Genomic DNA, 136,175 nt, shown 5'->3' on the forward strand with positions numbered 1-136,175 from the left:
TAGTGAGACAGGTGCCAACAATGTCTTTGATAAGTGTTGACATTCAGTCTTATTAAATCAAGAATGGGTGCCATTTCCTTAAATGCAGAAAATTAACATCTGAGAATCAAATCAGCATGATGCTGACAGGTAGCAAATTAGAAGCAGGAGTCAAGTCAGGAATAAAACAAACGCTTCATTCTCCTCGTTAGTTAATGTCATTCTGGCTGCATTAGCCAGTGAATGGAGATCAAAGAAAGAAATAGGAAGAATAAAATTTAAAAAGAAGAGGCAAAATTATATGCTTTTTATAGACCACCATTTTACCTTTGGAAAGCTCAAGAGAATCAACTGAAAAATTACTCAGTATCGAAAAATTCAAAAAATTGTGACCAGCTCTTAAGTTAACATTAAAAAATCAAAAGCATCCCTCATAAATAATCATGTGGAAAACAGAATGGGAAAAATATCTATTGGGGCACCTGGGTGGCTCAGTCAGTTAAGCGTCCAACTTCGGCTCAGGTCATGATCTCAAGGTCGGTGAATGTGAGCCCTGCATCAGGCTCTGTGCTGACAGCTCAGAGCCTGGAGCCTGCTTCAGATTCTGTGTCTCCCTCTCTCTCTTCCCTCCCCTGCTTGTTCTTTCTCTCTCTCTCTCTCTCCCCCCCCCCCGCTCCTCTGTCTCTCTCAAAGAATAAATAAACATTTAAAAAATTTTAAATATCTATTTAGAAAGAGCAGGAATCTACTGACCTACATGATTGGTATAAAGGATACTTCCAAACTCTACCAAAAGTCCTAAAAACATCTTAATAAACAAAAATGCATCCTATTCTTAGAAAACAAAATCTCAGTATGGAAAAAAATACATATATAAATTTTCAGGAGATTCAGTCATTCATTTATTCAACAAATTATTATTGATTACCTACTATGTTCTAAGTAGTAGAATTCTGCTCTCTAGGTAGGCTCTTGGTATGCCAGAGAACAAAAATGACGTAGTGCCCAGTCTCTCTGCAGACTGAAGTTAGAAATTTCTGAGACTAGTGTGCACGTGTGCATCAGGAGTTTTCACATAACAAGAAAGATTTAGGATTTGTCATGCACAGTGAACAAAGCATTTATTAAAAGAAATGCATCCACGTATTTATCAAATGCAAGGGTGGAGGTAGAAATTGATAGCAGTTGGACGGAAAAAGGAGGCATTAAGTCCATCCAGGTTTTGACGTTTTAAAACTTGCTCCAAACCGATTTAACAGGTGTGGCCAGTAAGCACAAGAACAACGAAAACGCATTTATGGCTGGAGGGAGTGCAAAGTGGTGCAAACATTTTGGAGCTCTTTTTGGCAGTTTCCTATAAAGTTAAATACACAGTCACCATATGACCTGGTGCTTCCACTCTAGGCATTTACCCAAAGGAAATGAAAAAGTTCGTTAAGAGACAACTTGGACCCAGAGGTACTATGCTAAGTGAAGTAAGTCAGTCAGCAAAAGACAAATACCATATGATTTCACTCATAGGTGGATTTGAGAAACAAAGGAACAAACAAAGGAAAAGAGACCGAGAAACACTCTTAATTACAGAGAACAAACTGGTGGTTACACTGGGAAGGGGGAGAGGGGGAGGGAGGAGAGCGGTGAAATAGACAAAGGTGATTACAGTACACTAGCCTTAATGAGCACTGAGAAAGGTATACAGTGTCTGAACCATTATGTTGGACCCCTGAAACTACTGTTACACTGTATGTTAATTATACTTCAATAAGTAAATAGAATGTCCTATAAATTGTGAAAAAACAAAAACAGCTTGTACACAAATATGATTAGCAGCTTTATTCGTAATAGTCCCAAACCTGGAAACAATCCCAACATCCATCCATAGATGAACGAATAACCAAATTATGCTATATTCATCCTATGGAATAATACTTACCCATAGAAAGAAACTACTGATATATATATACTTTTTTAAATGAAAGGTGATTCTCAAAAACAGTTATGTTCAGTGAAATGAGCGGGACTCAAAAGGTATACAATGCATGATCCCCTTTGTAGGACACTCTAGAAAAGATAGAGCCACTCCCTACTGACAGCAGAGACCACCGGTTTCTTGCAAACAGATAGAGGGAACTTTCTGGAAGTGATGGAAATGTTCCATATCTTGATTTCATGGCTAATAGTTTCATGGGTATACACTTGTCAAAACTCATCAAACTGTAAGCTAAAAATGGGTACATTTTCTTGTATGTAAATGATACCTTGGTAGGCTTGATTTAAAAAGAAAAATATTAAGGGGTACCTGGGTGGCTCAGTTGGTTAAGCGTCCGACTCTTGGTTTCAGCTCAGGTCATGATGTCACAGTTTCAACGGGTTCAAGCCCCATGTTGGCTCTGCACTGGCAGCACAGAGCCTGGTTGGGATTCTCTCTCTCTCTCTCTCTCTCTCTCCCTCTCTCCCTCTCCTCTCTCTCTCTCTGGCACTCCCCGCTGGTGCTGTCTATGTCTCCTCTCAAAATAAATAAATAACCTTAAAAAAAGAAAGAAAGAAGAAAGAAAGAAAGAAAGAAAGAAAGAAAGAAAGAAGAAAGAAAAACATTAAGTAGGATAAAAGACACCATATAAGATTCTCTGTTTGGGAGGAGAGAATTAAAACTATCACAGTCCTGGCCTCCTCTCAGAAAAGGAAGTACAAAGTTCGAGTGGTAAAATTGGAAATAACCAGGAAATAAATACATTACATTCAAATGGCCCAACTCTCCACCAGTAACCGAGGAGCTGGCACCGCATGAAGGACGAATTCCTCCATGGCCACGACTGGCTCTGCTTCTGGTCCCAAGTGGAGGATGTTGGTTTTTCTGAGGTCCCATGCACTTGTGGAAGCTCACTACCTACTTACACACAGAACCTCACACATACTGACAGGACACAAAGGGACCCGAGACACAAGACCGTCCGATGTGACTGTATGCAGAGGAAGAGACTGGGGGCCTGATTTATGTCTCCATCTGCTCTGGGCTGGCAAGAGCCTTAGTGAGAGATGTGCTCAGCGGCCCAACTGTGCTTATGATTTGTAAATAAAACGAAGTCAGGCAACTGCAGTCAAACAGTGTGTGGCGTGTTTTCTGCCCAGATTCAACGGTAGAATCCGTGAAGGCCGGGTGTGTTGGGAAAGCGATTGTCTCCGAGGTCAGCATAGGCTTGTAGTTTAGGAATCAAGGACCCTGGTATTCCCTTTGAAAATGAAACTGCTCAGCGTGCAGAATAGGACTTAATATAAATAATGTGGCAGCCTTCTCCAATGCTGGTGGTCTCTAAACAGTCACTGTCTGGCATTTCACGTTGTGTTTCAAACCCAGAATCATTAGAAGCCACATAAATCTGTCACTTCGGTTGAATTTGTACATCGTCAACTCCCCGACTAATTTTTCAAAGATGATCGCCTGCCCAAACGACGTCTAGGCTCTCAGATCCAGTGGACTTTCCTGGGTTGTCATATCACCGATGTCCTAGCTTGTGTTTTTATTATGTGAATGAAACTTCTCAGAAATGTTGGACAGAGGTCAGCATTACAGATACTCCATAGAATATTTAGACAATCAAATTATATTGGAGATTGCTGTAGAACTTCTTCCTTGCAACAACATGGGCAGAAAATCATGTTTCTTCCATATTGGTTGCCACTGTTATCCTAGTTAAATTGAGGCACAATCTTACTTTGTACTTCCATTTTGGGGGGCATCTCTCCATTCTTTTCCTTGGAGACTCAGATTCTCCTTACTTCCCTCGGGTGATGTAAAAATCTCCTTGGATGCATCCTTCTGATTTCCCCACTTCCCTCCAGTTAAGAATCCCAGTTTCTGGATTCTATTACCAGCTACTTGATTTTTTTAATTAATTATTATTTAAGTGATCTTTTAAAAGCATTGCACACTAAGGAGAATTTAATGTTTACTTTTTACTTTTTTTGGTTTTTCTTAATTTTACTTATTTTGAGAGAGAGAGAGAGACCGTGTGAGCTGGGGAGGGGCTGAGAGAGAGAGAGAGAGAGAGAGAGAGAATCCCCAGCAGTCTCCACACTATCAGTACAGGGCCCAATGTGGGGCTCAAACCCATGAAACGTGAGATCATGACCTGAGCAGAAATCAAAAGTTGGACACTTAACTGACTGAACCGCCCTGGCGCCCCCAGAAGAATTAATTTTTAAAGGAAAGGAGGAAATTTTCCAGTGCTCCATGATTAGTCTCTTGGCTTTTACATTCTTCTCCTCCAGTCACCTCACTACAAGTAAAGAACGTTCTTTAACTCACTTTCACCCTTTCTTCCTGCCATCTTCTTACCCACATAGACTTCAGGCCCCAGAAAATCTACAAGTATGCTGCCTCCAGTGGTGTCTCTCGTGTTTTCATAAATAAGTCAACTGTCTTGTTAAATCCCACACGGAGCTTGCTTCTCCTCCCTATTCTTTCTGGCCCCATCTCCATGCCTGCCCTTGGGACAAGACACATCTAAGAAGATGGGCACTGTCTTCTGCCCATCTGCTGAATGTCATTAGTTCTGTCAGGCACAGCTTCAGTACCTGCTGGGCTACCATGCGGAAGCATCTCCAGCCGAGCTCTACTTTCTGCCTCTTCAAGGTGCTGCACTGCCCACGGTATGTATGGAAGGGGACGGAAGGTCTGTCTCTCCTATGTATTGTACTCTGTTGGAAGGCACTTGGTCTAATACCATCCGTGCCTCATTCTCTTAAAAGTTTTATTGGACTGGCTCATTTGGGTTTCATGTATTATCCCCTCTTCAACAAAGGACTCACACACAGGCCTGATGGCTTACTTGGCTTGACTGAGTGACAGAGGTTCTACTAAACTCACAATGGCCCTACCTGCTGTAATGACTCAGACATTTACAGAAACTTGCACACAGAAGCCTATTTCCCTGGTTTCTTTTTATCTTTAGAAAACACAATCACTCAGAGCACCTGGGTGGCTCAGTGGGTTAAAGCATCTGACTTTGGCTCAGGTCATGATCTCACGGTTCATGAGTTCGAGCCCCACGTCAGGCTCTGTGCTGACAGCTCAGAGCCTGGAGCCTGCTTCAGATTCTGTGTCTCCCTCTCTCTGTGCCCCACCCCTGCTCACATTCTGTCTGTCTGTCTGTCTCTCAAAATAAACGTTAGGAAAGGAAGAAAGAAAGAAAACACCCTCACTCAAAGGGTTTCCTCAGCCAAACTGACATCTAGTTAACCTGCAATAGAATTCTGACCCCATGAGCTCTGGGAGTCAGTACAGCTTAGGCTTAAAAAAATGAGGTAGCCATGATCCCTCTGACCAATGAAATTTTAAAAATGTGTGAGTTTTTACTCAAACACATTATGAAATTATCTTGACCCAAAGGTGGGTGATATTCTGTTTTCCAACTGCATTGAGCCATTTTTAAGCGTGTTGAGTATTAAGACTCATTCTAGGGGTGCTGGGTGGCTCAGTCAGTTAAGTGTCTGACTCAGCTCAGGTCATGATCTCACAGTTCATGAGTTCAAGCACCGCATTAGGCTCTGTGCTGACCGCTTGGAGCCTGGAGCCTGCTTTGGACTCTGTCTCCGTCTCTCTCCGCACCCCCACCCTGCTTGAGCTCTGTCTCTCTCTCAAAAATCAACACTAAAAAATTTTACAAAAAGACTCATTCCAGAACTTAGTCCAAATTTGATAATTTTAGTGGGAGAAATCTCAGGATCTCTTTTTGTTCTAAGAGTGATGGGAAGTCTGAAATTCTGAAGGCATGGGGTTGATGATATCAGATAGATGGTCTCTCATGGTCTCTCTGGCTGCCTGTGTGGCGATCTGATCGGAGAGGAGATAGGCAAAGGAGGGAGACCAGTCAGGCGGTGTTTGCAGTTGTCCAGGAGCGATGATGGTAGATTTGGCAACAGTGATAGCAGTGGAAGTGGAGAAAAGATCCAAGAAATTTAAGAGATATTTTAGAGATGTGAAATAGACTTCCTGTGTGTTAAGTATCTTAGCTCAGCTGCCGCAAGAGAGTCCCATAGAGTAGGGGGCTGAAAACAGACATTTCTCTTCTCACGGTCCTGGAAACTGGAAATCCAAGATCAGAGTGCCAGCCAGCATGGTCAGGTTCTGGTGAGAGCCATCTCCTTGCTTGCAGATGATCACTTCCTCACAGTGTTCCTTATATGTCAGAGAGAGAGAGAGAAAACTCTCTTGTTTCTACTTATAATCTAATAATTCTACTAATCTCATCATGACTCTATACCCATATGGCTTCATCTAGACCTGATTATGTCTTAAAGACTTCATCTCCAGATACCATCACACTGAGAATAGGGCTTCCACATACAAACTTGGGGGTAGACACAATTCAGTGCATAGCAGCACACATCCACACAATGTGTGTGTGCACACGTGTGCATATATAGAGTCCAGACCTGAGTCATGGTAACCTGAGGAACCACAGACTCTTTACTCATGTAGACTCAGGAGAACTTGTCGTTCAGGTCTGAAAATCAACGTGATGGACTGTGGTGGTGGTGGTGGCTGTAGATTCACACATAATTAGCAAGTAAAGGTACCTCTCTTTCAGGTTTCCCATCAGCGGAGTGAGATTCATAAAATGACCTTAAAGAACTTTAGAAGTTGGAAATAGAGGTCTACTGAGGGCCTGGTTGAGAGCCTGATATATTGTAAGATATAAATGGATGTCATATTATAGGGCTGACATTCTGCATGTCGTCTAGAAAATGGGAGAGTCAGAGTGTAAGAATTTATTAGTGTTTACCCAGCATTCTCTGCAATTCACTAGACATGAGTCATTAGAAATGTACTCTGCATTTATACCTGCATAGTGTCAATAGCTTCAGTTTTAAAAACAGCCAAAGCTATGAATTTAGTCATGAGCCATATATATTAATAGCCAGCTCTGTGCCAGACAGTGCACTGAGGACTGGGACCACTAGTATTGAACAAAAACACGTGGTCTCAGCCTCCATGGAGCTTCCAGTACACTTGTGAATCTAGAGTTTGACTTTAGCTGTTGCATGTAGAGAAGTGGTATGAAAAAGAGGTGGGTGGGAGCTCATAATTCAGAGTCAGGTAAGTCATCTTTGAACAGCAGCCACTGGGCTGAGACTTGAAGAGTGAACAGGGGAGATTCCAGGGGAGAAAAAAGAACATTTCTTAAATATTTGGAGACATGACAGTATGGTCCTTAGAGGAGGTCGTAGAAAAACAGTGTGACTAGAGAGTGGGAAAGAGAGAGTGGTCCAGGATGAGGCTGGGGAATTGGATACAGAAGAGAACACCGAGGGTCTTGTCAACGAAGTTGGACATTTCTGAGGTCAATGAAGAGCCTGCCAGCCTGGGATGTCACACGCAGGTGGCTGATTCACAGTCAAAGAAGGGTAGTGACAAGAAGTAGGATAGGGTAAAAACACCTAAGGGTATCACGGAGAGTGGTGACTGCCTTGGGCCCTGGGTTCCTTAGGGTTGGGACAGGGTCTCCTTTTTTTAAACATATTGCTAGGCAGTGACCTGAAGAGGAGGCAGCTACCAAGAGAGATCAATAGGAAGAAGAGGGAAGAAATTCTGTCCCAGATGTAAAGTTTTTAGGACTACAAATAAATTAAGAGTGACACAAAATCCTATGATACTTTGCATAAGCTACACGGAACAGGAATATTTCTATCGGTTAGAGATCTCTATGTTGACGATAACGGAAAACCCAGTACTCTAACTGGCTTAAGAATAATTAAATTAATGGGCTCAAGTAATTGCAAGTTGCAGAAATAAGGCAGTGTCCGAGGTTAGCTGAATCTGTGGATTCTGTGTCTGTTTCTCTGCATGTGTCTTCATTGTACCTTTCTCTGTGCTGGCTACATTCCTCCTGGCTTTCCTTCTGGTGACAAAATGGCTTACAGCACCCCACATCCTCCAGGAGAAGAGAGAGTGTCTCTTCCAGTGGGTATCGATTAAAAGTAGAGAAATTTATTTCCAAAAAAACAGAGCGGTCTCTTCCTCGTGTGATTCCAATTGGATTTCCATACGTGTTTCTTGAAACATTCCCTGTGGTTGGGGGATTCACGTACTGCTGGTCTGAGACCTGGGCTCTTGCTCTAATTATCCTGGCAAGCTTGATGGGACTGTGTTTGGACAGTCAGAGATAGAGGAGGGTGAGCATCCCTGGGAACACCTGGACTGTATGGGGGAGGGCGGGAACACAGGCAAATGAAGATCCTGCTGGGAGAAGAGAAGAGAGAGGAGTGGTTTCTGGGTAGAAACCAGTGATCACCAACACCAGGTGTTGGCCAACCCACTCTGTAAAGGGACAGGTAAGAAATACTTCAGGCTTTGTGGGCCACACGATCTCAGTCACAACTCCAATCTGCCACTGGAGTAAGAAAGCAGCCATAGGTGATTTGTAATGAATGGGAGTAGCTATGTTTCAATAAAACTTTATTTACAAAAATAGGCCAGGTTTGACCCTGGACCATAGTGTGTTGCCCCTGACCCACAATATTCATATTAATCACTACATTTTGGTCCTCTGTAGATGACTTTCCATCTGAAAATTTTCCTTGATGTTAATTTTTTTAAGCTTATTTATTTTTGAGAGAGAAAGTGCAAGCGGGGGGAGGGACAGAGAAGGGGACAGAGAAGGGGAGAGAGAGAATCCCAGACTCCACACTGTCAACTCAGAGCCCAGTGTGGGGCTTGAACTCATGAACTGAGATCATGACCATGAACCCAAATCAAGAGTCAGACACTCAACCAGCTGAGCCACCCAGGTGCTCCCTAACCTTATTTCATTTATATATAAAAATGCTGGATGTACGCATGTGTGCCGTGGGTAGAAGAGATTAGAATATAGTAAGATAAACAGTGTGTTTTTCCCTTAGGTCCTGTACCCCACGGGTAGGTTCCCTCCCATAGGGATGGCTGCCTTGTCATGCTATGACATTTTCAGATGGTGTTATTTGAAAGCTTTTAAACCTAATCCAAATAAAGAATGTAGACCTCATTTCATATTCATTGCCTTACACACTAACAAAGCTTTAGAAAATTTGCTAACTGTGGAATTGGACATGAGTCAATAATTTTTACTAGTGGAGTCATAGCTAAATTAGAAAGACAAGACACAAAGGCATTAAAGGGACATTAAAGGTGATAAATATGATACGTTGCTGAGGCTGAGTGTCCAACATTTCTATATTCTTCCTGATCTTTTTCTATTTTGGAATAGAGATTGGGGAATTAAATTCCAAGAGAAGGAGAGGGATTACTTTCAAGTTGCAAGAAGGGACGAAAGGGTAAATGCCTTCCCCCTGAGTACAAAACAGCTCGTTTTCTGGCACTGTGTTTGACAAGAAGTGATTTCTGACTCACTTGCTTATTTCCTTCAGATTTCAACTGAAAATCTTGGAGAAAGTCAAGATTTGCAAAATGGGTGTTCAGGGTCAAAACAGCAACTAAACCAGGGGGTCAAAATGGGATGGGTTAAAAAAGAAAACTTAAGGCAGAAAACCGACTTAGGGTATTAGGTGTTATAAGGTATTAGGAAAACAGTGTTACACATAAAAATGTTACATAGAAAATAAGTTTCCTATACTGATCAGTCGTTAGACATCATCATGGGCTGGAACAAATTAGGGTGACTATTTGAGTCTGAAATGTAGCAGTAAAGACTGGAGGGGGGAAATCATATTTGCAGTCATATCTGTGTTTTCTCAACCAATTGACAAATTTAGGCTGGAAAAAAATTACTCTTCAGATATTGCCTTTTATCAGATAACATGGAGGTGCTCTCAATCCAAATTGCATTGATCGAGTCTTTGCTTATACCTGGAGGGCAAAGTGTTTCTGTGTGTGTGTGTGTGTGTGTGTGTGTGTGTGTGTCCTTTTAACAAATAATACAAAGAATTGGAAGTGAGTTATGAGTCCCCAAAAAGCTTTCTTTGTGCCCCTGTCACATTCAGATTTTTACTAAACTGTGTCACAAATAGAAATGATGAAAGGCTAGCAATCTCCTGTGAATACCTGGATTAGGGTAATAATTCACAATAACACTGCAAATTAAAATCCACAGGATGAAAACTTGCCACAATCTGGTGTCCACTGACCTAATTATTAAGCAAATGGAGCCAGACTGAGTAAAAACCCTACCTTGCTTTCAGCTTTTATGGCAAAACCCAAGCTTATGAAATGCAGTGTTTATCTTTACCAAAAAAGTAAAACGATGCTTTTATATACTTCTCCCCTCCCACTATCTGTCTTTTGTCTCAGGGATCTATGGCCTAACCAAACGTGAAACAGAATAAGCATCTTTCTGACACCTTTAAGTGTGTTTAAGGGGGCAAGAAAATTATTCTTCCTAATTTCACCACACCATTCCATGTCCTTGTAAATATATATTTTTTAATCTAGGAAAGTGCTGGGCTGCACAGAGAGGTCTGGGAGTGGCCTTCTATTACCAGGGACACCATCTTTAAGAGTATAGTGACCAAAGGGGCACCTGGGAGGTATCTGTCGGTTAAGCATCCAACTTCGGCTCAGGTCATGATCTCGTGGTTCATGAGTTTGAGCCCCGCATTGGGCTCTGTGCTGACAGCTCGGAGCCTGGAGCCTGCTTCAGATTCTGTGTCTCCCTCTCTCTCTGCCCCTCCCTCACTTGCACTCTGTCTCTCTCAAAAATAAATGTTAAAAAAAGAGTATAGTGACCAAAGAGGAGATGAAACCAAGAAGACTGTGCATTTGGGGGATTTTTGGTTTGCAAGTTTTGCATCAGTTCAAAAACCAGCAGGAATGGAAAAAAATTCCCCCACTGAAAAACTGAAAAAAATGTGTGAAACTCACACCCCCCCCTCCAAGAACCAGGAATGAGATTGGAACATTAAAATACTCTCCAAGCTCCAGAGCTTGGAAGTGGATTTATCACCACCCATTGTAGAGATAACAGGACCCAGATCCACACAGTCATCTAATCTTCAGATGAGAATGGAGTCTGGACAGGTTTCCTCTTATTCAAAGATGTGGAGAGAACTCTCCAAGAGTTTGAAATGAGGTGTATTGAAAAGATACTCTAAGACGATACACAGGGATAACATTTAGATGGCTAAGGGGAAGCAGTCTGAAGATTATCTAATGTAGAATCCACGTGAAAAATTCGGACAATTGTTTAGTTTTCTCAACTTGGTTAATGATGCCGTAATCTCTGCATTGCATCATAAAGAGACTATAGGCTGAGATAAAAGGGGACTTGAGTTTGGGCAATGAAATTCAAGAAAGAGAAGAAGACGGGATGCTTTCAAGATGTGGAAGCTGGAATATAGAAGGTCTGCAAGAAATAAAGACGTGGCAGTAGAATTAAAATTAGCCTCAAAGGCAGTAAAGGGCAAAGTAAAACAATGTCATGGCAGCCAGATTTGCAAATTTCCCAGAAAGGGCATGATCTGACTTGTCCCTCCTTCATTAGCCCTACTTTTTAGCACTCACCCCTAGCAGCCTAGTTTTCGGTCATGGGTTTTGTTTTCTTTCTTCAAATTCACCAACCTCTTTTCCTTCTTTCTGACCAGAAAGCATTCCTCCCTACTCCTCACTTACCAGGGTTCAAATCCCAGTTCGGGCAATTTACTTGGTTGACCTTTGGATAGTCAGTCTCCTCTCCTGTAAAACCAAACAATAACAGAATCTTCTTCACTCTGTGGTCATGAGAATTAAGTGAGACAGTAAATATAGGGAGCTAACCTGAACCTGGTGTGTGGTAAGTGTTCGACACATGATAGGTGTTAGTAACACCAGCAGTGGTGTGGTAGAAATTTACACTTCTAATGACTGCCTTGTTCAGTAGACTAAAACTTGGCTTCAAGAACACAAAGACTTTGACTTTTTTGTTTGTCTTTATGTATTCTGTAGCTAAAAGACTGTGTCTTACAATGCCATAAATGTTATAATGATATGCTAGCTATAATAGAAGGACATTTCTTGAGCCCAAGAATAAAGCTCACCGTGTTCCACTCATAGTCACACTGAGACGAAGTCTAGGAAGCTCTTCAACTACATAGATGAAGAAAATTTATCAAGCTTCTGTATAAGGAAATAATAAGAGAAAAGTAACTCATGAATAAATAGGAATTCGGCTGGTGATAAACTTGTTTAGAGCAACCCTAAAAGCCAGAAGACAATGGGGGACCTCAAAGAAAATTTGAGAGGAAAAGGTGGTGATCCAAGAATTTTATACCTTGTATGCCGGTCTTTCGTATATGAAGGCAACAAAATGGATCCTCAAATGAAAGCACTCAGAAAATACTAGGCATGTAGGCTTCATGGAAAGAGTTTCTTGAAGAAGTATACAACCAACATAAAATCAAAATTAAATGCTTGAAGCTGGAAAAATCGTCATAAAATATTGGAATGTGCACTGAACAAAATTAAGAGAGATCCAAATAAGTGTAAACCTGTCATAAAATTGTCGTGAATGAAAAATTGATCTCACACACAAAAAAACAGATAAAATATTTTAATGCAAAATGGTATGAATAATCTAGATCTATAAAACCACATTACTTTAACAAAACCATCATGTGAATGGCAAAAGAAAAATGTAAAAAACGTGTTAATGATTTTGCTTACATGAGAGTGCCTGAAAAGACAGAAGTTCCTTAACTCTAATAATTGTCTAACTATAGACTAAATAATATATTTGAAAAACTCAGAGAAAAGTAAAAATAAAACAACAACAACAAAAAACCCAGGCTGGTCTGATTAGGAGGAAAAGACAATAACAGAAGAGCTCAAGAAGCAAGAACAGAGAAAAGGAAAGAAAACGTGGACCAAATATAATACTTCTAAGAGTAACTCTAAATGAGATAAACTTGCTTATTCAGAAAGAGGTCCTCAAATTGGTATGTAATAAAACCCAAATCCAGTATCTTCTGTTGACTAAAGACATACCTAAAGCAAATCCCTATAAAAACGTCTATCAGGCAAATGCAAGCAAAAGGAAAAAATGAGTTATTAATAGCAGACTATATAGAGGTTCAGATTGAGAGCATCGCATGAGACCATGAGTCGGAGGCCACCGTTTTATATTGTAGAAACTAAAAGAGGATTAAAGCACCATTAACCTTTATGTGCCAAAACCAGTTGATAAAATATATAGGGCAAGCTAATATTCTTAAAAAACACAAGGAGAAATTCATAGACGTGTACTTATCTCAAAGGATTTAAAGAGTAAGCAATGATGTAGAAAAATATTAATAAAAATGAATAAAACTATATTTAAAGAGTACATTTTCAACTATATATCTTACAGAAATTATACACTTTTCCAGGGAACATGGAACTTTTTTTTTAAGTGTTCTAAAGCCACAAATCAAATCTCAAGTTTCAACACAGAAATAAAATAAATATGGGGGGTGGGGGGACAATAGCTTTCCCTATTTTACTACCAAGAAGCATCTACAAAATATAGTGGAAAAAGATCCTTATCACTAAAACAATCCACAAATATAAACTGGCTGGGAATAAGCTCATAATAAAAGTACAGATGAAGAAAAACCAAAAAAGTTTACTGAAAAGCTGAGACAAGATAGAAATTCATGGAGAAGTACATTCTCTTTGGGGGGTAGTGGACCTAATAGTGATGAGATGTCGGTTTTCCCTTCAATAACCTACAAATTTAATGCAATTTCAAAAAAAAAAACATAGGAACACTATTCAGGGGAACCTGTTTTTCTTTGGGAAGAAAATTTGAAAATAGCCAAGAAATTTATGAAATGAAAGGGTAGTTAGAAAGGCACAATGAGAATGAGCAACATCTGAGGAAACGTGAACCAGGATTTCCTGAGTGGAAATCAAAGCAAAGATCACAAAGGTGTGGAGAGAAAGGGAGTGGGTCTTCAAGAAACATCGCCGGGGGCAGCGGTCGTCTCAGTGTGGTCCCAGGTCTCTCTCTGTATATAGAAATTGTTCATTGTGAAGTTCTTATGACACGTTGGAAATTAAGAGAGTGAAGATGTTCTAGATGACATACTGAAAAGGAGAGAAGAGTAAGGTGAAATCTCATAGAAGAGCAGACTAACAAGTCTAGGGCTGAAAAGATACTGAGCAGGAACCCCAGTTCTGGGTTCTATCCTGTTACAACAATGACCTTGGGCTAGTCTCGTCATGCCCCATCTCACAGAATCCCAGATTCCTTAGATTCCTATCTTTGTGATGCTGGAGTGGAATCTGGTGACATGTGATGTCCCTTCCATCCTGAAGTGCTTCTGAATCTAAGATAAAATCGTACATCCATGAACTCAACTGACACATATAAATAGACAACCTTATTTTTTTTCTCTACATTGAGATTAGTTTCTATCATAATATCCCGTCTCTCCTGCTGGCAAAACAAAACAAAAATATAGTTCTCAGAAAATACATTTCAGTATGAATCACTCAATTCTGGATTTCACACCCTACTATATGATCCAGGAATTCTACTTCTGGGTATATATCCAAAGGAAATGAGAATAGGATATCAAAAGATACACGCACTCCTCTGTTGTTGCAGCATTATTCATTATGTCAGGTGCCCATCACTTAACAACTTAAGTGCCCATCAACAGATGAATGGATAAAGAAGATGTAGAGTGTGTGTGTGTGTGTGTGTGGTGTGTGTGTGTATTACACTATATGTGTATATGTATATATATATACATATACACATATATGTATATGTGTATATACATATGTGTATATGTATATGTGTATACACACACACACACACACAATGGAATATTATTCAACCCTGAGAAAAAAGGCAGTTCTGTCATTTGTGACAGCATGAATGGACCTTGAAGACATATGCTAAGTGAGAAGTCAGGTAGAAAAAGACAGATACTGTATGATATCACTTCTATGTGGAGTCGAAAACAGCCAAACTCTTAAAAAACAGTAAAATGGTGGCTGGGGGGTAGGGAATAGGAGAGCTATCATTTAATGGTACAAACAGGCAACTGATAGATAAATAAGTTCTGGAGATCGAATGCCCAGCATAGTGATACAGACAACAATATCGTATTCAAAACATCAAAGTTGCTAAGGGACCAGATCTTAATTGTTTACACAACAAAAAAGAAATGATAACTGTGTGGGTGGTAGAGATGCTACAATGGCAATCATATTGCAGTATAAAAACGAATCAAGTCACCGTTGTGGCACACCTTAAACTTACACAATGTTATATATCACATATATTTCAATTTAAAAAGTTTAAATTAAACTACCATGCTACTGTGTGCTTTCTATTCTATTCTGTTGTTTTCTCCCTTCATGCCTTTTTATTGTTCCATTTTAATCTTCTCTTGGGGATAAGAGTTGGTGCTTATTGGGGTGCTTGTTGGTTGGTTCAGTTGTTTGAGCATCAGACTCTTGATTTCAGCTCAGGTCATGATATCAGGGTCATGTTGGACTCATGCTGAGTGTGGAGGCTGCTTGAGATTCTGTTTCTCCCTCTGCACTCTTCCCCCTCGTGTGTGCTCTCTCTCTCTCTCAAATTAAAGAAGTTAATGCTTATCTTAGAGACTACACCATGTATTTGTAATGTATCAGTGTCTAATATTAATTTGTATTTTCACTTTTTCCTAGACAAGGCAAAAACCTAGAACCCTTTAACTACTTTCATCATCTGACTTAAATCCGTTGTTGCTTTTCCTAATGTTGGTTCCATCCCATTTTCTTCCTATATTTTATTTTATATTTTTTTAAATGTTTGTTCATTTTGAGAGAGAGAGAGAGCGGGGGGAGGGGCAGAGAGATGGGGGGGGACAGAGAATCCGAAGCGGGCTGTGCACTGACAATAGCAAGCCCAGTGCGGAGCTCGAACTCCCAAACCATGAGACCCAAGCCGAAGTGGACGCTCAGCCAACTGAGCCACCCAGCGCCCTTTCTTTCTATGTTTTAAAACCCACCAAGATGTTATTACTGGCTATAGAGTCAATATTCATATAAATTTATCTACAGTATTTCTATACATTTATCCTTAAAATTTTTCCGTATTATATTAACATATCTATAGATATAGTGATTGTTTCTTATATAGGTAAATGGGTAAGTGTGACTTTGAAATCTTTAACAATGTTTCATAATCCCTTTGGCTTTGCAGCCTAGAATGACTTGACATTATAATGGCATTTCCTGAGCAAAAATTCAAAAGCCCAGCCTGACACATGGTGTGAAAATGGGCCACCAAAGTAGTAATTAGAATGACTCAGAAACCAAGGACAGAGGTTGGCCTCATGTGGAATTATTGATTTTGTTTTTTTTAAAAATTTTTTTTCAACGTTTTTATTTATTTTTGGGACAGACAGAGACAGAGCATGAACGGGGGAGGGGCAGAGAGAGAGGGAGACACAGAATCGGAAACAGGCTCCAGGCTCCGAGCCATCAGCCCAGAGCCCGACGCGGAGCTCGAACTCACAGGACCGCGAGATCGTGACCTGGCTGAAGTCGGACGCTTAACCGACTGCGCCACCCAGGCGCCCCTTGATTTTGTTTTTAACATGATCCTATCCTCCACCACTTCATACATCCTAATGAAATGTCTAAATTAAAATCATTTCATTTTAGGATTCCACAGCATTCTTTGAAATGCCTGGGGCATCTTGAATAGGACAAATTCAAAGGAAAGCATCACAGACGAGATAAGCCAGTCGGCTCAAATATCTGAGTGAAACGCAGTTTTCTGCAGGGGCTCTCAGGGCCATAACCCGCTCGAATTCAGCAGAGGGTTGGATTGATAACGAAGAAGGTATGAGGGTGGAAGGTGGCGCATCTGTGAGGACAAGGCAGTATTTCTTCTGCAAATTATGTGAGCTGATGCATTCCAGCAACCGGGACCGGGAGCCCAGGGCTAAAGTTCGCTCCGAGATAAATGTCTGAACGGAACACCTGGATCTGCCCTTTCCACCGGCACTTGGAAAAGCTGTGTGAGGGCTTTTGAGCTCAGTGCTGTTGTGTGTCCTTCCGTACAGAACAGGTTGCTTCTCTGCCTCCACTCTGACTTGCCAGAGACGTTCCCCCCACCTTCCGTGTTTCAACCTCAGAACAGGAAAAGGTGTTGGGGCGTGAAAAACCCAAGTCAAGTATGTAGGTCATGGTATCTTGTCCAACATGGTATTTCACTGCAGAGAGAATCCTTTGGCCATTCCAGAGCCGCTGGCCATCGTGGGAGAGGAGCATGGTACTTTCCAGGATTTGTGAATTTCTTCTCCTCTTGTTTTAGAAGAGGGTCTGTGGGAAGGGGCGCCGGGGGCTCGGTCAGTGAAGCATCGTCTCTTGATCTCAGCTCAGGTCTTGATCTTAGGGTTGTGAGTTGAAGCTCCACTTGGGCTCCACACTGGGCGTAGAGCCTACTGGAAGGAAAGGAAGGGAGGGAGGGAGGGAGGGAGGGAGGAAGGAAGGAAGGAAGGAAGGAAGGAAGGAAGGAAGGAAGGAAGGAAGGAAGGAAAGAAAGAACGGAGGGAGGGAGGGAGGAAGGAAGACAGACAAAGAAAGAAAAGGTTCTGTGGCAGTTTAAGAGTAACTGTGGGTTTCATCCACCAAGTCCTACAGTCTGGCTGCTGCCAGAAACTCATTCCTGTAGGAAGACTTGTCTGCACATGATAGCCTGTGGACTGACAGAAAAGTATCTATGCAAGGTAGACCTTTCCTGCTACCCGTGTTCGCTTTCATCTCTGAACTGCCCAGCGGTTGGGCAGAGCTCCGAGAGTATCCAGAAGAAGCAGTACAAGGCAAGATATGCGTTGTTTATTTACTAAAGAAAGTAGACCGTTCTGTGCACATCTGTCTTTGTAGAAGTGGGCTGGGTCCTTCCAAGAGAAGGGATTTCTCTCCTCTCAGATTTTTCTATAGTCCTTGCTTCTTAGGGTTGCCAGAGTTAGCAAATAAAAACACAGGGCACCTTCTTTTTGCACGGAACGTAATTATACTAAACAACTGTTTGTCGTTTACCTGAAATTCAAATTTAACTGGGCTCCCTGTGTTTTATGGGGTGACCGTGCCCCACCCCCTAGAGTCTATTTGGTGTCGTATTGCACTGTTTTCTGTTGCTCACTGTTGTGTGTTATGTTTTGCTTTACGAGCCTGCAAACTCTTGGGAATTACTCTAGTTCCTGATAGCACCTGACTCAGAGCTGAACTTGTGGTATGACTGAACTAATATGAGTTTAATTTGGTTTGACGTGGACTCCTTTATATCACTCTAGACAACAGTGGAAGTTGTCGAGAGTATTAGAGGACCCAGCTTGTAGGATCTAAAGATGACTATAGGCACCCAAGTCCAGAAATGCTGCTGTAAGCAATGACTGTCCTTTTGAGCAGTGTGGTTTAGATCAGTGCGGTCCAACAGAAATGTAATGTGAGCCTCACATATAATTTAAAATTTTCTATTTCCCAGATTTAAAAGTAAAAAATAAAAATAAAATAGCGGAATCAACTTTAATTATGTATTTTCTTTCACTCAACTTACCCCAAATATTGTCATTTCAGCATGGAGATAATATAAAGAATCTTTGACAGAATGTTTTATGTGTCTTTAATACTAAGCCTTCCAAATCTGGCGCACATTACACGGTTATCACCAACCTCAATTTGAGTGCGGAATTTCATCAGAAATACTCACTTACAAAGAGAAGATATAAAGTAGCTTCATTCTCTTCTTCATACCCAAGACATATCGGAGTCTTGATGGGGGGGGGAAGGCATGTATTCGAAAACATGTGTTTGTGTTTGCTGATATTTGCAGTTGAAAAAGTAGGTTCACACACCCAAGTTATTTCAAATATGCTTAAACGTTTCCCAATAAGTGGATTAAGCATTTTTTTTACGTTTCAATTAATTAACATATAAAATAAAGAATTAAATCCCGAATTCTCAACTAGCCACATGTCAAGTACCTCATAGCCATAGCACAGGCCCAGATAGTTTTGGGGGCATCTTCTAAAATCCTGTTAACCCAACTTAAGGCAAATAAACCAGCAACCAGTGGTATCTGTCCAGCGTCTGCATTCAACACTAAGTGCACTAAATGTGCTAAAATTCCGTACAATTCCTAATAATTCACCTTTGCTGTCCCTCTCCTCTGAGTCATTTCCCCTCCCCACGTTGGTGACAAAAATCAGATGATGTGATTTTCCTTGAAGGCCATCGAAGGAGCGCACATCATCCGTTGCTTTGGGGATGATGTTTTAATGAGAGAGCCCGCTTGCAAATCTTCCTGAAGATGTATTATGTTGTCAGCCATCTACAGCGATCTGAAGCAGTCTGAAAATACAAACGCCAAAGCATGCCCCCGCAGTCCAAACAGTTTGCGGACGATGTCTAAATAGTCTGGTGTGCTAACCACAACTGAGGAATTTATTAGAGCATTAAAGGACTGTAACAAAATGTTGTCATTCAAAGGCTCGGGGGAGGCGAGTGGCACGTTCCTAAGGCCAGACGCTGGGGCTCTGGCAAGACTGCAGGCAGAGAGAGTGTCAGGAACCCCAGGATCAAAAGGTGATTGAGGGGCATTTAATGAGGACGTGGAAGCTCTGATTATTTGCGGTTTCCTTTCCAGCCCTGGAATTTGGTTGCAACCCTTTGAACAACCAGCTCTGGGACCCTGCAGGAAGAGGCCCTCCCCCAGGGATTCCTGGAAATTACAAATAACGGGGGTTGGGCTCTTGTCCGAATGTCTCTGGGACCAGACTCATCATTCTTGATTGTCTTTGTTCAGTGCGGGACATCCTGACCAGTAGCCAGGATCTCCCAGTGCAATTAAATTTATATCTAAGACTCTGGAAGATGCTTGCATATTAAAAACAAAAATAAAAAGAAGTGCGCACATGGAAAGAGATCTGCAAGGTAAATGCGATCGATACAAATGTTAGAGTATCACCCAAATCGTTACATGTGCTACTTGTGTTTCCGGTCGTTCCATTTGATGCCTTATGCAAATGTTTCCCGTCAAGCACCTCCTGCACTGGATTCATTTCCCAGAGTATTTATAGGTGTTCCCTCTTTATTTGGTAGGTCTTCACATTATGCATGGAGGTGGCAAGGGAGTTGAGAGAAAGAGAAGATAGAAAGTCGCTTCATTCTCTCCTTCAAACCCAAGGCAATTTGGAGTCTTGATGAGGACAAAAACACGTATTTGATCATACACTTAGGATGTCGGGAGACTGGGGCTCACAAAAATACGGAGGGTGATTATCCCTACTACAGCTTCACCACCTTGTCTGAATTAGGACAATTATTTACATTTTTTGAAGGCTCAGTTTCATCAATTTAAAAATGGGGATAAGAAGGGACACTGGGTGCTCAGTCGGTTGAAAGTCCGACTTCGGCTCGGTTCATGATCTCACAGTTCATGGGTTCGAGCCCCGCCTCAGACTCTGGGCTGACAGCTCAGTTTCTGTCTACCTCTCTCTCTGTCCCTCCCCCATTCACACTCTGTCTCTCTCTCTCTCAAAAATAAATAAACATAAAAAAATAGGGATAAGAAGAAGAAATGGGTAAAGGAGAAGACACATAGAGTATCCAATAAATGGTGTCTTATAATAATTATTATTAGAAGTGGTTTAATAATAACTAAATTAAAACATCACCCCCTCAACATTCAGTTGAGTTGTCTTGTTGCGTTTTTGCCAATTTTGCTTGCCAAAACGATGTTTCCATGCCCACACCACAGGTCGTAGTCATTTAGATTGGAAAGGACTGTTCATGGAGTAACTCACATGCTTGCCCTTTTTAACGTTAAATTGTCTGAATTTCTTGGCTTAACTCCAAAGCCACTCTTACAGGAAGAAAGATACCTTATATATACAAGGGAAGAAGATCGTATAACCCAGGAAACCTTTCTTGTGGAGAAAATAACCATTCTTGTATAACTCTGTAGAAATCCAGCCACAGAAGCCTGACAATAGATGATTTGGAAGTAGATGACTTCCAATTAACCTGCTAGGCAATTGGGGATCACTTCCGGTTCTTGCCAATCTGATTTTTCAGGTCCCTGTGAAAGACAACTATGCTTAGTTTTCTTGGAAGTGTTCTCACTGCATTGAGGCATTGTATCTTCATGTGGTTTTCTTTAATAAAATTTTTTTCTGTTTTTATTTTTTATTTTTGAGAGAGAGAGAGACAGAGCGTGAGTGGGGGAGGAACAGCAAGAGAAGGAGACACAGAATCCGAAGCAGGCTCCAGGCTCTGAGCTGTCAGCACAGAGCCCATCATGGGCTTGAACCCACGAACTGTGAGATCATGACCTGAGCCGATCTGAGCTACCCAGGCCCCCCCGTTTGATTTTTTTTTTATTGTCATCTTTCCCTCAGAGTACAAATGCAATGTGTATTACTCAGAACACCAGACTCCACAGAGATGCACAATGAAAAGGCTGATTATCATCCTCCAGATGCTCGTCCCTCCCAACTACAGGTTCACATCAGTCCCTACCAAATTCTCTTATGACCTCCAAACTAGTCTTATATTTTCCCCATGTATAATTATGCCATCTGCAAATAACGATGACTCTGCCTTTTCATTTTCAATATGTACTCTGTCATCATGGCTTTCCTATCCTAGCCCATTAAATAGAAAACTCTAAAACCTCCTGTAACAACTGCTTATTTCTGATTTTCACTGGGATAGTTTTATGCATAATGATTTTATATTGTGTATAGTGCTGGCCTCAGGTCAGTAGTCATTATCAACTTGAACAGCTTTTGGTTACTACTTTCCTTTAGCGGTTTATTAGAAATGGGACTTGACAGGAATTATCAATGTTATTGGCTGTACAACACCAGCTTTGGGTTTCATTTTGAATGTCCAATGAGTTTTTCCACAGATCACTGATTTTGTCTTTATTAATTTTCCTCTCCAACTTTCTTTAGGTTATTTTTGTTTGTTTTTTAAGTTTTTTTTTAAAGTTGTTTATTTATTTATTTATTTATTTATTATTTATTTATTTATTTATTTATTTATTATGTGAGGACAGACCTCAAGCATGGGAGGGGCAAAGAGAAAGGGAGAGAGAGAGAATCCCAAGCAGGCTCTGCACTGTCAGTGCAGAGCCCGACACGGGGGCTCAATCCCACGAACACGAGATCACAACCTGAGGCAAAATCAAGAGTCAGATGCTTAACTGACTGAGCCACCTGGGCACCCCAGTGTTCTTTTTTTATGATAGTTTTATTGTGACATAATTCACAAACCATAGAATTCATCCATTTTCATGTGTATAATTGTGTTTTTTAGTATATTCACGGATATGCACACAGTGTGATAGTCCAATTTAGAACATTTTCATCCTGTTAAAAGATACCCCTCATGCTTTAGCTAAAACTTCCAAACCCTACGTCCCACTGAAAGAACCACTACCTGATTTCTCTATTGATTTACCTATTCTGTACATTTAATATAGTTGGAATCATAACATGTGGTCTTTTGTGACTGACTTCTTTCACTGTGCATGTTTTCAGGGTCGGTTGGTTTCTGCTATAGCACGTGTCAGCACTTGATTCCTATATGGCCAAATGATATCCTTGTTGTGTGGTGTTTACAAGTCACCCAGTTGAATTTTGTGGGGTTTTTTTAAAGATCTCACTGGATTTATTCAACAACCCATGAATTGGCCAGCATCCTATCTAGCAAATAAAGAGGAGCTCTGAAGAACTGAAAAATGGAAGACTTTTGTAGGCAGAAGGGGGCAGAACAAGGAAGTTACTAGCAAAGAGTGGATTGCTTCAGGTGAGAACGTCTTCTTTTGGAGACATCCAGGGTTTATCAGACAGATTACTTCACTAGTGCTGACCAGGAAATTCCGGACTGGCTAGGTAAGATTACGTTGCTGGACTGCAGTTGGGTTAGATGTTAAGTCTTGGTTTAGTAATGTGGGCTTAGCACAAGTGACTCCATTTGGGGCCTGTTGTCTCTTTTTTAACAACGGATATACAGTATTTGTTTATCCATTCATCAGTTAATGAACATTGGATTGTGGTCACCTTTTGGCTATGATGCTACTATAAATTTTCATGTATAAGTTTTCATGTGGACATACATTGTCAGTTCTCTGGGATAAATACAAGCAGTAGAATTGCTAAGTCATGTCTTTAACCATTTGAGGGACTGCCAGACTGTCTTCCAAAGTGGCTGCACCATTTCCCAGTCCCACCGGCAGTGACTAAGGTTCAGATTTCTCCATTGTCTCTCCAACACTTATTGTTGTATGACTTTCTGATTCTAGCTGTCTTCATGGATGTGGAATACATCTTGTTGTGGTTTCGATTTGTGTTTCCATGATAACTAATGATGTTGAGCATACTTTCAGTACTTGTTAACCATTTCTAAATCTTTTTCTTTTATTTTTTGGAAAAACTGTGTATTCATTAATTTGTAAGAATTCTTTGTATATTCTAGGTACAAATTCCTTATCAGATATATAATTGCAAATATTCTCTCTCATTTGGTAGCTTTGCCTTTTCATTGTCTTGATAGTGGTTTTTTGATGAACAGATTTATTCCGTGTTAATGAATGCAGTATATCCATGTTTTCTTTTGCTTTTTCATGCTTTTGATGTTATTTCTAAGAATCCATTACCAAATTCAGGGTCCTGAAGATTTACCTGTGTCTTCTCTAGGAGTTTTATAATTTTAACTCTGACATGTGGGTCTTTGAACCATTTGTTTTGTATACAGTATGATGAAGGGTACAAATTCATTCTTTCATATGTGACTCTTCAGTTGTCCTGGAAGCATTTGTTGAGGGGACCGTTCCTTCCCCATGGAATGGTCTTGCATCCTTGGGGAATATCTGTTGGCAATAGATGTGTGGGTTTATTGCCAGACACTCAATTCTGTTTTCCTGTTCTATAAGTCTTTCCTTATGCCAGCACCACACTGTTAGATGACTGTAGCTCTGTAGTAAGTTTGAAGTCCAAATGTAGGAGCTCTACAACATTGTTTGTTTGTTTTTTCAAGTTTGTTTTGCCTATTCAGGGTCCCTTGGATTTCATATGAATTTTAGAGTTCATTTTGGTTTTCTTTTACTTTTTTCCTTACTGTGTCATGCCAGTTCATTTAATTTCAGTTTATAAAAATGGAATCTTTATAAGATTTTGAATTTTTTCCAAAAAAATGTTAGCTGTAAGCCATAGGTAAAAATACAGCATGTTTTCTTTTTATTAAAAAATTTTTTTATAATTTTAGAAAGAGAGAGTGTGAGCAGGAAAGAGGGGGAGAGAGAGAGAGAGAGAGAGAGAGGAGAGGAGGAGAGAGAGAGAGAGAGAATCTTAGCAGGTCCACACTCAGCACAGAGCCCAGTGCAGGGCTCGATCCCAACAACCTGAGATCATGACCTGAGCTGAAATCAAGAGTCAGATTACTCAACTGACCGAGCCACCCAGATGCCCAAGGTGTTTTCTTTTATCAATTTATATATTGTTGACCTTATTTTTTCTCTAATACAGGAATTATTTGAATTGCATTCCTTAATATCCATGCTCTCTCTCTTTTTTCGATGGTGTCACCTTTTTATGTTAATTACTTCAGGTTTTCTTGTATTATGAATTTGACCTTATCAAACTCTACACTTTGGAATGTGTTAAGGGTTTGTTAGAACCCAAGAACATGATCAAAATGTATGTGTTTTATGGGCATATGAAAACCATGTATTATCTCCATTTGTACATAACAAAGTATTATACTATCAAGCTGGGTGATTGGTTTTTCAAATATTCTAGATATATATATATCTTACTTTTTGTCTACCATCCACATTTTAAAAAGTCATATGGACTTATATAATTATATGGAGTCTCATATCTTGCCAGCATAGTTTTTTACTTTTAGGATTTATTCATATTGTGTGCAACTCTAGTTTATACACCTTCATTGCCAATAATATTTCCTTAATGACAATAATCTATACTGGTTTTAACCATTTTCCTATAGGTAGACATTTGGGTTACACCCATTTTATTTGTACTGATAAGACCATTCTTCTTCACATCTCATGAAGCATAAGAACCTCTCCTGTGTACATAACTATGAGTGAAAATATTAAGTTAAGCATTGGTGGTCACAGAATGTAGACTTTTTTTTTTCTGAGTCTTTGACATTTTTTCTTTTTTTTTTTCTTTTTTTAACATGAAATTATTGTCAGATTGGTTTCCATACAAACATCCAGTGCTCATCCCACGGGTGCCCTCCTCAATGCCCATTTTTTTAAAAATTGACTCATGGCCTAGTAACATGGTCCATTTATGAAAATAAACCTAGGTGCTTACAGCGAATGTACATTTTCTGGTTGTTGGATGCTAAGTTGTGTGTGTGTGTGTGAGTTCAAGCGTGTTAATTTGTGTTGTTCAAATCTGAAATATAGTTATTGATCTTTTTAATCTATTTGATTTGTCAATAATTGAGGGAAATATGTGGCTATTTATGATTTTTCTTACTCTGAAACTTGATTTTTTTTTAATTAACCTCTCAGTTTCTGTGTTTTAGATGAGTTTAGTCAACTTTATGGTTTTTGTGATTGTTGATATATTTGAACTACTTTCTGTCATCTTTTTAATTTCTATCTGTCCCAAATTTTTTACTAACTTTATTTTAATTTTTATTGTGAAATTTTTTGCATATAAAGATTGCACAAAACAAAATAAAATCTATAGTCCAATGATTTAATCTCAAAGTAAACATTTGTAGAACTGTCACAAAAATCAAGGAAAAGAAAAAGAATATTCCAGAAACCTCAGTCATGCCTCCTATCAAATATTGGTTCCTTCCTTCTCTATGAATACACTATTCTTACTTCTAATGTATTGATTAGTTTTTAGTTTGAACTAATGGACATGAATTCCTTCTCAGATGACTGACTCCAAGTTCAAAGTCAGCAATGGTATATGGAGTTCTTCTCATGCCTCAGTTCCCTCTGACTTCTTCTCATGGCTTTATATTTTTTAATATTTTCATCAGTTTCACTGTGCTGTATCTGCAATTGAATTTCTTTTAATTTTGATCCTTGTCATGTGTAGATGGCTTTTTGAACATCTGACTTATCACTTTTGGAAAAATCTCACCCACTCTCTCTTTAAATATTGTTTTTGCCTTCTTCCCTATCTTTCCTCTCCTCAGATGCCAACACTGTAAATAACAGATTTTATTTTATTCTATTCCCTATAGTATATTCTGTATTTTCCTCTTTTTTTTTTTTTTTAATGTTACATTCTGGCTTTTTTTTTTTTTTCAAGAAACAGACTCTTTTTCAAAAAAATTTTTACTGTCTATTTATTTTTGAGAGAGAGACACAGAGCGTGATTGGGGGAGGGGGAGGGGCAGAGAAGAGAAGGAGACACAGAATCTGAAGCAGGCTCCAGGCTCTGACCTGTCAGCACAGAGCACGATGTGGGGCTCAAACTTGCAGACTGCAAGATCATGACCTGAGCTGAAGTCTGTGACTTAACTGACTGAGCCACCCAGGTGCCCCCTGGCTATTTTTTTAACTTCCTATTCACTAATTTCAGCTAAATCTAATTTATCATTAAACTCAGCTACAAACTCTTAATTTTGATTTCTGTATTTTTCATTTCAACAATTTCCATTTATTTTTCTGTTGTTTTTGTTCTCTGATTAAGTTCTTAATTTCATCCTTTATTTCTTTGGTCATATTAAGGATAAGTGTGTTAAAATCTGTATCTAATCATTCATTATCTGGATCCCTATATATCTGTCTTTATTGTTTGCTATTTGTGGTTGTTTTGGTTTTCCAAACTCCCCCCACCCATGGTCTCCATGGAACCACAGACTCCATTTTTGTCTTTCTATTTACAAGAAGATGCCACAAATAATGCCAAGGCCTTCAGTTCCTCATCCATCATTTCTAATGGTTAGAAAACTTCTCAGTGAAAAGTAGTCACTTCTCAGTTCCTTCTTATCCTAGGTTTTTGCTCTAGAATTATTTCCTGCTCCTTAACTCGGAAAACTTTGAGATTTTCTTTATTGTGTTCATATTTTCTGGTTATTCTCAGTGTAAAGACTGATGTGAACTGAGTGAACTGAGTCCACTATTACTTGTCTTACTTTGTGTGTGCTATTTTTTATGACTTTCTTACTTTTAAAAAATTGATGAAGGGTTCTTATTTTTTCCTGTAGATTCGTCATTCAGTTTGTACTCTACTGGCTTATAATGTTACATATTTTTGAATTTTCTTTTATTCATGACCCTTGAAATTGTGTTATATACATTTAGCTTAGCAAAGTCTAAAATTAAAATATATCATAATCCTCTCCTGAAAACACAAGGAATAAAACAATTTTAATTTGATCATCCCTTCCCAACATGCATGCTAGTTTTTATTTCATAGTTTAGTTCTCTTCTTTTAAGTCCTTAAACATATTGTTATAAATATTACTATTTCTCTAAACATAAGTACTTGGATTATATATTTTCTGTTTTATCTGCTTTTTCTTTCTTTGTGCATTTTAGAACGTGTTTCTGACATCATTTTCCTTCTCTTACAGTAGATCCTCTATAACTTCTTTAAGTGCCTATCTTTTGGTTGTAAATTCTACTTTTCCCTATATATATTTTTATAGCCACCTGCATTCTGAAGGTAATTTTTTCTTAGCAACCAATTCTACGTTCATAGTTATTGTTTTTCTCATCACTTAAAAAATGCTATCCTGTTGTCTTCTGGCTTCCATTGTGCTGTGAGAAGGTGGTTGTCAATCTTACTGCTACACCCTTTTTGTGCCAAGACCCTTCTTGCTGGCTTTTAACTGTCTTTTGTTGTTGCTGTTGCTGTTTTTGTTTCGCCCCGGATATGTATAGACATTCTTTCCTTTTAATTTACCCCTTAGTGGGAAATATTTTGCGTTTGCTAGATTTCTGGGTTTACTAGTTTTTTTTAATGTCTAAAAAAATTCACAGCGATAATCTCTTCAAACAATGCCTGGCCTTTATTTTCTAATCCCTTCCTTTGGGTACCCAATAAGATGCATGCTAGTTTTTTCTTATTCTGTATTCATATTCCTGAACATCTATTACATATTTTCCATCTCTCTATTTCTGTGTTGCAATCTATGTAGTTTCTGTGGAAATATTTTTCACTTCACACTTTCCTTTTTCAGTAATTTCTTATCTGCTATGTAATCCAGCTTTGATTTTTTTTTATTTCGACTTTTTTTTTCATTTCTAAAAATTCCTTTCTTGGGGGGGGGGGGGTGCCTGGCTGGCTCAGTCAGTGGAGCACGTGACTCTTGATCTCAGGGTTGTGAGTTTGAGCCCCACGCTGGGCATAGAGCTTACTTTAAAAAAGTAAAAAAAAAAATTTTAATTCCTTTTTTGGGGACACCTGGGTGGCTCAGTTAGTTGAGCATCTGTCTCTTGATTTTGGCTCAGGTCATGATCCTAGGGTCGTGGGATCGAGCCCTCTGTCGGGCTGCACAATGAGCATGGAGACTGCTTAAGATATCCTCTCTCTCTCTCTCTCTCTCTCTCTCTCTCTCTCTCTCTCTCTCCCCGTCTGCCCTTCTGCCCAACTCATGCTCTCTCTCTCTCTCTCTCTCTCTCTCTGAAATAAAAAATAAAAGTCCTCTTTTTCTCCAAATCTTCAAGTTCATTTTTATATGTGATTTATAATTGTGTACTGCTTAAAAATATATGGCACTGTTCCCAGTGGTCTCTTTTTGCATCCTTTTCCTTTCTGTAATGGTATCTTTCATTTTTTAATATTTAAGGTATTTTTTTATGTTTTGTATTTGACAGTTCCATTTTTTGTAGTACTTGGGAATCTTCATCTATCGTTTCTGTTGAATGTCCTTGGACTTGTAGTGTTGATGATCATGGTCTTGCTGGTGAGTTTTTAGCTTAATTTTGATTTCTGGGAGTTTTTTGGGCCTCAGTTAGGGTAGCTCTTATCCAGAGAGTTTACTTCCACTTCTTCTGGTAGCAAGATTTGAATAATCTTTGTCAGCTTTAGCTCCTCAGAGAGTCTTTGTCCAGAAGTGTGTCTGCCTTGCTGATGGTTAAGAATTTCGAGTACCAGAGGAAATGCTGCTATAGCAATTGTGTTCAAACAACCACATTCTTCCAGATATTTAATGCTTTGGTCCCAGCTTTCTAGCATTTGGAAACCAATTTAGTTAGTTGTTTTTTTTTTTAGCTCCCTTTTCTCTTGATGACATAACTAATACCTCAAAAAATTGTTTCCATTTATGTTAGTGTTTTTTGTGAAGTGTGTGTGTGTGTGTGTGTGTGTGTGTGTGTGTGTGTGTGTTTGTGTAGGAGGGGGGAATGTCCCTCAAAGCATCTAATGAAGTTAATCATAATGTCCAAAGTTGAAATTTGTTATATTTTTAATCATGACTCTTATTATATCTGATCTATTTCATCTCTTCCAGAATTTTTATTACTTGCATATTAGATATGTCGTATCTGTCCCCTAAGCTTATCTTCTCGGGTGTGTGGTTTTGTTGTGTGGGGTTTTTTGTTTTGTTTGTATTTTGGTGTTCTTTGCAAGATCTTTCTTTATTTGAACTTCCAGGCCATTAATGCAACTTCTCAGGAATAATGATTCATTTGTTGCTTTGCATTTTAAATTAACAACTATTTTTGGGGGCCCTGGGTGGCTCAGATGGTTGCACGTCCGACTTCGGCTCAGGTTATGATTTTGCAGTCCGTGCATTCGAGCTCTACGTTGGATTCTGTGCTGACAGCACAGAGCCTGGAGTCTGCTTCCAATTCTGTGTCTCCCTCTCCCTCTGCCCCTCCCCCACTCATATTCTCTCTCTCTCTCTCTCTCTCTCTCTCTCTCTCTCTCTCTCAAATACATAAACATTAAAATTTTTAAGAAAAAATGAACAATTGTTTTTAGATGCAGATGTATTTTGTACTCTCTTTTCATCTTGAAAATTCTCACTACGATGTTCTTTTACTGCTTAGCCTTGGACCATTGTGCCTTTAACAGTGGATAGGGTGATCAGTTTTCTCCTTGACTGAAAATGCCTGCTATTGGGTTATTATCTGCTGTTGCAGATTAGAAAATAAAGCCTCTGTGCTTCCTTGCTGGGGGAAGCTGCGGTAATATGAGCAAACTTTGAACCATATACTTCAACCTTTTGACTCCACCTCAAGATTTAGCTGATAGGACCAGCGTGTATATGGACCCAAGGGGCGACAATCTAAAGTGTAACCACCACCCTGTGATGTATACTGTCTTGTTACTTAAAAAAAAAAAGCTAGACAATAGACTGTCTCAGGAAATACAACAAAAATCATTAAAAGACTTTGCCTCTTATCAGAAGAGGCTGAAGTAAGGAGGTTATGAGATACAGCTGACACTGTAGGGAGAGTAATAAACTAAAGCAATGAGCAAAATAAAGCTTGAGTCAGCAGAAAAGCTACTACGTATGATTCCAGGTAGATCCCAGTAATACACCCCCCCCTTTTTTTAAAAGTTTATTTACCTTTGAGACAGGGCGAGACAGAGCCCGAGCAGGGAAGGGGCAGAGTGGGAGGGAGATACAGAATCTAAAGCAGGCTCCAGGCTCTGAGCTGTCAGCACAGAGCCCGACGTGGGGCTTGAACTCACAAACCATGAGATCTGAGCCACCCAGGTGCCCCAGTAATCCCCCTTTTAGTCAGTCCTGTGGAGTCTTTCTTGGGTTCAAACATACCTCACAAAGTTATTTTCTCCTCCTACTGAGTAGCTGGCACAAGGTTATTACCGTAACATTCGTTGTATTAGTCAGCCTGGCATAGGTCTCTGATAGCCACAGTTTCAAACGGGTAGGGTTACTAGATAAACACCAGTTATGATCTTGGATCATAAAAACGGGGAAAAGGGGAAGTTTTCCGATTGTTTCTGATCACCATATACCCTTCCCTTAAATTCAGGCCAAGTCCCTGCTGCTCTGAAAAAAATATATAAATGCTGCTTGTGACGGACAGACCATAAGGGAGCTGTCTGCACCTTGCACCTTGGTGTCCTTGCCCTTGTATAATCCTTTCCCCTTGAGTGCAGGCAAAACTTGGGACTTGCTTCTAACCAACGCAACAAGAATATTGGGGTGTCATTGTCGCAATTGGGTTGTATTATGTGGCAAAAGTGATACATCGTGTCCATGATTACACTACTCTATACAGGGCTCCTCCTTCACAGCCTGAAAATAAAGCCTCTCCTTGAGGACTTGATGAAGTAAGCGGCGAGTTGGAGATGGCTGACTGGCAAGAAATTGTGGCTGGGCTGTAGGGAACTGCATTCAGCTTCTAAAATCTAAGAGTGGCCTCCAGCCAGCAGCCACCAATAGTGCTGTGGCTCTGTCATGCAGCCACAGGACATGAAATCTGCCAACATCAGGAATGGGCTTGAAAGCAGATTCTTCCCTAGTGGAGCCTAGTTGAGAACACAGATCAACGCCTTCATCACAACCTTGTGACCCTGAACAAAGCACCCAGATAGGCTGTGCCCTGATTCCTGCCCCACAGAAACCAGAAAATAACTGTATGCTGTTTTAAGCCACTAAGCTCGTGGTTGTTGGTTATGCAGTGATAGAAAACGCGTGCACTGGTAAAGGAGCCCAGTAAGAAAGTGCAACACGGAGACATTAACTCCGCCCCCGCCATCTCCCTTGCAGTGCGACACAGCATCAGCAGCGCGATGCCCCGTACAGTTTTCCACTTAGGTTAGTACATTATTTTATGACCCATCCCTCCTTAAGCCTTTGTAAGACTCAAGTGTCTCCCTAGGAAATTTTATCGGGCTAAATTGAAAGTGTTTATTCACCAAGGTAAACTGGTGGTGGAATTTGTTGAATTATACTTGAGTAGAACTTCTACTAGTTTTCATGTGTGTTTACACACATTATCTCAGCTGATACTCATAATCCTGGGAGATGTGTAAGCAAGCGTTTCTTCCGTTGAAAATGAGAGATTAAATGGCTTGTCCAAGTATCTTCGTCCATTCAGGCTGCTGTAACAAAACACCACAGACTGAGTGGCTTATAAACAACAGAAGCTTCTCACAGTTCTGGGGGCTGGAAGGCTGAGATTGGGGTGCTTGGGTGAGGGCCTGCCTCCAGGTTGCAGGCTTCTTGCTTGACCCGTGCATGGAAGAAGGGGCTAGGGAGCTCTCCTGAGCCTCTTTTATGAGAACATTAATCCCATTCATGAGGGCCCCGCTCTCATGACACAATCACCTCCCAAAGGCCCTACCTTCTAATACCTGTGGCATTGGGATTTCAACATAGGAACCTGTTGGGGAGGTGGTATGTGTGTTGGGCGGGGGGGAGGAGGGGAGTAATGACACCAAGTTTACCAGCTAGTAAGTAGAAGAACCAGAAGTGAATGTAAGTCTTCTAAAACCAAAGCCAGTGTTTTCCCTCTACATGAGAACCACCTCCTGTAGAGGTGTCTCCTGTAGAGAAGACACTACCTGAGTCCCAACAATTATATTTAATCATGGCAATATATTTCCAGGGTGTTTTGTTTTCAAAAATGGAATAAAATTAGAAGCTGGAGATCAGCACTCACTCTAAAATCATGGAGGTCATCTGGTATACAGTTAGGCTTATGAAGGGCATCAGATGCACTGTATATGATGGAAATTTTGTCATCACTAAAGCACACTAACAGGAATGCTCATGCATGTATCCTTGTGTTAGATTCATTCCGATCAAGACATTTTAAGAACGCTTCAGATATGGAAGTCCCTTGTGTTCAGAGGTTGGAGGTCAAGCTGACTAGGTCAAAAATCCTCTGTAGGTTCAGCACAGAATGATGAAGTTTTGCTTCTCGCTGAAGGAAGAGAATGCTTCCTTTGACATTCCAAAAAAAAGTTCCGTGTCATGGAAAGCCTCAGAAGCTTGGTACGAAAATGAATATGGCCAAGAAAAATGTTTTGTTACTTGAAAAGTGTATTGTCAGATGAAAAAAAAAAAATGGTAAGAAAGAGAAGGAAGAAACTCACTCTCACTTCCAACCCAGTCCAAGGTTTTCAAGGTGGATGAAACTTTTCCTTTTAGAGTAAATTCTAGCTTATGTGGTGAGATAAACGTGTGATTTCGAACCCAGAGGACATCTCACACTAGATTTGTGTCATTGCATTTTGTGACTACCCATGTGCTCTGTGTTTGGTCGGAAATGCAATGATCTTGACCCATTTTCCAGTGTAATATATGTGGTGACAATAAAACATACACACAAAACACATGGATACCCAACGATTTCTTAATGTTGACACAATCCTTATTGTTAGAGCTTTCCAGCTAGTAGGTCTGCCTTCTGTCTCTTCCATCATTACTCGCCCTCATCACTTCCACTAATCACCTTCCTAAAATAATAAATTTACTCATGTTACCAACTCCTGCTTGAAATTTCTGACAGGTGTTCCCTCCATCTGGGAGAAAGTAGACACACAAGCCCAGGCACGACCAACTTCCCATTCTCCTTTCTGTACCTCATCCACCACTGTTTCACACCCTACATCATTCGTGCCAAGTTCAAAATTTCCCATCGGTAAATATACACTCAGGAAAATATGAGAGCTCATTATTTTTTTTTAATTTTTTTTCAACGTTTATTTATTTTTGGGACAGAGAGAGACAGAGCATGAACGGGGGAGGGGCAGAGAGAGAGGGAGACACAGAATCGGAAACAGGCTCCAGGCTCTGAGCCATCAGCCCAGAGCCTGACGCGGGGCTCGAACTCACGGACTGCGAGATCGTGACCTGGCTGAAGTCGGACGCTTAACCGACTGCGCCACCCTGGCGCCCCTGAGAGCTCATTATTAATGAACTTTTTCTATAAAGACTACTTCACCAAAAAGCACTCCCTCTTTCTGTGGCAAATGGAATGGCTCAAATACAAAATCAAATTAATAAACTTGTTAGGGCAAACTTTGGCATAACAAGAATAGAAGAGGAAGTCAAGGGTTATGAATATTGAATTGGGTTGTTGAAAGCAAAATAAATACTTTGAACTGTTTTAACGTTTTTATTTTTGAGAGAGAGGCAGAGTACTAGTGAGGGAGGGGCAGAGAGAGAGGGAGACACAGAATCTGAAGCAGGCTCCAGGCTCTGAGCTGTCAGCACAGAGTCCGACACGGAGATCAAACTCACGAACTGTGAGATTATGACCTGAGCTGAAGTTGGATGCTTAACCGATTGAGCCACCCAGGCTCCCCCAAAATAAATACTTTGGATTATATATCTCTCAGTCTGAACTTCCATATACAAAATTATTTTCTTGCTAACAAAAATGTGGGAGAAGTCAATGAGGGATGTGCACATTTCTTTGTGCGCAAACATGTCTAAATAATTAAAATCGTGATTGAGGGGTGGCTCGGTTGGTTGAGTGTGTGGACTCTTGATTTTGGCTCAGGTCATGGTCCCAGTGTCATGGGATCAAGTCCCACATCAGGCTCCATGCTCAGCATAGAGATTCTCTCTCCCCTGCTCCTCTGCTCCTCTCCCCCGCTTGCTCTCTCTAAAAATAAAAATTAAAAAAAAAAATTTTTTTAATTTAAAATTGTGATGGAGGGGGAGCAAGTCCTGCTGCACTTTCAAGTTGCCAGAGTAGGGCCACCTGGGTGGCTCAGTCAGTTAAGCGGCCGACTCTTGATTTCAGCTCAGGTCACCATCTCACTGTTGATGAATTTGAGACCCTGTCGGGCTCTGTGCTGACAGCGCTGAGCCTCTTGGGATTCTCTCTTTCTCCCTCTCTCTCTGCCTCTCTCTCTCTCAAAATAAATAAATAAACTTAAAAAATTAAAAATAAAGTTGCCAGAGTGTGATGGGACAGGTTGAAAAATATGCAGTGAAATAAAAATCCACAGCACGACACCGCTGTGCCTTGCTTTCTGCTTTACTCAGGCAATCCAAGCTTCAAACGCAGAGACGTTAACATATATAATCTCTTGCTGAATTTCTTTTTCATGCAATTTTTGTATTCATTTGAGAAAGTAAATGCATACCTATTTCCATCTACTTCTATAAATATATATGGTAAACATATATATACTTATATAAATATATGGTAAAGGATTCTCTAAAGCAAGGAACCATCAATGGAAAAAACCACGGGTAAGAAAAGAGAAGGATTAAAAATGAAACCAGAAAATTCAAAAATCAAAAGTAGCCGGACACAAAATGCCATATATTGTATGATTCTGTGTATGTGAAATTTCTAAAGTAGGCAGGTGCATGGAAATGGAAAGTGTGTTAGTGCTTGACAGTGGCTAAGGGAAGGGGGAGTAGAATACATCTACCATTGGTAGAGTTTTCTCTGGATGTGTTCTGGAACCACACAGTGGTGGTGATGGCACCACTCTATGGACATACTAGAAAACACTTACTGGACACTTTAAAATGGTGAATTTTATGGTATGTGAGGTATATCTCAATAACAATAATAAAGGTAGGGAAGTCTTCATAGTCATAAGATGCAGAAGGAAACTGCTGAGTAATCATGACGTACTGCCCCAGAAATGACAGAGGTTACCAAGAGAAGAGAGACTAGAGGCAATATCAAAAAATAAAAAATTTACAAAAATAAAGAAGGCACCAGTGGAGAGAGAGCAGAGAACAGAATGAGTTGTTGTTTTTTTTTAAATAGTTTCTTGAACTGGGGCACCTGGGTGGGTCAGTCGGCTAAGTGTCTGACTTTGGCCCAGGTCACGATCTCATGATTCATGAGTTCGAGCCCCGCGTCGGACTCTGTGCTGACATCTCGGAGCCCAGAGCCTGCTTTTGCGTTCTCTCTCTCTCTCTTTCTCTCTCCGCCCCTCCCACTCATGCTCTATCTTACTTCCTCTCTCTGTCTCTCTCTCTCCAAAGTAAAAATAAACATAAAAAAAATTAAAATAATTTCCTGAGGGACTCACATTTGATGAAAGACCATATAAAGTTATGGACTCATATGAGGGCAGCAATAAATAGCTAGCAGAAAAACGATTAAAATGTGGGACTCGTGGCAAAGCTTCCTCACAAGTCCCATTGGGTTAGGCCAATGAAGTGATTGAGGCTTATAGTAGTATACAGGGGGTGACCCCGGTCCACACCCCAGCTTTCCCACCTGTTTCCTGTGTCTATTCGAGATAGTTCATCTCTCTGGTTTTCAATTTCCTCTTGTGTAAAATGGGAGAATGATAGTACCTACCTCATAGAGTCATTTGTAGAGATTAAATGGGGGGCGATATCTCGAGCCATCTGGAAATCAATTTGAGCTCAGTGCCTGATATATTATGAACATTTAATCCATTGCAGTAGTGATTAGGAAGGATGATGAGGGTGGTGGTGGTCGTTGTGGTCGCTAATGCTTTTCTATATTATAAATCTCACTGTTACCAGGTTACGGGGTCTGTTCCAGCCAAATCGGTCAACTCACCAAATCAGTGTCTCTATTACATCTGGTTTGTTTTTTATTGCTTGATTCTTACTTCCTCGGTTCGAGTCATTTCTTCTTCTTGAAATGCTGCTTTGAAATGGTACTTCTCTTCCAAGATTCCTCTCCACTGTTGACATTGACCTCATCAGCCCGTTCTTACCCATCGCACCTCTCCCTGAACTCCCGCTTTCATACTTCCAGTCCTCAACCGTATGAATTTTGGCTCATGTGTACAGGGATGTTGGGTCACATCTGCTGCGGATAATGTAAGAGAAAAGAAAAGAAGAGGAGTCAGGGAAGAGGGAGGGGTGGTGAAGAAAATGGCAAAGCCGGATTGCACTTGTAGCTGAGGCAGGGGAAATAGATACAGAAAAATAAAATAGGATCTCCGAAACGACACAAACAGCCACACAACTGTAAGTGTCTGTCACATAGGGTAGCATCAGTAATTTTGGAATCAGGTGCACCTGGGTGGCTCAGTCAGTTAAGCGTCTGACTCTTGGTCTCAGCTCAGGTCATGATCTCACGGTTTGTGGGATCTAGTCCTTGTGTCAGTGCCTGCTTGGGATTCTCTCTCTGCCCCTCCTACGCTTGTAGTCTCGCTCTCTCTCAAAATAAATAAACTTTAAAAATAATAATGATCTTGGAATTAAATCATTTGAGCATTTACTCATTTGTTCACAAGGCTGCAAATGGTTTGACATGTCCTAAAACCATTAGGATAAAACTATCCTAACCACATCTAAGACCATATAGCCTGGATGCGGGGCTGGAGGTAGAACATGGCAAGGGAAGGAACTTTCTGAAACATACTTATTCATCTCTGACACCCTGACGTGCTTATATAAAGATTACCTAAAATTTTTGCTATCATACAAAAATGGGATTCAGAATGAGGAGGGGGTCATTAATGAATCATAAAGCCACAAAGACACTGGCTGGTTTAGCCAGTAGAACATGCAACTCTTTGTCTCAGGGTTGTGAGTTTGAGCCCCACGTTGGGGGTAGAGATTACTTAAAAATAAAATGTTTAATGGGTGCCTGGGTGGCCCAGTCAGTTAAGCATCCGACTTCTGCTCAGGTCATGATCTCATGGTTTGTGAGTTCAAGGCCTGCCTTGGGCTCTGTACTGACAGCCCAGAGCCTGGAGCCTGCTTCAGATTCTGTGTCTCCCTCTCTCTCTCTCTGCCCCTCCCCTGCTTGTGCTCTCTCTCTCTCTCAAAAATAAATAAATGTTAAAATAAATTTTTAAAAAAGAATAAATAAAATCTTTTTTAAAAATCCAGAAAGATACTGAACATTTAGATAGATGTTTAGAAATAAAGAATAACATTCCTCTTAGTATGTCTGTTACCAAAAACAGAGGAGAAAAATAATTTGTAAGTTCTTTTTTTTTTTTAATTTTTTAACATTTATTTATTTTTGAGAGACAGAGCATGAGCAGGGAAGGGGCAGAGAGAGAGGGTAACACAGAATCTGAAGCAGGCTCCAGGCTCTGAGTGGTCAGCACAGAGCCTGATGCGGGGCTTGAATACAGGAACCGCGAGATCATGGCCTGCCTGAGCCGAAGTCAGATGCTTAACCGACTGAGCCACCCAGGTGCCCCTAAAAATTCATAAGTTCTTATTAAAATTGTGTGGGTGGAAGGTTTTCTTTTTAAATCTGAAACAAAGGATGAGTTAAGTTCAATTTATAATTCTCATTATCCTTAACTTGAGAATGTATTTTGAAAATTATCAATTTCTTTTAAATTTTCAAAACATATGGGTACAAAATTGTAAATGGTATTCTATTATAAGTTTCCTGTGTCTTTTGCCTAAATAGAGTGGTGGGAATAGAAGCTAAAAGAAGTTAAAAACCTCAAAACAAGTTTGGCAATGTAACAGATGTCTCTGGGGGCCCCCGTGTCATTTTCCCTTGATCCTCACCTGATTGTAGCCAAGTTCGCAGTGGTTATTTCTGTGTCAGGTCACACTCGCCTCGTGTTTCATTGTGAACAAAGAACTTGAACAGAGAACTGTGAGTGGGCATAGGGTTTAGCCATGTGGCTATGGAGGTGGGAGGGGCTCTAGGCAGAGGGAAGAGCTAGTCCAAGGTTGTACAGACGTGTGCCAACATCTCTGAGAAACAGCACACATGCTGGTGTGGCTGGGAAGGGGTGAGGGATGGAGAGGGCAGGAGAAGGCGGAATCAGAGAGGCAAAGGGGCACCAGAATATGTGGGGTCTTGAAGGCCATTCTTCAGGCTTTGGCTTTCACTCTGAGTGAAATGGGAAGCCATTTCTGGGATTTGCAGAGGAGTGACTTGACGTGAGATTTATTTTTATTTATTTTTTAAATGTTTACTTATTGATTTTGAGGGGCGGGGGGGGGGGAAGAATCCCAAGCAGGCTCCACGCTCTGCATGGAGCCGGACACAGGGCTTGATCTCATGCCTGGGAAATCATGACCTGAGCCAGGATCAAGAGTCAGTTGCTCAACTGACTGAGCCTCCAGGGCACCCCCTGAGATTTATTTGTAAAGAATTCATACTGGATATTGTTTTTAGAATGGATTTGATTGCATGTGAGGGTACAAGACCAAGGCTGAAGATAAAAATCTGTTAGGAAGCTATTAGGGTATTCCAGGCAAGAGTTGATCATGTTTCAGATAAGGATGATAGCCAGGAATATGGTGGGTCGGATTCTGAACATATTTTGAAAGTAGGGATAGTCTTGGGTTGCCTATAGAGTTTGAGAGAAATGGGAAAGTCAAGGATGACTAGAAGGTTTTTTAGCTTGAGCAACTAGAACAATGGAGTGTATAGGAATTCAGTTTTGAACATATCAAATGTGAGATGTTTATCAGACATTCCCATGGGAGGAAAAAATGGGTGAATTGATAGTTGGATACACAAGGGTGGAGTTTTGGAAAGAGATGTGACTCTGGTTATGGTTGTGATGACCACATAAGATATCCAAGAAATTGAGTGAGATACAGAAGATAAGGGGACCGTGAAGGGAATCTTGGATGTGCTGAAATTAAAAAGTGAGGCAGAAGATGCAAACTGGAATAAAAGACTGAGAAGAAACAATTGGTTGGGTGGAGAGGACACTCAGACTGTAATGTCTTAGAAGCCAAGAGAAGAAAACGCATCACAGAAGAAGGGAATGATCCATCACTGAAAATATTGTTGGTATGGCAGAAAAGTGAGCTCTGATTATGAACGATTTGAGTTAGTAATGTGGAGCTCACTGGTGACTTTGGAGTTGACTAGTGACTGGTTTGCTAGGAGTTTTCTCTGCAGTGATTGGGGCAAAATCTGATTAGAAACAGTTGAGACAATGAGAGGAGACACATTGGAGACATGGGGAATGCACAACTTGTTAGAGCTTTTCTGCAAAGAAGAACAAGAAAATTGGGCAATAACCGGTGAGTGAAGTAACATCAAGGGAAGATTTTGGTTTTGTGTTTTTAAGAAATAGCGGTATTCAGTATACTGCTATACGATACAAGGCTAAGGATGAATGAGAGAAGCTTGGACTGCTGGAATGAGGCTCCCAGGTTGGGTAATAGGGAATGAGATCTAAGTATGAGTGCCTACGTGTAAGCATTGGCTTTAGACGGGAGCATGGATAGCTCTTGTGTAGAACCAGACAGGAAAGCAGAACATGTGAATGCAGACTCTGATAGGTGAGTAGAAACTGGGATGGGAATTGGAGGAGACCCTCTTCCAACTGCTTGGATAATCTCAGTGAAGTGAGGTGAGGTCTGAAGCTGCAAGAATAAGGAGAGGGTCAAGGGAGTCAAAGGTACAAGGGAATATGCACCACAGGGAATAACCGTAATAATCCACCATGGATTTTCAGCTGGGTAAGAAAGAAATAGAACATGAAAGGGGTGAGAGGCCCTCCTGAACTGGATGTCCTGGTGAGGTGGAAAAATGGTGGAGGCCAGGGTGTCAGGTGCCCTGAGTAAGGTCAAAGTAGGATGCAAGAAGTGACAGTAGGGAGGGCTTGTAGTTATTGGTGACCCCCAAGTCTAGGTTGTGGGCAGCTGTGGTATATGATCATACTGATCATTACCTTTCTAAATGCTTTATTATCTTTGCTTTACCTACCTGTTCTCATTGTCATTGTTTCAGTCCTTTCCTTTGAGTTAGTAATCAGGTATTCAAATATTTCTTTTTTTTTTTTTTTTAATTTTTTTTTTTCAAAGTTTATTTATTTTTGGGACAGAGAGAGACAGAGCATGAACGGGCGAGGGGCAGAGAGAGAGGGAGACACAGAATCGGAAACAGGCTCCAGGCTCTGAGCCATCAGCCCAGAGCCTGACGCGGGGCTCCTACTCACGGACCGCGAGATCGTGACCTGGCTGAAGTCGGAGGCTTAACCGACTGCGCACCCAGGCGCCCCGGTATTCAAATATTTCAACTTGAGTTATTTCTACTCAGTTTTCAAATTCTATATGTGTGCCATTTTGACAATTTATCCCCTGGAATTCTTTTTCTTCCTCTTTTATTCTTTTTTTTTTTTGACCATATTATCTTTGACATATCATTGAATTTATGTTGTTTTTACATTCTTGTAGTATACTTATAATTTGTGTCCTTTTTTTTGATGAGGTATAATTAATTTACAATAAAATGTATATAATTTAAATATGTTATGAGAAATGTATACACCTCAGTGATCCTGTTCCCTATCATGGTGTAGTGTATTTATTTTATGCAGAAAAGCCCTGTGTCCCTTCCTGGGCATTCATCCCCAGAAGCAACCACTGGTCTGGCTTTCCACTCAGTACAGTATCTTTCAGATTTATACAGATTGCCACATACCTCAGTAGTGGTATTCCATTGTATGATGTATTCATTCTTGGACTGATGATGATAAAATATTTTCTGTCTGGGGCTACTATGAATAAAGTTGCTCTGAATAGCTTTGCACAAGACTTTTTGTGGACATATGTTTGCATTTCTGTCAGTAAATACAGCTCTTTCTTCCTTAACTTATGATGGAAATCGACACCTTGGAAAGTTGAACCATCATTGTAAGTCAAGGACATCTGTACCTACAAATGGGATTTCTGGTTCACAGGCTAGAGATATGTTTTTTAAACTTCCAGACAACTTTCAAAGAGATTTTCAATTTTACTGTCCCACCAGGAATGTATGGGAATTCCAGTCAACCCAAATTCTCCCCAGTGCTGGGTGTAGTCAGTTTCCTTTCAGCCATTTGGGAGTGGGGGGGTATAGAACAATCTTGTTGTGGTTTCACTTGGCATTCTCCAAATCCCCAACAGTAACAAGAGAGACTTTTCTTGCACTTTTGTCCATTTTTTTCTGTCTTCTTTTGCTCAGTATCTGCTCAAATCTTTTGCTCATTTTTATTAGGTTATATCTAATCTTTTATTATTGAGTTGTAAAAGTTTTTATATATTGTGGATACAAGCCCTTAATGAACTATGTGTTGGGAATATATTCTTCCAATCTGTAGCTTCTCCATTAATTTTCTTAATGGTTTCTTTGATGAGTCGAAGTTTTAAATTTTTGGTGAAGTCCGATTTATCATTTTTTAATGGTTTAGTGTGTTCTGTGTTCTCTCTAAGAAATCTTTCTATCTCTAGGTCAAGAAGATTCTTCCTCTTATGTTTTCGTCTACAGGCTTTATGGTTACAGTTCTTACCTTTACGTCTGTGATCTGTCTCAAATTAATTTGTGATACATTGTGAGCTAGGCATTGAGATTCTTTTTAACCCAGTTCCAACATTATTTGCTGATGCAACTTTCCTTTTCCCGTTGAATTGCTTTGGCATTTTGGTAAAAAATTATTTAATTGTACATTAGGTGGGTCTGTCCTGTTCCAGTGATCTGTCTGTCTTTCCCTTTACAGTACCACAGTCCTGATCATACTCACTTGAGAGTAAATCTTCTTGGGGCGCCTGGGTGGCTCAGTCGGTTAAGCGTCCGACTTCAGCTCAGGTCATGATCTCACAGTCTGTGAGTTCAAGCCCCGCGTCAGGCTCTGTGCTGACAGCTCAGAGCCTGGAGCTTGCTTCGGATTCTGTGTCTCCCTCTGTCTCTCTGCCCCTCCCCCGCTCATGCTCTGTCTCTGTCTCAAAAATAAATAAAAACTTAAAAAAAAAAAGCTTCTGAAGTCAGGTAGAGTAGGTGCCCCAACTCTGTTATGTTTTGTTTTGTTTCTTTTTTCATAATTGTTTTGAGTTACTTGGCCCGTCCATATAAATTTTAGAAATATCTTCTCAATTTCTACCAAAAAACCCAAAGCCTGCTTGGATCTCCAGATCAGGTACGGAAGATCTGCCATGTTAACAGGATTGAGTCTTCTGGTCCATGAACATAGCATATCTTACTAGTTATCTGGACAATCTTCAACATCTCTTGGCAGTATGGTATCGTTTTCCAGGTAGAGATCTAATACATCTTTTGTTAAATTTATCTCTAGGTAAGTATTTCACATTTTGAAGTATTTTGTAAATGGTGTTTTAATACATGTTTTATTTTGGATAGTTTTAGATTTATAGAAAAGTTGCAAGACAGTACAGAGAGTTCCCAGATACCCTTCACCCAGTTTTCCTTGCTGTTAACATCTTCTGTTGCCATGGAACGTTTATCATAACCAAGAAACCAACCCTGTACATTAGTGTGAACTACACTCCAGATTTTATTCAGGTTTCACTAGATTTTCCACAAGCGTCCTTTTTCTGCTCCAGGATACCGCCCTACCTTTAGTCGTGAAGCCTCCTTAGTCTCCTCTCATCTCTGATCATTTCTTCATTTTTCCTTGTGTTTTATGACCTTGATAGTTTTAAGGAGTACTGATCAGATATTTTGCAGAATTTTCCTCGGCTTGAGTTTGTGGGTTTTTTCCCCTCACAGCTGGACTGGGGTTGCAGACTTTGAGGAAGGATGCCATAGAAGTCAAGCGCCCTTCATATCTTATCTTATCAGCAGTGTGTGCTATCAACGTGACTTAACACTGGCCGTGTTAACTTTGATCATCCAGCCAAGGTCATGTTTGCCTGGTTTCTCTGCTGATAAGTTACATTACTCACCCCTTTGCTTCTGCTTATGCCACTGTTTGGAAGCATACCTCCTGAAGAGGTATCTATAAATCATAGATAATTCTTCTGCAGGGAAGATATGTTTCCTCCTTCCCTCCCCTTCCCTCCTGTTCCTCCCCTTCCCTCCCGTTCCCTCCCCTTCCCTTCCCTCCTTATGTCGATCAGCATGAACTCATGAATATTTATTTCATTTGAGGATTATAATCAAATATTAAATTATTTATTTTCTTGCTTAAATTGTTCCAGCTTCACTCTTTGAGTACTTTTTCAGGTTGGCTCCTATATCCCTATGACACGTTCCCATCCTTTTTTTTGTTTTTGGTTTTTGTTTTGTTTTCCCTTATTTTCCAGCTCTATAAGATGCTCCAGAATTAATTCTACAAGATGCCCCAGGATCAACTGTTTCCCAACGAGCTCTGGTTCCTCAATTGGAGAATAATAACAGATCTGGGCACTTGGTGTGCTCAGAGCTGCTAGGGTATCACTGCTTCTAGGCTTTCTCAGTGCACAGACCTAAGAAATCCGTGTATGTGTAGTAACCTGTGCATAGACTTTGGGTTGCAGACTTTGAGGAAGGATGGCATAGATTACAGATGTGTTTATAACCATAGGGTGATAGATGTGTCTATAATCATTTCTGTATGTATCCGTCTGCATCGATATGGAGCTAAACTTGAGTCCATAGCGGCATCTCCAACTCTAATCCCGTACAACCTGCTTCATTTCTGCTTCCCCTTCCCCCTTTCTTATAACCTGCCTCCCCAACAGTGGGAAGACTGGCCCTATTCATCCTCCACCCCTTAATTTATGAGTCCAGCCCAGGATACATGGGACACAGTTTCAGAATTATTAACCACTTCTCCAGTGAGAGACAACATTATCAGCTGGAGTGCAGTGTTTATGTACAGTTGCTTTTATCTTTAGCCTTCAGGTTTTCAACCAAAATACTGTTTTCCAAGGTGACTTACGTCGACTCCTCCCTCGTCCCTCGCCCCATCCTGATCAGTGAAGTTATGCCATGCATTTGTAATACAGTTAGATTTTTTTTTGTCGTGGTCTGCATTCCATCCTGGGGTTCTCTGGTTCCTGGTTGCTGTGTTTTGTCTTACCTTGCCTACATTCAAATTCAGTTTCTGTACTGTAAAGTTTAATGGGTTTTGACCAATGCATAGTGTCATTTACTTCCCTCTCCAGTGCCATACATAATGGTTCCACCACCTTAAAAATTCCCCTTAGGGGCACCTGGTGGCTCAGTCGGTTAAGCATCCTCTTGGTTTCGGCTCAGGTCATGATCTCATGGTTCATGAGTTTGAGCCCCACATTGGGCTGTGCACTGACAGCCCAGAGTCTACTTGGGACTCTCTCTTTCTCTCTCCTTCTCTGCCCCGCATCCACTCATGCTCTCTCTGTTTCTCTGTCAAATAAACTTAAAAATTTCTTAATAAAAAATAGACAAATTTGAAAAATCCTCCTCTTTATCCTCTTTGTAATCAGCTACTCTCCCTTCTCCAAGGTGCTGGCAACCATTGGTATAGGGTTTTCCATCCCTTCAGTGTTACCTTTTCCAGAATGTCATATGAGTGGAATCATGCTATAGGTAATCTCTCAGTTTGGCTTATTTCTGTTCACACACACCAGAGAGGTAGGCATGTTTTTGGATAAGCCCCATGTTTATGGATTAGTGATAATATAAAGAATCTTTTGTGGCAGGTAGATAAAGAAAAGGTTTTAAAATATATCTTGTATTTGGAGGCACCTGGATGGCTCAGTTGGCTGAGCATCCAACTCTTGGTTTTGGCTCAGGTCATGATCTCACAGTTTGTGGGATTGAGCCTTGCTACACACTGACAGCACAGGGCCTGTTTAGGATTCTCTGTCTCCCTCTCTCTCTGCCCCTCCCTGCTCTCTCAAAATAAATAAACATTAAAAAATCTTTCTTATATTTGTAAAATGTTCATAATTTTCAAAGTGCTTATAGTATACCATTTCTTATTTGATTTCCACACCGTCCTGTGGACTGGGGAGCCATTCCTTCAGCAAAGAATCTAAGGTTCAAAGAGTGTAGGTGGCTTCTGCAAAGACACAGAGCTGGTGAGAGCCTTCTGGTACTTGAACTTGGCTTTTTAATGCATTGTTTGTATCTGTGCTTCTCTAGGGTGCCTTCAATCATGTGTTGCTGTGAATCCTTTTCAATGAGCCACCAAGTCTTGACCAATGAGTAGAATTCATTGTGAGGACAGTAAAGAGGTACTTGATCTACATGCGTCCCACCAGGGGAGCCCCAGCAGAGGGGGCCGGTGGAGTGGTGTCACGAGGGAAGAGGAGAAAGACCAGATGAGTGTAGCAAGTGAGTTGATGGCCACAGCACTCAGAGAATGCTTGCCAGACAGCAGCATAGGCATGTTGCAGTCTTGAGAATGATTCCAGAGTTTAAAAATGCCAGTGTTTGGCCCAACATGTCCCGTGATTGTAGGTCAACCATGTCATCAGGGGCCCAACAAAAGTGATTGGGATTGTTGGGCAACTGGCATCGCCAGTCCTTTCTTTAAAAGTTTACTTATTTATTTTGAGATAGAGAGACAGAGCACACACACAAACAGAGGAGGGGCAGAGAGAGAGGGAGAGATAGAATCCCAAGCAGACTCTGCCTGTGTGAGGCTCAAACTCATGAACCATGAGATCATGATCTGAGCTGATATCGAGAGGTAGACACTTAACCAACTGAGCCACCCAGGCACCCCTGGCATTGCCAGTCTTAAGACTAGAGGATATATGACTGTTTAACAGGAGGTTGAAGAAACTTTTCAAGGCAGTTTCGCCTATCTGGGATTTTTTCTTACTTGCTGACTTTATGCCCTATACTCGACTGAAAACACAACTCCAGCATTTGCTGGACAGAGAGGACGGGAACACTCCACGTAGAGAACACAGCACTTGCAAAGCAAAGGAGAATCAGGATGTGTATGGACGCTGCCCAGGGACTTCATAAGGCGGTCCCTTTGATTAAAGCCACTTATGGATATGGCACATGCAGTCCTTGGGCTGACTGGTGCGAGGCAGCTAATGACAGCAGAGAAAACATCAGGATGCTTGAGGGGGGGCGGGGGTGCTATGCAAATTGTAGGCAAAGTGCTACCACTTGCTCTGTTATCTTTGCTCTCTCTCTCCCATTTCGTGTACTCCTGTTAAAGAATCAGTCTCTTTGGGCAGTGAAGTGGTCTGTTTTTCTGGAACATTCTGTCTGGCTTCTTGCTCACTCGTTTCTCATTGCTGGGGGAACCTGGCCACAGAGCCAGGAATTCTTCTCCTTTTCCTCCCTTTCTGGCCATTTCTCATGGGTTTTGCAAACCATGGCAAAACGTTCTACCTCATGGGGGTCTCCACCCAGGACCCGGCTGGGCCCCTGTTGTCTCCACTGACAGCAGGTCCTCCTGTACCCTGCTCTCCTCCCCAGCTGACATCTGTCTGTCTGGTTGAGTCCTGCCAACAGGTGGTGCTGGAGAGAGAATGACTCTGGAGGACAAGAAGGGAGCTTCATGCTGACCTTGTCAGGGTTGCTCTGGCAGAGTCTTTCCAGAACCTTCGTTTGCCTCTTTAGGGACCAGCAGCAGCCACTGGGCCCCTTTCTCAGAGGTCTGAGCACCTTTTCCTCAGCGGCTGACATCTCCTTTCTTCTGTCACATTGGCTCCAAAGCAGTAGCTGTCTCCCCAGGGGTCTTTTGTTCTTTCAATATTCCACACCCAAGTAATCAGTTTGTGTACTAAACCCTGTCTGTTTGAAGTTGCTAGTGTGGTTTCTGTTTTCCTGACTGGATCCTGACCCAGGAAACCAATTAGAAGTACGCTCTTTCTCCCAGATCTTACTTCTTTAGCAGATGTCTCCTTCAGCGCTTCCCAAGACTCTGTATGTTAGGGAAAACCTTCTGTGGATTTCATCACATTTTATCAGTACCAAACACTGAATGCCTACAATGCAGACCCCACACTTTTCCGGAGGGTAGGCATGGCAGGGTAGGATACAAATGGAAGGTGGCTCCGTTATATTTTTATATATGTGTTATGTATGTGTTTCTACTACTTTCGCCCTAAAACAGGGCAGAGTAGAGGAAAATAAATAGACACGGATTAACACACACATACATGTGTACCTACATCATTAATAAGTTCTAGGCTCTATCATTTCTTTTATCCCATCAATTATATATATATTATATATGTATAAATTATATATATGTACAAATTATATATATACACAAAAAAACAGTAAACAAAAGCAAATTTAAGACTACATTAGCAAAAACACAGAAGTTTTTGTATTTCTAGCTACTGTATCTCTGTTGTGCTTGGGGAATAGGGCTCAAAGTTACCACCTTTTTATTTTTTTAATGTTTATTTATTTATTTTTGAGAGAGAGAGAGAGAGAGAGCGAGCGCGCACAAGCAGGGGAGGGGCAGAGAGAGAGAGGGAGACACAGAATCTGAAGCAGGTTCCAGGCTCCGAGCCGTCAGCACAGAGCCCAACATGGGGCTCGAACTCATGAACCATGAGATCATGACCTGAGCTGCAGTCAGACCTTTAACCGACTGAGCCACCCAGGTGCCCCACTTATCACCCTTTTAAACATGAGGTTTACAAAGCAGGCTCAAAGGGCCCCATGACTTGCCTTGTTTCCCTGGCTAGCGAGCACCAGGTCAGCCTGCTTGACTCTCGGCCACCAGACACACCATTTCTTTATTCCCCGACTTCCCTGGCCCCTGAGGCACGTAGCATCTCTGAAAGAATGTGAGCTTCCCCTGACAGCCTGGAACAGAAAAGTTCAGCCCCTGGCTCAGTAACTCAGGACGCTATGAGTCTTGCTGTCTCCTCTTTGACTTTCCCCTCCCCCGAAGAGGAGAGTTATTTTCAACCCTCCATCTGCTTTGTGTTTAACGTGCAGAAAGGTTGCACATCTTCACGGGCCTTGTTCATGAGCAGTAGATTGTACAACAGTTTATTACACAAGTGGAGGTTTTTATTGCTGGCCTTTGTTGAGTTGCCAACTGGGAGAAAGAACATAACGTGCTCAGCGGTCCCTATCAGGAAAAATGAGAAAGCATTAAATACCAGTCAAATCGTCAAGCCATCGAAAAGCGGGTAATCAAATCCAGAAATCCCTGTAGCATGACTAGTGAGAAGGACTTCTCTCACTAATAGTGTTTTTACGTCCATCATTGTTTCTCAAGTCACTTATATCGCAGGCAGTATCGCGAAGCATTATGTGAGATGCGTGTCAGTAGTGGAGTGCGTGTGTTTGACCTCGAAAGGCTTATCTGTTTCAAAATCTGACCATGGCCAATACATGGCATCAAATGTTTAACTACTGATTTGTCCCCCAGACAGGGGTAGAAAACCTGCACGAAGCATCCTAGGAAATGTTGTATCAGAGTAATACCAACCATAGCACGCCAATCCCAATGGTAATGGCTTACTCTTGCTCCTTCTGTTCCATGTTCCCCAAAGCTCAGAGCATCACGGAGTCAGCCAGATAAAAGTTGTTGGAGACTCAGAAACGGACCAGTCACATAGTGTTCAGTCCAGTTCCCATCACAATCACCTGGGGACCCCTGCCCAAGACTAAGTAAAATCTCCCAGGCTGGGCTAGGACGTTGGTATGCTTTTACGGTTCAACAGGTGATTCTAACATATAGCCTGGGCTGAGCACCCCAGTTGGAATCCAGCTGCCTCATTTTACTGGTGGAAGAAAAGGAACCAGAACAATTGGTGGTCCTCTTTTCTAGCAAGGAATTTTCTACTTTAGGTCCCAAATTTCATAACCGTTCATTTCTCAAAGCAACACATTTAGGGGTCCTGGGTCGGTTAAGCATCTGACTCCTGATTTTGGCTCAGGTCACAATCTCACAGTTTGTGAGTTCAAGCCCCGAATCAGGCTCTGCATTGACAGGCTGGAGCCTGCTTGGTATTCTCTCTCTGTCCTCTCTCCCTGTACCTTTCCTGCTGTCTCTCCCTCTCTCTAAATATAAATAAATTAAAATTAAAAAAGGAGAGTCTGGGTGGCTCAGTTGGTCAAGTGTCCAACTTCAACTCAGGTCATGATCTCACAGTTCGTGAGTTCAAGCCCTGCATCGGGCTCCATGCTGACAGCTCAGAGCCTAGATCCTGCTTCGGATTCTGTCTCTGTCTCTCTCTCTGCTCCTCCCTCACTCATTCTCTCTCTCTCTCTCTCTCTCTCTCTCTCTCTCAAAAATAAATAAAACATTTTTTTTAATAAAAAAAAAAAAGAGTAGGACAGTTAACCGAATGAGCCACCCAGGTGCCGCAGGAAGCTGCCTTTCAACATGAAGAAGGAGGTACAGTCTTTCCCTCCATTACTCGGCCGTGATTAGGATCCATGCACATATGAACAAAACCAGTCCTGGTTTATGCCTGAGTCCAGCATTAATTTTGACGGTTTCCCCCCGCACCACCATCATTCCCAAAACGTTCCAAACTGTACATTAAATGTTCTGATCACCTTTCTCTAGATGAGTCCCCCCCAAAGTCTCGTCCACGCTTTCTCCGAAAGACCCACTTCTCTTAGGCTGAGAAGCCCCAGAACCTGCCTTCTAATTGCACCCTTGTTGCGAGTCTGACAAACACATCTGATAGCTCACGCCCCGGGGGGACATCGGTCAGTAGCCTTGGACTTCTCAGCTTAATTGCCCTAGCTTTAATGCCACTTAAATCAGAATGTAAGCACTGAAAGAATTTCAAGAATCCGATGATATAAATTGTATTTTTAGAGCTGAGAATGAGTTGAGCTAGTGACACAGTGCAGCGCCTAAAGATAGATCTCTTTAGTTTTCCCATGATTTATCACAGGCGAGTTCACAGCAGGTTAAAATAATTGAATGCGCTGATAGCATGCATATTGGCACGGTTTTATGAGCAGTCATTCATAACATATTTGTCACGAAGCATAGCTTCCAGGATGGAACCCTGATCCGCAGGCAGTGTTTTAGCCTCCACGACGCAGTGGAATTAACTCCTCTGTGGAGCCTGGCCACGTCGTCACGGTGTCCGGCCCCCAGCTAGAGCTGTGGGGAAAAGGATCAAGGGAATAACTGGTCCGCCAAACAAACCGTGAGTATATCATGACGACAGGCACACTTTCACTGGAGGCTAAAGAGAAAATGTGCTTTCCGGGGACGGCTGTAACTCCGTGCTTATAGACTCAACCTGCACTGACTTCTTTCTTTTCCCTTCGTGGTTCACTTTCCCCTTTTCTCCCAGTGTGATTTTTTTCCCCCTCTGCTTATGGGCTGTGTCCCCTGGGCATGTACTTTTTCCACAATAAAAAAATGACTCTGCGGGGGTCACTGCAGCAGGTGACAGACAATGCGTGTGTGGTAGGTACACGTGGACCCAAGTTCGGCTGCGTTCCTTATTTTTCTGTGAATCTACTTAGTTCCTGTGGCGTAGCCGTGGAGGCACGTCCTCTGTCAGTCCGGGATGTCCTTACTGAAACACAAGGTCCTGTCTGGGTGCTCTGTGGCTGGTCTGCTTAGGGGACACTGGGTTTCAGGGCAAGTGGGTGGTGCTCGGGGCTCCCTCCCGGGGACCCCACCCTCCATCATATCAGCTTTCTTGGCTTCTGTGACCCTCCATCTCCCCAAATTTGAATAGTCCCCAGGTTTGAATCTACTCTGGAGAAGGAGTTTCTGAGATCTCCCATCTCCCAAATCTTTAGTTTCTGTCTGGAGCCTGGGACTTGGGACTCAAAAGCTAAACCTGTGGCTCCTCTGTTACCTACATTTTGCTGGTTTTCCCTTCCCTAAAGCACTAAAGACAGACAGCTGCACTGCCTAATGGGGGGAAAACACGGGGGTTACCAGGGAAAACATACAGGCAAATTTCTCCCAGTAATTTCCCACCGCATACAGCAGGCAGTCAACAAAGGTGACTGCTATCTTTACACAAGGTAGTGTAGAGAAGCAATAAAGACCACAGACTTGATAGCCAGGCTCCACAAGTCTAAAATCTGGCTGCATGGTCTCCTGACTGTGTCCTTGGACAAGCCACCTAACCATTCTATGCCTCAGTTTCCCCACATACAACAAGGAGATTATAGCAGCATCTCCCTACAAGGTCCTACCTATATAAAGTGCTTGGTGAATTAATTATGCTATTAGTATTACCACTTCTACAAAGCTCTGTCTCTCAAAGCCATTGGTGACCGTAATTGCATTGATGCCACTGGTATACACAGTACATCCCATGCAGAGAAGGTGAAACCACACCTAGTATTTCACAGGGAAAGGAGCTATTATTCCCAGGTGGGAGGCTGGGCTGAGTCTCCTGGAAATGCAGCCCTCTGGGTAAGATGTGGATAGAAATGATCCTAAGGGCTGGGTTAAGAAGGAATCAGCTGACCTCAGTCAAGGCAGTTCTGAGATTCTTGGTGTGGAGAGACAGATTCTTGAGATTCTGGAAGACAGTTCCATGCTTCCAGTCCAGAGGATAAGAGAGTGAAGCGGGGAGAGGGGGAGAGGGAACGGAGGCAGGGAAAGGCTGGCTAAGTCGGCGTGAGGAACGTGCCTGGTCGACCACTGCTGGAGGCTGCTGGAGAACAGAACACGCACCGGGCCTCTCCTAAGAGGCAAGTCCTGTGCTGGCTCTTGCTGAGGGAGGTGCCGCTCCTGTGAGCAGAGACAAGAGGGGGAAACGGAGGGGGAGACGATGGTTCACCAGTCCCCACGTTACATAAACGTCATTCTCTAGCCCGTCAAACTGATGAGCTTGAGAAAGAGAACATGGGGGACTCTGGCATTTACACCTGGTCCCCTTCCTATCCCAGAGCTGTTCTGGTCAATGTCCCTATCAGCCCACGTGAAGTCAGGATGAGCAAGTCTGCAGGGACAGCAGAAGCAGTGCCATGTCAAGGCTTAGGAGGTCTAGACTCAAGACCCAAGCGTATGACCAACTAGCCTGTGACCTTGGACATACCTTTCACCTTCCTAGACCCAGGGCCGTCCGTGAAGAGGTAGACGCAGATAAAAGCAGCTTCGTTTGGGGAGAGCAACGTAGCATAGTTAAGAATGTGGGTTTCAGAGCCAGAGGGACATCAATATGAGTTGTCTTTGCCATTAACCAGATGTAAATATAGGGCAATTAACTTATTTAATTTCTCTAAGCTCCACTTCCCTCATGTATAAAGATGGAGATAATAACAGCACACTTCTCATGATTATTTTGAAGATTAAATTCAAGAGTGTATGTGGAGTGTTCAGCACAGTACTGCTGAAACACTGTAAGTGCTTGATCGATGGTTGCCAATATCACTATAGCGAGTTTTCGCTGGAACCCAGGGTTCCGTCAGGTCAGGGGGAGATGGAACTCAAGACAGCGGGCACTCCTTCATTCACATCATCTTTAATTTTCTATCTGCTTTATCTAGTGTAAAAAATAAAAATAAAAATAAATGTCCCACGCTAAAAAATTAACAATAATACTAGATATCACTGGACTAGACCAAGAGTTGGCCTACTTTTTCTGTAAGGGGTCAGGTAGTATCTTGGGCTCTGTGGGCCACATGCGGTCTCAGTTGAATGTTCTTTTAAATTATTAGGGTCAGTCTTGGAGCATAAGAGTGTTTGTTAGGATGGGACCACAGCAATGACACAGGGCCCTCACCCTTGTAAAACGAACATCTCAGTGGCTGCACACAGTTAAGACGTACTTCTTACATCACAGTAAAATGTGAACTGAGCACTGGTCTACACCACAAGTCTTTTGGAGACAAAGAATCTTTCCATCTAGTGGCTTCTCCGTCCATTTGGAGACCTCCGTTGGATGGAAGGAAAAGAGAGATGGGCCCACAGTCAAGAGCTCTTTAAAAATGTAAAATCCAGGGGCACCTGGGTGGCTCAGTCAGTTAAGCATCCGACTCTTAATCTCGGCTCAGGTCTTGATCTCAAGGTTGTGAGTTCAAGGCTCATGTTGGGCTTTGAGCTACGCATGAAGCCTACTTTAAAAATTATAATTTAAAAAAAATTGTTAAAATCTTTCTTTGCTCAGGGCCTATACAGTGATAGGCCCGGGCTGATTTGAGCCTGTAGGCCATTGTTGGCACACTCCTGGATCAGACCATTTCTTAGGTTTCCTTCTGCAGATGAACCAAACTTCTCTGTGATCAGCCTTGTTTTTCCCCATCAAAGCAGACTAGTGACCCACTCTGTAAGATCTCACACCCTCTGTCATGTGATAATCTTTTTCACATTTCTAACAGTTGTCAGATTAAGTGGTTTTGTAATGTTACAGAGAGTCCTTTTGTGGGCGGTCTTCGTAGAGATGGTGTATCAGTTCCCTAGGCCTGACTTTAATAGAGTACTACAAACTGGGTGGCTTAAAACAACAGAAATTTATTCTCTCCTAGTTCTGGAGCCCGGAAGTCCAGAATCAGAGTGCTGGAAGCCTTGATCTGGGGGCTCTGAGGAAGAGTCTGGCCCATGACTTTCTCCTAGCTTCTGGTGATGGTCACCAGTCCTTGACATTCCTTGACTTGTAGACATACAGGGTCAACCTCTGCCTTTATTTTCACATGACATTCTCCCTGTGTCTCTGTATCTGTCCCTTGGCCATCTTCTCATTAGGTTACTCCCCACCCTAATATCCTCATCTTAACTTGACCAAATCAGCAAAGACCCCCATCTCCAAATAAGACCATGTTCACAGATAATAGGAGTCAGGGGTTCACTCTGTCTTTTGGGGGGACAGAGGTCAGCCCATAACAGGTGGTGAATGGCACGTGGTCATGTATTCTTATCTAGGAACTGTGAAAGGATAGAAGTGATGAGGACTCAGAGGGCTATCCCATGTGGCAGCAGAGATAAATGAGACAGACCAGGTGGCGACGAGCTTCATTTTTACCCATCATTGTAAATTGCTGTACTGTTACAGCTGCTACCTTGAAGAATGCAGAATTTTGCTTTTTAAAGTGTGTGTGTGTGTGTGTGTGTGTTTAATATGGACATGGAATAATGAGCTAGAAAATGTTGCACATTCTGTACCCTCCTTCTATTTTCAACTTATAAATGCTGCATTCAAAATACCGGAACAATGTGGCTTGCGGTTACTAACAAAATTAAAAATAAAAGTAAAACGCCCCAAAGCATTCGTGTCACCCTGTGAGGGAAGAGGGGCCTGGTGCCCTGGACATAAGGCCTTTCCGGTGAGTTTTTCACCCCTTTCTGCAGAGGTCAGGATTTGAAAATCACTACCAGCTGGTTGGAATTTGGTCCTATTTTGAAACCAATGATTTAGACTGCTAAACCATCGCTGGGACTAAGATTTATTTTCCCCCACTTGGTCTATGTTACAGAGATCCAATTTGCAGAGTGGAGGAAAGGGGCAGAATATTTTCTTGGTGACTCCGCACCGCGTCTGCCAGTGGAAAACTACCAATATCCCACAGCTAACCCATGCGAATTGGTCCATGCGACACCATGTCTAAAAATCCAGGCAGGACTTAATGTTCCCCTTCCAAAGTTCCATGGCCTTGTTGTCTTGTTCCTCATCGGTGGCACTCATTATAGGCTGCCATATTTGCAAGTATGTAAAAGAGAGGGGAACAAACCACGAGAGACTCTATTTATTTATTTATTTATTTATTTATTTATTTACGTTTTTATTTATTTTGGAAGGAGAGAGAGAGACAGAGCATGAGCAGGGGAGGGGCAGAGAGAGAGGGAGACACAGAATCCAAAGCAGGCTCCAGGCTCTGAGCCATCAGCACAGAGCCTGACGTGGGGCCCGAACTCACGAACCGCGAGATCATGACCTGAGCCGAAGTCAGACGCTCAACCGACTGAGCCACCCAGGCATCCCAAGAGACTCCTCATAATAGAGTACAAACCAAGGGATGATGGAGGGAGGTAGGTGGGGGATGGGCTAGGTGGGCAGTGGGCATTAAGGAGGGCACTTGTGGGATGAGCCCTGGGTGTTATATGCAAGTGATGAATCACTGAATTCTACTCCTGAAACCAATATTGTACTGTATATCAACTAATTGAAGTATAAATAAATTTTAAAAAAAGAAAGAAATCTTACCCTTTGGACTCAAGGTGGAGAGGAGGAAGCCAGTAGAGAGGGGGAGACTTGAGATGCTAGAGAGCAAAGAAAAGCTTGGGAGTGAATCCTTCAGGATCCAGGAAGGATAGGGCAAAAGGCCAAGCTGGAATAGTCCCTGCCCTATACAGGAACACCGAGTTGTGGAGAATTTCATTTCAGCTTCCCTGGAAGCCGGCTAACCCCTTCTGTTTGGGGTGCAACATCAGACCTAGAATTCAAGAGACTGTACCTAAGGACAAGCGTGTCAAAGCTAGCAGCCCTAAGCAACTCACTTCACTTCTCTCTGCCTTAGCCTTCTCATCTGTATGATGGGCTACATAATGGAATTTGCATCTTGACATTGTTGCTGGGATCAAATGTGATAATGGGTGAAAAGTACTCAGCCCATAGCATAGCACAGTGGTCTGTCCCCCAACTTCCTGCATTTACCCCCTAAGAATTTTGAGAGTGCTTGGGTTGGAGCCTGAGAATCTGTAGATGTATCATGCACAGAAATTTTTATTTTCCAGGAATTTGGGGACACAAGGCTGGGGCAATACTAATGGCTCAATAAAGAGTAGCTGTATTCATTTTACTATGTTCATCATCATTAACATCATCACCATTGTTGTCATCGTGGGGAATTCTTTTTTTTTTATTTTAATAAACAAGTTTATCTTTAGTAAGGCTATATAAAAACATGAATAAATTTAATCTTTAAGAATGGTTTTGAGGGGCGCCTGGGTTGGTTGAGCGTCCAACTCTTGATTTTGGCTCAGGTCGTGATCCCGGGGTCATGGGATCAAGCCCCGCCTTGGGCTCTGTGCTGAGTGTGGAACCTACTTGAGATTCTCTCTCTCTCCCTCTGCTTCTCTTTCCTGCCCATGCTCTTGCTCTGTCTCTCCAAAAAGAAAAGAAAAGAAAAGAAAAAAGAAAAGAATGATTTTGGATTCGAGAGTACATAAATCATGGATTCTTATTCTGGCCCTACCTGAAACAGCAGTGTGACTTACAAAATAGTTAATATCTATGCCTCAGTTTCTTCATCCATAGAATAGGTTGTCACTGGTAAGGGTTGTGGTAATGATTATCTAAAGTAGCTGACACACAGTATGTCCTTAATCTGTGACAGATTTTCTTTTAAGCAATGGCTCAAATACTCTTATTATCTAAACTCTGTTTCCCCCATTAGGTCTTATGTAGGGGCCATTATATAAACAGATAAAGACAGAACTCTTTTGGTTCATGGTTAGATGGGGGTCTTCCCGTCTCCCCACCAAATTCCCCTGTTGGTCCTTAAGTTACCGCCACAGAGCGCTATGTTTAAAAACAAAATCAAACCAAACCAAAACAAAAACCTCTGTCTTTAAATCGCATAAATGTTAACTGATCTTTAACATGATGATTTTCCCAATGTTTAAAGTATATTTGGAAGAATATAAAGATGTCTCACATAGTATGAAAACTTGGCTGTCAAAAATGGACTCACATCATGGGGAATTCTACCTGAGGATAACGTCAGGGGAAGCATTCAGCAATATTGGTGGATTCTGTAGCATAATTGAATCTAGTTGCATCCACCGTGGTCTGATACGGAGACAGATTCATTGTTTGCAGAACTGGTAGGCTTGTAACCGAATCCAAACGACGCCCAGCTTGGAGCTCATGGCCATTTTTTCAATGGTACACTTATTTAGGTGGGAAATGGCCTTAACTTACAATAAACCCTTGGATTTCACTCAATAAATCCATTGGCTATAAATCTAACCCATGATTCCTTTCCATCATTTTCCTGAAATGAAGAACAAGAGAGAGTCAAGGAGGTGCACGTCACCACATTCTGACTGGAGAACTCCCAAAAAGGAAAGAGTTATGAGATCATAGCATTACAGGGGCACTAGTGGAAAAAAAACTCATCGTCTGATACTTTCACGTACAGACTTGTGCCCCCTTTAACTATTAAAACCAGGGTTTGTCCATTGTTCTTAGACATCCAGGGGCAAAGCCTTTTAATAAACTCCTCTCTGTGTTTGCTTGCTTTGATGGTTTTCAAACTCCTTATAATCAGTAACACATGTTTTAATTATTTTGTTTTCTGTCATACAATTTGCTCAGCTTTTCCCAATTCCTGCAATTAACACTTAGGGAGGAGAAACCAAATCACACAATTCATTGTACTTGCATCACACAATGCATCAGTGAAAAGATTAATGAACTGACGGTACCCAATTCATTACAGCGTGTCTTAATTCAAAGTCCTTCATTTTGGTCATACCTGTCTAATCATTTGACTGATCTGCTTCTCTATATGCTCATTGTTAGATTAATAATAATGATAGTTGGGGCGCCTGGGTGGCGCAGTCGGTTAAGCGTCCGACTTCAGCCAGGTCACGATCTCGCGGTCCGGGAGTTCGAGCCCCGCGTCAGGCTCTGGGCTGATGGCTCAGAGCCTGGAGCCTGTTTCCGATTCTGTGTCTCCCTCTCTCTCTGCCCCTCCCCCGTTCATGCTCTGTCTCTCTCTGTCCCTCTCTGTCCCAAAAATAAATAAACGTTGAAAAAAAAAAAATTAGGGGCGCCTGGGTGGCGCAGTTGGTTGAGCGTCCGACTTCAGCCAGGTCACGATCTCGCGGTCCGTGAGTTCGAGCCCCGCGTCGGGCTCTGGGCTGATGGCTCAGAGCCTGGAGCCTGTTTCCGATTCTGTCTCCCTCTCTCTGTGACCCTCCCCCGTTCATACTTTGTCTCTCTCTGTCCCAAAAATAAATAAACGTTGAAAAAAAAAATTTAATAAAAAAAAAAGAAAAAAAAATTAAAAAAAAATAATAATAATGATAGTAGATTATAATAGATTAAAGATAGTAATGGATTAACAGTATAATAATAGATTAATAGATCATCGTAATAGATTGATAATTGGGGCACCTGGGTGGCTCAGTCAGGCGTCCAGCTTAGGCTCAGGTCATGATCTCACGGTTTGCGGGTTTGAGCCCCGCGTTGGGCTCTGTGCTGACCGCTCGGAGCCTGGAGCCTGCTTCGGATTCTTGTCTCCCTGTCTCTCTGCCCCTCCCCTGCTCATGCTCTGTCTCTCTCTCACTCTCAAAAATAAACAATAAACATAAAAAAAATTAAATAATAGATTGAAAATAGATACTAGTAATAGATTGATTATAATAATAACAGATCACTCTAAGGGCACATGAGGCTAGCACCTTGTCTGTGGGCCCTTGAAATAACTAAATGGCAGAGGTGTGTTCTCTTAAGGGAAATGTGCGTGTAGGTTATCAGTAGCAAGGCAAAAGGACGAAACTATTTTTAACTGGGCCTCTGGCCCCACGTAGCTCCCAGAAGCTGGGCTGGACAAGGTAGAAATCTTCGCCTACCTCCAGCTACTATCCCCTTATCCCCAAAGCACAGTTCCTGGGTCTCAGAACTTACACTATCGTTAAGCAAAACTTCTATTCTGTAGCACCAAAGTGAAAGGACCCAGAAAGACCGAGAGTTAAGAGTGTCAATTACTTAGGACAGAGTAACTCTAAAACAAGCACCTCTAACATCTTAGCGGCTGAGCACAATTCAGATTTACTTCTCGCATTGCAGTACAAAGTAAGTTTGTGGGGAGGGGAGCTCTTCTCCACATAGTTTCCCGGGGACCTAGAATCCTTCTATTTAATGGCTCCTCCATCTTTTAGGGCTCTTAAGACCTCCTCTTGATGGAAGGAGAAGAGGTACACGGAACATTTTTTGGTTTGACAATAGGCAGGTCGCTTGGATGTACAGTCAAGAACCCAAACACAGGGCAATCCTTAATTATGAGAGAGCTGTATAGCGGTGTGCCTAGGAAGGAAAGAGAATGGTGAACAGAGCCAGTCTCCGTTACAGACAGCAAGTACTTGTCCCCAAAACCTAATGGCTTAGCTGGCCTCAGCCACTTGCTCTGGACAGTCATGGCAAGTGGGAGTTCCCCTGGGAAAATAAAGGGCATTATGTGGGAGAGACTACTTGGTGAAAATCCTGAACTTTTAGTTCCAAGTAAAGATGGCCCATCGGTGTCCCGGGATCTGAATTATTCACGCAGGATTCCATTCTAGAAGAGCAACAGGCTTTTCTAGAAGAGCAACAGAATTGGGAGGTTGTAAATAGGAGAGGGATAAAATGCTGTCTTCGACTAGCAGCCGATGCTCGATTCCCCTCAAAAACCTGTGCTCTCCTCCTGATTTCTGTCTCCCACTGAAGCACAATCCCTAGAAGCAAAAAACTATTGCCCATGGAGTATTTACTGTTGCTAAAACTATGAGTTTTCAGTACTCATAAAACTCATACTTTGTTATCATGTGTTCCCCCCCCCCCCAAAAAAGAGGGACGATGTCTTCCATTCAGATAATTTCTCACCAGTTGTAGGATGATGGCGGCGATCGATGATGCCGAACTTGGATCCTCACTTCGTGTCCAACACCACTCTAAGCACCTTGCAAGTGCTTCCTGCTTAGTTCCTCTAACAGCCTTTGAAATAGGTCTTCAAATTCTGTTCTGCATTTTGCAGCTTTGGAAACCGAAACACCAAGAGGTTAGATAACTTGTCCAAGGTCACACAACCGTAACTGGGGCCAGAATTCCAACAATAACAACAACAAAAAGAACGAGGTCTTAACCACCACATTCAACAGGTTCAGTGCCAAAGCTGAACATCCCCAAAGTGTATTTAAGTGGGAAACAGATAAGCATGATTTTGCACTCAATTGTTGTTTTTTCTGTCAAAAATAGAATTCATTTAAGTTTATTTAAACAGCAAAGCATAACACCACTGTTACCATGGCATTATATTTTCAAAGATTTAGAGCAAGATATACAAATATAAGTTCCTAGATACGAGTAAGCACCTTCTCCACTAATCTTAACAACAGAACATCTTAACCCTTTCTTCCTGCACTTTCTGTTTATTTATAAAACACTTTCTCGCAGATGGTACCTTTTAAATCCCTTCTGCTCTTTTGACTTTGTTATATTGCACGGAAACATAGTGTTAACATTTCTGAGAATCTCAGAAAAGTATTTACCTCCTTCATTCCCATCTTCTATCTGTATCCTCTTAAATATGCAATAATTCCTGTCAAATTTTCCTTCCGCAAGAAAAAAAAAATAATCAGAGCTCATTGGGATGTCTTATGTGTTCCACTCAGAAGAGTTTCCTCCAACTAGCCAATTATTGTTACTTTCATTATACCTTTATGTCATTGGAGAGGTAAAGCTTTCTTGTTTTTCATTTGCTATTTGCTATTGCCATGGCTAGGGCATACAGTGTACTATTAAATAGCAGTGCCCAGGGGGCACCTGGGTGGCTCGGTGGTTAAGCATCCAACATCAGCTCAGGTCATGATCTCGCAGTTCGTGGGTTCAAGGCCCACGTCAGGCTCTGTGCTGACAGCTCAGAGCCTGGAACCTGCTTCACTCTCTGTCTCTCAAAAATAAATAAAAAAAATTTTTAAATAAATAAATAGCAGTGCCCAGAATGACAGTTGCTTTGCTCCACATCTTCCAGGGAAAAGCATGAAATGTTTCACCATTAATTGTGTCGTTGTAGGGTTTTTAAAAACATTTTTTTTAACGTTTCTTCACTTTTGAGGACACAGCACAAGCAGGGGAGGGGCAGAGAGAGAGGGAGACACAGAATCCGAAGCTGGCTCCAGGCTCTGAGCTGTCGGCACAGAGCCTGAGGCAGAACTCAAACCCGCAAACTGGGAGATCATGACCTGAGCCGAAGTCGGACACTCAAATCGACTGAGCCACCCAGGCACCCCTCCCAGAAACAATTTCAAGATTGCGCTTTGATACTTTGCTCCTGCCATTTCTAGATGAGTCTGGCTCCCTTCACAAGCTTCTCTGGGATTGACGCTCGGGCTTAGTTAACTTGGTACCCCCGGTGCCTCCTTCAGCACACTGCAAGGTACTCCTGAAATCACTGAATGAATGACAGCGGGAGAGACAGACGTGAGCTCGTGTGTGCTAACCTCCGAAAGGGAAACTTTTTTTTCTTCTTAGGCACAGAAATGAAAGGGTGTTACCGTTTATTTAATACGGGACAGGGTCAGATCAGTGAACTTCTACAACTCACATCAGACCATATTACTAATCAAACGCACTAGCTTCGTGTACTGTAAAAAGCCAAACAATAAGCCCTCTAAGGACCCCATTCCTTAAAATTTATGTTTGCGACCAAAGTCAGCTGCATCTCCTTGGGCTGATCCTAAAATAACTCTTTTCTCAAAAAGTCGCGGTATCCTGGCACTTCACAATAACACAAAAGGGCCCGAGCCCCGGGCAGCTGTTTGTTTTTATAGGAGCGAAAGCAACTCTTTTTTAATGAGCACAGAGCTCCCCATAGGTTCGGGGATTTTATTCAGCTGTTTTCTGAATCTCTCAAAGCTCGTCTTACTGAAATTTCAGCGAGACCCCATCCACCTTGGCGGCGGGGGAGGGGGGGAGGCGGTCCCACCTCCTCTGCCTGGACACCCACCTCAGCCTGCCGCTCACCAACTCTGATGTCAGACAGACACACAGACAGAGGGGCCTTGCTGGCAGGGAGCGGGGCTGCGTCCCTTGCTGTATATCCCAACAGCAGAGGTATTCTGGACCGGTGCCCATGTCCCTGTACTGGAAACAGCACACGACTCTCAAAGGCACAGTCCCTGCCTGATAGGGCTTGGGTTCTGGGGTGGTAGCAGCAGCTGAGGCCACGGAGGGCCCTGCACACCCTTGATCTGTCTGCTGATGTGTGGCAGACATTTAACCACTCCCCCCACTGGAAGGGGAAGCCGGAAGAGCAGGTGTCTGGAACCCCAGAGGACCTCCAGGGTGCGCAGGCCCTGAATAGACATAGCAGGTCATATGGCTGTAACCTCCACCATCCACCTGTCCCCTACCGGTGTTCCCAAAATGCCACTTCCCCAGTAGGGTACAACCCATGCCTTCTGGTTTCTACCTGCATCCATGGATGGGTGGGCTCCAGGGGCCCCTGTCCACCTGAGCCCCTGGGCCCATCCACTCCACTAAAACAGAGACCATAAAGAAAGTAGAGAAGGAGGACGGGTTCCTCTCAGGCGGGTTTCAATACGAAACACAGATGATACATGTTCGAGGAGTAAGGAAATCCCTCCTGCCCTGCGTGTCGAATGCTCCAGGCACAAAGTCAAAACCCTGTCAGTGGTGTAGCTTTTTTCTCCACCATCTCTAGGCCTCTCTGAATCCTGAGTTCATCCGACACCCGAGGAACTTTGTGCTTCCTGAGCATCTCGGAGGGAGGGGATGATTTCCACAGTGTGCCAGCTGCCACGGACACAGTTAAATCTCCTGGTTCAGCATTATGTTTCTTGCAGCCACAGGCTGGAAGTGAGGTACGGAGCTGTGTCTTACTTCTGTACCCCAGAGTCAGTTAGCGTGCGTTCCACGAAGGCCAGAAACACAGTTCCTCAGAATGGAGTCTGCAACTCGAATGGGCTCCCCGTGGAAAGCGGAGGCCCACAGCTGCCCCCACCCCGGGGCCCCTTTAGTCTGCAGTGGTTCATCCCGGAGCACGGGCAGAAGGGTCTCCTGCTGTCTGCCACAAGCCCCCCAGCAGTGCTGGAGGGTGGAGCCCACTGCAGGAACCAGCCCATGGTTCAGTGGGAAATACAGTCAAACCTTGGTTTGCGAGCATAATTCGTTCCGGAAACATGCTTGTCATCCAGAGCACTTGTGTATCAAAGCGAGTTTCCCTGTAAGAAATGATGGAAACTCAGACGATTCGTCCCACAAGCCAAAAATATTCATATAAAAATTATTACAACACTGTAATATAATACAAAACAATAAAGAAAACACAAAATATAAAGAAAAACAAATTCACCTGCACTTACTTTCAAAACCTTCGTGGCTGGTGTGAGGGAGACGAGAGAGAGGAGGGTTACTGCGTAGGACGACTTTCACTATCACTAACGGATGTTGGCTACAGTACGGTATTAATAAACTCTTGTCTTATACTGCATTTAGTGTAACTGGCCATAAGGCAGCAGAGGAAAGGGTCTCTATCTGCAGGCAGCCTGACCTAGAATGGAGCACAGCATTCCTAGGCTCGCTCTTGGATGGAAAAGCAAAGGACTGTCCAGAAGTGCTTGGAAGTGACAAAAAATACACTAATGCCTGTTGTGGGCACCTTCCAACGTTCTGGAAAATCCTTGATTCAGGTCAAACACCGTGGCCTGAGACCAAGCATCCAAGCCTGGGAGATGATCACCCACAATCCCAGGGAGAGAAAGAGAGAAGAACCACTGGCTCAGTTGTGATCATGTGACATTCAGCGTCACATACTAGGATTGCAAGACATGGCTCGTTTATCGAGTTAACATTTATTAGCCATGTTTGCTTGTCTTGTGGAACACTCGCAGAACAAGTTACTTGCAATCCAAGGTTTTGCTGTATTTATTTATTCATTCAGCACAATGGAGCACCTGGGCTGGGCTAGGGACTCCACTGAGCTCTGGAACAGGTAGTTGGAGGTTGGGGGGGGGGGGGAGGTTGCTGCTCATGGTAACCCTGACCGTCTTGTCCATCCCCACACCTTAGTAGTCAGACCTGAAAGTCTGGTTCACACGTGAAGCACGGCTCTCCCTGGGGCTCACGGCAAAGCCATGAGGGTGAAGAACCCTTCCAACAGAAGCAGGAGGGCACACTGCCATCCTCGGTCAGCACAGAGCTCCCTGTGACCCGCATCCCCACTGCGGGATGCTCTGAGGTCCCCCCGGGGCTTGCTAATCTGGTTCTTCAAGCACCATTACTCGGCCGCCCCTTTAGAAGCGGAACAAAAACTTCACCGAGCTTGTGAGAATATTCGGACATCCACAGACGCAGAAGCAAATGAGGCCCCCAACGAGGCAGGTTCTGAGCGCGGCTAGACCATCAGCCAGAGATTAGGTCCCCATTCAGGCCCCGCCCACCAGTTAGAGCAAGTCCCCAAAGCTCAAAGAGTCTCAGTTTCCTCCTCTGGGAAACAGGGGTGGGGAGAAAGAAGGGGGTAATGATTCCTGTCTCCGGTCGCCAAATAAAACGCAGGGTGCTCAGTTCACCGTGAGCGTCAGATACATTTGAATGATTTTGAAAGAATGCCCACGCAGTATCTGTCCCCGGCGGTATCTTTTACCTGCTAACTTCGACAGCCCTGTGCTGGTTATCAGTTAGGGGGGTAGATGATACGGGGCGATGTCTGTAAGCGGTAGTGACAAGGTAGTGTAACCTTGAGGAGGATTTGGGGCTGGTCTTGTCTACTTTGGGGCTCCTGGAGGTGGAGGCTGGACTGCACAGAGCCCCCCCAATTCTGACACGTGGACACATAGTCGATAAACAGTATGTTGAATGAGGCACGATGATGAAATGATGTTTAGGTGGCATTTCTGATGCCTCATCAGAGCACTGATGAGGAAGGTGGCTGTAAAGACTGTGGAGAACCCACCTCAAGTGCAGCCTGAAGGAGGGGCTCGGGGCTGTTCCCTGCCCGAGACAGAAGCAGCGGGCCAGGACTGCTGGGTTGAAAGGAAGCCAGGAATAGCAGTAAAATTGAGCCGGCAAGTTTTCAGAGCAGAGCTCTGATGGTGAATTCGTGACTCAGTGACAACGTGGCATTGTCCCCAGATTGTAAAAATAATTGATGTGCACTTGAAAATGGAAAACAGAGGCACCTGGATGGCTCAGTCGATTAAGTATCTTGGCTGAGGCATGATCTCATGGATTCGTGGGATCGAGCCCCACATCAGGCTCTGTGCTGACAGCGTGGAGCCTGCTTGGGATTCTGTCTCTCCCTCTCTGTCTCTCTGCCCCTCTCCCGCTCACACACTGTCTCCCCCCTCCTCTCTCTCTCAAAAATAAATAGCATAAGTGGGGGAGGGGCAGAGAGAGAGGGAGACACAGAATCGGAAGCAGGCTCCAGGCTCCAAGCTGTCAGCACAGAGCCCGACGCGGGGCTCGAACTCACAAACCGTGAGATCATGACCTGAGCCGACGTTTAGACGCTCAACCAACTGAGCCACCCAGGCAACCCTCACATCGCCACTTTTAAATAAAATTGTCCACTGCTTTTCCTGGGTGCTTTCAAAAAAATCTTCAGAATCACTCTTTCACGTTACGAATTAGTATTGTTGTGAAACTTATGGGAAATACTTTAAACTTACCTGTTATCTGGAGAGGAATTACATTTGTAAAATAATGTCTCTTTCCAGGAATAAAATTTATTTCCCTTTTGTTCCATTCTTTAAGGTATCTTGATAAAGTTTTGTAGTTTTTTTTTAACTTTTTTTTTAGTTTATTTATTTTCTGAGAGAGAAAGAGTGAGCAGGGGAGGGGCAGAGAGAGAGAGAGAGAGAGAGAGAAGGAGGGAGAGAGAGAATCCCAAGCAGGCTCTGTGCTATCGGCACAGAGACCAACACGGGTTTCTGAACCGTGAAATCATGACCTGAGCCAAAATCAAGAGTCAGATGCTTAACTGACTGAGCCACCTGTCAGGTGCCCCTATTTTTTTTTTTTTTTTTTACAAAGCCCCTGAATGTTCTGTTCTAGCTATATTGTATATTTTTTTATTCACTTGAATAAATTTCTTTCTCGAAAAGAATACGCTATTTGGTTTTTTGAAATGTCCAAAAGAATCTTTGGGGCTTTTGTTGTCCTAGTAGTTGGTGCCTATTTATTTTGTTCTAGCCAACTTTCTGTGTAACTTTTTAGTTTGAATGGCTTTTTAGGAGATTCTCTTGGTTTTCCAAGGATAAACATCATCCATCACCTGAAAATGATGACTTTGTCTCATTGCTACTAGTGACCCCTCTTTTTTCAGTTGTTTGTTTTATGGCTTTGGCTGGAACTTCGAAATGTTGTATAATTGTGGTGACGGCAGGTGCATACACAATTCCACGGAAAACTCTGGCATTTCTTTGATTTGCTAATACTGATATTTGATTTTATCCCATGCATTTTTATGATGATGCTTAAATGATTTTTTTTTCTTCTGGGCTATTCATGGAATATATTTTAATGTCCTCATGTTAACACATGCTTTGATTCTTTAGAAAAAAAATGCAACTCGGCCACAGAGCATGATTTGTTGACGTCATACCAGATTCAAAATTCTAGTATTTTGGGGCGCCTGGGTGGCGCAGTCGGTTAAGCGTCCGACTTCAGCCAGGTCACGATCTCGCGGTCTGTGAGTTCGAGCCCCGCGTCAGGCTCCGGGCTGATGGCTCGGAGCCTGGAGCCTGTTTCCGATTCTGTGTCTCCCTCTCACTCTGCCCCTCCCCCGTTCATGCTCTGTCTCTCTCTGTCCCAAAAATAAATAAACATTGAAAAAAAAAAAAAATTCTAGTATTTTCTTTCTGGTTGGACAATGGGAAAGCAGTTGGTATTTTTTTTCTCCTCTGGTACTGTGGTTGTCAAATTTTAGAACCAGGGTCAGGATAGCTTTATAACACTAATTAGGAAGCTTTGGATCTTCTTCTGTCCTTTCAAACAGTTTACAGAGTAGGAGAATTATCTGTTCTTCAAAGTTGGAAAAAATTGTTCATGAAAGCGTTGGAGGCAGCGCCTTTTTTGGAGGTGAGCCTTTGACAGACTTTCGCTTTCTGCCCTAATTATGTTTTCTGTCCTGGCTGCCGGCTTCATCCCTAGTCAATTTTGGTCATTTATATTTTCTAAGAAAATTACCCATTTCATTGAGATTTTCAAATTTATTAGCACGTGGGATTCTCTTAGAATGCTTTTAAATTCTCTCTTATCTACAGCATCATTCCCTTGTAACTAAATCTCGTATGTTTGTGTTTTCTGTCTTTTATTTTTAGTCAGACTTGTAGCGTTTGTTTATATGATTGATTCATTTGTGATACTAGGAAGATTCCGATATCAGACTTTTAAAATGAATTTTATTTTTTTTCTCTTTCGTAATGAATTTTTGCTGCTTTCTTCATTATTTTTTTTTCCTCTCTGCTTTCCTAAAGCGTATTTTGCTATTCTTTTCACATGTGGTAGTTGAGCGCTTAATTATTTTCTACCCATCTCCCTTCTTGATAACAATGAAAATATTTAAAAGTGTGCAATTGCCATGAGTGTGAAGTGTGGCAACATCCCAGAGTTTCTCATAGGCAGCTTTCTTGTTCAATATTTTCAAAGTAATTCAAAATTAGATTTTCCCCTCGTAACTACAGAAGTTATTTATATAGCATTTTGTCTTAATTTTATGAGATTGGGTTTGTTTTATTCGGACTGGCATTAATGGGGGCACCTGGCTGGCTCAGTCGGTGGAACATGTAACTCTTAATCTCGGGGTCGTGAGTTCAAACCCCACATTGGGTATAGAGATTACTTAAATAAACAAACTGGCATTAGTAGTTTATAGTTTTTGTTGTTGTCCTTACAGTATGTTTAAATCATGCTAGTATAAAATTTTTGCTTTGAGGGGGCTCCTGGGTGGCCCAGTCAGTTAAGCGTCCGGCTTCAGCTCAGGTCATGATCTCACAGTGTATGAGTTCAAGCCCCACGTGGGGCTCTGTGCTGACAGCTCAGAGCCTGAAGCCTGCTTTGGATTCTGTGTTTCCCTCTCTCTCTGCTCCTCTCCCCCGCCCCTCCATGCATGCACTCTCCCTCTCAAAAATAAAGAACAACAGGGGCGCCTGGGTGGCTCCGTCGGTTAAGCGGCCGACTTCGGCTCAGGTCATGATCTCTTGGTCTGTGAGTTCGAGCCCCACGTCGGGCTCCGTGCTGACAGCTCAGAGCCTGGAGCCTGTTTCAGATTCTGTGTCTCCCTCTCTCTGACCGTCCCCTGTTCATGCTCTGTCTCTCCGTGTCTCAAAAATAAATAAAACATTTTTTTAAAAATTTAAAACAATAAATAAATAAATAAATAAATAAATAAATAAATAAATAACAACAACATTTAAAAAGATAATCTAAAAAATAATAAAGTAAAATAAAATTTCTGCTTTGGGGGCACTCAGGTGGCTCAGTTAGTTAAGCTTCCCACTCTTGATTTCAGCTCAGGTCATGATCTCATGGTTCGTGGGATTGAGCCCCACATTGGGCTTGGTGCTGACAGCACAGAGCCTGCTTGGGATTCTCTCTTTCCCTCTCTCTCTGCCCCTCCCCTGCTTACTCTCTCTTTCTCTCATAATGAATAGTAAACTTTAAAAAAATTCTGCTTTGGGCAACATACATCCTAAAGTTGATTTTGTGAGTAAATATATGGTCAGTTTGTATGAACATGTCACGGCATTTTAAAATAAAGTGAATTCCATTTTTTTAGGGCTCAAATTTAATATATGTGTATTATTCTCATTAGCTTGCATACATTAATTTGCTATGATCTTAATTATTTGTGACTTCCTACATTTATGGAAGGACAAGAATGGTATATTGAAGTGTTTTATTTCTGGTCATTTCTCCTTGTATTTTTAGTTGGTGTCTTTTATGGACTTTGATAGAATATTAGTTAGTCATTAAGATTAGTTATATTTTTATGGTGAAGTGCGCCTTTTGAGATATAGCATGACATAATATGACCGTCTTTCTTCTGTGTAAATTATTGTATCTTTCATTTTACTTCAATGGAAATATTTTCACACATCTCTCTTTGTTTATGGGTAAAACTTTATCAGTTTTACTTTTAAGTTTTGTGAGTAATTTCAGTTAAGATGTATTTTGTTTAAAAAAACAGACTAATTGGGGACCTCTGTGGCTCAGTCAGTTGGGCATCCGACTTCGGCTCAGGTCACCATCTCACAGTTCATGAGTTCAAGCCCTGCGTCGGGCTCTGTGCTGACAGCTTGGAGCCTGGAGTCTGCTTGGGATTCTGTCTCCCTCTCTCTCTCTGTCCCACCCCAGTGCTTGCTCTGTCTCTCTCTCTCTCAACTATAAACATTAAAAAAATAAAAATATTAATATAAATGAATAAGTAAACAAAGTAAAAAACAGACTAATAATACCTACTTCTTAGTTTTAAGGATTCAATGAGATAATACAATTAAAATAATCATTGTAGTTTTTGGCATATGGAAAATGCTCATTAAGTACCAAAGAATAATAGTATCAAATAGCATGCATTAAATTTTTTAAACAAAATTATAATTTAAGAATTGTACCTAAGGCAGTAGCCTGTTTGCTTTTATTGCCAAAGGTCTTATTTTAGGTATTACTTTTGACATTTTGTTTCATATTTTCTATTTTTTACACGCCCGTTGCTTTTTCCTGGTCTGTTCACCACTTTCTCACCAGTGAGTTAGGCTCTGTGCAAAGTGCTGAGATGCTATTGTGAGCAAAGTGTATCTGGTCTGACGTCAGGGGGCTTACATTCTGGAAGGCAGACAGGAATCAAACCAACATTCAAATGATATGTGTGATTATAACCACAGTGTTTTGATGGGTGTTAAGAAGGCGAAACGGTAACCACCATGTTGGACTCATATAAAGTGTTGGCAAAGCACTTTCCATACCTTATGCCAGATGAGGAGGTGGTCTAACAGGCGTCCCTCAATAGCATATGATTACAGGGTAAATGGTTAATTCCTTCATAATAAACATTTCTTGTATAAAATGTCACAGCTCACACTGGAATCTCTCATCCTGGGAAGACAGATAAATGTTGCCCTCCAATGGGATTCAACATTTCTGGGGAGAAAATAAACAGAACATTCCTTTCCTTTTTTTTTTTTTTAATTAAAAACATTTTTTAATGTTTATTTTTGAGAGACAGAGAGACAACGGGCGTGTGAGTGGGAGAGGGCAGAGAGAGAGGAGGACAGGGGATCAATGCAGGCCTTGAACTCACAAACCCGTGAGATCATGACCTGAGCCAAAGCAGGATGCTTAACTGACTCAGCCACCCAGGTGCCCCCAGAATGTTCTGTCTCTTAGGTAAAATATCCAAGGTCCCAGGCTGCAACTCTACCACATTAGAGGGGGAACGAAACCCTACTGAGTCATTAGGTATTTAATAACATGCACTGTGTGTCTTCTGTGTACTAAATACTATGGTAAGCATACAGGTACATGGTTCCTGCCTCAAGGAATTGCCAGCTGTAGGAGACGCACCGTAAGGAGGAACATGGACAATAGATGACTCAGAAATTGGACTTCGTGTTGGGGGCAATTATACTCCAAATATGCAGGACAACTACAATTCTTTTTTTTCCAGTCAGAGCAGTCTAACCATGGAATGAATTTCCTCATAAGGAACTATTCCCACACCCCAACTGCCTCCTTTTCGGAGCTCTCACACTCTAGGCTACTATCCACCTGTCCTGATCACTGCAGGGCCAGGCACCAGACAACTAGGGACAGCCTTGTGTCCCAGAGCCCACTGAAATTATTAAACTCGCCAATCCTAGGGGTGTCTACGTAGCTCAGTTGGTTAAGCGTCCCACTTGGGCTCAGGTCATGATCTTGCGATTCTCGAGTTCGAGCCCTGCGTCGGGCTCTGTGCTGACAGCTCAGAGCCTTGGAGCCTGCTTTGATTCTGCGTCTCCCTCTCTCTCTGCTCCTCCCCCACTCACGCTCTCTTTGTCTCAAAAATAAATGAACATTAAAAAAAAAAAATTTTAGCCAGTCTTAAATCTGCTTACCTTGCTTTACCTGTTTTTTTTTCCTAAGGAAACCACAGTAGAGGCTCATGTCCACAGTTCCCTCTTCTGTCTCCTGACTCACCCCAGTGCTTCCCTGTGTGGCCCTCCATACGTGGTATGCCCTCTTCTCTTGAGAACTGTGAGTAATAGACTATCTTTACTATGGCAGTTGTTTCCTGACCAGTTGGCCTTACCGCACCTCAAATTTTCTATTAATGCACTTAATTTTAAAGCAATTGCCAAGTAACTTCTGGTGCAAAATTGCCCCAGATCTTTAACCTCAACTCTGGACGTCTGTGTTTAAAAAAAAAAAAAATGATCTAGGTGAATTAAGGTCAACAAGATTGGGGAACTCTAACCTTTAGACTTTGTGCACAAAGATTTGACACTGGCATTCAAGGCCTCATACAATCTGACCCCATCAAGCGCAAATTCTGCCTTCCCCCCTCCATAACCCTTTGTTGCTCTGGGGCTCTGATTTTGCAACCTGATTCTTGGCTACATGCTGGTCCCTCTTTCCAAACCTTGGTTCCAAATGCAGACTCAGCGTTTCCTAAGGACCTCTCGGACTTCTAATCTCTTACATATTTTTTTTAAATAATAAGTGTTTGTTTATTGGAGGAATTAACTCACCACTTCTTAGATGCATCTGAAGCTGTTAAAACACCCCTCTCTTGCCAAATGTTTGGCAAACTCTCCTGCAAATATGAGGCAGTAATTGCAAATTATCTCATAACCACTGTCAAAGTACTTCTCACCGTTTAATTTTCTGTTTCTGTCACTGTTTGATTCCTGCCTCTCTCTCTCTCTCTCTCTCTTGAATTAGAGGCTTCACAAGGTCAAAGATGAAGTCTATTTTTGCTTATCGTAATGTCCACATTACTTCACATCGTGTCCAAGAGTAAATGTTTGGTGAATAAATGAGTAATTGATTAAGTACTTACCCAATTAATTAATTACTAGGTTGTCTTGCCTTTTCACCTTGATGCTAGGCTTCCGCACATTATCATTTCCATTGTTTCCTTCTGACCTTACGAATATACTTACATTAAAACAGTACCTATTGAAACAATAAATGACAACTGTTATCTGAACTCCATTAGTGTTACCAGTGGTGCTGCACAGAGACCCAGCGACAGATGCCAAGGACTCGTTTGTTTCATTTTTAAAAATGGGCAGCCTCCCTTCGAACAAAAACACAACTGCCTTTGAAAACAAAAATGATGTTATTTGTGGCAATTATGTCGTCACTTATCCAGGAAGGACAGATTTCATTAAAACCGAATACCGGTTCCTAAAACCAGAAGGTGCCCTTTACAGATGACAAGTGTCATTGTTCTAGGATGCTTCCGAGCACTGGGGAGAATTAACAGAGCTCACTCTTTGCCATCTTTATTTCTGTTTTGTATCCTGAGATGCCCTGCAGCCCGAGGTGGGGGGGAAATGCTGACTTGGCAGTTCGCTGTGAGAATTCCTACCCTCAGTCCAGGGTCGGGTGGTGTCTCGGGGCTCCTTGTAGTCCCCGCCACCACTCTCAGGGGGCTTCTGAGGGTTAAGGGCAAGCGTCGTCCACAGGTTCGTTCCCCAAAACTTTCTCACCATGCCTTCCACCACCACGGTCTTAATGCAATTAAGATCTTGGGGCGCCTGGCTGGCGCAGTCGGTTAAGCGTCCGACTTCAGCCAGGTCACGATCTCGCGGTCCGGGAGTTCGAGCCCCGCGTCAGGCTCTGGGCTGATGGCTCAGAGCCTGGAGCCTGTTTCCGATTCTGTGTCTCCCTCTCTCTCTGCCCCTCCCCCATTCATGCTCTGTCTCTTTCTGTCCCAAAAATAAAAAAAAAAAAAAAAAAAAACGTTGAAAAAAAAAAAAAGGATCTAATCGTTTCCAGGGTGCCTGTGTAGCTCAGTCAGTTGAGCATCCACCTTCAGCTCAGGTCATGATCTCACAGTTTGTGAGTTCGAGCCCTGCATCGGGCTTACTGCTGTCAGCACAGAGCCCACTTCGGATCCTCTGTCCCCCTCTCTGCCCCTCTGCTGCTCATACATTTTCTCCCTCTCTCAAAAATAAATAAACATTAAAAAGAAAAAAGATCTAATCATTCCCCCCCAATTTGGGATTTAATTTATATGTAAAGGGCTTGACTCCCCCAAATAAAAGGCTGCATTTTGGAGAGAGCCTACAGACGTGATAGAATGGGTCAGACCTCTTCTCTCAAAGAATAAATATGAGGCACCCTGACGGCTCTTGAGGGTCCAGGGGATTGTTTTGACCATAGTTTGTGTAATAACTGCCAGCACCGAGATCCAGAGAAAACTCTCTGTTCTTTCTGAGAGGTGGAAACCTTCGAACTTCTTGAGAAAGTAAATCTGCACTTCAAAATTTATATTCGAAGGTTGGACAACGAAAGCACGCTTGCTGTTTCTCAAAACAGAATGGTCATCTTCGAGATGGTTCCAGAGGTGATGGTTATCCCAAGAGCCCAGAGAAAAGCCCAATAGCTTTGCTGTCCCCACCGTCTGTGCCGGGGCAGTTCACTCCAGAGAGTAAGGTTTGTCTCAGGTCCATGAAGGGCTCTTTCCTACTCTCCCCTGTTTCTTCTTCCACGGCCCCTCCGTCCTCACCTCTACCCCCACTGGCTCTTTCCCTTCTCATCCCCTGATGCTATCCCATCTCCTTACCTTATGTCCCTGTCTCTCTCCCTTTCTCCCCTTTGCCCCCGCTCTTTTCCGAGCCCTGCCGTGAATCCTTTTCCTGCTTTTCCTCCTTCCTGACTTAGAACTGCCTGCATCCCTGTTTAAGGTTTGAATCTGCCATAGATCCCGATAAAATTAGATGCGCTAAAAATAGACGCACAGAGGCACCTCAGAGCCAAAGTCAGAGGAATCCAAGAACCTTTCTCTGTCCCGATATTTGAGCCTTCGTCAATGTTAACAGTGGCTGCTTAGACACATGACAGTGGATGTACCATGTGGTTTTTTAATGTTTATTTATTTTTGAGAGAGAGAGAGCGTAAACAGGGGAGGGGCAGAGAGAGAGGGAAGGGGACAGAGGATCCAAAGTGCTGACAGCAGGGAGCCAAGCACAGGGCTTGAACTCATGGACCATGAGATCATGACCTGAGCCTAAGTCAGACGCTCAACCGACTAAGCCACCTTCCCAGGCTCTGGGAATCCAAGATGGAACCACCCCATCAACCCGCTGGTCTCCCCTGAGCTCATACACACACTGCAACAGGAACTTGTTTCTCCAGAGAACACAGGAGACCAACTGCAAACCTGCAAAGAAATTCTCTAGTAGCCGAGAAAAAATGGCAGCCCAATCACCTGGTTTGGTTTAGGAACTAACGACTTAAATGGAGAAAGAGTGAGCAGAGAGAGCCAGAAGTAGGGGTTCAAGCCCAGGCTTTCCCAGCCAAGAGGAAGTGAGCCACAGCCCCCAGACGCTCCACCGATGAATGGAAGCCCTGCTCTTCCAAGGCTCTCCAGTCCCCACGGCCGCCTCTGCCTGGCCTCTCAGGACCCTGCATCCAGGAACCCAATCTGGTCTTCTCTGCTGCGTGCCTGCCCGCTGGACCAGCTGGTGGCCATAGTCCTGTCCTGTCTTCATCTCTCTAGGGCACAACCCACGTCCTGGAAACCTATAGCTGTTCTGAAGAGGACAGGAGTCTCAGCAGCGTCACTAGCTTTTATCAGCACCCTTCCCTGCTGACCAGCCACCAGCTAGAGAGGCAGGGCCTCTGTCTGGTCAAGGCCACTGATGCCTACCATGCAGGGGCAAGGTGGGAATTAGCTAACCCTGAAGGCTTTTTAAAATTACAGTTCTGGGCGCCTGGGTGGCTCAGTAGGTTAAGCAGCTGAGTCTTGATTTCCGTTCAGGTCGTGATCTCACAGTTCATGAGTTTGAGCCCCACGTGGGGCTTTGTGCTGACAGTGTAGAGCCTGCTTGGGATTCTGTCTGTCTCCCTTTCTGTCTTCCTCTCCCCTGTTCGTGCTCGCTCTCTATCAAGAATAAACAAACATGAAAAAAAAAATTTTTTTAATCACAGCTCTAAGTGATGCCACACTCTGTAAAGGATCACTCCACTTTCTCTTTGCTCCTATTTTCTTTCTTTCTTTTTAAAAATTTTTAAATGTCTATTTATTTTTGAGAGAGAGAGAGAGAGAGAGAGAATGAACAGGGTGGGGGGGCAGGGAGGAAGGGAGACACAGAATCCGAAGCAGGCTCCAGGCTCTGAGCCATCAGCACAGAGCCCGATGCGGGGCTCGAACTCACAGACCGTGAGATCATGACCTGAGCCGAAGTCGGCCGCTTAACCGACTGAGCCACCCAGGCGCCTGTTCCTGTTTTCTTTTGTGTGCTTCCATAAGCCAGTTTATGGGTTAAAGGCATTCCTATGCTTTTGCTGGTGGAAAAATGCTATAGAGACCAGAGCCCTTCCAACAGAATCTGATTATTTTTTTCTTTATGGAAATAAGAAAAAAAAAAAAGATGCGCAGAGATTGTGGTTTGCACACAATTCAGAATCATTCAGGTCACAGAACGCCATACTGGGAGACATACGCCTGTTTTTAGGAACACACTTTGTGGCATTTCAAAGATGGTTCACATCCAAATATCAGTTTATGAAAATCTCGTAAACGAACATATGGGTGTGCGTGCGTGCGTGCACATGTGTGTGTTTTGATGGCAGATCACTTAATAAAACAGCTTTGAGGTATAATTGAAATTCTGCAATAAAGTCAAAACTGTAAGTGTACAATTGGGTAAGTTGTGACAAGTGTATACAATATAAAACTAACATCGCGATGAAGAGGGTGACTATATCCATCCCGCATCAAGTTTTCACTTTGTTTTTTTTTTTTTTTTTTTGGTTTTTTTTTTTGGTTTTGTTTTTTAGAGACTTTATTTTTTAGAGCAAGCAAAATGGAGTGGAAGCTACAGAGGGTTCTCAGTACCCTCTATCTTCATACACGCACAGCCTCTCCCATGATCAATATTCCCCACCGGAGTGGTACGTTTGTTACAGTGATTAATCTACACTGACACATCATTATCTCCAAACACCGTAGTTTACCTTGGGGTTCACTCTTGGTGTTGTAGATTGAATGGGTTTGCACAAATGTACGATACCATGTGTCCACCGTTATAGTATCATATAGAGTAATTTCACTGAACTAAAAAATACTCTTGTGAGAGGGGCACCTGGGTGGCTCAGTCGGCTGAGCGTCCGACTTCGGCTCAGGTCCTGATCTCGCGGTCTGTGGGTTCAGGCCCTGCACCAGGCTCTGCGCTGACAGCTCGGAGCCTGGAGCCCGCTTCGGATTCTGTGTCTCCCTCTCTCTCTTGCCCCTCCCACACTCATGCTCTGTCTCTCTGTCTCAGAAATAAATAAACATTAAAAAACATTTTTTTAATTGTTTCATTTTGATTTGGCAAAGTGAGCACCAGTATCATTGGGTAGAATGTAAAATTAAAAAAAAGACAACCTGAATCCAAATCTGTTTTCTTCTGAAGTTCTCTGGTCATTCGGGAGTCCCTCTTTCTCTCTTGCTCTCTTAAGGAAGTTTTTACTTTCTAATGCACAGTTAGAACATAGAGCTTTGTTTTGTTTTACCAGAAGTGCCCTGCATAGTGTGGGAGAAACACCATTAGTTTCAAAGTAATCTATTTTACAGGCGGACACCGTCGTAATTGACAGCATTTGATGTGGCAATATGAGTTCAATGCATTTTCCTTCTTCAAGGCCTGTGCAATTCCTTTTCCTTTAGTCTTGGATGCTTTTCTTCCCCATTCTTTGCCTGGATATTCTTTCCTTATCTTTTAGATATTAAATAAAATATAATGTCCATTTTGCAGCCGGCCCTGACTTAACTGCCTCTCTGTTACTCTGTCTTGCAGCATCGTGTCCTTTCCCTCTAGGTTTGTGCTGGCCAATAGGTAGCCGCTAGCTGCAGGTGGGTATTTAAATTTAAATGAGTTAAATTGAAATAAAATTTAAAATTCAGTCCCTCAGCACATTACCCACCTTTATTTTTATTTACTGATTTTTTTCACATTACCCACATTTAAAGTGCTTAATAACCACATGTAGCCAGTGGCCACCGTGGTGAACACAGTGGGTATAGAACATCCCCATCATCTCGGAAGTTTCTACTTCAGAGTACTACATCTAGATCACTTATAATTTCTTTTTTATCATTTATTATTTATTTTGAGAGAAAGAGAGAACGTGAGTAGGGGAAGGGCAGAGAGAGAGAATCCCAAGCAGGCTCTGTGCTGGTAGTGCGGATATGGGGCTCAAACTCACAAGCCATGAAATCGTGACATGAGCCAAAACCAAGAGCCAGACACTTAACTGACTGAGCCACCCAGACCCCCCTAGATCACTTATAATTTCTAATTTTATGTTATTTGCACAGAATTTTTCAATTGGTCATTTGATGTTTGTCTCCCTCTGGGCTTATACTTCATGAGTGCAAGAATTACAAAACATTGGCCAGTGCTCCGGCCCTAAGTAGAAGCTCAGTATTTTTTGAATGAAAGAACGCAGGAGTCAGAAAGAACTTGCTGGAGCCTGAGTGCAGGGCACAGTGTTTGGGCACTGGGAACAGCCTGAAGTCCTGTTTCATGCCAGATTGTCGCACAGGAGCTGGGGCAGAGACATATATTACACAGACGTGTTATCTTTGTGGAAAGCCGGTGGCTTGGATGGCAAGGTGAGAGAGGTAGCAGTCATTATTACATGAAATGAAATACACATTAAATCTCCTCCCTAAGTTATCACACACACACACACACACACACACACACACACGTGAAATATACAGTCATTCTTGGTAGAAGAGGGAAAGTGAGCTCGTCGCGGAGGCTCGCTCTACTACAGTTGACAGAAAAGTGCTTCGTGCCCTATATAATGTCCTCTTGGACTGCTCATCCAATGGTTCAGCAAATGTTTGACCCAGAAAAAAAAAACTGCCCCCGTTTAGAGATACGTAATAATCAGACAAGAGCCAGTCTGGGAAATAAAGCTTGGAAGGAAGAAACATACCACACCAAAACCACTAGAGAATTACCTTGCAAAGCAGAACAATAGTACAAATGAGCACCTACCCACAGAGTCAAAGAATTTTTTAATGGTGTTGGTGCAACTCCAAGCTCAAAGAAAAAATACAGGAATCAAGCAAGACGAAAATAATCTCAAAACCTAAAGTGCACCGGAATGAGCAAAAATTAAAACCAATATTGCTGACAGAAAAAGACATGGAGGCTAGTCTTAGGGGGAAAATGAGCAAAATATGTGAAAAGCAGTAAAAGAGCTACAGGGAAAAGGAGACATGGTGGGTAAACATGGCGGTGATGGGTGAACCCCCAAGAGGAAACTAACAAATGAAGTAGATACAAGGATTCAAACATACAAGAGAAGAACCATCTAAAAAACAATTTTAATGTTTTATTTATTTTTTAGAGAGAGAGAGACAGAGTGCAAGCTGGGGAGGGGCACAGAGAGGGAGACACAGAATCCAAAGCAGACTCCAGGCTCTGAGCCATCAGCACAGAGCCTGAGGCAGGGCTCCACCTCACAAACCGTGAGATCATGACCTGAGCCGAAGTCAGACGCTTAACCGACTGAGCCACCCAGGCGCCCCGAGAAGAACCACTTTATATAACAAAAGTGGGTATTGTCTTATGGAAGGGCACTCCGTGTCCCACGAAAAATTGGCATAGAATGATCAAGCAACACGTACCAGTTTGCTGCTTTTCCATGATTACAGTTAGTACCCTACAACACCCACCTCTCAACACCTCCCTCATAAAGAAAGAAAACATAGATTTTAAGGATTTTGAAAAAAATTCAAGCTGAGTTCAAAATTCTCTTAAGCAGCACATGTCTACAACCCCTCAGATGAGAAATGAGACTGATTTTTTTATACCAAAACAGACATGTTCAAATATGCAAAAAAAATAAACACCTCCATAAACCCTTCCGGAAAAAAAAAACAAGGATTTGATAACCGAACTGAGATTTCCAGGAGATGAATGGGGGATGATGTGACTAAAAAGGCAAGAAAGTGTTTCTTAAATCAACTTAAACAAAAACTGGGAAATTTACCATTACAGGAAAATACACACCAATTTTTAGTAATGTTGAAAAAGTAGGAAGTGTAATATAATGTTCTGCTTAGAGGGTACCCTGTAAGGTGAATTATCGTGGGGCACCTGGGTGGCTCAGTCGGGTAAGCATCTGAATTCAGCTCAGGTCATGATTTTGTGGTTCCTGAGTTCGAGCCCCACGTCAGGCTCTGTGCTGACAGCTCAGAGCCTGGAGCCTGCTTCTGATTCTGTGTCTCCCTCTCTCTCTGCACCCCCCCCCCCCGCCACTTGCACTCTGCCTCTCTCTCTCTCTCTCTCAAAAATAAATACACATTAAAAATTTAAAAAAGGGGCGCCTGGGTGGCGCAGTCGGTTAAGCGTCCGACTTCAGCCAGGTCACGATCTCGCGGTCCGTGAGTTCGAGCCCCGCGTCGGGCTCTGGGCTGATGGCTCAGAGCCTGGAGCCTGTTTCTGATTCTGTGTCTCCCTCTCTCTCTGCCCCTCCCTTGTTCATGCTCTGTCTCTCTCTGTCCCAAAAATAAATAAACGTTGAAAAAAAAAAAATTAAAAAAAAAAAATTTAAAAAAATACAGGCCCAGAAGTAAAAATGCAAATTTGACTTCCAAGTCAAGGATTTATGAATTGTTTGGCTCATATAAGTTACCCAGCCCTTTTTAATGCATTTCCCCTTCTTCTCAGAGGGTTGTTTTGAGGCCGTAAGCAGATAATCCATGTCAACTATGACTTTGAAGAGTGCCTAGTACGTGGTGCCCAGACTGTAACTGTCAGGAGGAAATGGTACAAGAAGTGGAAATGGCCTTGGATGTAACAGGGATCACCCAAAACCGAATGACTCAGAAGGACAGCAATGGGAAGGACTGGTGCCGTGAGAGTATAAGAGATGTGGTCTGCAGAGTAAGAGAAATAGTCTCCAAGAAGTGATATTTGAGCTGAGACCCCCAAAGGATCATAGGAACCAATCAGGTAAAGGGCAAGGTGGTGAGCGGAAGATTAGAAACCCACTGGTGCCTGTGTGGGGGAGGGGGGAAATAGCAGCAGAAGCAGCAGGTGTGAGCAGATGATAAAACAGAGAAACGTCAAGTACACAACCGTGGAGAACGGTATCATCTCATTGTTGTGGCAGACGCTTGAATTAACAGATACTGCAAAAGGAATTTTTGTCACGCGTCCATTCAATTCACTGAACAAATACTGAGCTAAGCTTTTGTGTGCCAAGTACTAGGTCAGGTGCAAGGGACAGAGTCTGGATAGGCAGAACCCTTGGCTTCATGGAACTTAGGGTGGGCGGGGGGTGGGGGTAGTTTTGAAAAATTAATCGTCAGTGCACTGGTCTTACTATTTTAAAAAAATGACGCAACACTACAGAAGCATATGACTCCCGATTTAATTCGGCATCAAGAAAACTTTCCTAGAGAAAGTGTCTTTTGGAAGATAACTTGAAAGAAAATTGATAGCTCTTTAGGTATGAGGTGGGATGGTCAAGGCGTTCGTGAAGGTATTGAAGTAAAAAAACGTGTTGAATTTGAGTATCCACAAGATGTTGAGTGTGTGTGAAACAGAGAAAACCAGAGAGAGGGAGGGGAGAGAGAGAGAGAGAGAGAGAGAGAGAGAAGAGAGAAAATCTGGAGAAGTATGCAAGGCATAGTAACCTATGGTAAGGATTTTACTTCCCAATTCTACAGAGAATCATTGAAAGAGGGTTGACCAGTACGTTTCATGTGTTTTAAAAGATCATTCTGTTTATTGTGTAGAAAATTGTTCAGAGCGGCCAAAAGTGAAAGTCGAGGGGACCAAGTGTATTTGTCAGTGCAGTCTAAGTTGTCTTATAGTAACAAACAACCGACCCCAAATCTCAGTGACTTAAAAAATAAATAGGCTTTTCTCACTAGGGCTGCACATCTTTCACAGACCGCCCCAGGATTCTGCTCAACATGGCCCTTGTTCAGGAATGCAGACTGACAAAATTTCCACGTTGGGGGATTTTTCGCCACTGCAGGGAGAAGTGAACAGGGCAGACCACTCAGCAGCTCTTCCCAGAGTGGAATGTGCCGTGTCATTCCTGCTGACATTGAATTGGCCAAAGGACATACTTAACTCCAAGGGGCTGAGAGGTACAATCCTACCATTTGCCTGGATGAAGGGGAATAAGATAGTTGTACACATCTTATAGGCTATTACACCAATTAAGAAGATTCGACGGTATTTCTAGGTTAGCAAGTGACACATGAAGAGTAAAGAAGAGATTTTATTTTAAGTTTTATTTATTTGGGGAAAGAGAGCATGCTCAGGGGAGGGGTGGAGAGAGGTGGGGAGAGAGAGAGAATCCCAAGCAGGTCCCATGCTTTCAGTGCAGAGCCTGACGTGGGCTCAAACTCACGAACCTTGAGATCATGACCCAAGCCAAAATCAAGAGTCAGACAGTTGATTGAACCACCAACTGAACCACCCACACACCCTAAGAAGAGATGATAAAATTAGAATTACTAAAACTCATCAATTGGTTGGATGTGGGAGGTTGAGGGAGAGGGATCATTGCCCTGTGAGAGAGAAAGCAACTATATGGTTGGTTGGTGGTGACATATTCCAAGTTAGTGACCCCAGAAGGCACATGTTGGAGTAGGAGGAAACATCTGGAGATGTCGTTAACATCTTGTTGATACCTGAAGCCAGTGGAACAGAGGAGGTTTTCAGAGTAGGGCAAGCAACTTCTCTTCCTTTGGGATTTGCTCAATTTTAGCACTGTTCTATGTGACAGGAGTGTCTTCAGGCCCAGACAGACTGACCGCTGGTCACCCTGTGAGAGAGAGTGTGAATATAAGGAATGCCTATGACAGATTCTTGAGGAAGACAGCATGTACTGACTGGGTGGGTAGAGAGAGGAGAGCTGTTTGATGGTAATACTAAGAAAAAGAGCCATGAAAGTAGAAGGCAAGTCAGGAGGGGTATGCGTCCAGAAACATGGGAAGGAGGTGTTTCAAGAAAGAGAGAATGAGTGGTCAACAGAGACAAATAGCGTCACAAAGTCAGGTAGGACACAGGTTGGAAAGTGCCCATTGCTTTGAGGTTGGAAAAGAGCTGAAATCCGAGTCCTTGATATTTATACCTCCAAGCAGAGAACCAAGAACCTAGACCTATGCTTCTCTCCACACCTGCTCAGGAATTCAAAAGGGATCCATTTAACACACAAGAGGAATCAAAAATGACCTCCTTAATTGTACAGATGTAAGATACAGATTTGTACTCTCTCATTCAAAGATACATAGACAGAAAACAGCCAGTTTGGGCCTGTGAAGGATTTCTAAACACAAAGATGAACAATAAAGAACATAAAATTTTGGTAAACATCTGATTCTTTTTTCTCAATAACATTCAGGAAAACCCTGATTATGTAAACAGATGAAGAAAAAGGAATCTAGAATTTCAATAGCAAGTCCAAAATTTTATTCTGCACCCTTACTGGTCAGTGTAGGCTAGCTACTGAGACATGGGAGAAAACAAGCCTCCAAAATTCAAGTGACTAAACATAACAGAATTTTGATCATGAAACAGCAGAATGCTGTTACCATGTGACTCATAGGACTGAGGTCTTTTCCATCCTGTGGTTTCAAGGGGGGACTTTTCCTTTTTCCCCTCTAAATAATCTGTAATTGTAACACAACATCGATGAAAGCTGCTATCATTTTTGGAACTGAACAAAGTAATTCTAATGCTCATTTCAAAGAAATACAATTTTGCAAATATTATGGTTGCATATTGGACCTCTAGAAATTACAGTAAATTAAAATGATTTTTTCACCTTATTTTTTTCCTATTTGTTATTAAATAATTATAAATTCAATAGAACGTTCAAATAGCACAGAGAGGTCACATGTACCTCGCACCAAATTTTTCTTAATGCCCAAGTTGGGAGCTTGACCTTGTACAATGGTGTGTACCTAGTTCTGTGTCATTTTACGACGTGTGGGTTTGTGTAACCACTGTCACAATCAAGACACAAAACATTTCATCATTGCAAAGATTCCCCCTTGTGTTACTCCTTTATAACCACATTCACCTTCTCTCCTCTCCCCCATCTCAAATTCCTGGCAAGCATGCATCACTTCTAGCTTAATACTTTTGTCATTTCAAAAATGTTATAGAAATTGAATTATACACTGTGTAACCTTTGGAGATTGGCATTTTTCACTCAGCATAGTGCCCTTGAAACTCGTCCAAGTTGCTGCATGTTAGGATAGTTGGTTACTTTTTATTGCTGAGTAATATTCCATGGTGTGGATGTATTGGAGTTTATTTAACTCCCACTGGAGGAAATTTGTACCCACTGGAGGAAATTTGGTCATTTCCAGGTTTCGGTAGTTACAAATAAAACAGCTATGAACAATCATGTATAGGTTGTGTGTGTGTGTGTGTGTGTGTGTGTGTGTGTGTGTGTGTGTGTAAACATAGGTTTTCATTTCTCTGGGATAAACACCAAAGATGCAATTGCTGGGTAGTATGATAGTCGCATGTGTAAATTTTTAAGAAATTGCCAAACTGCCTTCCAGAATAGCTGTACCATTTTTTAAATTCACACCAGCAAGGTATGAGAGATCTAGTTGCCTTACATCCTCTCCAGCATTTGGTATTGTCCCTCTGTTTTACTTTAGCTGTTATAGTTGACATATAATGATATCTTGGTCTTAATCTGCAATTCCCTAATGGCTAGTGATGTTGAAAGTACTTTCCTGTTATTTTCCAACCATATGTTCACTTTGGCAAAATATTTTTTCATGTCTTTGTTCATTTTCTATTCTGATTTTTTTTCTTTTTACTGTTGAGTTGAGAGTTCTTTATATATTCTAGATACTAATCCTTTGATGGATATGTGGTTTGTAAATATTTTCTCCCAGTCCACAGCTTGTCTTCTTTTCTTCCAAAGAGGTTATTTACAGAGCAAAAGTTTTTAATTTTGATGAATGCCAATGTATTAATTTTTCTTTTTATGGGTTGTGCTTTTGGTGGCATGTCTAAGAACTCTTCACCAGGCCCTGGGTCTTCTTTTTATAGGTAGTTAAAGTACAAGTGTAATTATCATCTTGAGACTTTTCCTCTTTTCTAATGTATGCATTCAGCACTCTAATAAGTTTCTCTCTTGGAGCTGCTTTCCCTGCATCCCACAGATTTTGATAATGATGTATTTTCATTTTCATTTAGTTAAGTGTGGCTATTTATTTTCCCTGAGACTTCTTCTTAGACCCATGAGTTATTTAGAAGTGTGTTCATTAGTCTGCAAGAGTTTGGAGATTTTCCTGTTATCTTTCTGTTATCGACCTCTGATTTGAATCCACTGTTGTTGGAAAACAGATTCTGGATAAATTTCAATTTTTCACAATTTGCATTATTGTTCAGAGTTGAGTTTATCTTGGTGTATGTTCTGTGGGCCCTGGGAAAGAACATGTATTCCCCTCCTATTGGGTGGCATATTCCATGAATCTCAATTTGATCCTGCTGGTTGATGGTGTCGTTAAGTTCTTCTGTATCCTTGTTGCTGTTCTGTGTAGTTATTTTTTCAGTTTGGGGGGAGGAAAGGCATTAAAGTCTCCCACTTTACTTGTGGTTCTGTTTCTTCTCTTTTCATTTGTTTTTGCCTTGCATATTTTCTCTTTCTGGTGTTTGGTGCCTATACATCTAGGATCCCACTATCTTCTTGGTGGGTTGACCTTTTCCTCATTATTCAATGATACTCTGCACCCAGTAATTTTGTTGTTGTTCTGAAGTCCACTTTATGATGTTAACAGAGCCACTGACACTTTCTTTGGATGCACATTGCACGATAAATCTTTTCCCATCCTTTTTGCAACCCGAACACATCGTCAGATTTGAAGTGAGTTTCTTACAGACAGCATAGAATGGGGTCTTGTCATTGTCGTTATTGTTTGGCTTGTTTTTTCTGTTTTAATCTACACTGTCTTTAATTGTGTGTTTAGATCATTTACATTTAACACAATTTTAACTGTTGATATGTTAAGGCTTGAGTCTGCTATTTTATTTTTATGTTTTCTGTTTATCTCTATTCTTTCCCCTGCCTTCCTGTGAGGGACTTGCACATTTTTTTTAGAATTCTATTTCGAGTTGTCTATAGTATTTTTTAATGTATCTTTTTATACAGCTTTTATAATGGTTTCTTTGGGTATATGTTTAACTTACACAGCTTAATGCGTTGCCTTTTCCCAATTCTAGTGATGTATAGAAACCTGACCTCTCTTTACACGGCTTTACTCTCCCCCATTTATAATATAAAATTGTCTTGACTATTTCCTATACATACAAGGAAACCCACACTAGACAGTGTTACAGCTTTTGGCTTCAACAGTTGAACATAATTTAGAAAACTTAAGAGAAGAAGGAAAATGTATTTACCTATATTTCTTTCTCCTGTGTTCTTTTTCTCTTTTTCTTTTCTAAGTTTTTATTTATTTATTTTGAGAGAGAGAGAGAGAGGAAGCATGAGCAGAGGAGGAACAAAGAGAAAGGGAGAAAGAGAATCCCAAGCAGGCTCTGCTCTGCCAGCACAGAGCCCGATGTGGGGCTCAAACTCAAAAACCATAAGATTATGACCTGAGCCAATATTTAACCGACTGAGCCACCCAGGTGCCCAGCCCCCTTTCTCTCTTTCTGACGTTCTCAGTGTCCTTTCATGTTTCCCTTTCTGTCTGGACAACTTCCTTGAGCCATCATTTTAGGGTAATCTGCTGGTGACACATTCTCTTAATTCTCCTTTATCTTGCAATATCTTGATTTTCTCTTTTTCCCTGAAGGATATTTTCTCTGGATATAGGCAGGGTTTTTGGGTTTTTTTTTTTTTTCTTTTTCTTTCAACACTTGAAAACTATTCTGCCATGTCCTGTCTGGTTTCTGACGTGAAATTACCATCATCCGAATTGCTTTTTCCCTATAGCTAATGTGTCATTCTCTGGCTGCGTTTAAGAATTTTCCTTTGCCTTTAGTTTTTATGTTTGACCATGATGTGTCTTGCAGTGGGTTTCTTACAACTACACCCTCATTCTTTTTTCTTTTTTGCCAACTTTGGAAATTTTCAGCCATTATTTCTTCAAATTGTTTTCTAGCCCCACCCCTTTTCACCTTTTCTCCTTTTTTTTTTTTATGTTTACTCATTTATTTTTGAGAGAGAGAGAGAGATTTTCAGCCATTATTTCTTCAAATTGTTTTCTAGCCCCACCCCTTTTCACCTTTTCTCCTTTTTTTTTTTTATGTTTACTCATTTATTTTTGAGAGAGAGAGAGAGAGAGAGAGAGAGAGAATGAGCAGGGGAGGGGCAGAGAGAAAGGGAGAGAGTCCCAAGCAGGCTCCCCACTGTGAGCACAGAGCCTGATGGGGGGGTTGGATCCCACAGAAGCGTGAGGTCATGACCTGAGCTGAAATCAAGAGTTGGAGGCTCAACTAACCAGGCACGTCTCCTTTTCTTCTGAGACTTCCATCTGTTGTTATGGTCCCACATGTCCCTGGGGCTGTTTTCTTCTGATTTTTTAACATCTGTTTTCTCTCAATCATTCAGACAGGAAAATTACTGTCCTTCTGTCTTCAAGTTCTCTGATTTTTTTATGTCTATTTTCTCTCGATCATTCAGACAGGAAAATTACTATCCTTCTGTCTTCAAGTTTCTTCTCTCCTTCCAGTTCTGCTGTCAAACCCATCTGTTCAGTTTTCCCTTTTGGTTCTTGTTTCAGTCATAACATTTCCATTTGGTGCTTTTTTATATCTTATATTTCTTTGCTGTAGTGTTCTGTCGTTTTATTGAAACGTCCTGTATTCTTGGTATCATGTGTAATTTTTTACCAAAACCAGGACATTTGGGATATCATGCTATAAAATTAAATCCTTCTCTGATACTACTACGGTGAATGAAGGGAGGGAGGGGGATGCCACCTCACTTCTGCCAGGTGGGTGGGCTTAGAAAGTCTAGCTTTTCTACTAGGCTCCATTGATACCTGGAGGTTGGAAGGAAAAGTTCCTTGTCACTGCTGGGTGGGGGTGGGAGTTGAGGTTCCCATTAGGTATTCTTTAACTCTATCTCAGCAAAAATGGAGTAGAACACCATTCCTGCTTCCCATGAGCACCCAGTGATTTCCACTGACACCACAATGGGTAGGGGAGTGTCTTGTTACCACTAAGTGGCAGTGAACATTCAGACTGTCCACTAGACCTCTTCTGACACCACCTGGCAGGGTTATTAGGGTATCTCGCTATTACCTGGCAGTGATGGAAATCGGGCTTCCCCACCTGTTCTTTACTGCAGGGTTCCAGGTATAGCCACAGCTTTCTGTGTGGTATTTGGCTGGAGTGAGCCACTGTGGTCTGAATGTTTCCTATCTTGCAAGATGGCACCTTTCCTGATCCTTGGTTACGGAGAAGAGGCTTTCGTTGGGGTCTTTTTTTTTTTTTTTTTTTTTGTCTGTGCCTAGTGGTGTTTCTGGGTATAGGTCTTTTCAGTTCTAAGTGTGGGATATATGAGGGAAACAGAAACCCAGAAGATTTACCACCATGTTGTTCCTTGGATCTTGTGGTACCAAGCCAATTCATCTTCTCACAACCTTTGAGAGTCTTCTTAGGTTTCTTTTGTATAGAATATCTAGGATTTTTAGTCGTGCTTCACAGGAAGAATAGGAAAATGTATGTCTACTCAATCTTCCTAGAAATGGATACAAGCTCTAATAACTTAAAAGTATAAAATGTGGAAGTGTTCATTGGTATAATAGGAATGGACACAACAGTCAAATAGACAAAAACCGCTTTAAAAAATCAATAAGAATTCTCAACAAATGTTGAAAATTCCTGGCTAACCAGAGAAAGCAGAATTAGATCGCTGTGCATATAATGATCCCAAATAAATTCCGGATAGATTAATTGTATAATTAATTAGTTTTAAAAGTGCAAATACATGACAGAATATAAGTGCATTGTATAATCGGGGCAGGAATAAATTTATAACATTCTCAGCACTAATGATAGCTGTCTTTAATATATGAATAATCCTTGTAAATCATTTACAGAAATAGGAGTACTATAAGTAAAAACTAATTACAGAAAGGCCCAGAGAGGTCATTTGCATAAAAAATACAAGTATTACTAAGAACTAGTAAACAACTGAAGATCCCAACATTGGTATATCCAGAGAAGAGAATGCCACAGGGCTCTTATAAACCATGTTGTACAAGAATATTTAATGCCATGGAAAAAGGCTCATAATTCGTCCTTAAGTACAAAACAAAAAGCAGATTACAAGGAGGTTAAGACACTAATGCTATTTTATTTTAATAGTTTAAGACGTTCAGAGAAATAGCATATTAAGAAAAGTATTAGGTATTGGGGCTCCTGGGTGGCTTAGTCAGTTGGGTATCCGCCTCTTGATTTCGGCTCAGGTCATGACCTCAGGATTCATGAATTTGAGTCTCACATTGGGCTCTGTGCTGATAGCGTGAAGCTTGCTTGGGATTCTCTCTCTTTCTCTCTCTCTGTCTTCTCGCCTGCTCATGCACACTCTCTGTCTCTCTCAAAATAAACAAACAAACAAAAAAGAGAGATAGAGACATTATGTATCAGTGCTTGAAAATTAGCCATTGGAACTATGATTATGTTTTATTTTTCATCCTTGTATTTTCCTATTTTCAAAATACATTTTTAAAAAAGCATACTTTTATACTTAAAGTAAACCCCTAGATGTATGTTAGGGAATCTCTAGCTGTTGGAGAAGACTTTCACCGCTTGGTGATGCCATCTGCCATCATTCATCGTGCCATCCTCGACGTGTTGGGTTTCATTTCCACGCTTGTTGCTTCCTTATTACAAGATGGCTAGTGTGCCTCCGGGAGTTGCACCAACACTCCAGGTGGATACAGGGAGGAAGACAGCCCACCTCCTGCATCATCGCCCCCGTCTCATCGGTCCTGTTTTCCAGAAGCCCCCTTCAGCAGACTTCCTTACATCTTGCATGGCCAACCAAGGAGAAGCCAAGGAGTGAGCAGGCAATTTTCCAGACTCCAGCACAGATATGGCCAGAAAGAAGGGGCCAGGAATGGATGCCAAGTGAGCCAACTGTGATTTTCACATAGTATCTTTATGTAGAAAATTAAGAGCATATTTTGTGGAGTGCATCGATCGAACGCAGTGACAACCAAAATATGCAGAAAGTATGTTTTGCGGGGCCCGTAAAAAGCATTTGTGACATCTGACCGTTAAAAGGAGTTAGGGGATGTACTTACAAACTATTCGGGTCCTGATCCCTGCATTGCAGGGGTGAGACATTATAAATTACATGCCTCTACACTGAGAAAAGATGAGAAGGCTGATGTTGGGCGTGCGTATCTCTACCATAAACTCTTTTACAGGCACTTCGTTGTATGCGGCAGGCAAGAGTGCTTTCAAGCTGTGTTTGCTTACATGAAACCTGAGTCAGCCATCCAGCGACTGCAAAAAAAAAAAAAAAATCAAAAAGCAGGATCGGTGGTACGACTGAAGGCAGCAAGCTGTCGGACAAAGAGCAAAGGCGGGGGGGGGTCAGGAGATCTGAAGGCTCCATCACGCTCTGCTGCTAAGCAGCTGTGTGCCCTTGGACACATCATTAACATCGACCAACTTCAGTTTCCTAATCTGTGAGATCGGGGGGCAGTGTGCGGATGAGACCACATAAGCCCTTGGAGCACGAGATGGCCGTATCTGGTATCCCGAGATCCTGGTATCTTCTGAAAATTAGTAACTGCAAAGGTAATGAATCACGCTAACCCTCTCACTGTGGGCCGACAGAAAGGAACACAGAACTAGAGGAACAGAGATGTGAGAAGGCTTTGGCTCCGTGTCAGCTGCCATGAAGCCCACAGGGGAAATACAGCAGATGTAAACCCTGAGCACCCAGTGAGGCTCATCGACATTGTTTTTATATGATTGGAGAAATGGCTTAGCAATGTACCTGAGCCCACACCCCCCAATCACGACTTAGAGCCCTTGTTGATTTCATTTCACAAACGAGAAAGAATATGCCTCGAGGGTGAAATGAATCACAGTGCCCAGGAAGAGGTCACTGGTGGCTACTAAAATCTTTCAGTCCGGGGATCAGAGGCCATGCAGGCAACCTTACGTCGGTACCATCGGAATGTAGCAATAACATTCAAGTTCAGATGTCAGCCACGGCTGTCAGCACAGGCTGTGATGTGGTTGGACCCCTCACTCCACCACTTACCGCTGTGTGACATTCACCAAGTTACTTAACCTCTCTGTGCCTCCGTTTCTCATCTGCATAATAGGGGACAGTAATTGCCCCCGCTCCTTAGAACTGGGTGACAAGGAAAAATTTTAGTCCAATGCCTGGTCTCTAGATAGTGGTTAACAAAGAGGTAAGTTTTCATTCTTCAAGTAAATCGGTAAACTTGCAACTAAGCTTATAAGCTGTTACATACTTCGTAACTCGTCGTGGATTTCTTAACGTGGGGAATAGAGTTTCTTTATCACAGAAAAGGCAAACATGGGGAGTTTACTGTAAAGCTTGGCGAAACTTTTAATGATATACATTCCAAAGGATGTGTGCAGTTTTGCAAACAGTTGTTGCCTGGAATCCTGAACCTGTTCTCTAGTGCAGGTCAGGTGCCTCTCCTACTGGGGACAAGGTGTAAAACAAGAGAGATGTAAGGTCTGGGGGACAGACAGGAATGGAAATGTATCTTTGGATTTGACTTGGACTGTGTTTCCAGAAGAAACTGACAATTGAACTGGAAGTGGTCATGGAAACAGAATGTGTAAAAAAAAACTATTTTTTTGTGTCTTCTTATTTCTCTTGCTAGAAAGTTCTCCTGGACCCTTAGCCGGTGATCCACTTGCGGTCTGTTAATAATGGGGTGTTAGAATAGAGTTTCAAATCAGTGGGGAAAAGACTGGATTGTTCATTAAATGGTTGGGATAGCTGGCTGACAATTTGGAAAAACAAAGTTAGAACCCTATCTCAAACCAAAATAAACCACAAATGGGCTAAATATTTAAAGAAACAAGGAGATGTGCAAGCCTCAGAAGAAAATACAGGTGATTAGCAGCAGAACTGTATTATGGCAAAAGACTTTGTGACTATAACACAGCCAGAAATTCTAATAGGAAACATGATTGCTGATTGCATAAAAAATTTTATTTTTTAAATTTTTTAACATTTATTTATTTTTGAGAGGTGGGGAGAGGGACAGAGAGAGAGAAGAAAGGGAAACACAGAATCCGAAGCAGACTCCAGGCTCTGAGCAGTCAGCACAGAGCCCGACACGGTGTTCGAAGCCATGAACTGTGAGATCATGACCTGAGCCGAAGTCGGACGCTTAACTGACTGAGCTGCCCAGGCTCCTCTGCATAAAAAAAATTTTAATGTCCCTTTATAAGAAATACCATAGACAAAATAAGGAGAGCAGCAACTTAAGAAAAATAGCTTCATTACATCAGGTGAATCCTCAATACAGAAAAAGCTTTTATAAATGAACTAGGGAAAAAATGACCTATTCTGTTCTTTTCTCCCAACCCTAATGTGGTAGTGGCCACAGATGGAACATTTGGAAAAAGAAGAGAGACCTATGGCTAATAGTACATAAAGAAAATACAGCTTTACATGTAAGCAGCTACTTTTCATCTATCAAGTTGTCTAAGATAAAGAGCAAACACGTCCATGTTAGAGGAAGCATTGGTCAAGCCATAGGCAATTGTAGATTGCAAATATAAAAAAATTTTTTTGGAGAGCTAATGGGCCATGTGGGTGATTTTTTTAGTGAAGAGTCTTTGACAGCCTCCAATATTTTTCCTTAGAAAATTATCACTGACCAACCTGGAGGTTTAGACCAAGGGTGTTCATTCAGCGGATTTGGGAAATCTCAATATAGAAAGTTCAGGAGACATGCATCATCTGAGGCGGGCTGATAATCGAGGTTGAGTTTCCACAATGGAATACTATGAAATTATTTCTTAAAAAAAAAAAAAAAAGGAATGTGTTGAGGCAGAATGACATCGCAATGAAAACAATTATAAAACAGGACTGTAGTATAGGTCATATATCAAAATTCCATACCTTGCTGAGTTTAGCATGGGAACACACGTACAGGGAAGAATATTAATAAATGGTTAAAAACAGTGTCCCCAGGCCATTAACTCCTCAGAACTGCCACAGTCATGAAAAACAAGGAATGACTGGGCAACTGTCAGACCAGAGGATTCTGGGGAGGCCATGAAAGCGAAATGCAGTCTATCTATCCTGGATTATTGGATACTGGAACAGAAAGAATACATTAATGGAAAACTGATAAAAATCCAAAAACAGACTGCAGTATAGTTAAGAACCACATATCGGTATCAGTTTCTTGGTTTTGACAAACGTACCACAATATTGTAAGGTGTGAACAATGAGGGCCACTGGATGAGGGCCATATGGGAATGCTCTACACGATCTTTGCGGCTTTTATGAAAATCCAAAACTATGCCAAAATACAAAGTGTATTAAAAATATGAAGACATTTTTTTACCTGTTGCATTGGAGTGACTGAAAGACCTGAAGACTTTCAGATCCTGTGTATGTAATTTTTTATGGTGACTTTTCATATTATACAGTGGAAGATAAACTGATTTAAAAATAAAATAGTACAAGAGTATATGTGTGACCGTGGAATAATAAGAAAAACCAAATTATAATACAGCATGATCCTACGTAAATGTTTCTTAAGTCGGTGACTTGTTTTTGCTCCCTTTTCTAATTTTAAAAACAAACACAAAGTACTTGTAAGATGAAAATAACTAAAGTTTCGAACATCCCTGAAAGTGGGCACTGGCAGGTGAATTTCTCAAATCTCCAGTCCTGCATGTCAGAATCGGGAGTTTCCTGGTCATGTTTTGAGTCCACAGAAACTTTGTCTCTTTCTCCTAGTGATAGATTTCAATAAATATTCCTTTACTCTAATTGTGACTCAACATATCTCTTCTCTGCTTAGTTCAGTCCCTTCAAGACAGAAGGATAAAGATGGGAGTCTCAATACAAATAAAAAGACACAGAGAGAGAAGACAGTTTCACACCATGAACTATTTTCCGCTGGGTGGGTTATTTTGAAATACAGTTTTCAGGGACTCCTGGGTGGCTCAGTCGGTTGAGTGTCCAACTTTGGCTCAGGTCACGATCTTACAGTTCTGGGTTCGAGCCCTGCATCGGGCTCTGTGCTGACATTTCAGAGCCTGGACCCTGCTTCGGATTCTGTGTCTCCCTCCCTCTCTCTGCCTCTTTCTGGCTCGTGCTCTGTCTCTCTCAAAAATAAACAAACATTTAAAAAAATGGGAAAAAAAATGAAACACAATTTTCAGAGAAAACGACAACCAGCTGATGAGAAAAACACAAAAATCACTCAGCGTGAGTGCTGCCGTTGGAAAACTGAAGACAGAAAGTAAACAACCATTTTGCCTATTCCACGTGTAACCCATAATCACAGCACTACCATATTTGGAATAAATAGCCAACATTCAAATGTAGATACGACTGACATTTATCGTAATATTTTGGACATGTGTCCACATAATGCAATCTTTTCATGTGCTTGTCTTACCCAGAAATGAATTCACTGGATGGTGTCCAAGCTGTAGTTTGGGTTTCTAAGAATGTAAATACCACATTATAACTGAGGTTCCCAGTAGCTTTTAAACTCATGGAGATTAGACAATGGGAGTGGCTTCAGAAGCCCTGGGGACATGTCTGCCTACGTCACCTCCCCCGTGGGCCTCCCACTGTTCTGCATCCTATTTCAGAATTCATTTCTGCAAGCCTCAGGGATGTGACGGTTTTCTAGAACCTTCCTCACAAATGCAGCGGCTTATGCCTGCTGAGAGTTACCAACTCCAAGAGAGTTACCACGTTAAGGAGGATGGATTTTATCTCAGTGGTCTTAAGGGCTGAATTGTGGTCCTTCCCTCCCAAAATTCATATGTTGAAGTTTGGTTTTCTTTAATGTTTATTTTTGAGAGACAGAGTGCAAGTAGGGGAGGGGCAGAGAGAGAGGGAGACACGGAATCTGAAGCAGGCTCCAGGCTCCGAGCTGTCAGCACAGAGCCTGACTCAGGGCTCAAACCCACCAACTGTGAGATTATGACGTGACCCGAAGTTGGACGCTTAACCAACTGAGCCACCCAGGCGCCCCTCATATGTTGAAGTTTTAATCCCCTGTACCTCCGAATCTGACTATATTTGGAGACAAGGTAGTTAAAGAGGTAATTAAGTTAAAATGAAGTCACAAGGGTGAAGCCTGATCCAATGGGTCTGGTGTCCTTGTAAGAGGAGATTAGGACACACAATGAGAAGACGGCCATCTTCCAGCCAAGGAGAGAGGCCTCCAAAGAAACCAACCCTGTGATCCCAAGAGTTCCAGCCCCCAGGACTATAAGAAAATAAATGTCTGTTGTTTAAGCCCCCTAGTCCGTGGTATGTTGTTATGGTGCCCAAACAGAGCATTTTGAGTAGCAGGGGGAGGATGGTTAGATTGATCTTCCTGAACCATCTCTCTGGCTGATGGACCAGAGACCTAGGTAAAGGGTCTCAACTGCTGTGGAGGCCTGTGCAGGCTGCGCTCAGCACAGACATGAGGGGCACCTTCTAAATAGTTGGTAATTCGAATAATGTGCCCACAGATCGTTTATTAATACACAGTTTGCACACTCATGAGGGAACCCTGATGACAGAGCGCAGGTAAAGGGATTAGAAAGAAGCGAATAGATTTGAAAGAGATTTAGAAAACAGAGTCAGTGGTTTCTGAAGACTGGTTGGCTGCTACTAATGACCGAGGGAGAAGAAGGCAGCGATAAGGCTGCCTGTGTTGGCTTCGAGTTTGAGGAACTGAATGGAAGTGTCCAAGTGGAGATTTTCAATAAGGACTTGCAGATAGGAAGATAGGGATTTTGATATGCGTCACAATTTAAGGCCCACTATTTTAAATTTTTTTAACGTTTATTTATTTTTGAGAGAGAGAGAGCGAGGGAGGGGCAGAGAGAGAGAGACAAAGACAGAGGACCGGAAGCAGGCTCCGCACTGACAGCAGAGAGCCCGACGCAGGGCTCGAAGCCGCAAACCATGAGATCACGACCCGAGCCGAGGTCGGACACTTATCCGTCTGAGCCACCCAGGCGCCCGCCCCTAAAGTTCACTATTTTAAACTACAGGACTTGGTAAGAACAGAAGGAATAGTGTATAAAACAGAGAAACAGCATAGAAGAAATAAAAAGTGTTATGTCTGTAATCCAAACTCTGAAGCCGGAGGCTCGTTATGGGGACGTGGCAGCAAAATAAGAAAAAAATGGTACCTCCCATTTTCTTCCCCTCCTCCGCCCACCCACTGATTCCAGGCACAGCCAGCTTCTCACATCCAATTCCTTGGGTCTTGGGAGTGCCCTGGATACAGAGATGATGGATTCATGGATTTCCCTATTCATCCAGCAAATACTAGTACCTGTGCTATGTCATGTACCGTGCTCAGCTTCTGTTGGCCAGTAAAACTCCTCACGTTCCCCCCGTTCTCAGAACAATGCAGATGCTTGGTCTGTTGCAGCCCCCCTGCCCCCAAACTGTAATTCTACTGGCAGTGTAAAAGAGTAAGGCTAAGTTCTTGCCAAGTGCATGGCTGAAGTTGCTTTGAGAACACAGGAAGATTTGGAAAGAGGACCAAAGCCACTGGTCCTTCCCCTTGATTGTCATACCTGGTCAAGAGTTGACCATATTGCAGCTGAGGGTGGTACTTTATATTTGGCATTAGGTACGCCGAAGTTCAAATAGGTCTGCTTGTTACACATTCCCCAGATATTTTTTTTTTTAAATGTATCAAGTGCCTGAAGGCTTTTGTTTAAGATGGGAAGATGGGTTTAGCAATTAGCTTTGCAACAGGACAAGCCGAGACAGGCTTCATGGAGACCACAGCCAACTGCCTAGTTTGTGCATTACCTGGGAGGAACCCTCTTGGGACCACCTGAAAGTAACTGATGAGCGGGAGAAGGGGATTTACTCTTGCTTGGGCTCAAAGTATTATCATTTGGGCACAGATGTAAATGCAACCCCATTACTAGCCCCAGGGTGGTGAGGCCCAGAAACATTTGAGCAACACGAGACAAGTAAACATGTGTTCAGATCCTTCTGGGAACCTGGGATAGGATTGTCTTGCTTTTTTAGAAAGAATACTTGTAACGTGAAATAATCATTTATGTTGATATTTGACTTAAATGGCAGTTTGTTCAGCTTAGTAAGCCCGTCAAGAGCAAAAACTTCATATGTAGGAGATTATGGGAAAGCAGAAAGCTTTCGTCTTTTGGCAGAAGGGAAGGGAAATAAAAGAGCTTTGACCAAGAAGTCAACAATCCTTAAGCGAGTTGTAAAACCCAGGCTGGAAGCAATGCGGAAATGCACCATCAGCCAATCACGTCCTCACGAAGGGATGGTGACACCACGGGGAAGCTGGACTCTGACGGGAGAAGATATTAGAAGGGATTTCTCCCAACTCCGCTCAGCTTTGATTCTAGAGCATTCCAAGAGGCCATTCCATGTCCTTTTCTTGCTTCATTCTTGTTCAACATAGTTGCAGCCCAAATGAGAAATCATCAGGGCCTAGCAAGTCTTTGGTTATAGAGATGTGAGAGCTCTAACAAAATCCCCTCCAGTCAGTAGGGAGAAGAAATCCACAAGCGGAAATTAATCCTGGGAACCATACTCTACATATAGGTGGATGTGCCCCCCCCCCCCATCCAGTGTTCACCTGCCCTTGTCACCTTGACAAGAAGTCGTGCTCCAACAGAGCCAAGCTGTCCCAAAGTAGCCAGAGGACTTTACTGAGTGTACTGAGATGCTACATGCAGTTTCTACAAACCCATTACGGGGAAGGCGAACCTGACTGTCAAAAGCCCATTAGCGGTGGACATATTCTTTTTTTTTTTTTTTTTTTTTTTTTTAATTTTTTTTTTTCAACGTTTATTTATTTTTGGGACAGAGAGAGACAGAGCATGAACGGGGGAGGGGCAGAGTGAGAGGGAGACGCAGAATCGGAAGCAGGCTCCAGGCTCCGAGCCATCAGCCCGGAGCCCGACGCGGGGCTCGAACTCACGGACCGCGAGATCGCGACCCGGCCGAAGTCGGACGCTTAACCGACTGCGCCACCCAGGCGCCCCTATTTTTTATTTTTGGGACAGAGAGAGACAGAGCATGAACGGGGGAGGGGCAGAGTGAGAGGGAGACGCAGAATCGGAAGCAGGCTCCAGGCTCCGAGCCATCAGCCCGGAGCCCGACGCGGGGCTCGAACTCCCGGACCGCGAGATCGCGACCTGGCCGAAGTTGGACGCTTAACCGACTGCGCCACCCAGGCGCCCCTATTTTTTATTTTTGGGACAGAGAGAGACAGAGCATGAACGGGGGAGGGGCAGAGAGAGAGGGAGACACAGAATCGGAAACAGGCTCCAGGCTCCGAGCCGTCAGCCCGGAGCCCGACGCGGGGCTCGAACTCACGGACCGCGAGATCGCGACCCGGCCGAAGTCGGACGCTTAACCGACTGCGCCCCCCAGGCGCCCCAGCGGTGGACATACTCTTCTTTGGCAACTGTTCGAGCAGTGCTTCTCAACTGCAGCGTGCAAACAGATAGTCGAGGAGGTATTGTTAAAATGCAGATTCTGGAGGCACCTGGGTGGATCAGTTGACTGAGCGTCTGACTCTTGATTTTTCGTCTCAGGTCACGATCTCAGGGTCATGGGATCAAGCCCCTCATTGGTCTCCACACTGAGTGTGCGGCCTGCTTAAGATTTTCTCTCTCTCTCCCCTTCTGCCCTTCTCCTCTGCTCACACCCATTCTCTCCCTAAGAATAAAAATAAAAATAGTGTTTAATTAAAAAAAATACAGATTCTGATTCAGAAGGTCTGAGATGGGGTCTGAAACTTTATACTTCCAAATAGCACCGATGCTATTGGTCCAGACACTGCTAGGAAAAGTTGACTTTTCCAAGAACATTCCCTAGATGGATAAAAATGGCTTTGCCTTTTCCACCTAGCACTGCAAGAGAAAACCATCAGCCACAGATGTGTTCGGCCTCAGTTGAATTCTAGGCTGCCTGCACTTAATGAATGAGCCTCACAGATGATCACCAATTCAAAGGAAAGAGAGATTTATGTCAACGCTCGTAAGCTTTGTTATCTGTCACCATTACGGAACATCGTATCATGAAATACTGAATTTACATACAACTCCCCCAATTACTGGCAAACTGTCCACGCGAAACATCTGATTTCAAATCTGCTCAGTTGAAAAGCATCGTCATTGTACTGCATCACTTCATGGAAGAGAGAACCTGCCCAGGGATTTAGAAGACTTGAAATCCTCGCTCTGTCATTCACCTGCTGTGTGATTCTGAGTACTGCCCTCCGCCCCTCTGAAGCTCAGATATGAAATGAGTAAGACTGACTGCACGCCTGTAGAGATCCTTCAGCTGTAAGGTTCTCTCTGCTGCGTAACATACTGAAACATCATTTAAGTTCTCACCAATGATTAGGAAGGTGCCGGGTGTGGAGGTGGGAGGCTAGTCAAGGGTGTAAGCACCCTTGGTTTCACATCAGTGAGAACAGGACTGACAGCACAGTGTTTGGGGCACTGGCTTTAAAGTCAGACAGAGATGGGCTCCAGTCCCGCCTCCCCATGTTACCAGGCTCATGGTGTTTCAGAGAGGACTGAGTTCCTCTGAATTTCAGTTAGATCATCTAGGACTCATCCGCCGGAAAGTCTAGTGCTATCCTAATCTGCATAGATAATCGGAGAGCAGTCAGTAACCAAATTCTCTTCTTCTTCTTCTTCTTTTTTTTTTTTTTTTTTTTTTTTTTTTTGCCCCACCAAATTCTCCTCTTACAGCCACTTCTGCTCTCCAGCTTGTTCTGCTTTTGGAGTTTTGCTCCTTTTCCCTTTCTTCCCATTCTCTGTCCACGTGGACCACCCATTCCAATGGGCTCTAGGTTCCAATGAACCAGCCGCAAAGATCAGCATTCTGGTTATGGTTCATCAACATCAGTTCCTCACACTCCTTGTCTTTAGTTAGTCTTGGTGTTCCTCTCCATAACTTCTGTGGTTTCCATGTTAAAGCATGTTTCTCTATCCAGTGGAAGCCTCTTCACCTTCAGCCCTGATCATGTGTGCCCCTACACCCTGGTGTGTCCAGGGAAGTTTTGGCTTACACTGCTGTCCCAGGTTAGTAGTTAGCCGAACCCACTTTTACTCTAAAAAATGTCCTGGTTTGGAAGATAAACTATGTAATCATACTCTCTAGAGCCAGCCTCCAGCAGGATGAATGAGTCAGCCATGCCAGAGAGAGTGGAACATTCATAAAAATATTCAATACAAGTTAGGGTTTGAGGAGGAAAGTCACCCAAAGAAATACAGGTAGAAGGCTAAAATCATGTTGAGGAGTATGTGCTCCTGGGCAAGACTTCATTGCTTCAGGGTAGAAGATGCCCCAGAGAATAAACTTGTACTTTATGAGTAAGACGGTGAGTTGTACTTCTTAAGAAAAAGAAAAAAGTAATATGAAGGGGCTTAATTACCAAGCAAGTCGATCATCACCATGAACATCCACACCTCCAGTTTAGTAGAAGCCACTGGAGACAAGGCTCCTGTAATGGAAAGTGGACAAAAGAATGGCCTCATGGAAAGATCTTGGGCAAGGGATAAATCAGACAGGAATTAGGATATTGACTTTTGTCCTAACGGTGTGACCTTGGGCAAATGGCTTACTGTGTCTGGACCTTCGTTTCATCGCTTATGAAAGGAGAGAGTTCAATTAGCCATTGGTTTTTAAGCTGTGCTCTGCAGAGATTAGGAGCCTTAGCAAACTTGTGGAGCCTTGGGGGGACAGGGGCAGCTCAAGATTTCCCACCACTGCTCACATAAGAGTTCTACTTACATCATTTTTATAGCAAGCAGTGAGTTGTCTTAAGAGTTCTGAAATTTGATTTTGAGATCTTGACGTGTTTGGAGATTTTGGTGCTAAAATAAAATGTGAACACTGACGGACTAGACCCCTTCTCAACTCTGGTCGATGTGGTTCTGAGGCCTCAGGAAATATCAGCAGTTAGTGAGCCTACAAATGGAGGTAGACAGAAGGTTCCTCTAATGCCCTCGAAGAGCCATGGTAACTTGATATTAAATGCAGACCACATGTGCACTTGTGTGTGTGTGCACTAGTTTGTTAGGGAGGCTGATGAAGACAGGTGTTTCCAAGGATTGTGTGGTTACAGACATGTGAAGGTGTGGCCAGGAAATGTTTTCCCTGGAGAGGAACTTTCTAGGCCTCTGAAAAGTGTTCCTAGCAGTGTTCTCCGTTACTCCTAAAGACCCAGAGATTCTAAACTAGTCCTAGGCTGATTCTAGATAATTAGGAGAAAGCCTGGCATCTGAAAAGTATTGCCAGTATGTTCAAAATTCTTAATTATTATAATGATAAAGTCTGTTGTGTCCTAGCGTCTTAGGGATTGGGCAGCACATCTAAATTTAAAGAGAAAAACATCCTTTCTTTTGCAATGAAAATCAGAAGTCTAAACATGTAGGTAAGATACTTTAACAAGGACAAAGTGGGTCAGGGAACCATGGTCTGTTTCCCACTTGCTGGATATTCCTGGAACCAAGAGGAAAAAAGTAGGTTAATGGTGAGGGTAGGACAGAATTGCTTGCTTTAACTGACCTGAAAGAAAGTTCAGATCTTGAATCATAAGGAAAAGATTGGCCAACACTGGGGGAGCTTGGGTCCTTGCTACTTATGAAGCCAGGTGTACCCTTGAGAACCAAAATGTGAATCTGGGACACTTGTTTCCTTCTCTTCATAAAAGCACCAGATAAGTTGTAGCTTAACATTGAACTTGAATGAAAATCATCTGCTCTCTTTTTTATCATAATCCAAAAAAATGAGATTTCATCCATTTTACATATTATTGGTCTCGTATCTGAAACACTTTTTTTTCTTTCTTTTTTAATGTTTATTTTTGAGAGAGAGAGAGAGAGAGAGAGAGAGAGACAGAGCGTGAGTGGGGGAGGGGCAGAGATAGACAGAGACAGAATCTGAAGCAGGTTCCAGGCTCTGAGCTGTCAGCACAGAGCCCGATGCAGGGCTTGAACCCACGAGCCAAGAGATCATGACCTGAACCAAAGTCAGACCCTTAACCAACTGAGCCACCCAGGCGCCCCTCATACCTGAAACACTTTTAAATTTTGGTCTCGATTTAGAATTCATTGGAATCTAGTCTTTTTTGTTTGTTTGTTTTGTTTTTTTACTATATGAAATTTATTGTCAAATTGGTTTCCATACAACACCCAGTGCTCATCCCAAAAGGTGCCCTCCTCAATACCCATCACCCACCCTCCCCTCCCTCCCACCCCCCATCAACCCTCAGTTTGTTCTCAGTTTTTAACAGTCTCTTATGCTTTGGCTCTCTCCCACTCTAACCTCTTTTTTTTTTTTTTTCCTTCCCTTCCCCCATGGGTTTCTGTTAAGTTTCTTAGGATCCACATAAGAGTGAAACCATATGGTATCTGTCTTTCTCTGTATGGCTTATTTCACTTAGCATCACACTCTCCAGTTCCATCCACGTTGCTACAAAAGGCCATATTTCATTTTTTCTCATTGCCACGTAGTATTCCATTTGAATCTAGTCTTTTCTATACTCTGTCATTCCAGAATGACTCGCATGGTTGCTGTTTCTTATTTCATTGAACTTCCGATCATGCCACAACACGATGTTTCAGATTATCCGATGGATTCTACTCCTTAAGGGATAAAGCCCCAAGTCTTCGTATGCTGGACATTCATTATTGCATACCAGCCTTCCCTTCAGGCTTGTGGCTTGTGTCTTTATGATCCAGAGGCACCAGACTGGTCATTAGTTGCCAGACACAACCTGTACCTTCCATTCATTTGCCTCCTTCATGAAGCTTTCCAAACAGTAGAGCCCCAGGCAGGAAGAATCACCTTCCTCCACTCCCAGAATCCTCTGCTCCCGGATTCCTCTGTGCCCATTGTTGGCTCAGAGAGCCATATGTATGACTCTCTTTCTGTGTAGACTGTGAAAAGCATGCCTGTGCCTTTCTGTACCTCTGGCATCTAATACAGAACTTGGTACATGGTAGGTGCTCAAAAAATCTTTGTAGAAAAAATTTTTTTCAATGAATGAATTCTCAGTCGCGTCTAGAAATGAGAGGACTGAGCCATCCTCTAAATGGCGCGTGCTTCTGTGGTCTCTTTTAAATGTGTAAGCCTCTTTTACTGGTTGTAAAATGAAGGGTACTGGAAATCTTTTAAAACTAAACCTTTTCCGCTTAGAATGACTTGCGAAGCACATGTTTTTAATCCCCCTCCCCTTCCAAATGTCTGTAGAATTGCCATTCTCCCATTAAGACAAATTAGCCAAAAGTCTGCATTGGCTTTGAGAAATTGGAAAGGGCAATATCCACATGAAAACAATTCTGAGGAATTTCTGTTTAACATAGTGCAGCTAGGAGACATCAGATGGAGCCCACCCACAGTTTAAGACACGCATCGCACGCATCGCAGCCCCGACCTGTGCAGTGAATGGAGAACGCCCTTGAGATGAGCCGCTCTAAAGTTCTGTGGCTCAGGGCTTTGATGGGACAATCTGTGAAGGGTGTTCAGACATTGCCATAACAAAGGGGAAAGTTGAGGCCACTTAACCACATTGAGAAAATCTTTAAGAGGAGATTCAGATGGGGACACCTGGGTGGCTCAGTCAGTTGAGCAACCCACTCTTGGTTTCAGCTCAGGTCATGATCTCACAGTTGGTGGGATCGAGTCGGGTTCCTCACTGACAGCGTGGAGCCTGCTTGGGATTCTCTGTCATCTTCTCTCTCTGCCCCTCCCCTGCACTCCTTCTCTCTTTCTCAAAATAAATACATTTTAAAAAGACTTTATTTTCTAAAAAAGTTTTTCTTAATGTTTTTTTTTAGAGAGAAAGATAGAGCACAAGTAGGAGAGAGGCAGAGAGAGAGAGAGAGAGAGAGAGAGAGAGACAGAATCTGAAGCAGGATCCAAGCTCTGAGCTATCATCACAGAGCCTGATATGGGGCTTGAACCCCTGAAGTATGAGATCATGACCTGAGCCAAAGTCAGATGCTCAACCAACTGACCCACCCAGGCACTCCTAAAAAACAAACAGACAAACAAACAAAAAACTTTAAAAATAGGAGGTTCAGATAAAGTCTACGTGAAAAAAAAATTACGAGACAGGGAAAATTGCATACAAACTGGATATTTAATGATTGCAAGTAATTACGTTAGATTTTTATTTTTTTAAGATATAGTAATGGGACATGTAGTTCAGTGATGCTTTTTAGAAGGTTTGTATTTGCCTGTACAGTTGATCCTCATTATTTGTGGATTCCGGATTGGGGAATTTGCCTACTAGCTAAAAGTTGTTGGTATCCCCCAAAACTGATACCCAGGGGGCTTCCGCAGGCATTTGAGGACAGAGCACAGCGGTGAAGTATGAGTCACCCAACATCCTCCTTCCTCCTGAGGTCAACAAGGTGACACTGTGTTCGTGTGTCAGCTCTCATAATGTAAACCAGTATCCTTTTCACGGTCTATGCAATGTCATGGTTTTTTGTTTGTTTTGTTTTTTTGCATTTTTTGTGCCTTTTGCTCATGAGTTTATTGTTTAAAATGGTCCCCAAGCACAGTGCTGAAGTGCTCTCTGGTGTCCCTAAGCACTGGAAAGCTGTGATATGCCTTACAGAAAAAAAAAAATAACCATTAGATTCAAGCTCCATCCAGGTGTGAGTTATGATGCCATTGGCCATACGTCCAAAGTTAATGAATCAACAATATATATCAACTAAGGTGTATTTTATCAGGTGTAGTTTATAAATACAACTAAAAAACAGGTGTATTTATAAAGGTGTAGTTTATAAATACAACTAAGGTGTATTTATATCAACAAGGTGTGTATTAATCGGTTGACCAAAATGTTGTGACCAGAGGCTCTCAGGAACGCAACCCTGTATTTGCTCGAGAGCAATGATTGGGGATTTGCTATTTCAGTGTTCGCGAAACTTTAAAGAACCTTAACTACCACAAATAACAAGGATCAGCTGTAAACAGGGATGAACTGGTATGTGTCTGAAATTTGCTCCAAAATAATCTGGAGGACTAGAAGTGGAAATAGAAATGAAATAGTCTTAAGGGGCACCTGAGTGCGGTGAAGCGTCTGTCGGTGAAGCGTCCAACTTCGGCTCAGGTCACAATCTCGTGGTTTGTGAGTTCGAGCCCCGTGTCGGGCTCTGTGCTGACAGCTCAGAGCCTGGGACCTGCTTCAGGGTCTGTTTCTCCCTCTCTCTCTGCTCCTCTCCCACTCATGCTCTGTCTTTCCCTCTCTCAAAAATAAATAAACATTAAAAAAAAATGAAATAGGCTGGCCATGAGTACATTGTTGGAGATGTGAGACAGGTATATGAGTATTCACTACAGCATTCTGTCCACTTTTGTATATATTTGAAATTTCCCATAACAAAAAGGTTTTCTTTTTAAAAGGGAGAGAGAGAATAGCATCGCTGAAACACAAATTTGGCTTTTCTTCAGGCATTAAAAATCAGTTAGTGTATTATATAAGGAAATCTAATTATTTAGAAGTAGAATGAATTGAATTTCACGTGAAGTATAAATGATCCAGTGGTAGGGAAAGTTAGTATATACAAAACGGCAAACACGAAAGATAGTGCACGAGTGTGGGCTTTATAGATTGTAAGGTGATACCGAAACTGACATGTCGTTTTTGGAAGGAAAAAGGGGAAAGCAAGAGACATGGATGTAACAGACTACCTTCTGCCATTTCACTGGAATAAAGCTCCGTTTCTAATCTTCACTTTTGTTTATCCCGTTAATAAACCTGCTTCAGGCGCCTGGGAGGCTCGGCCCCCTCTGTCCCGGCTCAGAGTCTGAGAGTCCAAAACAGGTCATGTGCAAGGGCAGAAGCCCTGCTTTATCCCCACAGGTTTCCACAATGACCTCTTCTTGCTCTCAGGCCCTCTGACACTAATTCAGCAGTGGCTTTCGCCAAGCTAAAGCCTCTATATCATTCTTCGCTTCCTCATCTCCTGCAACATTTTTTTCCAAATGTCTTCCGAGTGCTCTTAGAGTTCCAGAGAGATTTCCCTGGGAGCACGGAGGCCGGGGTAAGCCCGAGAGCTGCCCCAGCAGCATCGGGCGACGCCACTTTGATCCGCTCCATAACTTGGGTTTTGCAAAAAGATCTTGCAAGGGCGAAAAGATGATTCTGCTTCTTAGGGGAAAAAAAAAAAGAACTGCACAAGCCATGCTTCTGGGACACACTTTAGGAGGAGGACGGAGGAGGGCTCGATGTGTGCACAGGGCGGCTGTCCCTGATGAACCTGGCTCACTTCGGGTGAAAGATTCACACTTACGCGGCATGTTTCCTTCTGTTCTCTCAGAGAAACCAGACTCTCCTGCAGCCCAGATCAACACAGCTTCCTCTGGAATCCTTAGCACTGGCCAGGTTTTGTGCACAGAGCCATGTGTCTGGCCTTTGGGTCTTCAGCTTGAGAAAGATTTGGAGAACCCCAAGAGTTTTTTGAGTCATCACCCACATCCTCACTACTATGTCTTGAGAGCCCGTCTGATGCCATTTTGCACAAGTTACTTGGCATTTGTTATTTTATTTCACCCTCTCCGCAAGCTTGCAAAGCAGGCGGTGGCCTCCTCGTGTCTGAGTCCCACGCTTTTACAGGCAAGTGACAGACACACGCTCTCAGAAGCTCGCAGAAAGCAAGTGAAGGAAAGGCCCAAACCCAGGGCTCCAATTCTGAAAGGACACCCGTCACCTTCTCTCCTCTTGGCTTCCGTGTTCACCTTGGCTTGCGCTCCGCAGAAGTGGTCACTTCACGTGCTTTGCACGAAAGCGGGGGCCGTGCTTTTTCACTGCAATAGTCCCAGCAGTAGAACAATGCCTTGCACGTGGAAGGCACTCAGAATACATCTCCTGAATGAGTGGATGGGATGAAAACACAGTATGGATTTTTCTAAGTCCCTAACTCTCTGTGCATACCAAAGACACTGTGGCAGTTGCTTGTGTACAGTGTATCACAGTGAGCACTGAGCAGGCAGATTGCCATACACTAGCCTCTCTCCAGCCAGCCTGCAGAATGGCCTCCATTAATAGATCATTACTCCTTCTTTCTCACTTTTAGCTGAGTTACTCCAAATATATTTGTACATGATACATGTGAACCAAGAGGGAAAACAAGACCAGAACGTTCTCTTTCTGTGAAGTATATGGGCATGTGTATACACAAGGCTGCCCTTGACTTTGGGTTGGAGTGAAGTCACTGCCATTTTTTTTAGGAGAAATCCCTCTTAGCTATAGTGAACCAAATTATTTCATCACGCTTCTATAGTTTTGTCTCAGAAAGAAGCACCCTCCCATAGGCTGGGCACCAAAGAGAGTCCTCAACCTCAGATCTCCAAACACAAAATGAAATGTTTGGGCAAAAGGTTCAAGTAATCCGGTTCATTCCAGACTTCCCATTGCTAACCTCACACCCACCCTTGGGCTTAGCAACTGTCAGTATTTGTTCACTACCTGGGACCAAATCCAATGTGTTTGCCTCTAGCGGGGATCCCAGAAGATGCTGTACGTCTCCTACGTCAGTCTCAGGAAGCAGTCCGATATTGGTACCTAGGAAAATACAACGCCCTTGTATACAAGGAAACAATAAACAAATGATGCAAAGTATTGATGTTGTTTGATACAGACTTTATTAAAATTTATAATGTAGGTAGTAAAAAGGTGAACGTATAAAGCCACACTGCCCAATAGCTGCTTTTCATTTCCAGCTGTCACATTAAAAAAAAAAAGTGGGGGAGAGCACCTGGGTGGCTCAGTTGGTGAAGTGTCCAACTCTTGATTTCGGCTCAGGTGTTGATCTCACAGTTGGTGAGTTTGAGCCCCGCATCGGGCTCTCTGCTATCAACATGGAACCCACTTCGGATCCTCTGTGTCTCTCTCTCTCTCTGCCCCTCCCCTGCTCTTGCTCTCTCTCTCTCTCTCTCTGTCTCTCAAAAATAAAAATAAACATTTTAAAAAATTCTTGAGGGGCGCCTGGGTGGCGCAGTCGGTTAAGCGTCCGACTTCAGCCAGGTCACGATCTCGCGGTCCGGGAGTTCGAGCCCCGCGTCAGGCTCTGGGCTGATGGCTCGGAGCCTGGAGCCTGTTTCCGATTCTGTGTCTCCCTCTCTCTCTGCCCCTCCCCCGTTCATGCTCTGTCTCTCTCTGTCCCAAAAATACATAAACGTTGAAAAAAAATTTTTTTTAATTCTTGAAAAAGTAAAAAGAACTTGGTGAAATTAATTTTAATATATATTTCGTAAAACCGAATATATCCAAAACATGATCAACATGGAATGAATATAAACATTGTTTGGTTTGTTTGTTTTTTTTTTTTTTTTCATTTTCAAATTATTTATTCAGGTCAGCCTGAAAATTCCAAATGGCCTTCAGAATACTTCTTAAAGAAACGTTTCCCCATGTTTTACGTTTGCTGGTTTTGTTTTTTTTTTTTGTTTTTTTAATGTTTGTTTTTGAGAGAGAGAGCATGCGTAAGCAGGGGAGGGCAGAGAGAGAGAGGGAGACACAGAATCGGAAGCAGGCTCCAGGCTCTGAGCTATCAGCACAGGACCCGACACGGGGCCTGAACCCACAAACTGTGAGATCGTGACCTGAGCCGAAGTCGGACGCTTAACCGGCTGAGCCACCCAGGTGCCCCTACATTTACTGTTTCTTTAATTGAAACATAGTTGCTGTACAATATTATATCACTGTCAGGCGTGCAACGTAGTGATTTGACATTTATATACATTACAAAAGGACCACCACGTTAGATCTGGTAACCATCTGTCACCGTGCACAGTTATTAAAATATCACGGGCTGTTTCCCCTCTGCTGTGCATCTCTGTGACTTACTGATTTTCTAACTGAAAATTTGTATATCCTCCTCCCCTTCTTCTCGCCCCCTCCCTCCCCTCTGGCAGCCACCAGTGGTTCTCTGTATTTATGAGTCAGGGGGCATCTGGGGGGTTCAGTTGGTGGAGCATCGGACTCTTGATCCCCAGCTCGGGTCTTGCTCTGAGCGTTACGAGTTCGAGCCCTGCCCTTGGGTCCGTGCTGGGCGTTCATGTGTTCTTTTAGATTCCACATATTAAGTGAAATCCCATGGCATGTGTCTTTATTAAATATACCTCAAATACTTGAGATAGTTTTCAAGATCGTTTTTTTTTCATACTAAATCTTCAAAAGTCATTAAGAATTCTGTGGAGTGCAAATGTATGTTACATCCATTTGGAGGCTAAATTTTGAAAGGCTTCACGTCCAATCTATGGTCCCACAAAACAATACGGTTAGCTACCAGGAAAATCTTTTATACTCCTTCGGTTCTGAAGTTTAAATTCAAGTTACAGGCAGTTAAAAATTCAGTGGCGTTAGTCACATCTCAAGTGCTCAATAGCCACGTGTGGCTGTGACCGCCACATTGGGTGACTCGGGGCGGGAGGAAGCTGTTTTAGATACAGAAATCAGGACGATGTTGTGCAAAGATGACACTGGGAAAGAGACGCGCGCAGAACGAGAGAGGGAGTCCGCCGAGATGTGAGGGAACAGCATTCCGGGAAAACAGAAACACGAACCGCGTAGGTCCCGGAAGCGGGATCGTCAATCTCCCAATGCATGTGTGACCTTCAGCGTCTTGACCTGGGGAGTCTCTCCACGTGTTCTACGGATGACACATGATGCAGTGTCTCTCCAGTGCTTAGGGCGGCAAGTTCCCCAATTATGCCCGGTTTCCTGTTTCCATTGTTCATTAGAACAAAATATGAGGTTCATCTCCACGATTAGAAAGAAGTTGGGGCGCCTGGGTGGCGCAGTCGGTTAAGCGTCCGACTTCAGCCAGGTCACGATCTCGCGGTCCGTGGGTTCGAGCCCCGCGTCAGGCTCTGGGCTGATGGCTCAGAGCCTGGAGCCTGTTTCCGATTCTGTGTCTCCCTCTCTCTCTGCCCCTCCCCCGTTCATGCTCTGTCTCTCTCTGTCCCAAAAATAAATAAACGTTGAAAAAAAAAAATTTAAAAAAAATAAAAAAAATAAAAAAAAAAGAAAGAAGTAAAAGGAGGGGCGCCTGGGGGGCTCAGTCAGTTGAGCGTCCGACTTGGCTCAGGTCATGCTCTCCCCGGTCTGTGGGTTCGAGCCCCGCGTCAGGCTCTGTGCTGACAGCTCAGAGCCTGGAGCCTGCTTCAGATTCTGTGTCTCTCCTCTCTCTCTCTCTCTCTCTCTCTGCCCCCCAGCTCACACTCTTGTCTCGCTCTCAAAAATAAAGAGAGAAACTTTGTTGTTTTTTTAACAAAAAGAAATTACAAGAATAAAATTTCTGGGTCATATCTGGCAGCAAAGCACTGCGTGCCCTCACCCCACCCTTGTCCTTGAGAAAGGTTCACGGTGGCCATCTGCATTTAGCTAATCTCAGTGTTATTTTCTCTCGGCGGGTTTCTGGACAGCTAACACCTTTGACAACGATATCAGAAGTAGGTTTCCAAACAGCACTATCCAGAGCCCATTCAGAGAAATCTGAGCAAATGGATTAAAGCTTTCCTTATCTTTGCTTTTTCTTAGGCAAGTTAGACCGAGGTGTGTAAGTAATCTCAGCCAGGGACAAAAAGTCTAGGGGGGACCAAACAGCCAAGAGCTGAAAGGCCTCCCTGTTCAGGGAGCTCACCGGGCTTAGGAGAGAAATCAGGGAAAGGATTCTTTCTGTATTCACACTTCTGTATCCCTGTGCAAGAAGTGAAATACTCAAATGCGTGTGCAGTATCCCTGAAGTGAATTAGAAAGGTCGAAAGGTTTAAGGTGAGAAAAACAGATTTTGTTAGGGTGATTAGTGAAAGGTTTAGGGTTGTTGGTTTTTTTTTTTACTTTTTTTTTCCTTTTTTTTTTTTTTTTTGAGAGACAGAGACAGAGAATGAGCAGGGGAGGAACAGAGAGAGAGGGAGACACAGAATCCAAAGCAGGCTCCGGGCTCCGAGCTGTCAGCACAGAGCCCATCGCGGGGCTCGAACCCACGAAGCGTGAGATCATGACCTGAGCTGAAATCAGACGCTTCACCGACTGAGCCCCCCAGGCGCCCCAAAAGGGTTTTTTGTTTCTTTCATTAAAGTTGCCGTTAATGATTAATAGTAATTAAAAGCTGTAACACAATGAAAAGCTGCCCAGCATCACTCATCATCAGGAAATTGCAAATCGAAAGCACAGTGAGACATCACCACACGCGTGGCCGAATGGCTGTCATCAAAAATGACAAGCAATTAACACGTGCTGGTGAGGATGTGGAGGAAAGGGAGCCCTCGCGAGCTATTAGCGAGAATGCAAACTGGTGCGGCCACCGTGGGAAGCAGTATGGAGGGTCCTCAGAAAATGAAAAGTATAAATACTACGTGATCCAACAATCCCCGCTCTGGGCATGTATCCAGAGGGGATGAAATCACGATCTCAGAGAGATACCTGCACTCGCCTGTTCACAGCAGCAAGACCAACGCTGTGTCATTTCACTTCCACGTGGAATCTGGAAAAGCCGAACTCCTAGAAGTAGAGTGAAGTAAGGGCCAGGGGGTGGGAGAAAGAAGGTACTGGACCAAAGGTACAAACTTCCAGTTGGAAGGTGAGTCAGCTCTGGGGATCTCGTGTGCAGCTTGGGGATTACGGTTAACAATTCTGGGTTATATCCTTAGCAGTTGCCAAGAGAGAGTTGCTTAAATGTCCTCACCGCTAATGCTGTGGCCGTAATAATTTTGTAATATATGTGTCCCAAATCAGTATGCAGTTTACCTTAAACTTACACAGTGTTTTATTTACATATATATATATACACACATATATATGTATTTAAATATGTATAATATATAATATCTAAAAAATATATAAATATATTTGTACATTATAAATATATATTTATATACATATATAATATATGTTTATATACACATATATGCACGTGTTTATATACACATGTTTATATACACATATATATTTATATGTATATTTATATTATATACATATATATGTATATTTATATTATATACATACTATATACATATATATGTATATAAATATATGTGTATATAACATATTTATATATGTATATAAATATATGTGTGTATATAAATATGTGTGTATATAAATAAATAAATATGTGTGTGTGTGTGTGTGTGAGAGAGAGAATGACATCTCAATGAAGCTATGGGGAACACCGCAAAACAAAAAAACTTGCGACTTTCCATTTAAATTTACTCCTGTCCAGTTTTTGCAGCTCTGTTGGCTTTGAGGAGGATAAATCCACACAGATGCTGAGCTCAGGCTTGACTCCCAACACCTCCCCTGAAATCAAGTCCCTTGAGCATGCGTGCTCCTATCTTGTTCACTAGGTACAACCCCAAAGCCTCATACGGAAGAAATGCTCTGAGAACATTCTTTGAACACGGAAGAGACAATGTCATGTACGAAGTCATTGCCCAGGCTATAGGACAGAAGGAATGCAGAGAACAGGAAGTGTGTGCCTCAGCGGGGGGAAAGGGGGGTGTACGGGGTCTCAGAAAATGTGACCCCAGGTGCGCCTGGGTGGCCCAGTCGGTTAAGCATCCGACTTGTGATTTCAGCTCACGTCATGATGTCGTGGTCTGTGACTTCGAGCCCCACGTCATGCTCTGCGCTGGCCACATGGAGCCTGCCTGGGATTCTGTCTCCCTCCCTCTCTCTCTGCCCCTCCCCTGCTTGAGCTCTCTCTCTTTCTCTCAAAGTAAATGAACATTTTTTAAAAATTTAAAAAGGAAAAAGAAAATGCGGCCCCAAAAGCATTTCTGGAGTCAGCTGAGGAAGGAGGGTCCAGGAGTGTAAAAAGTACATCACGTGGCTCTAGGTTTTTATGTCCAGGGATGCAAGAGACTAGGGGTGCGATAGCACCTGCTCTCAGAGGTTCAGGGCACTTTGATCAGCATGTGCGTCCTCCTGAGGTTTGGAAGGTGCGGTAAATCAGGCACTAGACTCCACCCCGTGCCCTTATCGACCATCGAACGCTAGAGGTGAGCCCGTGACCCTTGTCACCCAGACAAGCCACTGTGGTACTTGTCTCCTCACAGCCTCGCCTCCTCTCTGCCCTCAGGGGAGAGTCCAGAGAAAGGTGGGAAGCAAGTGATTTCTCCTGACCCTCCAGCCCATCCTCTGGACTCCCGTAATTACATCAGAAGTGTTGTCAGGAAGAAGGAGAGCAGACTTCCCTTGCCCCTTCAGAAGGATGATTGCAACTGAGTCCGAAGGAGAACGTCCAACCGTCAGAGTGAAACAGGCTGCCTCCCCAAGGGAGGTCAAGGGACCACATTGGTGGCATCCTCGAGGGAAATCTCCACTGGAGATTGAGCTTGAACTTGATGACCTACCTCTCTAATAATAGCACACCTCCGTGAGCACAGCCAGCACCCACGGCCAACGCCAGCGGACCCGGAGCAGGTGCTCTCATTACCCCATTCCAACCTCTGAGCTGAGTCAGGACCACAGAGGCAGGTGGCCCTTTTATCCCCTGGAAGCAGGGTGCCCCTACGATCTATCACACAAACTAGGACACTCTTACAAATGAAAGGGGACGGTAATAACGTGGCCTGACAGGGCAGATAGGGAGCTGTGGTGCTCTAAGTAGAGGGCGCCATTAACAAAAAGGCGTGGACTCTTGGTGGGAGCCTAATACTGAACCACAGTGTTCATTAATGGCCTAACAATCTGCCTGGTGTGGGGCACCTGGGTGGCTCTGTCGGTGAAGCGTCTGACTTCGGCTCAGGTCATGATCTCACAGTTCGTGGGTTCAAGCTCCACGTGGGGCTCTGTGCTGACAGCTCGGAGCCTGGAGCCTGCTTCCGATTCTGTGTCTCCCCCTCTCTCTGCCCCTCCCCTGCTTGTGCTCTGTCTCTGTCTCTCAAAAATAAATAAATGTTAAAAAAAAATTTGTTTTAAATCTACCCGGTGCTATTAAAGACTGAGAATCTTCAATGAACCTAGCAGTAAATATAGCAATGTGATGTGTCATATAAAGACACTTAGGCTGGTAACTCTGGGGGGGACGGGTTATGATTCAAGGGGACTCCTCAGGTCTGGAGAGAGAAACACTAAGGAAAGGACAGTAGGAGGAGACATGTTTCACGTTGCATTTCCATGGATTTTTTTTTCACATTTCTCCTTTTATTTTTATGTATTCATTCATTTATTTATTTACTTATTTATTTAAATTCAAGCCTACAGTGTAGTATGGTTTCAGGAGTAGAACCCAGTGGTTCATCACTTACAACACCCAGTGCTCATCCCAACAAGTGCCCTCTTTAATGCCCATCCCCCATTTAGCCCATCCCCCACCCACCTCCCCTCCAGGAGCCCTCACTTCGTTCTCTGTTTTTTAACAGTCTTTTGTGGTTTACCTCCCTCTCTGTTTTTATCTTATTCTTCCTTCCACAGATACTTTTTTTTTTTAACATTTATTTATTTTTGAGAGACAGAGAGAGGCAGAGCATGAGCAGGGGAGGAGGAGGAGAGAGAGCGAGAGATACAGAATCTGAAGCAGGTTCCAGGCTCCTAGCTGTTTGTTAGCACAGAGCCCGACGTGGGGCTCGAACCCACGAACCACGAGACCATGACCGAGCTGAAGTCGGACGCTCAACCGACTGAGCCACCCAGGCACCCCCCCCATAGATACTTTTAAACACCCTTAAAATAAGACTAAAAAAAGCTTCAACTGCTTATGCCAGATTATATGATTTTTTTTCTTTTGTTTGCAGCAGTTTTGGGGTGTCTGGAATAGAATTTGGGGGGAGCAAAATCTCCCTGCCGCATCCAACCGTGCTGGCATTGCCACGTTTTACAACCATGCAAACCTCGGGTCCTCATCCATAAAGCCAGCCCCGAGACCTCTGCCCCCGGGACTCCATCCAGCTTGGCCCTCTGAGACTTCACACTCCTGCTCAACTTGGACATCAGGCCAAGCCCCGCAGACCCACCAGGGTGATTCACTTAAAAGGGTTAGCAAATAACCATGACTTAGTAATGCATCAGTGTGCACACCTAGGAGTCATGTCTGTCCAAACAGCTTTATGATCGTCTGCTCTCTTACTCTTTTCTGCCGGCTTCCTATTTCTCTCCCCTCTCCAGGGCTCCTAAAGACTCACACTGGAATAGCTTGCAAATTCCCGTCTTTTCTGATTGGGCCCATTGAATGGGGCCGTCACAGTGTCTTCACAAATGGCATTTCCATTAACATTTTCTATTTCTGTCCACTCGGGGCACCTAAAGATTTCCCACCAAGATTTACATTGACTATTTTAAGAAAGTGCTTTTAAAAAGCCAACGCGTTGGCTAAGTTTAAATCTGACTTTCTCAAGGGATGCTTAAAAGAAATATACTAGGGTTTTTTTTTTTTTTTTTTCAAGAACCTTTGTAAGTTCAAAATAACATTCCAAAAGGAGTCACTAGAAAAACATTCAGGGTAAGAGGGAAAATTTTTTTTTTTTTTTTTTTTTTTTTTGCAGACCTGGCTACAGCTTAATGTTTGTTCTCTGTTTGTTTTTTGACACAGAAAAGTCAAATAGCTATAAGAGTCAGATAATAACTGGGGAAAAAAAATGGGCTGTGCTTCTCACATCCAGAATATTTACAAAAGAGGGAGGAGTCGATCCACTGAATGTCGAGATCCATTATTCAGTAGGCCAGGTAGAAAGAGAAGATTTTTGACAATTGGTGGATCAAAGGCAGAGCTTTGGAGATTCTCTTAGATCTTACAGCAGCAACGTCGCAGCCATATTTGAACTGAGCCAACTGGAACTTTCCATCGGGCTAATGACCCACAACCTTCTGATGCCATTGCCTTGTGGAATGCCTGATATGCTCTGACAGCTGCCAGTCAGGAAGATAAACCATGGATGATTACTTCAACAAAAAACATAGAGCTGAAGGGATTGTCTCCCTAGGCATAGGGACAGATCTCTGCTGGCAGAGGAGGGCGAATGATGTCTCAGTGAGGATCGGGTTTTGCTGCTAAAACTAAAAAAACCCTCATCCTAGTGGCCAGGGGGCCAGGGGGAGGCTTACAGCTGGTGGGGCAGCACCACAATGTCATCAGGGACCTAGACCTTGATGGTTTCCTCTGCCACTTTGAGCGTATGGCTTCTAGTCTCCAGATTCACCTCATGGTCCTAGAGAGCTGCCAGGCTACCATCCATTACAACTGCATCCCAAGTAGAAGGAGAGAGAAAGTGGGGGAAGTGTGGTCCTTCTCTTTTGGACGATGTCCCAGGAATCCTAGATGACACTTCCATTCTGTCCCGTCGGCCAGAGTGTGGTCACGTGGCAATTATCAGCCACAACGGAGGCTGAGAGTTGGGTGCCCAGGGGTCTTTCATATACCGAGTCTACAGTGTACCTTTTCTTATCTTCCAGCGTCAGCAGCTCGCCTGAAGTCAGCGTTGTAGCCTGGAAAAGGCTGGATGAGTGTTTGCTCACCACTGGACATAAAAAATAATCTGCATGTTTGAAAAGGATGTGCTGAACTCGTGACCTGTAATAAACGGTTAGTGCTTAGTCTTTAAAACGCAGGTAAGAGTCTTCTCCTGTGCTTTTTCCAGAAACGAATAAGCCAAGAAAGCCCATGGTACAGTCTCATAATGATGTGGAGTCTTCAAGTGACTTTTTCTTTAAGGTTTTATTTTATTTTTAAGGAATCTCCACACCCAACGTGGGGCTCGAACTCACAGCCCGAGATCAAGAGTCACACACTCCACCGACTGAGCCAGCCAGGCGCCCCTCTTTCAGTTTTTAATACATGATACTCAAAGGGGTTCTTTCACACCAAAATCTATAATGATGAAAATGAAGGAATTATTTGGGAATAAGTGTGTCCATTATTTATATACTCTGGAAGGAAATGCATGCTGGTCACAAAACCATTGACTGAAGCCACTGTCAACAACAAACTCTAATAATATGGCCCCGGTAGGGTTTTTTAAGTGTTTTTTTTTTCTCTCCCCCCAGCTTTATCGAGGTATAATTGACGAACAAAATAGTGAGATATTTAATGTATACAATGTGATCATTTGATAGACGTGTATGTTGTGAAAGGGATTCACCCCATCCAGTTAAGTAACACATCCCTCCCATTTATTTATGATTTGTTGGTGAGAACATATAAGTTCTATTCTCTTAGCAATTTTCAGTGGTGCAGTACAACATTATCCACACAGTCATCATGTTATACATTAAATTCTCCTATCTTATTTATCTTAGAACCATCTCTCCCTACTTCCCCCCTCCCCGGCCCTGACCACTTTATAAGCCTCTGTTTCTGAGCTCAACTTTTTTGGGGTTTTGTTTTGAGACTCTTCCTACTTCGAATTCCCTCCAGTAGGCAGATTCTTTTTTTTAATGTTTATTTTTGAGAGAGACAGAACACAAGCTTTACTTTTGAGAGAAAGAGAGAGCACAAGTGGGGAAGGGACAGAGAGAGAGAGAGAGAGAGAAACAGAATCCGAAGCAGGCTCCAGGCTCTGAGCTGTCAGCACAGAGCCTGATGCAGGGCTCGAACTCATGAACCCTGAGCTGAAGTCAGATGCTTAACCGACTGAGCCACCCGGGCGCCCCTCCAGTAGGCAGATTCTTTTTTTTAAATTTTTTTTTTCAACGTTTATTTATTTTTGGAACAGAGAGAGGCAGAGCATGAACGGGGGAGGGGCAGAGAGAGAGGGAGACACAGAATCGGAAACAGGCTCCAGGCTCCGAGCCGTCAGCCCAGAGCCTGACGCGGGGCTCGAACTCCCGGACCGCGAGATCGTGACCCGGCTGAAGTCGGACGCTTAACCGACTGCGCCACCCAGGCGCCCCCAGTAGGCAGATTCTTGATGTCCTGGAAGGAAAGTGTCTTCATCTTGGGTTTTTCCACCTGCTCCTCCTCACCCTTATGCCCAGAGGCACATAACCTGATGTGGATACATAGGTTCAGAAACCTCTGGAAACTGCATGTCAACTTGTGTGTACTTGCATATCAGCAGCTTCTCAAAAACGTCTGTGCTCCTTGAAAGTGCTGCCCTGGTGGTTTGTGCTTCAGCAATGCAGACACCCGCCCCCAGGCCACACATACAGGGTTATCTTGTGCCTCCAGGTCTACCAGGGGACAAGGAGAGAAGGCATCCCGGGTAGAGAGAAGCACCGCGAATCTGGTAAACTCCTGCTTTGCTTCAATATTTCAGCACAAAACCTGTCTTCTCTGTAAAACTGACTCCTCTGAGCAGATGGGGGCTTTCTTTGTTCAGCTTAAGCTGCCTGCACCTTGGTGCATCATACTGCATTGTCACTGTTTGCCTGTGTTGTGATTGACTTTTCATATACGTATCACCTATGACCACAACTGGCACATTCCAATGAGTTTCCAGTGGGTGGGCATATGGATGATGGATGGATGGATGTACGGATGGATGGATGGATGGATGGACAGATGGATGGATGGATGGATGATGGATTGATGGATGGATGGGTGGATGGATAGACGGACAGACTAAAGGATAGATGAACCTTCTCTTCTCATTGCCGCTTCAGCGTTAGCCACAGATCCGTTCTGTTCCCTATCAGATCAATCATTTCCCTAACTCAGGGCTAATATTAATAGCAATGCCTGAAACTGCTGAAGGTTTAGGCTTTAAAATACACAATCCTGGGGCGCCTGGGTGGCTCAGTCAGTTAAGCGTCCAACGTCAGCTCGGGTCACGATCTCACAGTTTGTGGGTTCGAGCCCTGCGTCAGGCTCTGTGCTGACAGACTTCAGATTCTGTGTCTCCCTCTCTCTCTCTGCCCCTCCCCTGCTGGCACTTTGTCTCACTCTCAAAAATAAATAAAAACATTAAAAAAAAATTTTTTTTAAATACACAATCCTGATTTATTGAACTTCGGTCCACCCGTTTCTGTTTTCTCCGGACGAATCCTAGAGCCGCAGCGATATTCTTTAAATGGGCTCCGTTCCTCTCCTTAACCAATAGTATCTTCATTTTGACGGGGACTGCTTCATAACTCTGCTTTTTTGCAGAAGGGAAAGGAGCTTCCGGGCTCTGGCGGATCTGAATGTAGCACCATTTTTCACAAGTTGTTTTCGCTTTAGCAACGTTACGTGGCTCTCTGTCAATCGCCAGTCCTCACCCTCGACAGTAACTGGATTTTTTTTTTAAAAATGGTCTATTTGGTTCCTTCCTGGGGTTTTACTGAGTTTTAAGTTTGCGGTGCTGAGTGGCATGTTTTAGATGTGCTTGCCCCCGGGAGCTGATGAACTTTGCCTTCCACGTCGACAAACCACGAAAGACAGAAGAACCGGGAGAGGCAAGAGTTACTGTCTGGCAAGCCCAGAGACTGCCTCTGCCTGGAGCGGCGTTTTGGATACAACTCATTATTTGTGGAAATGGTGTGTTCCACAGGCAAAAATAGCTTTTTAAAAAAAGAACCAATCTGTACCCTCCTGAAGTCATGTCAAAATGGATGCAGGGTTTCTCATGGAAAGGAGAACCATTTTATTATGGCCTGAAGGGTCCTCGTGTACTGGGCCTTGCCACATGAAGCCTAGTCTAGGCGGCTTTAGGGTCCAGAACAAGCGAATAGAGGCTTAATGATGAGGTAATGAGAGCAGAGGTCACGGGTGGGAAACAAGTTTTCTATTTGCAGCCACACAGCCATGGGAAAGTCTCACCCAGAGACCATCAACTAACGAAAAAAAAAAAAAAAACCATTGAAAACGGAGAAGAATGTGGGAACTTTCCCTTACCTGATCTTAAGCACAGAGGGACACCGGACTTTAAATAATAAAATCAAACCGTAGAGGTCAGCTTCATATGAGAATCAGCAAAGGGAAACACAAAGAGGAGGGGAAAAAGAGGAGGGAGTAAAAGGAGAAGAGGGAGCTTTTGTAATTGTTTTAATCACTGGCCTATATTGTTACTCTCCGCAAAGACATGAAGCACAGATAGGTTGAGTAACCTGCCTAAAGTCAACACAGCTAGCTGGGAGAGGAGCTGGGATTTGAACCCCAGCAGCCAGGCTCCAGGGTCTGCCATGATGGGGGTGTGAGGGAGGGCTTGGGAAAGCTGAGTGTTCCGGCTCTGACCCCCATACTGCAGACTGACTATTTGTATCCCTTCAGGATTCATGTGTTGACAGCTGACTCCTGATGGGAGGCCGGGCCTTGGGGTGGTCAGGTCACGAGGGTAGAGCCCGCACAAATGGCCTCAGTGCCTGCAGAAAGGAGGGTCCTTCGGCCATGTCAGGACGCAGTGAGAAGGCGATTCAGATATGGAATCTTCCAGTGCCTTGATCTGGGACTTCACAGCCTCCAGAACTGTGAGAAATAAGCCTCTGTTGTGTCTAAGCCCCTCAGTCTATACAGTGTTCTGTTTATAGCAGCCAGACGGGGCTGAGAGCCCACAGAGCGCCCATTCCGAGTCCCATTCTGAGTCCCCTTCCGAGTCCCCTTCCGAGTCGAGCTGCCCACACTCCACTCACACCACTGGCTCTTGGTAGAGCACCTCTGAATGCCCAGCTCAGCTCATCGCCCCTCACCCAGGGATGAGCCCGGCCTAACCCTCCCAACCTATGTGACCTGGTGTCCTGTCCCCGGGGGGCCTGGTGCCCCATGTCCAATAGGAACATCCAGGAGTTCTCTGCCCACACCTGCCGTCAACACACCTGGCCTGGCGCTTTGATCAGTTCACGTCCACGTTCCTGTCCTAAGCCGATGGAGTTCCTGGCGGGATATAGCGAGAGAAACACATCCCGACTTGGATCTCGGCACTTAGGGTTCAACAGAAACCAGCGCTGAGAGAACATGTTGAAGATCAATGGAAACGCAGCTAGTCCTCAGTGGGGGCGTGCACAGTGGGGTCGGAGGCCGATGCTGAATGGACTCCGTGCCGATCCCATCGCTGTCGAAACCTAGAAGTTTCGGCCAAGCCGGTAAACCCTGCGGGGCGAACACTCCAGCCTCAGTAGCGGCTGGATGTCTGCAGGTGGAAACAGCACACAGTGACTTCTTGACTAGATGGAGGGATGTTTCCAACCTGAACATCTGCCTTGAGGAGACTCGACTGTATTGGGAAAATGTTGTTTTGTAGATGATACCCTGTAAATCACTTCTCTGCCCGAAAAGTTCTAATCTAATCACAGGCTTTGCCTCTGGTTCGGAAGACGCGGTCAGGGAGAGGCCTGGGTTTGAGTTAAGCTGTGCTGAGGAGTGGAGTGGATACAGTGATGGAACAACCGGTACCCCCCAGCTCCTGGGAGCATTGGGGGCCGGTGGGATCTCAGCTGCATATCATTCAGGCATTTGCTCCCGGCCGAACAGAATTGCCCATGGTTTCATACGCTCCCAAAGACAGGGGGGATGAAAAGGCCTCTCAAGGCAGGACAGCTTTGGAGGAGCACCCCCATTCCAGAGCGGGCTGGGGTTCAGGACCAGGAGTAAAGAGAGGAAGCCTTGGTTCGTCTCGGGTACCGTATTTAAGGGGGGCGCCAAAGATCTCAGGAATCAGGGTGTGTACAATTTTAATGCACCGTTTTCCTTACATAATGCAAAAAACATCCATGATAGTTAGCAAAATTGCAAACCCAGGCTGACCTCAACAGAGCCAGGATTAGGGTGAGGAGACTAAAGTTAAGTTCTACAGGTGCACGGTGAAATTCAGACTTTGTTCAAACTTTGTGCATCGTGGATTATTCTTTTTAATATTAGCTTAAAGCTAATTAAATGCTGCCTTAAAACCTTACGTATCTTGGCTGCTGAGTTTTCTGGCACCCCTTACATATTACCCCCAGGTAAGACTTCGTCACCCTGATCCCCGGCTGGGGTCTACTGGTCCCACGTCAGGGTAACTGGCCCCTGCCCCCATGCTGCCTGCTTTCCTCACTCCCTGTAAGATTTGGGGCGCCTGGGTGGCTCAGTCGGTTAAGCGGCCGACTTCAGCTCAGGTCACGATCTCGCGGCCCGTGAGTTCGAGCCCTGCGTCGGGCTCTGGGCTGATGGCTCACAGCCTGGAGCCTGTTTCCGATTCTGTGTCTCCCTCTCTCTCTGCCCCTCCCCCGTTCATGCTCTGTCTCTCTCTGTCTCAAAAATAAATACAACGTTAAAAAAAAAATTAAAAAAAAAAAAGATTTATTCCTAAGCCGCACCCAGTAAGCCTCCTGTATCCACACCTCACGATGTCTAGGTCGGTTTCCTGGGGAACCTTACTGAGAATGAGGAGACAGCTCGGTAGCATAGAGAGCTTATATGGTGGGCAAACCCAAGTTCGAGGCTCAGCCCCACAATTCACTGAAAGTGTGGTCCGAGGCAAGGCAAGCTGTTTTCCTCCGGTGCAAAATGAGAACAATGATGCCTGTCCTCCATCTCGTCCTGGAGCACTGTGAGGAGTACACGAGCTGATGCGGGCAAGGAATTTCGTTCCGCGTCTGGCAGATAACAGGTGTTTGGGAAACGGGACTCCCCCTCCCTGGTTTCATCCTCACCGGCCCTTAAGCAGGCTGAAGAGATCATCAACATGACCCAGTGCAACAAGACTGGAAACTTCGGCAAAGGGATGACAGCGTCTCACTGTGTGTGTGTGTGTGTGTGTGTGTGTGTGTGTGTGTTTGCCAAACGAGCCTGGGTGCATCCTTCTCCAGCTAAATCCAGCTTCTGGCTGCTGGTAATCTGACCCAGTGCTTCCCGGTGAGATCCTAACGTGTGAGGTCTTGCTTGTTAGTCGTCTCGAAATATCTGTGATTAGGGACCATTAGGGACTGGGGTGCCTGCCATTCTCTTTACGGCCGAGGAGGAAGTCCCCATGTGCCACTATCAGGGGCGAGACGGCATCTGTCAGCCGCCACAAATCCGCAGGCTCATTCAGACCCAACGCCAATCTTGCGGACTTTATCTCCTTTCCCCCAAATGCCTCAGACTGTTTGCTTCTCGCTGATAGGGGAATCTGGAATCTCATTTTCTCAATGGCCAGATGATTCCTAAATAGCAAGAAACTGAGATAGGTGTTACGGAGTGTCAAGGAAATCAGGAAAACCAAACAGAGGATACAGCCCCCTCTTTGAAGGAGCTTCCAGCCTTCCAGTAGGGGAGACAGAGTAAACAGACGTGAGACCGGCAAAATCCATAACCGTCTCCCCACATGCTGCCTGGCAGAACCCTTCAGGGGGCTCATGTGACGCCTCCGCCCAGCTCTCCTGCACCAGCCCCTCCCTCCACCCCAGACAGAAGTCACTTCTTTCTATTTCTGTAGCCGATTGCAACACTATCACGATAGCATATTAGCGTATACAAGAACACACACGTAAAAGCATCTTGAAATGCTATTCCCGTCTCTAGAAGCTTTACTTCAAATGTGATTGGCCACACCCACTCTTGTGCATCTTTTTGTCTCGTCCATGGTATTTGTGCAACATGGGTGCTCAGTAGATGCTGGCAAAGGAATGGTACCTCTAGGAAAGGCCAGAAACCCCGAGTGAAGAAAGGAAGAACCTGTTTCCAGGAGAGGTGATTTTTTTTTTTTCTGAGACGGTGTTTTTTTTAATGTTTATTTATTTTGAGAGATAGTGAGCAGGGGAGGGGGAAAGAGAGAGGGGTGGGGGGTAGAGACAGAATCCCAAGCAGGCTCCGCACTGTCAGTGTGCAGCTGGACGTGGGCCTTGAACCCACGGACCGTGAGATCATGACCTGAGCTGACATCAAGAGTCACGCTTAACCGACTGAGCCACCCAGGCGCCCCTCTGAGACACCAACATGTTCCTCTGGAGTCAGAGTTACAAACCGGAGCTCTAAGGGCCACATTCAGCCTCCGTACACATTTACTGGGCTGGCAGGGCGTTGTGAGGTTTGAAATCTAAATTGCTAGCAGACCCATCCCCCAACATTTGCCATCCTTCCTTGTCTGTCCTCTAGGCCTGGGACAGATGCCTGGCTCCCAGGGCCATCTGACTTCTCCTGCTCTGCAATAGCCTGTCCACAGCCGCTTCCCTCTCTGGAGGTAGACCTGTCTGGCCAAAACACCTGGAGCCTTAAGTTAACTTTTCCTTAATTTCTCAGCCCTGTCCCTAAACGTAAGTAGGGTAAACACTCCTCGTTCCGAGCCAAAACCAGAGCTGGGGAGACCAGGGAGATAGCCGTGATGGAATGCAGACCATAAAACAATGCTGGTTTGTTGGTTTGTTTTTTTCCTGTGAATCCTGACAGCCACCTTGCGATGAGTTCTTTATCCCCATTTTACAGATGAACAAGCTGAGGCTCAGAGAGGCTATACACTTGCCCAAAGCTACAAAGCTGGGAAGTAGCAGAGACACATTTCAGAGCCACATCTGCATGGAGCCCCCACCCCTAATCTTATCCCACTTGGAGCTGCCAGGGAGAGAGGCAGCCCCAGGGCAGTGGGGCAGCCTCCATTAACAAGGGCAGAGCTGGGGAGGAGGGCGACGCGTGTTCTGAGCAGCACGGGGCTTTGCATGCAAGTAATTCCTGTTTATCTGCAGTAAGGCAGGCCCGTCATGTGCAGATAATCCAAAAATAGTTTCTAATTTTTCTTGGGATAAATATAAATTTTTTTGGCAACAGACACCCCCTTCAAAGCGTGTTTTGATTAGAGTTACACGAAAAGGGGTTCTTATTCTCTGAGGATTTGCCAACTCACGGGCGAAAGGGAATTGAGAAGCATGCCGGCCGCTTTCTCTCCTGCCCACCAGCAAGTCTGTGGACGAGCCGCACAGCTGTCCATGAAAGGCCACCGGGTGGAAGGAGGTCATGGGGGCTGCGGCTGAGTGTCTGCCACTCTTGAACAGGAAACCCAACTCAACCTTCCTCACTTCGCAGACGTTTCTTAGGAAACAAAGATCTGGTTGGGAAGCATCTTGGCCAAGGTCACAAGGCAAGTTTGCACAGAATTGGAACTTAGAATGTAGAGCCCTTGGCTTTTCAGTACTAGCCCTCCTCCCTGATCCTAACGTTGGACTGCTCCAGAGTGAGGAATGACCAGGAATTGGGGTAAAGAGGTGTCTGTCTGCATACGGTTCAAAGTATGGGCCCAAAATAGGAGGGGCAGAAAATGGCAGGTGGGCAATGCTCTGTTCTAGACCTGGAAACCAGACTTCCTTGAATACCCTACTTCTGAAAAGTAATGAGCCACTTGGAGGCAACAGTGAGGCAGTTTCAGTAGTGTGGACGGGGCTGAAACTTGGAGTCCAACAGACCTATCTGATTTGGGGCACAAAACCTATCCTGGCTTTCCCTCAACTACAAAATTCAGTTACCATGAGAACTCCCAGGAGTGCCTGGCGGTCTTGAGGGTTCATCTAGCCCCTTGTGGGTGCATCTGGCTTCTGTCAAGTGATTTATTGATTAAATTTAGTGATTTACTGGTGGGTCACTTTTCCTTCATCCAAACATCTCCAGTAGATGAAAGGGAAGTTAATAAATTGTCCCACAAAAGAAAAACAACATGTATCCTCTCTGTCCCTCAGACTCAAAACCCATGCTCTTCTGTGCCACCATTAGATGGTGATGGCAGAAGTGGTGACAGAGCTGGACAGGGGACATGGGGAGAGGAAGGAGCAGGAAGTGAAGCCACCCTCAACCATTGTTTTCTGAGTTCACATGCTCTAGTAGACCAACGTTGACCAAAGTCATCCAAGGCAAACAGGAGGACCATTGTGACTGGAAGCGTTAAACCAATGGGTGCCATGTTTCTGTCTCCACGATGGGATCTGAGAAAGCCAGGAGTTGACCATCAACATAGTCTTAACTCTCAATTACTTGATCTAAGTTGATCCTCAGGAATAACCCAGGAACTGGTCAGAAAGGATTCAGTAATCCCATTTGGCAGATAAGCAAATTGACATTCAAAGAAGTTAAATGATTTCTCCAAGCAAACAGGGCATGTATGGTAGAACTGCTGTTCTAACGTCTGGTGGACTGGAAGGGGCTGTTCACTCACCTCATAACTGCTTGAGGACAGTCTGTCTCTCATTTATCTTTGTGTCCTCAGTGCTTAGCGGACAATAGGCAAGCATTTGTTGAGGGAATGGGTTTCCTATATATCATGCTACTATGCGTATATTTGAAGAATCCACTATAACGAATCCCCACGCCTTGTCATCTCAGTAGCAGAAAATCTCTGTGTCTAGAAACTGAGCCAAGGATAAGTCAGTGTGACAAGTCTTTTTTTAGCCATATTAAAGAGGTTTAGTACAAATGTTCTTACCTAATCATAATTCCTCAATCATTTACAAAGTTATTATTTGCCCACTTTCTAAATATAATCAAGAGGCCTGAATTCTCTAATTTCCTATGAGAAATGGAAGTAACATAGCATCACCCGATGACATAATTTCGATGTATTTAGGTACAACAAAACGAGAAGCTGAGTGAACCGGGCATGTCTTTGTAATTAACATTGCCAACTTTGGGGTTTTATCTGGAGCCCTCCAGTTTTGTAGTCCTGTAAAATATCGTATTTTGGAAAAAGGAAGTTCCCTTCAGGGGAGAAAAAAAAAGTCCTGTGTTTCTTATTTCAAGATAACTCTGCCCTCCAACCTCTCTGAACCCATTGCCTCTGGTCTTTGGCTTGCATTCTTGCCTATGTATGATGCATCCCCCTGTCCATTCACTTTCTTGCCAGACCGTCTATGTAGACAAGAACTCTAAAGCCAAGTGTAGGAAGACAAGAGGAGGGGAGATGTCAGTAGTTTCACGCTATGAAGGAGCACTGACCTGACCCCTGAGTCTGAACTCTTTGACATCACCCACTCAACATGGAAGCTGGTAAGTAGGAAGCAGCTGCGTGCCATGATTCTGTGCCATTCTGTTGGGTTTTAGAGGTGACATTCCAGTGAGGAAGAAGGCAGGGGGGAATAGGAGATAGTATAGATTATCAGAGGGAGTGTCTGAGTTTGCTGGGGCTGTTACAACAAAATACGACAGGCCAGGGGGCTGAAACAACAGACATTTACTCTCTCACAGTTCTGGATGCCAGAAGTCTAAGATTCAGGTGGCCACAGGGTTGGTTTCTTCTGAGGCCTCTCTCCTTGGCTTGTAGGTGGCCACCTTCTCCCTGTGTCTCCACTTGGTCTTCCCTTTGTGCATATATGCCCCTGGTGTCTCTCTGCATGTCCTAATCTCTTCTTTTTATACATACATTTTTTCTTTAATTTTAGATAGCACACATGCACAAGTAGGGGAGGGGGCAGAAGGAGAGAGAGAGAGAGAGAATCTTAAGCAAGCTCACACTCAGCGCAGATCCTGATGGAGGGCTTGATCCCATGACCCTGGGATCATGACCTGAGCCAAAATCAAGAGTCAGACGCTCAACCAACTGAACCACCCAGGTGCCCCCTAACCTCCTCCTGTTTTTTTTTTTTTATTTTTTAAGGTTTATTTTTGAGAGAGAGAGACAGACAGACAGTCGGGGGAGGGGCAAAGAGAGAGGGAGACACAGAACCCGAAGTAGGCTCAGGCTCTGAGTGGTCAGCACAGAGCCCAACATGGGGCTCAAAACCATGAACTGTGAGTTCATGACCTGAGCCGAAGTCAGACGCTCAACCTACTGGGCCACCCAGCTGCCCCCTAACCTCCTGTTCTTACAAGGACACCAGCTGGTTGGATTAAGGCCCACTACATCAACCTTGTTTGATTTAATCACCTTCTCCAAAGACCATCACATTCTGAAGTACTGAGAGTTAGGCTTTAACATACGAATCTTGAGAGAATACAGTTTAGCCCATAACAGGGGGATGTGTACATACACCAAAGTCAGGCTTCATCTTCACCAGTTTTTTCAAGGCAGATTTAGACATTGGACCCAGGAAAACGAAAAACAAAATATGTTTTCTAAGAGCATTGTACACTGGTAAATGTTTAACAACTGTAGGTCAGGCAAAGGGGAAGCCACGATTTGTAGTGTTTGTCAATTTCTGTGGTGTGACCATCCCCACCTCCATATATTTCAAGTTAGCACTGTGGTGTCACTGAACACAGGGCTGGGAAGCGATTCAAACAGGCAAATCTCACCAACACACCTGTTAATAATGGAAAGGGGAAGTGATGCTGTGTTGTCCTGGCCAGCTTCCTTCTTGCCATAGTTGTGTCTGGCTCAAAGTCCTTCCTTACTCCCTATAAGCTACTGGTTCTCTAATTTAGCAAACTGGAGATCTATACATCTAAACATTTCCCATTTCCCTTCATCTGGACCTGCAACATTTTAGTATCGATACACAAAATCCTTGATAGAACCCATCTCAACTCTCACTACTGGACAAACCATCTCTTAGAATGATCATGGGGGAAAGGTGGCAGATGTAAGAAAATGTTCAACAATCTCCAAAAAGGGAATTGAACTGATAAATCAAAGGAAATGCCCCTACTTTCAGTAACAGTTACTAAAATAATCATAGGCAACCTAATCTCTAAGGTGTATTTTCAGTACTCTTTAGAGGATTTTACATTTACGAGGCTAGTCCTGAAAAGGAAGCAATCTGATGTTAGAAAATACTTACTAGCAATTAAAAAATGATAAATGCATTTTAAACTAAAATATATGCTGTGCATAGCAAATTAATGTAATTATAGTACAAGTTCCAAAAGCTTCCCCATAGCTTGGAGTATAGGAGAGAAACATGATAAAGTGTTAAAAAGATGACACGCATGGGAGGAATGACCCAGAAGCTCCAGTATTTCTGTGGAACAAGAATTCCAGAAAGAGAGATCAGAATGTTCAAAAGATTAATACTGAAAAGAAATAAGAAAAGAAAAAAATTATTCCTGAACTACAAAAAAGACACGAGTCTTTTTACCAAGTTTCACATCTAATGAATGGAGACACACATCAAGACATAACTTCTTTGTATTTTTTTTAATCAAACTAGTGGGGAGAAAATCCCATGAGCACTCAGATACTATTTAAAAACTACCCACAAAAGAAAAAAAGTCAATTCTACATCAAACTTCTCCTTTACAACATCAAAAACTAGAGGTCAAGTTTACAGCTTTTGGATGAGAAAATACAGTGACAGAAATGTTCTTCAACATTCAGGCTTTAAAACTATACCAGTGCACCCATCCCTGCAAAGTAGACCAGAGAAAAACAAATAAATAAAATAGAGATAATGCAAGATTGAAGAAGGCAATATACAAGTAAGTGGTGGTAATAAAAACAGTAATATTTAGACTACAGTTTCAGAGTTTTTGTTAAAGTGATTTTGAAACCGAATGCAAATATAAGAACAATTCTTGCCAAAAATACTGTATCATGGAAAAGTAAATAAAGCCTAATTATCTTCTACTGGATTTAATATTCCTGGTCATTTTAACAAAAGCTAGAAGAGGGAGAGTAGCAGAGGCTAATTTATAATCTAGTTTGAATCAGAGAGGGTTCCCAGGAGCACCATTTATCTAAGTTCTTGCAGAATGTCTAGGTGATAAAAAGGAGAAGATTGTTCTTAACATAGGGAACATGTAAATGGAAGTCCAGGACATTAACAGAGAAATACATGTTCAATTGCTTTTTTAAAGAGATGAGGTAGTAATAAAAGACTAAGATATAAAATTTGAAAATCACTATAGGAAAGAAAAACATAAAGAGAAAATTATGGGGCACGTGGGTGGCTCAGTCTGACTTCAGCTAAGCGTCTGACTTCAGCTAAGGTTGTGATCTCACAACTCATGAGTTTGAGCCCCACGTTGGATCTGTGCTGACAGCTCAGAGCGTAGAACCTGCTTCAGATTCTATGTCTCCCTCTCTCTCCCTGCCCCTCCCCTGCTCATTCTCTCTCTCTCTCTCAAAAATAAACATTAAAAAAAAATTTTTAGTTGTGAGATGAATGCTTTTTTATTTTATTATTTTTTTAGATTTTTAAATTTTTTTTTAATTTACATTCAAGTTAGTTATCATATAGTGCATAAAAAAATTTTTAAAGAGAAAATCATTATGGAATCAGAGAAGCAGAAAACATAAAACAAGATGAAAGAAGTAATGTTCACAAATAATTTATCACAATAAATATTAATGGGTTAAACCTCCCCCAATAACAAAGACTCTGAAATGGAATCAGATTGAAAATCCAGATTGTGTATGTTTATTAGATAAGTACCTAAAACAGCATGACATGAAAAGGTTAAAATAAAAAGATGTACAAAGTTGTAACTTGCAGGAGAAAACAGAAAGCACAGAGATAGTAACACTAACATTAAAGAACTCAAGGCAAGAAGTATTTAATGGCACGTGGTTGTGTATGTATCTGTTGCTGTTTCCTTGGTATAAAATGGGGAAAGTAATAAGAGATAATAAGAAAGTAATGGAGAATATTATAAGTCCCATAAGAATACTAAGTGAGATGTTGCTTAAAAGTATTTAGAACAATTCTGCCTGGCACATAGAAAGAGTTAAATAAATGATGGTGTAGAACTTAAGAGACATCGTTAACCAGTGTCTTCAAAATTCCCTCATACCACACCTTTGCTCTCTCTACAACCCTACTGTAGTCTGTCATTATACTTCTGCTGGATTACAGAAATAATCCCCTAACTGCCCTCCCTGTCTCCAGTCCCACACACTTCAGTCCACCCTGCACAGATTAATCCTCTTAGAACACTATTTTTAGTATGTCACTCTTTGGCTCTAAGGTTATACCCAAGAAGAAATCCAAACTTTCCAGCCTGTTATTCCAAGCTCTCTACAATCCTCCGTGATCCTACCTTTATTTACAGGCTTATGTTGTATATTTTCCATATGAACTCTCTGGGAACATTCACCTTTCCAATAGCCCTGAAACACATTTTAATCACTTCTGTCTCTGTGTCTTTCTTTGTTCACACTTGAAAGCTCCTTACATTTATCTCCAGGTTGGCCTTCTCTTCTGCCAACCAACCCCAGTCCCAGTCTCTCCCTAAAGGGGGAGTCTAGCCTGTTCCACAAAGAAACTTTCTTCTTCCAATGACTCAAGAAATTCGGTCCTATATTCTACCACTTAAATAAATCCTCCCTTCGATCCTTCCTTACCATAGATCATCAAATTTAAGACTGCTGATTATATGATAAATCATTATTGTATGCACAAGAAAGAAAAATGATGTGTCAATTACCATGTGACAGTCCATTGATTTTTAAGAGGCATTACTTCTTTGGTGATAGTGCAAAATGGGAAAATGTGCATCTTAGGCTGAGTAAAATACAGTAGGTGTTTCATTCATTCATTCAATAAATATTTTCTTATTGCCTACCGTATGCTTAGCATTGCACAGATGGTGTTGCCAAACAGTACCTCACAAGGCACATACGTTCAAATTTATACTCTTTGCACACGTCTTTTACCACCCCCTGCTCCCCAAAAAGTCCCAGGCCAAGCAAATGAACACAGAGGATTATTATTGTGCGTTATTTGCACTGCTTTATAAAATTACTGACTTCCCAGTTATTTTGAATAACAGATCAGCAGATCCTTGTCTCCTGTTGATTTCAGATTTCTGGATTTTACTGCTTTAGAACCCACCCTGGAATCCATGATGGCCACCAGGCGGGGGGCGGGGGGCAGGGTGGTGGTGGTGAGGGCAGACATCCAAGGATTCTGGAGAGATTGCAGGATATCACTCTGGGAAGCTCCTACTCTTGGAGCATATTCCTTGGAGAGTTGAGTGGGGAAGAGGGCCGCCTGGCAGCTGACAGTCCTCATTCAGTCAATCCGCAAACTTGTAAAGAGATTTATAATGTGTGAGGCTCAGCGTGAGACATACATTAGAGCATGTGCAAAGAGGGGTATGCTCTGAAGTGAATACAGTGCTCTCTCAAATGAAGCCAGTCCTTTAGGGGACTTCTATACTTTCAGTTCTGTCTCGTTTTCTTTTTTGATGTTCATTACCACCCAGTGAAATAGCCAGGCCACATCTCACTAGTCCCATTTTACAGTGATGAAAGTGAGGCCCAGAGAGGTTCAGAGAACTACCCAAACTCAAGTGGCTGAAAAGGTTTCCCAAATTGTAATTCACAAATGACAGCTCTTGACTGTAAATCTAATGCTCTTTGCCAGATTATACATGTAGAGAGTTAGGGATACCAATGGGGTGAGTGGATTTTCAGATAATTCCACAAGTCCTGATGGTATTCCAGAAACATCACCCCCACCCCCTGCCAACAAACACAAAAATCAAAGAACCATGCCAAAGAGTACCGACTGAATTGAACGTCTGAAGGTCCAAATATGAATGACGCATAGAAGGTCTGTGCAAACCAAATTAGCAATGGAAGGTGACAGGAAAATTTCAAACGTCCCCATGTTCTGTTTAACCCTCTGCTCTTGTCTGTGGCTTGGTCCTGACCAAAGAGCTCCAGATGGAATGGACAGTGTCTGGGGCCAGGCTTTGGGGTGTGCTTTGACGGTAAGTTGGCATCTCGCCAGGCTGGGCCTTGACCATGTCCTCCACCCCCCGTGATCCTGGCCCACGTTGGCTGGCTGAATTATTTAAATATTGTCCATTACTAGTTAATAGACACAACATATTGAAAGTTTTACAATCAAATATTTATGCTGCTAGAAAACATTTTACATTATCTTTAAACAGCCATGTCATCTATTTATTTTCATTCTGTGATCTTTCTGTTTTGTATCAGAATTGGAGAATTTAGCCTATTTACGCCGAAGTAAATATTATGATGAAAACATTGGATAGCTCAAAAGTAGACTTTAGTAAAGTGCAGAAGTATTTTTTGTTAGGGTCAATTGCACAACATCTCTTGCATGGAAATACATTAAGAAATTTCCTTGGGATGCTTGAAACATGGAGATTAATATTTCATGGCTAGACATTGCCTCGACCTGCCTTTGGTCCCCCTTGATGGAGCATCTTGACCCTTCTAGCCATTCATCCCTTTTCCGACCTGGAGAGAAATGCGTCTAGGGCACAGAGAGGGCATTTGCACGTGACTCTGGTCAAGGAAGTACATTTCATACCTAATCTTGGGCTGCAAGTAAGCGTTATTACCTCTAAAGTTACCATGGTCTGAAGCCATCTGTTTGGGAATCAAAGGCCACACACCCCTCAGCTTGGCCTCCTCTCTTTCTGCCAGATGCTCCTACCTTCTGAATGCTTCTCCCTAACTCTGTCCTGATTTGCTGCTTTATTAGGCCTCCAAAGCTAGTGACCCATGTTTCAGGGCCAACTTACCTCTGCCCCTAGAGAGGGACCAGCCAGTAAATTCTTCCCATCGCTGAGTCAGAAAAAAGACCTTCCTTGAATATCAAGTGGTGTGTGTGTGTGTGTGTGTGTGTGTGTCTGTGTGTTTTCCATGTCATTTTCAAAGAACACTCTCAAAGGCACAAGAAAGGTGCCAGATCATCAAAGGGCCAGAAAGCACCAACTTTATGATAGGCCTTGACTCCCCGTGTCTGACTTCTGGCATTCAAGAGCGAATTTCAGCCCCTAAATTGGCCCTTTTGGACCCTACTCCTTGAGTGTCACTTCTTCACCCATATCTGATTTCTCAAGCTCAGGCTGAACTCCCAATCAGAGTGATAGCTGTCTCACACCTCACTTTGGAGTCTCAGTTACCTGCAGACTTTCCAGGAGCCTCACCAGACTTGAAGAGGGTGTAGGGAGAATGAGGCCCATGTCAGAATCTATGCCACATTCCCAGAAGCCTTCTAACCTCCTTGAATGTCAGCTCCTTCCCCTAAAGAAAGAAGGAAGCTGTATAGGTCTTAGGATTACTACATGAGGAATAGATAAGAATTTATATGTCCATGTATGTATTATGTGTAAAGTGCCTCATGCTATGTTTGGTCCAGAGTGCATACTCATCAATTAAGTAGCGGTAAGTATGACCATTACTATTTGTGCGCAGATGCCCTGATTTCCTCAAAGACCTCTCAGGTCTTGATTTCCCCTGTTGCTCTCCCATGTGAATATGGTTTTCCCCCAGTCAGTATCTGAACATCAGCTCTCAGTCGTGCTTCCTAACTACAAGAAGTCACGGGAGATAGGATGTGTCAAAGAACAATAGAGAAACACAGGGGGAAATGAAGGGTAGAAAATCCATGCTTTAGAGGAAATTACTCATTGTGTTAAAAATACATACATACCCAGCAGGGGTGCCTGGGTGGCTCAGTCAGTTAGCATCAGACTCATGATTTCAGCTCAGGTCATGATCTCACAGTTCATGAGTTCAAGCCCTGCATCAGGCTCTGTGCTGACAGCTTGAAGCCTGCTTGAGATTCTCTCTCTCTCTGTCTCTCTCTCCCCCACCTCTGCTCCTCACACACTCTCGTGTGTGTGCTCTCTCTCTCTCTTAAAAAAAAATTTTTTTATACCCAGCAAATATACAGTAGAAGAAGAGGAGCGCCTTTCTACAGATAAGACAGGATACAAATAAGACAGGAACTCAAGAACTGGTAAGGGCAGACCTGTGCCACAGAAACCCTGGTTCGAGTCCCCATGTGAGGACCCAGAGAAGGTCCATTTCCAGGGATCTCAGCTTCCTTGTCTGTAGAATGAGACATTCCATCCAGATTCATTCAACAAATACTTAGCAACCATTTATGGACTGTGTACTACGTACAAAGAACAGTTCTAGGCACTGGGGTTCCTCTGGGGGCACAGGAGAGACAAGATTCTTGCTCACATTCCCGTAGTGGAGACCAAAAAAAGACCACTAAGATCATTTCGGTAAATGATAAGAGACAAAGAAAACAGAACCGAGAAATTCATAGAGTGTGTTTGGAAGGAGTGGGCTACTTAAAAAGGTCAGAAAAAGCCTTTCTGTGAAACTGATACTCCCGTGAATGGAGCCCAGGCATGCACAGCTCAGGTGGGAGGGGGCTCCAGGCAGTGAAGACAGCCGATGAGTGTGGGTGGGTGTGGAAAGGAGGGCAGTCCTGTGTAATTGAAGGACAGTCAACTGAGCGAGCCTGGGGTGAGGTTGGGGGGTAGGCAGGTACCAGACTTCGGGGGACCTGAAAGCTAGCCATGTGCAGAACGCACATGAAAATCTGGCAAATGAAGAAGACTTCAATCAAAGGCATATTTACAACGATGTGGGTGTGGTAGAGGAACCACAAAGCACAGAAAATACCCGAAGGGAAAGGAATGGCAGGACACTTTGACCACCTCCGGTGCTGGGGGCAGAGTGGGGAGCGGTTCCCAGGACCCAAGGGAGGCAGCTGAATGAAAAACACCTCCTAGAAAGAGCTGTGGCCTTCATTCAATGGATGCTGCTGGGGTCAGGGGGACCCTGGGAAACCAGTACCCTGACCACGCTCTCCCACCTCCCTCCCACCCATACCCAAGCTCCCCATTGGCTGAACATGCCTGCAAGTGGGGGGCAAAGGAGCCTATTAATGCTGGCCATATTGGTGCACCTGCCTCAAAGCCTCCAGAGTCAAGGGTGGGACAGGAAGAAGGTGTAAGGTCCAGAGAGGAGAGAGAAGAAGCCATCAGAAGACATCCAGAATAGCCACGAGAAGGTGTTTGGTTTTATGCTGAGGGCATCAGGAAGCCACTGGAGAGTTCTGAGCAAGGGAGCACTCTAAACGGATTTATAGTAAAATGATCACCCTGACTTCCGTGTAGAGAGCAGAGTTTTAAAGGGGCAAGAGTGGAAGTTGGGAAGACTCTGTAGGAGGTTATTAACACCGTCTAAGTAAGAAATGCGTGTTGGTATGACCACGCATGATGGTTGAAGATAAAGAAAAAGGAATGGATTTATGATAGACATTGGAAAAAACTTTCTAGAACAACAATTTCCATCATTGGCAAGAGCTAAAGGTGATCCTTCTACAAACCTAATGGGCAATAAAAACGTACGTATATTGTCACTGCTCTAGATTCAGCACCAGTGGCAACTAATGTTGCTTTTACAGTGCAAAGTGCATTAAGATCAACTTACCCACCCTCTGCTGTTTTTATTTATAAGAAGGAGAGAGAAAATAAGGAATTTTCCAAGCCTGGCATGTAGAAAAAAATGATTTGTCTAGTCGACCCGATAAATAAATAGTAAAGTCTTCTAGTTTTATGGTTGGCGTTATCATAAAGAACATGCTGTACTTATTATCTGGCTAAAGGGGGTTCATGCTGTATGATGTTGAAGTGAGTTATAATCTTTAATAAACAAATGTCAGAAATTTTTAAATTCCACAGTCATGAATGCCTTGCAGAATGGTTGTCTTATTTTTCCTGTCTCTCTCTTTGGTGACTCTTCCATCGGACGTTAGAAATGCCTTTGCTGTGTTCCCAGACGTGGTATCGCTTCCAGCTAAAGATCTGAGGGCCATTTCTAACAATCCATGAACATCCCCTCAAGGATCAGGCCACCCCAGTGATGAGCAGCTTAAAGGCTGGTGTCACAATACCAATCCCAAGCCTCTAATTCACTCCTGGGAAGTCCCAGTGTCTCATAAATAAATCTGAGAAGGCTATTAAAATCATATCCTTATGTAAGATAGGCCTAGCATGGAAGGTGATCAGAGACCGAAGAACATTGTGGAAGGTTTGTTTGATCATTCTGCACACATTAGGATTGCTGAGGAAATTGATCATCTTTGCAAAATGTACATATACAGATCACAACTCCTAGTATCGTAAAAAAATAAAGATCGTGGAGCTCCTGGGTGACTCAGTCGGCGGAGGGTATGACTTCAGCTCAGGTCATGATCTCGCAGTCCATGGGTTTGAGCCCCATGTTGGGCTCTGTGCTGATGGCTCAGAGCCTGGAGCCCGCTGTGGATTCTGTGTCTCCCTCTCTC

The 136,175-nt window shown here is 43.0% G+C and overlaps 1 long non-coding RNA gene across 1 annotated transcript; it reads left to right on the forward strand.

Moving 5' to 3' along the window:
- Positions 1-50,414: 50,414 nt before the first annotated feature.
- Positions 50,415-116,048, forward strand: LOC115501542. Its single transcript, XR_003964827.1, has 3 exons — positions 50,415-50,560; positions 71,168-71,278; positions 115,833-116,048. It is a non-coding gene; the product is annotated as an uncharacterized LOC115501542 (long non-coding RNA).
- The last annotated feature ends 20,127 nt before the right edge of the window (positions 116,049-136,175 follow it).

This window comes from Lynx canadensis, chromosome E1, assembly GCF_007474595.2.
Source record: "Lynx canadensis isolate LIC74 chromosome E1, mLynCan4.pri.v2, whole genome shotgun sequence".
NCBI classification, from domain to species: Eukaryota; Metazoa; Chordata; class Mammalia; order Carnivora; family Felidae; genus Lynx; species Lynx canadensis.